General features: G+C 46.0%; 3 protein-coding genes across 7 annotated transcripts; 2 read left to right on the plus strand and 1 right to left on the minus strand.

Annotated features, from left to right (window-relative positions):
• Positions 1–11,075: 11,075 nt before the first annotated feature.
• Positions 11,076–66,887, minus strand: Zdhhc3 (zDHHC palmitoyltransferase 3). 5 transcript variants are annotated; one of them, XR_003300887.2, is made up of 9 exons: positions 66,659–66,887; positions 49,972–50,301; positions 37,822–37,946; positions 31,973–32,069; positions 31,263–31,344; positions 31,015–31,131; positions 27,246–27,376; positions 20,516–24,619; positions 15,383–15,468 (listed from the first exon to the last, which is right to left on the minus strand). XR_003300887.2 is itself a non-coding variant. In XM_077796291.1 (8 exons), the coding sequence occupies exons 2-8, from the start codon at positions 50,275–50,277 to the stop codon at positions 15,211–15,213; spliced, it is 1,035 nt and encodes a 344-aa protein (XP_077652417.1). In that variant the 5' UTR covers positions 50,278–50,301; positions 66,659–66,887; the 3' UTR covers positions 11,076–15,210. The 5 variants fall into 5 exon arrangements, 3 of the variants coding, with proteins under 3 accessions (XP_077652417.1, XP_026245688.2, XP_026245689.2); XM_077796291.1 differs by lacking the exons at positions 20,516–24,619; positions 31,015–31,131 and adding an exon at positions 30,819–30,854 and having other exon boundaries at positions 11,076–15,468; XM_026389903.2 differs by lacking the exon at positions 20,516–24,619 and having other exon boundaries at positions 11,076–15,468.
• A 54-nt stretch (positions 66,888–66,941) lies between these two features.
• Exosc7 (exosome component 7) lies at positions 66,942–93,955 on the plus strand. Its single transcript, XM_026389999.2, has 8 exons — positions 66,942–67,021; positions 74,008–74,109; positions 74,407–74,501; positions 82,108–82,273; positions 86,091–86,161; positions 87,952–88,075; positions 89,106–89,261; positions 93,094–93,955. The coding sequence occupies exons 1-8, from the start codon at positions 66,965–66,967 to the stop codon at positions 93,196–93,198; spliced, it is 876 nt and encodes a 291-aa protein (XP_026245784.1). The 5' UTR covers positions 66,942–66,964; the 3' UTR covers positions 93,199–93,955.
• Positions 93,956–110,163: 16,208 nt separating this feature from the next.
• On the plus strand, positions 110,164–118,998 carry Clec3b (C-type lectin domain family 3 member B). The gene is made up of 3 exons (XM_026390027.2): positions 110,164–110,373; positions 114,857–114,955; positions 118,566–118,998. The coding sequence occupies exons 1-3, from the start codon at positions 110,265–110,267 to the stop codon at positions 118,964–118,966; spliced, it is 609 nt and encodes a 202-aa protein (XP_026245812.1). The 5' UTR covers positions 110,164–110,264; the 3' UTR covers positions 118,967–118,998.
• Positions 118,999–135,394: the final 16,396 nt, after the last annotated feature.

Raw genomic sequence — 135,394 nt, forward strand, 5'->3', positions numbered from 1 at the left:
TGCCGTTCTGACAGGGTTCAAAGTACTTACATTAAAAAAAAAAAAAGTACTTACATTTCACTGCTTTCCCTTTTAATTTCAAAAGGGAGAAATGGACAGAAGAGAGTAAATAAAAACAACCCTCATTTTACCAGTTAGTAAGCTTTTTTTCTACATAATTTTACTCTTTTTTGCAGTGCTGGGGATGGAACCCAAGGCCTCACACACATTAAACGTGCATTCTACCACTGACTATACTCAAGCCCCCTTAGTCTTTGTTGACAATGAATTTCAGAGGGATAGTGCCCCCCTTAGCAATAGAATATTATGGTTTGGATGTGAAGTGTCCCCTCAAAAGCTCATGTGGCAATGCTGGAATGTTCAGAAGTGAAATGATTGGGATATGAGAGATGTAAATCAAAATCAGTGGATTAATCCACTTGATGGATTAATAATTTGAATGGGTTAGTGGGTGGTAACTGTAGGCAGGTGGGTCATGGCTGAAGGAAGTCTGTCATTGGGGATGTGTCCTGGGGAATTCATTTTGTCTTTTGCTCCTAGATTGCGCTCTCTGCTTCCCGGCTGCCATGAGCTGAGCAGCTTTCCTATACCAGGACCTTCTTTCATGATGTTCTGCCTCATCTCAGGCCCACAGCAATGGAGTCAGCTGTTCATGGGCTGAGACCTCTGAAGTCGTGAGCCCCAAATAAACTTTTTCTCCTCTAAGTTGTTCTTGTAAGGTGTTTGGATCACAGGGATGAAAACGCTAACACAGAGAACACCCCTCATTTTCTGTTTGTCTGGTGACTCATCATCTTTAGATTTGAGGTTATGTGTTCCTGGTGGCAATATTATGTAAGTGATGTTGAATGTCCTCAAAAAATCATATCTGGAGGCAAATGATGTCTACCTGTCCCTGAAGTCTATCATTTGGTTAAGGTGTTGTCCACTTTCTTTGCCATATAATTACCGTTTTTTTCCTTTGTAACTAATAAACAATTTGTGTGGAAATAATTTAAGACCACAAATATCCTGCTCATCATCACAATTCCCCACCTCCAGATTTAGCATCCATTGACAGTTCTTGCCTGAACCACTCACCTTCACTAAGCTGGTTACACAGTGATTTTCCAGCTCTCCACCCACACCCACCTCCTGGCCCCTGACATTCTCCTGAGAGCAGAGCCCTCTGTTCACATCCCTTCATCATCTCTGTGGACTTATGGATCCTTTTGAAAATGGTTTATGATTCACACTTGTTCTTAATTCTGTTCATGCTCAAAATATCCCAAATTTTTCCAGTGAAAGTTCCTTACAGCTGGCTCAGAATGTTGTTTTAGAACCTCTTTGTATTTATGATACAAAATGTATTGCCATAATCCTCCCTCCTAGGGCCCATACCTGCTGTCCCAAACCCTTCAAGACCTTGCAGACCTCCAGCCTAGGCAGGCCCCCATGGCAGACCTGCCTCTGCCCTGGGGTGGACAGGAAACCTTGTGTACTCATGGTCTGGCTCCAGAGGACACCTTTTTCATGCCTGTTGAGGAAGAGCCAATGGAGTACATCCTCAATGACATGGGCTATGCTCACGTGGGTTCCACCAAACATATCAGAGAAAACTTCTGGAACTTTGGTCAGGTGATGAAGTTGCCATTCTTAAATGGAACAGGTCCATCCCATAGACCCCCCTTTTATTTAGGGAAGAGCTAGTAAAGTTTGTGGGGGAAGGTAGGTGAGCTCAGGTCAATTGCCAGCCTCAGACACATGAAACTGGTCCAGAGAGGGGTTAGCTCCCCAGGTCTGGGGTGGAGACCAAGCCAAGAGGCCTTCCTCCAGGACCCTCGATGGGCCTTTCGCAGCTTCCTTTCCTCTCTCTCAACCCCAGTATGTATCAAAGAACTGAGCACTTGACAATTATTTATATGTCCTGTTGGTGCACACAAAGTGTTTCTAAAAATATTTCAGAAGCTTAGGTGGGGAGGCCTCTGCTGAGTGGAGGGAAGATATCTTCATACAGCCCAAAGGCAGAGCAATGACCTGGAGATGCAGGACTGGGTGGCTGTAAGGTCCAGGGTGTGAAGACACATGACACCAGAAACAACCAACCTTCCTTCTCATCAGACTTTGCAACAGAAAACTTCTGGAAAATGCCAAGCCTTATACCTCTGCTTGAAGTTTCCCCTCCTCTCCCTAAGTCTGCACAACAGGGCAGGTTGGATATGGGCACAGTGGAGGAGGACCCCCTGGTTAGGACTGCGGGGTGCACCATGCAGGGTGTGTCATGTACACCCCCTTCTCTACCCTCACTATTGTGGAGGGCCATTTACGGTATCACCTTACAGGTGAGGACATGACAGAAAGTGAGAATGATTGGCAGGGAAGGAAAAGCCCAAATGAAGGCCACAGGAGAGAGAGGAAGAAGGATCCTGGAGCTGAGGTAGTTGCTTGGAAAGTGAAGGGTTGACTCCAAAGAATTGGAAGCACACACTCCCCACTCTTGGGAGAATGAACATTATCATCTATTCCTTTTATTTTTATAGCTTTCCCTTCAGATAACCAAATAATACTTGTACTTCAACTCTACATAGACTCAACACCAAATTGTACAGGGATGTGAATTATAGCTTGAGAAAATGGTTTAAAATAAATAGGACTGGGGCTGGGGATGTGGCTCAAGCGGTAGCGCACTCGCCTGGCATGGGTGCGGCCCGGGTTCGATCCTCAGCACCACATACAGACAAAGATGTTGTGTCCGCCAAAAACTAAAAAATAAATATTAAAAAATTCTCTTTCTCTCCCTCTTAAAAAATAAATAAAATAAAATAAAATAAATAGGACTTAAAAAGTAACGTGTACTTATTACAAAAGATTTAGAAAGTACAGAAATGTGGACAGAAAATGAAATCACTGTCCTCCCCAGTGATAAGGACTCCACATGTTGATGTGCCTCGTTCTTTTTGATAATTGATGCTGACATATTTGAGGTGGCATGTCCTGTGCCTGGCTTTGTAGGCTGCTTCATTTAATTGAACTCGATTACAGAGGCATTCCCCCAGGGAATTGGAAGCGCTTTGTGTACTTCATTCTAATGTCTGAGCCCCACCGATCTATGGATGTACTTAACCTTTGCTCTGTGTCTGAGCACTTGAGAGGTTTCTAATTTTCAGTGCTACAGAGTCTCTGGGAGACTGTAGGCAGATGTCATTGCCAGGAAGATGGGTCACAGCACAGGGTGGCTATGAAATGCACCATAGATGGTGTGTGTTAAGTTTCTGATACACTAGGCAAATCCTTACCTACCTCTTTCTTCATTTCCCAAAATAGTTTCAGGAAAATATCTTGAATGACTGGATTTCCCTGATGAACCAGACCTGTCTCAAGACCAAAGACATGAGGGCTCCGTGCTGGTGTGCAGACCCACGTGTGCCACAGTTGGTCTGGGAGTCTGGGCCACAAGTGCAGGTGCCTGTACTTTACACCAGTCTGATGCTGCCATGTTCCCGTTGCCCATTGCTCAGCAGTTTTTAGGTGTCCCCAGCTGAACTGTGAGTTCTGTGGAGGATGCTCAGGGACCACGGCCAAGCAGCCATTCAAAGGTATCAAGCAATATACCTTTGCCAAGGAACACCAGCCTTGCCACTGGCTGCTTCTCTCCCAAGTTCTGTGACCCTGGGCAAGACTTTGAGCCCCTCTGTGCTTCTGTTATCTCATGGGTTACAATGAGTATTCGGTAACCCATACAACTACCCAGCCCAGTGCCCAGAGCTCATTAGTGGCCTATTCCCAGGTGATCCTTAGGAGTGTTGGAGTTTGGGAAGCAGTGGGTTAAGGTGGGGCTTCTTTCAGAGATGAGGAAACCAGCCCAGAGAGCAGGGGAGCTGGCTTAAGGCCGTACAGTGTGGTGGTTGAACCAACTTTACTGACTCCTGGTGGAATGTTCCTCCTCCACACCCTCCCCTCAAGCCACCTGTTCAGCCATGAGCCACGTGTGAGTACCCCAGGACTCTAAGGTATTGCAGGAGTCACTTCCAAAACGAGGTTACCAGAGAGTGGGTTCTGTGTCAGGGAATCTCAGAGCCCCTGCCAACTTCAGAGGCCTCCAACTTTAAGCTTGATAGCTTTCCCCTCCCAGGTTCCTCTTTATTTGCAGTACTGGGGGTTAAACCCAGGGCCTCATATGTGCTAGGCAAGGGCTACTCCTGCGCTACTTCCCCATCCTCCAGGTTCCTTCTTAATATTGCTCCTTCACCCTGAGATATGTGGGGCCACCACTGGGCCTCTCCATTTGCAAATTTCTTTTTTTTGTGTGCGTGGGAGGGGGACACTGGGGATTGAACTCAGGGGCACTCAACCACTGAGCCAGTCCCCAGCCCTATTTTGTATTTTTTTTAGAGACAGGGTCTCACTTGAGTTGCTTAGCTCCTCGCTTTTGCTGAAGCTGGCTTTGAACTAGTGATCCTCCTGCCTAAGCCTCTCAAGTCACTGGGATTACAGGCGTGCACCACCATGCCTAGCCATCTGCAAATTCCTGACCAGCAGGCAGAGCTTCTGGTGGGGCTGCCTGAGGGGGGCAAGGAAACTTGACGTGGCAGTTAGCCCATGTACTACCTATGGCCATGTAACAAGTTTCCCTGAGATATAGCACTTACACAACATTTATCAGCTCATGTGTGGGGCCAAGAATCCAGGTGCAGTGTCCCGGATCCTGTGGATCATGGTCTCGCATGCTGCAGGCCTCTCAAGTTTCCTCTGGGGGAGAATTCACTTCCAAGCTCCTTGCCTGGTTGCTGACAGTCTCAGGTCCTCGTCCTGAGGGCCATGTCACAGCATGGCGGTCAGCTTCCATTGGAGCCAGTAGGGAGTGTGCAGGACCTCATCTCAGAAGAGAGTCGCATTCTGTTGGTTAGAAGTGAGCGGCTTGGTTCAGCCCATCTAGTCACTAGGTCTAGGAGAGGGGATTCCTCGAGGGCAGGAGCGGGGACTGCAGGGGCCCTCTTAGATAGGCTACCTCCACCCGGGAGGAACAAACCAGAGTACCTGGGAGCTCTAAGTCTGAGGGTCCTTGGAGCCCCCATAGCTCTGCCTTCTCTACTCTCCCTGCTCCCCACCCTGCTCTGGAGATGGCCTGGATCCAGCAGGACCAGACAGCCTGGGGCCTCTAGAAGAGGCAGGAGCAGAGAGGTATCCTGGTGACAATTCAGGGAGTTTGTGTCCCTGCTTGGATCAGGCCCCTTTGCAGGTCTCCTTCCGCCTGTTTTTATTCCTTTGATCACTCTGGGTGTGGGGTGGCTTTTGCCATATTTCTGATTTTGATAAGTGAAAAGGCTTGTTTAGATGTGTGACCTAAGAGGTCATAAGAGGACTGAGCTACACCATTTTGGGGAGCTCCTTATAAATCGGGTTGAACAAACCCAAAACAGGATTTAGAAATGGTGGCATATTGTAAGAGTATAACCAGGTTGACATCTTTAATGCCAGGGGGAAACACAAGGCAGTGAAATTTGTGCTTTTTGCAAGGCATAGTTAAGGTAGCTTTAAGACCTGGGGCGGGGTAGGGGGTAGGAGAATGGATGGGCGTGGTCCAATCCATGCTGCCAGTTCAAAGGTTTGTGACTGTCATGTGTAGTGATTTTAGAGGGTTCCTCTGTGCCTGTTTACACATACAGTTGTTTTTAGAGATTATGTTTAAAATATAAATTATGGTCCTTTGCTAATTTTTTCCCATTCTGGGGATTGAATCCAGAGCCTTATGCATGCTAGGCAAGCACATCCCAGCCCCATTTATTGATTTTTAATTATAGAGCACTTACCATGTGCCAAGGTTTTAAGAGATGAATTCTTGTGTCTTTGCCTTCTGCCTGGCTTTAATGAAGTGGAAAGGTTGTCTAGCCAGGGTTCTTCAGAGGTTGAGAGAGAGGCAGGCCACTGGCAATTAATTTAAAAATGGAAGCTTCCGAAGCCAACATAGGCTTTCCCCAGGTCATCCTAAAGCTTTAAAGGGAGGTCTCATGACCATCTGCCCCAGGTCACATGGTTGGTATGCTCCTCGGTCCTTTTGGGTGCATTGCTTGCCCTGGAAAGATGGTGTCCTGAAAATGCTCTGAGGTGCCAGGGTGTCTACACTGGGGGGCTGGGTGGCCAGGCTGGGTTAGCCACATCTTGTTCTGCTGAGGGGTGAACAACGATCCCACCTTCTGGTGTGCATCAGACGAGCAAGGCGAGTTGATGAGTCTACTGGATGGATGGCCCCCTACCTATGATCCTGCAGCAGGTCTCGATGATAAGAAGCCTGGGTCCCTCAGCCAGGTGTTTTCTGGGGTTCTGACCATAGGTAGGCAGGAGGCTGAGGGGAGAGGTACCAAGGGGGACTTCCAGCCCTCACAATGACTGACCATTCCTACACAGATCGTTTCAGTGCTGAGAGCGTCGGGTATCCCAGAACAGTGTGGCCACTTTTGAATCAGTCCTTGACACTGGAAAGAACCCCAGGGTGGACATCAGGGTGAATGAGATGGACAACACAGACAGCAGCAAGGCCATGACTGGATCTGATAGGGTCCCTCCTCTATCCTGGCTTCCCCCTTCCCAGGAAGTTTCTAGCCTAGGCCCAAACTCTAGATCCTCCCCACCCAAAGGGTTCCACTCTATTGTTGGGCTGCTCAAACCCTTTCAGAGACTGATTCAGGTTGTAGGCAGGTGTCCATTGCTTTGGAAATTCAGTTGTTTTCAAAATATAGTCCTGTATAATCTGTACCAGAAACTCCCAGGGTTGGGTAGGGGCTGCTAAAAATGCCCCTAGGGGTGGAGGCCAGAAATCTGCATGTAATTCTAGCACCTGGCCCAGGAGACCTGGTACACTGTTGTATGAGAACTTTTGATGTAACTGGCATTGTGAGCATTTTCCTTTGTCTCTGATCTGTAGTACACAGGCCACTTACAAAGCTAAGAGTGACTAGAGGAGAGAAAAGGGAGACTGAGAGGCTGCAGAGGAAGTGGGAGAGGTGGGAAGGTCAGGGCATGGTTACAAACACCCGAGACATTCTAGTTGAAGTTGGAGCCAGGCAGGGATGCTGGTTCTCATAGCTTTTGTTGACATGTTGCTGTGAAGTTCTAGTTCATGTATCAAGACAAGAGGAAAGGTTGAAAAAGTTAAAAGGGAGGAGCGGGGGTTTGAAACTATTGGAAAGGAGGCACCAAAACTGTGTTGTTGTAAGTTACATAATTGTTTACTTAGAAAATCAAGGGTGAAATAATTTTGAAAATAGCCAGAATCAATAAGAGAGTTCAGAGACTGGTCAGTTACAAAATTACTGATCAGTCAAATCAGATTCCCAGGTCGGAGAGTGGCAGTCTCCGACCCAAGAAAAGATGACAACTGTTCTTTCATCCGGCAAATGTTTATTGGTATCCGTTGTGCTCAACCACAAAGACATCAAGCCAAGAGTCCTGCCTTGAGGTCACTGTATCTAGTAGTGAAAATCCCCAGGTTCTTTGGGAGCTGAAGGCAGAATCAGTGTCTGATGAAGATAGTTTGATAAACATGCTCACCTGCACCCAGAGCTGTGCCCTAAACCTTTCCAGGAGGGTCAGCTGAGACTCAGTGATGGCCCCCTTCCCTTGGTGATAAAGGTTTCCCAACCCAGAGAACAACCTTAGTGATGGAAATGTCCCTGGCAATTCTGGTGTGTATATCTCCACCTGTGTGGTTGGGCTGGGGCTGGGCCACTTCCCAACAAGTTGTAGGAATTTCCTTCCACCTGTGGATGGATGCTTGGATCTGCCAGAAGGTAAAGATGGCTGGCAGGCAGCAGGCAGCTAGAAGCAGGAGCTCAGCCAGAGGAAGTGGGCAGTGGGAGGGGCTGTGCATCCCTGATGCTCTCCTGGCCTGGCCTCAGCTTAAGTGGGTTTTTGATATACAGCCAAGCAGATGGGGATCCCAAAACAAAGGGCATGCCAATCATTCCTGCCATTTCTACTGGGCAGAGCAGAGTCTTCAATTTACCAGATGACTTTCATTTTATTTATTTTTATTTTTGATGGTAATAGGGATGGAACCAGGACCTTGTACATTGCTAGGTAAGTGCTCTACCACTGGGCTGTATCCCCAACCCTTTTTTAAAAATTTCATTTTGAGACAGGGTCTAAGTGCCCAGGCTGGTCCAGAACTTGCGATCCTCCTGCCTTAACCTCCTGGACAACTGGGATTATAGGCATGTGTCTAGTAGTCCTTGAAGGAGTGCTCTCAGGAAGCTGTTTTGTGTCTCCTCTAAGGCAAGGGAGGCCATGAATTGTACCTTCTCTCCCCTAAATTATGAGGGAGGACACCCCACCTAGGAAAGAGTACTTGCCTCAGATGTCCATCAGAAAAAATCCTGTGCTGCCAGGAAATTCTGTCAACGACCCTGATTCTGAAAAGGAAGACTGCCACTCTATACAGTGTCAACACCACAGGCTCCTTTGACCTGCAACATACCTGGCAAGCAGAGTCGTGCACATCCAGGGTCAAGGTACCAAAATCAGATGGGAAGCCTCAGCACCAAGAGAGATCAGGATGCTCACCCTTGGAGAGTCCTCTCTTCTGTAGACTGCTCCCATGCACTGATAAATTTTGTGCATAAACAAATACTTATCGTCTACCTGCCTTTTTGAAGTCACAAGGAATCCAGGCACAGAGGAAATGGGGGCCAAAGACATCTGTGGAGCAGAAGCCTGGGGTCCACCCCAGAGTTAGCAATTTGGAGTGCTAGAAGTGCCATTAGAAATGTTTCATGATGGTAGAGACTTTATCTCAAATGCTCACTCTCATCAATGGGTTTTGGGTGCCTAGAGCGCAGCACTGAGAATGCGTGGGATACCCTGACCATTGCTGGTAATGTCTGGCATGGACTTAGGGTTGGCAGTCAGCCAACGATAATTCTATTTGAGCCCAGCTTTTTGTTTTCTAAAAAGAGGATGGGGCATGCCCAAGGTTACCTAGTTCAGTCCATCCAGAGTTAAATCTAATTCTATGCTTGATGAAAACTCCACTTCTCCCTGGCTATATCACAAATGATTTCGACCTTGGACTTTAATATCTACATCTCAGCAACTTGGGCATGTTTGATGAGCCAATCATCAGAGGTTTCATTGTTGCAGACACTGTGGACTCTAAAGAAACAATAGCTGCTGAGATGTCCTGATGCTCCCTGCACCTTGACTTCTCTGTCGAGGTAAGCTGCTGGTCAGAAAGGTTCCTACCTGGAACTTGGCCTCGGAGTTGGGTGGAGCCTCTAGAATCTTTGGGGGGACGCTGGCTGGCTTATTATTCAATTGCATTCCTAAGAAAAAAAGTATCTTGTTTTTCTAAATAGATATTTCTAGAGAAGTGATAGTTCAAGGATTTTCCTTTTTTCAGTTTTTGGTCAACTGAATCATAAAATATTTTTGAAAAATGAGTAATGTTTGCATATAATACAAAATTCTGAAAATGCAAATGGTCAGATAAGTTCCTCTCCTACCCTCTCCCTAGACTTTTTCTTCTTTGATACTGGGAATTGAACCCAGGGATGCTTTACCACTGAGCTATATCCCTAGTCCTTTTAAAAATTTTTATTTTGAATTAGGGTCTCACTAAGGATCTTGCTAAATTGTTGAGGCTGGTCTTAGATTTATGATCTTCCTGCCTCCTCCTAACAAGTCTCTGGGATTACAGGCGTGTACCCAGGCTCCTGCAGACACTGAAGTTCCTCTTTCCAGAAGTGACTCATGTTGTCAGTTTCTTGTGTATTCATCCAAAGGTTTTGCATAACAATTGATTAAAGTGAAAAGGCTTGGCACCTAAACTCAGGTGACTGTAATGCACACCCAGTGCAGTGTGAAGTAAAATTGGTTGCCAGACTCTTCTGGTCCTGGCTGGTTAGCTTTCTCCCATGAAAAAGTGGTTCCCTTTCTGAAGATTTCTCTTGCCTCTGACAACTGGAGCACATTGTCACAAAGCCCATCATCTCAGAAGTCAGGGCCTGTTTGAGGTTGTCCCTTATGTTTAGGTGGGGCCAGGGCGCTACATCTCAGGTGTGCCATATGTGGACCCAGACTCACTTTCCCCTCTCTGTGACATGGGATCCCCAGGCTTCATGAGGCCCACATTCCCTTGAGAGGGAGTTAGGGGTCCATCTGTCATTACTTAAGCATCAAGAGTTTCTCTGGTTTTACCTCCACCTTCACCCAAGTGGCTTAGCTAAGTATTTCTTCCCAGCTCCTGAGAGGAGGCAGGGAGAATGTGGTCTCTGCGGCCATCCAGTCTGGGGGATGTTTGAGATGCCTGTAAGCTAGCTTTGCCATGACAGGCGCTTAGTAGGCTGCTGACTGGATTTCAGGAGGTAGAGTGTTTAGTCATGAGTCTGTATTACCAGTGGGACAGAGAGCAGGAGATGGGAGGGAGCATCCACTGGCAGAGCTACATGTTTGGGTGAAAACCACAGAATGAGATCAAGCCTGAAACATGTAGGAAAGATGCCCTGGGTGGCAGAGGTGGGGGTGTGAGAAAGAGGGTGCGATGAGGCCAGCTGGGGAAGGAGGGGCAAGTCTCTGGTGCTCTGGCTCTGGAAGGAGCAGGGGTGGAGGTGTCCTGAGGGAGGAGGAGCAGAGCCTGGCTTCAGTTCTTGTCCAGGGGTACAGAAGGGAGCCTGGTATGGTGGGTTGGAGCCTATGGCCTGTGGAGCACACACAGGTATTTAACCCTGGAGTTGAGGAAGAGTACCTATGGAGCTTGGGAAAGACATTTTTGTTTCAAGGACCCCCCTATGGAGGCCACCTTGCACCCTTCTTTCTGGGTAGTGCAGCTGGGTCTGGGTAGTGCAGGAAGATCCCTATTTTGGTTACAAGGGATCCTGAAAGAGGCCAGGATGTAGGTCAGGTTAGGACCTCTGGCTAGCATAGGATTACATGTCTTGAATTCCTCAAAACAATGACAGAGTAGATTGTATATACACAGGTAGAACTGCTGGTATCAGAAGCTGAGAGAAAGGCTGGAGGGAAGAGATTCTCTGTGAGAGATTTTGGAGGGAGCACGGGCCTGACACCTTGATTCCAGAGAAATGGACCCAGATCTCTGAATGGAAGATATATTTACACACACACACACACACACACACACACACACACACACACAACTATATATGTATATATTTTTTAAATTTTAATTTTAATTCTTTGCAGTGTTGGGGACAACTCCAGGCCCTTGTGCATGGAAGGAAAGTGATCTACCACTGAGCTACATCCCCAGTCCTTTTTTAATTTTTTTGATACTGGGGATTGAACTCAGGGGCACTCGACCACCGAGTCACAGCCACAGCCCCCCCTCCTTTTTTTTAAATTTAGAGACAGGATCTCACTGAGTTGCTTAGTGCCTTGCCTTTGCTGAGAACTTACAATCCTGTCTCAGACTCCTGAGCTGCTGGTATTACAGGTGTGCACCACCGTGCCCGGCTCCCTTTTTTTTTTTTTTTTTTTTTAAACAGTCTTGTGGTGGCATACTCCTGCAATTCCAGCCACTCAGGAAGCTGAGGCAGGAGGATCACAGGTTCGAGGCCAGCCTCACCAACTTAGTGAGGCCCCAGCAACTCAGGAAGACTCTGTCTCAAAACAGAAAATAAAGGGTACTGGGGATATGGCTCAGTGGTTGAGTGCCTTGGGTTCAATCCCTGGTACCAAAAATAACAATAACAGAAACCAGTCTTGTGTAGTTTTTTTTTTTTTTGTTTTGTTTTGTTTTGTTTAAATACTAAGATGTCTTTCACTACAAGAACCTTGAAAAATTTGGCTCCATATTTTCCTTCTTGGAGACTTGAGTTTCATATTATCCCAATTATGGAAATATTTTCAGCATTTCTCACTTCATGCTTTGCTTTCAGATCACGGATGATTAGATTTGATTAGTCATGTGAGGGTAGATTCAAAAGCCAGCCAGGTGGAAGATAAGGTATTCAAAGGCAATGCAAACCACAGGCAGCTAGGCCACCTCTTTTACAGCTAGCAACACCTAGCCTAGGCCACAGAACATCCATCCCTCGAGTCATGGCCTTGTCTAGATTCAGAGCCTAAGACCTGCAAAACCACACACCCCCTCCATGAAGCCCAGAGCTGGTACTCAGTGGGGCTACAAATTGCTATCTCTTCAGGCCATGGGTTCACCAGTGCTGGGGCATCTGCCAACTGGATCATTCTCTCAGCCTGCTTGAAGACCCCACTGGGCCCAAGGGAAGCCTACAGGCAGACAGGCCCTGTAGGAAACCACACTGGAGATGTCCCCAGGCCAGGTGCCAGGTTCTCCCTGTTCTGAGACTCTGCTGTCTCAGATGGGCATGGGTATTCTTTCTCAGATGCCTCAGGCTGAGCAGAAGCAAGGCCCTAAGCAGTAGAGCAGGTTCATCTGCTACTCTGGGCAAAGCTAGGGGAGAGACCCTATTGCCTGCACCCCGATGCTTGAGTAGGGGTCTGTTCTGGAGGTACTTCATTCTGGAAAAGAGGGCCCTTCTTCTCTAACTGTAATCCATTTTTTTCTGCCCCCTGGAGGTTTGTTCAAATGGTAGACAATTTTTTTTTTTTGGTACTGGGACTCTAACCTCTGAGTTATATCCCCAATCCTGTTATATTTTGAGACAGGGTCTCACTAATTGCTGAGGGTCTTTAAGTTGCTAAGGCTGGCCTTGAACTTGGAATCCTCCTGCCTCAGCATACTGAGTTGCTGGATTATAGGCATAAGCCACCAGCCTGGCTCCCAGGGTCACTTCTTTATGTCAACAAGCTAATTAATGGGGAGGATCACATGGCAGGATTCTCTGAGGGGATGGCTTTTAATTCTGGGTCCTGTCTGGGACATCCAGCCTCTCTCTCAAGGGCTACAAGTCCAAGAGCACAGGGACCCTGGCAGAGGCACATGTGCAGGTTGAATGAGGGTCACCACGTGTGTGATTCAGGGGTGCAATGCCTGCCATCCATTGTCCCCCTTTCAGGCACTTGAAGTTAACAAACCTCAATCCCAATCACTCTTGGGACACCGCAGGTGTTTGGTGACTGCCTTTTGGATGAAGAGTGACTTTTCCCTCTGCTGGAAACACTATGCAGGAGCCCACGGGTCTGGTTAGTAATCCCAGGGTGCAGCATTTGGACCCGAGGTGATACAGCCATCACAGGTGTCTGTGTGACACTTGTCTGGCACACTGGAACTGGATGAAAGCAGTGTTCCTAGAGGTGTCCTCAAGGTGACTTGAAAGGAAGGGTGCTGCCCAAGGACTTGGACTGGGATCTCCTCCTAGAAACAGTAGATTCTTCCAGAGGTCAAGCACAGAGCTTTTTATTCAAAGAGGTGAAGGTTTGCACCCCGCCTCCTTCCCTGAAAAACCCTGTCTGCTTGGATGTCAGGTGTAGTGCTTTCAGTTTGGGGCTAAGCAGAACGTTACGTGTCAGTAGCCACCGTGGAAAAAAGCCACTGTGTCACTGGTGCATTGGCATTGATCAATGTGAAAGCTGACCTGGACCAAGAAAACAGGCCTTCAGCCTGGCTGTGGAAGGCCAACACCTTCCTGGTCCTTCTACACTAGAGTCCGACTGACACCCATCTCATGGAACATAGCTGGAGAGCTGTAAGTGAGGGTTAGGATAGAGGGGGCTTTGTGAACCGGCCCCTCTGAGCAATTCACTGCAGAGCCTGGTGGGGCATTAGGTGTAGACAGAGGATTCTCTGACGGATCCCCTCCCTCTAGGGATTGCCCAAGGATGCTGTCCAAGAACAAGACCATTCTTGGCTAGCCTTCCTTTCTCAGTGTCCTGAGGCTGTATCTCCAAACAGTGACTTTCTTCTCTACTCAACTAGGGCCACAGGTCCCTTTGGGCTGGAACTCATGCCCTTTCACCTATAGCTAGGAGGGGGGCCCTGACATGGAGACCTTACAAGGGCACGTTCTGCCTCATCTCCCCCCATCTTGGGGCCAGACTATACCAGGGAAATGGGTAGGAACAAAGGCCAAGCTAGGAGTTGGAGAGCAGGGTGTTTCTCATATCTGATGGGGATAGGGACCCTTCAGTTAGACTTTGCAGTAGCTGTTGCTTCAGAAACCACTACAATGGGGCTTCTCAGCAGAGGGCCTGCTCAGACCTTCACTAATGGCCAGATACCCAAGGGTTTATGAGGGCTCACTACATCCAGGTTCATCCTGGCAGAACGTAGCTGGTGGGGGTGTCTGTCTCCTAGATTCATCATCAGTCTGTAGGCCCGGGCCATTATCATTCTGTCTGAGAGAAAGGATAGGTACCACCTTGGGAGAACTGGCCCAAAACACAGATAGAATTTCTGGTCATTTCTGCCTATGAGTGTTTTGGTATTAGGCTCCCTCCAGGAGGGAAAGTTAAATGACAGGTCCTGCCCATGTCTCTCCTGTGAATGGAGGAGACACAAGGCAGGGCAGCTCAAGCTATTTGGAGGAAGATTCTATTGTCTATGGAACAGAACTAAGTTTTGATGCTAATGTCAAAACCCAGGCTTACTTCCATCCTGGGCAGTTCCTGCACATGCATGCATGTGCATGCAGGGTTGTCTTTCAAGCCAAACCTGAGGTCTTTTTTTTTTTTTTTTTTTTTTTTGGTGGTGATGGGGATTGAACCCAGGGCCTTGTGCATGTGAGGCAAGCATTCTACCTACTGAGCTATATCCCCAGCCCTCAAGCCTGAGGTCTTGAGAGCAGATGTGACAGCCATGCCTTTCTCTTAATTCAGGCAGGGAGTGGGGAAAATCCTTCCAGAGAGCAGCTGTAGGTAGGTTCTCCTGACATCAGTACTCCACCTCAGGTCCCCAAAGCCAGCCCTGTCCTGCCCTTCCATCACTAGCCAGGAGCCAGGGCCCCAACCTTCCCAAAAGATGACAGCATCCCCCTGAAAGCCAGAAATGAGTTCTTGGGCTGCCCTGTTTGGAGCTCTCTTTGAGAGCAGTAGCTGTGAAAGCCCCCCAGATTGGAGAATGAGACCTGATACCCCTCTCTGGGCATTCTGCCTAGGCGAACTCAGAGAAGTCCCTACCTTCTTCACTGTCCCTAGTCTATCCCAACATCGAGAGAGGAAGGAGGGGGGTCACTGGGATGGTGAGACCAGGCAAGTAGCCTGGGAGGAAGTGTCAGGAGGTTCTGGGGAGGACATTAACCAAAACCCCCAAACACGGTTTAGTAGCCACTTTAAGGGTTTGGTTGTCTCCCACAACACCTATTCATCTAGCACCTCAATAGAGTCCTCGTCCTTTATCTCTTCTGAATGCTCCTCTGTCGTTTGGGTGCTCTCTACATCTGACAGTGATGATACCTGCCGCACCAAGTCCTTGTCACTGGGCATCTCTGGCTGCCATGGTCTGGAGAAGGGGTTGAACCAGTTCAGGGAGAAGTCCCCGCCACAGGTGTCTTTCACCGAACTCCAGTTGGCCCTGTGCTCCCTGGGCTGATTCTTTCGTTTGAGGCGCTCGATGCCCTGGGGAGGACAGGAGAAAGAGCGTCAGCATGGTCTGGGGCTGGACTTCATGAACACTCCCGGGTCCTGGCATAGCAGAGGGACGGAGCTCAGGCCGGGGTAAAGTGGCAAATAACAGGGCATATTCCTTTGTGGCCCAGGTCACCTGGAGGCCCTCAGAGGGCTGCTGAAGTGTGGGTGGGGAGTAGTGTGGAGGAGTCCTAGCAAGCAGGGCCTGCATAGCAGCTGGCCTATGTCTGCTGCCCACTCCCCTGGCCTCCCCCTCCTTTCTTCCCAAAGGTACAGGCCAGCTGCTGGACAGGGGCCACGTGCTGAGTGGCCAAGGGCCAAGGAGTAACACCCTGGGCCTCTCCATCTATAAGAACCAATAAGAAAGGTAGCCTGTTTCCTGGGCCTTGCCCCTCATGGTAGGAGCAGCAGGTTCTGCATGGCGATGGCTGATGGGCAAAGGCAAGAATGCAGGACACACACAGCATGCAAGGTAAAGCAGGTACCAGCATGCAGCGGGCACTGGGGGTCACCAGGGATTTGGGGCTCAAGGTTGGCGTCAGGCCTGCTCATGCAGTGGATATTCCCTGTGGCCTCTCCCAAGCTGCCCACTCACCTGCCTCTGGGTGTTGGCTGTGGCTCGGCCACCAGGCCACAGAGGGTGTTGGGATAGGGAAGCCCAAAGGAGTTAAAAACACAATGAGGCAGTTCTCCAGGCCCACAATACCCTCACAGAGGCTTTGACCCCCCCCCCCAGTGTGGTCTGCTTTCTCCATCTCTTCTGGAAGCCACAGGAGTTCGCTGTGAGTGTGGCAGACATGGGTGTGTTCCCTCACAGGACTCAAGACTACCCTTGAGAGATATTTGTACCTTCCATACCAGATGTATGCTCTTCCATACAAGATCCTCAAGTAACTCACACGATCCTTTGTTTCACAGAAAGAGAACTTGAGGGACATGTATTGTCTCAGACCGACCACAACCCACCCTACTTCTTCTCATACCCTTTCTTCCCACCCATCTCAGTGATTTAAGTTTCTTGACTTTTGAAAAAACTGTAAGTTAAATAATCTGAGCTCAAGGTATCTCATTATGAGAAACTTTTTAATTCCCAAGGGGAAAATAGTACCTTTACAGTAGGAAAATGTTGCAGTTACCAACTTAACCAAATGTCAAAGTTAATGTCACCAATAAAGAAACATCATCAACATCAGGTGTCACAGTGCACTGAGGTCATAACCATGGTTCAGGGATACTCTTGTATAACTTCAATCTAACCATGGGAAAATATCGGACAAATGCAAAGTGAAAGATATTCTATAGAAAGCATGGCCTACCCATCTTGAAAAAAGGTCAAAGGCTGTGACGAACCTATTCTGGAACTAGTTAGAAGTGGTGATGGTACACTACAAACACACTAAATACCATGAAATTGTATATTTTTAAATGATTACCTTATGTGAATTTCACCTTAGTTTAAAAAAGGTCAGGGTCATGAAACGTAAACAAAGACTGAGAAACTGTCACAAGTTGGAAGAGATTAAAGAGATAGGTAAAATGATGTTAGCTGGGTGTGGTAACACACACCTTTAATCCCAGGGACTCAAGAGGCTAAAACGGAGGATTGTTAAGTTTGAGGTCAGCCTCAGTAACTTAGTGAGGCCCTAAGCAACTTAGTGAGAGCCTGGATCAAAATAAAAGCTAAAAAGGACTGGGGATGTAGCTTGGTGGTAAAGCACTCCTGGGTTCAATCCCCAGGACCTTCCCCAAAAATGTGATGTGGGATCCAGGGATAGAAAAGGACATTAGTGGGACAATAAGAGAAAAATGAATAAAGTATACAGATTAGTAATTAGTAATGTATCAGTAAATCCCCCCCCCCTTTTTAAAGGGGTCAGGGTGTGCATGGGGTTATATTGCCCAGGCTGGCCTTGAGCTCCTGGGCTCTAGCAGTCCTCCTGCATCAGCCTCCTGGGTAGCTGGGACTACTGGAGCGTGCCACTATGCTCAGCTCCAGGTTTTTTTTGTATTGTGGTTGTCTAAAATGCTAGCCTGTGATGGCAACGGCGGAATGATAAATGGAAACTCTTTATACTACTCTACTTTTATGTAAGTCTGAAATTACATCACAATGAAATATTAAAACAACAAAAAAAATAAGATTCCAAGTCATATTATTTCTGCAGTAACAATCTGAACACTGAATTATAATATAATAATGAAAAGTTGGAAACAATGTCCAATGATGAAGGTGAAGTAAATGAGTCTGTAAGTCAGAACACTAGGCAACCATTAAAAATGGTGTGCATACATTTTTACATGACACTGGAACATTCCTTCTGGTGTCAAGGGAAGAAAGCAAAGGTGCACATGACATTCTCATGGAATCTGCAATTACCTTCAGAGTGGGATTTTAGATGATCTATTTATTTCTATAGACTTTCCCATATGTTCCAGGTTTTTTTTTTTTTTTTGGACTAGGGATTGAACTCGGGGGCACTTGACCACTGAGCCACATCACCAGCCCTATTTTGTATTATAGAGACAGGGTGTCTCACTGAGTTGCTTAGCACCTCGCTTTTTTCTGAGACTGGCTTTGAACTCATGATCCTATCTCAGCCTCCCAAGCCACTGGGATTACAGGTGTGCACTACTGCGTCCAACATGTTCCGGGTTTTTACCAATGAATGGGTGTTACTTTTCTAATCAGAACAAAAAGGCTATTTCAATAAATGGACCTTATAGATACAAGTCCGAGGGACCCTGAGTGGGTCATGGACTCAGGAGGCTATGATGGCCCCTCACCAGACCTCCTTAGCAAAAGCAGTGACAACCAACTGAGGCAGCCTGCTTTGGGAATCCTGCATGTCCTTCCTGGATATCATCTGAAGTCTGTCAAAGAGAGCTGGGACAGGAGGCAGAGCATGCTACAGGAGATGCCCAGAAATGTCAGATTTGCTGTGTCCATTCAGATGGGACTCATTCAAGGCCATGGCTATCTATCAGTCCTTCCTTTACAGCCACTCTGTGAGGAGATGGCCATTAGTACTGACGCTTGGCAAATAGGGAAATAGAAGTTCTGAGAGGCTGTGACAGAGTCTAAAGCTCATCCAGATGGTTTTGTAGAACTGGGACTAGAACTGGTGTCTTCTCTCTCTGCCCATTGTTTTCCCAATTGTACCGGAAAGCCTCACTCTCCATGAGCTGCTCTCAAAGTCAGAAAAGACATAGAGGAGAACAAAGCAAAGAGCACCCAGGGTTACAATTTTCCATTCATGTGGCATGCTCCCAGATGAGCACTCTTGCATTATATTCAACCTCAACAAGCTCATCAAAGTATTCAAGACAGAACCCGGCCTGTGTACCCATACACAAATTCTTCAGTAATTAAGCGGACAAACGTTCAAGGAATGTCAACTTTGAGTATGGAAAGAAGAAAATATTCCAAGTGAATATGATACATAAAAAGGACCTGGGGCACTTAACTTGGAATTTTGGGTGGATTATAAAGGTGTCCTGAAGGCAGAGTTCTTAAGCTAGAGGTTTGCAGAGGAGCAGTGATAATTCAGGCTTGAGAGAACAGAAATGGCTGGCTCCTGTTAGGAGGGCAATGGCCTACACCTACACCTCTTTTGGGGATGTATGACTTGGCTGACGCATGAGCTGAGACCCGTAAAAAACTCAACAGTTCTCCAAAATGAATGTATCAGAACTGAGGCTCCAGAGGAGGTCAAGCATGTACTCTGCACAGGCTCTTTCACCCTTTCTTGGGTGAAGAAAGTCAGAACCTCACTCGGCAGCCCACATAAATATGCCTCTCCAAGTTGGTCACACAACACCATCTGTCTTCAATGGCTTCATACCCTCACCCACTGGCCCCAACCAGGATTTAACCCAGGGGTCTCTACCACTGAGCCACATCTCCAGTCCTTTTTTATTATTTTGACTGGGTCTCCCTGAGGCTGACCTCGAACTTGCAACTTTCTTGCCTTGGCTTCCTGGGAAGCTGGGATTACAGGTGTAAGCCACTGTACCTGGCCACACCTTTTAAATGTAACCCACAATTGGAAATATTTTTTGTTGCAACTCAGAATACAAACACATGTACATACACAGGTATACACACCCATAATTTTATGACTCTTATCCTACAATGTGCACTGTATTTAAAATTAAAAACAGAAACCAAACCAAAAACCATGCTGGTTAACCACTGAATTGATTACACAAGTCAGGAATGGTTGTGACCCATTGTTTGAATGCAGCTAACGTTCACTAAAGCCACACCATGTGCCACACACTATCCATTTATAATCGTTACTCTTAATATTTGTGTCCATGCCCATTTTATAGCAAGAAGTGAAGCTTACGGAAATGAGTGTCCAAACTTATGTCTTGGTAGTAAGGTGTACTAGGAAGTAGCCAAGCAGGGGACTGAACCAGACTGAGGCCGGATCCCTAATGCTTGGTCACCATATCACACAACCTTGGTTGGAGAAGTTCAGGGCATCCCCTTATTTCTCTGTTAGAACGTGTGCCTTCTTCCCCCAGAAGCCTTTTGGCAAATCTCCTCTGTAGTCCTTGTCCTATTCCTCAGATCTGCTCCATCAGCTCCTGCCATGAGGACTGAGGGTGGAGAGGGAGCCCCGGCCCTCCCTGCTTTGCTAAGGGAACCACATAGCTCAAGTCATCAGGAACTTTCTCTCGAGGAAGAGAGTGGGAATGAAGACTTCAGTTTGAGAGCACATTGGTCAGTGGTTGGTTTCTGTTTCACTGTGAATTCATTTTATTTTTTTGAGACAGGGTCTCGCTATGTTGCCCAGTCTGAGCTCAAGTGACCCTCTGGCCTCTGCCTTCTGAGTGCTGGGGCTATAGATGTGCACCACTGAAACTGGCTCATAGTAAATTCTTTCTCTTCTATGACTCTTATGCTGCATATGTCTTTAAAAGATACAAGAAACAGTCATGTGGGTGTGGAGGCCCACAGATGGGAACCAAGGCCAGGACATGTACCTGTGGCTGTGCTGGGCAAATGCCCCTGGCTGTCTCGAGTACTCACCAGCTGGCATTCCCATCTGGGGGTCCCTTGGTTCCACTCTTTCCTGGCTCCCTTCTGGGCTGGTTCTTCAGCAAAGGTGCCCTTGGCCGAGACAGCTCAAATGAGGAGATGCTTAGGAGGAGCACTGGGTGCGGCTTCCAACAGACCATTCTTGCTTTCTTGGCATTCATTTGTTGCAGGTGCCACATGTGGGCATAGGGAAGCAGGGCTCAGTGGATTCTCTGCAGGGGAGCACCTATGGCCTCAGAGATGGCACAGCCCACTATACTGAGCCTGGCCGCACATTGTGCCCACCATCAGCAGGCATCAAGGGTGATGCTAAATTAGGGGTGACGCTAAGTACCACTCTCCAGCCCCTAGTGATATCATATGCTTGAGGCCCTGGGCTTGACCCCTGGCACCACCAAAACAAACAAACAAAAGCCAAGTGGTTTGTTCCTTGGAGGCTGTTAAAACAGTCTACCAGGCCCTACTTTTAGAATTCTGGTTCAGTAGGTAGGTCTGGGGTAGGGCAGCTCCAACAACTTCCCAGGCGACACTGATGCTGCTGGGCCAGGGACTACCAGAGAGCCTTGAGGAATTCTAGCAGAATCTTTCTTCATGTTTCTTTGATATTTAAGGGGCTCTGGGATGGGGTGCTGCTCCGTGGTAGGGCACTTGCCTAGTATGTGTGAGGCTCTGGATTCCATTCCCAGCTGCAAACATAAAAGGTGGAGGGGCAGGGTTCCTTCTAAGTTGGGACCCCTCACCTCTTAGCTGGTACGCTGCAAGTTTTAAAATAAGAGAAGCTTCAAAACCACTGGCCTGGTAGGAGAGCCCAGCCTCCCAGGGAAGAGCCTGTGTGTGATGGCAGCCTTGCACAGGAGTGTTCACTTCACTTCAGCTGGAAGACTTCTGATCAGGTTGGTGGATACTTGACCAGAATGAGCAAAAACTGGTAGTTTTTTGCTCTTTCAAGGAGTTATTACAAAGACAAAATGGTATAACTAACAGGAGGTGTGGCATGTGCATTTCCACCCAAACATACTTTGTGTTGGCTGTCACCACCATGTCCATGCAAATATGCATCAACTCGTCTGGACTTCAGCCTTTTGTATGTTCTGTGTGGCTGACATTGACAGATAAAAGGAACCTGGGGATCACCTAACCCAACACGGCACGTCTTTTTCATTTCACTTCTCAGATCCCACGTTCCAAAAGCCTGGCTATACTGGTTCATTTTCCCATGGGGGAAGAGAGATGTCCTCTTTCATTTCATCTGAAAATACTAGGAAAGCTCAGGGGGGCCCTTCTCCCTGCGAGTACGCCAGACTGGGAACCACTTCCTATGCTGTGACACCACATTCCTAAGTCACTGCACTCTCAACAAAATGTCTAAAGGAAAATGAAATAGGAAAAATCCAGGCCACCTAGGAGTAAGCTGAGTACAGCATTTTATTGTGACTTGAGTGCTAGGGACAGTCACTCTATCCAGTCTAAGGGCTTGTACAAATCCAGAGATACAATCAGTTGGGATGTTTGAAAGAACCTTCCTCTCAGAGAGAGAAACTCGGTACACTCAGGTTTAAATCATGAGCTTCTATTTTTAGAAAAAAAAAATTCAATGCAGCACTATCTACTGCATTCCTTTGAAATTCCATGGGAAAAGCAGCAACACACGTCACTTTAAAATTGTCCTTGAAGATGGAGGATTCTGAGGACATCCAAATACGTAAAAGCTATTTCCTGAGTAAAAGTCCCTGTCCCCTAGGGGGAGGACCAGAGCTGCAGCACTGTCTCCCAAGGGACCCATTCCTTCTTAACTGCTAAGAGTCATCTAACAGCCACTCTTCTTTCATGCACCTAAATGAAATGTTAAAAAAAAAAAAAAAAGAACGTATATGGAGAACAAATGCTATGAACTTGATTAAAAGCAGGCTTTCTTAAAAAAACACTTAAGAACTGAGGCTTGATTCTATGGCACGAATAGCACAGTAGAGGCAAGTTCAAGTTACCTGCCTTAGGGAGGGTCACAGAGTTGCTCGACTAAACAGCTCAAGGGTGCCGTCTCCCACCTGGCAACTAGACACCTGAGGCCAAAGCTCCTCAAAGAACTGCACCAGAACAGCACTCACCAGAGTTCTGCAATGTTTTCCTCTGGCTGGACTTGGCTTTTGGCTGGGTGGCTCTGCTCACAAACTCCAGAGAGACTTAAGGACTTGCTAGAGCCACGAAGAGCTCATCAACACCAAGCAGGCAATTAGACGGCAGCCAGCCAAGAGACAGGCCTGGTGGGGCAGCTTGTTTGAGAGGGACCATAAATGTCCTTTCAATAGAAATCTTTAAGTAAAAAACCTTCATTCAAGAGAGGGCACAATGAAACCACCACTCCAGCAGAGAAACCTCAGCAGCTATGGGCGATCTACCCTCCTCTGTGGGTAACATGGGAGAGAGGAAAGCTAAATCAGAGCAGGTTTTGGAAAAGTTTTATTGCATTGTTTCCATGTGGAAGCACTGACAGAATTAAAAGAGGGAGCATGTTCCACTGACTTTTCTGAAAAATCACATGGCTAGATTAACTTTCTCCCTACTCAGGCCTAGACTGAATAAATCTTATCCCCCGCCCCCACCCCAAGCAAAAGCTAAAAAGGGAGATTTGTGACAATCGCTTAAAAAACAAATCAGTGTGTAGGAATTCACAGATGGTCAGGATTCAGATTGGTTATTTTTGTGTCTGAGGGCACTCCCTATCTCCTCACCTCTCCCCACCACTCTTGGTCCTTCCTCTAGCTTGTCACCACCTCTTTCAAATGAGACCCAGTGGAGTAAGTGCCTCCCATGGGAAGGCTGGCCTTCCTCAGTGCAGCAGGGCCAGGTGCCCCTGCTCAGTCCAGTGAGCGGACATTCTTCTGTCAACATTAAAAATGTTGTCCCAGATCATGGTTAGCCCCATGCCAGGACAACAGTCTCCTAGGTTAAAATAAGACAAGGGTACGCACATTCCATGGCTCTTAAATAACAGAAAGTGGACCCATGTTAGAGATTTACAAAATGAGAAGGGCTTGACGGTGGGGCACATGTGTTCCACCCAGAATCAACACTGCTTAATTGATATCTCGCCAGGGAAGGGAGGGAGATGGGGCGGTCAGGGAGGAAGTAGTTGTGACAAAGTTGTAACATAGTAGCTTGCCTGAAACTGCATGGCCCCCCACCCCTTTGATTGTACAGGGCATTTTGAAATGGAAAAACTCCTTTCCTTCATTTTCTTCTGAAATCATCAGAGGGATAAAACTGCTGATTTAGAATACAAATTAGACCCCTTCAACTCTCTCCCCTTCCCCACCAAAATTATTCTACACACCCCAGGCCCATAAAGTACAAGGCAGAATAACTGGTTTTGTGAATGAGGAGGCAAACCGTGTCCACTTTGGGGAGGAGGCTGCTGAGCCACCGGCCCTTCTGAAGGCTCCAGCCCTGATCCTGCCCTTCTCAGGCCTCAAGGGGCAAATATCCATCTTCAGTGAGTTTTAAGTCCCATGGGCTCCTGCCACTGCCTCCTGGGCAGTGGGAGGCCAGGGCCCTCCTGGCTTTCCTACCAGGCCAGTCCATCCACGCACAGCGTCACGTCTCACTCAATTAGTAGAAATGGACACGGCCTGGAGACAGCACCCTCCACGTTAGTCATGCCAGACAGATAGCAGAGAGGAAACCAGAGGCCAGAGAAGTGATTTTTAAAAGGAAAAAGAAGAGCAGCTTCGGTCATCAAAAAATCAAAAAGGATGATTTTTAAAAAATAAAACATGGGGACTTTTTTTTTCTCTGCAATGTTCAGCCATTTTACTTGAGACATAAAAAAAGTTTTAGAGTAGTTGATTTGCTTTTCGGTCTAAACATTCATGAGAACAGATCGGACGATAGTGCTGTGATGTGGTTTGTGTCTGAGTGGCAATGCTGGTCAGGGGTCCTTCAGACCACATACTGGTACGGGTCTGCCTTCCCTTGATCTGGCGTGGCAAAGGGGCTGGCCCAGCCTAGAGAGAAGGGGTGGCCAAAAACTGCTTTCATGTTCATCCATTTTGTTTTTTTAGCCCATCTTCTCTCTTCCTTTTTCAATTGTTCTATTCCCTGAAAACAAGAACAATCATACTTTCAGTCAAGCACTTTATTGCTGTAGTTTTGGGGAGGGACATCCATTAGCTTGAGATGACTGGAGTAAATGCTTCCTTTTTAAAGCAATATACAGCTATCTACATGTTGCATTTTTCTTCTCTGTCCCTCATAAGAAGTGTCACACATACAAAAAAAAATGCTTTTTTTTGGTGGGCACATATTTACAAGTCCCTCAGAGAAGGAAGGGAACATGAGCGCAGCCAGGAGACACCTAAGCTGTTGTCCTAACTGTGCCAATCCAGCATATTGTAGGTTGGGAACATTCACCAGACCTGGTCCTTCCTGGGCTCTAGAGAGGAGCTTGTGGCCTGTGAGGGTGCACATGGGACTGCAGTGCAGGCTTTGGTGGGGGAAGCCTCAGAACTGAGGGGGACCCTGCAGTCATGAGAATTAGCAGTGGCTGCTAAATTGGGATAGATTCATGGGAAGTTTGAAGCTACTATGACTACTTTGCAGACAAAAAAAAAAAAAAAAAAAAAAAGCAACAAATCAAATGACTGCTCTGGCGCTGAGTCTCACCAGCCTGTGGGGATCCAGAAGCAGCTGGCTCAGCGGGGCTGGCGAGACACAAACCAAGAAGATAGAGCAGAAGTGAGAGGCCGTGGGTGAGGGAAGAAGTCACCAGAGGAGGAAGGAAAGGGATTAGTATAGGTCAGCCTCAGTCATGGGGAAGGTCTTCCATGTGCTCCTTTGGGGCAGAAGCGTGGGGGAGGCCAATGTGGCAATGTCACACAGCCTGTGCCACTTCCCTTGCTATATTTCACTGGAAAAAATGGGGACTAGGAGGAAACTTCCCCTTTTCCCTTCTTCAGATGGAGCTGGTCAGCTGCCAGCAGAGCTGGACAAAGGGCAAGGCTTGAGTATGGGCCCCTGTGCAGAGGCACAGGAGAGAAGCTGCCTGGCAGGAGCTCAGCCAGAGCTGTCTGCTGTGGTCTCTGGTGGGATGGGGGCTGGGACAGTCCAGTCTGAGTCTTCACAGCCAAGGGACCTGGGAAGAACCTTGGTCAAGGGGAAGATACCCTTTTCCATGAGGTGCAGGCCCTTTGTTCCTTTCTCTTTAGCTTTCCAACATATCCCCTTAGGAATAGCCTTGATGGGGAAGAACAACTAGGACCAGGCCAGGAATGTTTTCCTTCTGGCCCTCCAACAGCATCCTGAAAGTGGGCAGAGCCTGACAGTCACCTTTGGGTTCCCTGCAGCTTTTACACAGAGAAGCTGGTCACTTTACTCTTTGGCTACATAGCTGGATCTATACCACTGGCTACTATTTTACAGAAACTCTTTTGCAATGACATTTCTTTATTTTGTACTGGAGATTAAATCAGGGAACTTTACCATTGAGCCACATTCCCAGACCTTTTCATTTTTATTTTAAGACAGGGTCTCACAAATTCCTTAGGACCTTGCTAAATTGCTGTGGCTGGCCTCAAACTCGCATCCTCCTACCTCAGCCTCCCAAGTCACTGGGATTACAGGCGCGCACCATTGTGCCCAGAAATGACATTATTTCTTATAAATGAAAAAGACTTGCTGAAAGTCCCATGACCCTTCTAAAACATTGGGAACCCCACCCCACAGATCCACACTATGGTGCTTTGACAGTGGGTAGTACTGACCCTTCTCTGCTGACTGCTTTTCTATGCCTATAAGGCAGAGAAACCCACAGCAATGGGAAGGACTCTATCTTCCTAAGAGCCCCACTCACACACTGGTTATCCAACAGTCCACAGCCTCCAGACCACTGTTGAAAATGTCCATTGGGGAGCTTGGGAAGCCAGGAGTAATACCTGGAAAAACCTGAGACCTCCTGACTCTGCTCCTCATGCCCAGAGCAAAGTGCTGCCCTCTCTTCCTGGAGTCCTTTATCTGGACCCCCAAACCAGAAAAGAAAGAAATGCCACCTCAAGGTCACTGGACACCTGAAGAAGCTCGTGATGGCAGCAGGGCACCAGGGGAGCAGGCTCCAGTCTGGCCCAGCCAGCAACTTCAACAGGCCCCAAAAGGGAGTAGTAGGTAGGATGGCAAGGAGTGGGGGGATGGGAGGCCATGGCTGAGTGCCAGGGCTGGGCCAAGCACTGACGATTCAAATGCCAGCAGGAGCTGCTGGAGATTCAAGGCAGGTGTCTTCTGAATGCCCTCAGGACCTGGTCATGACATCTCCTCTGGGAAGCTAACCTTGTCTATCCCAGCTGGTTTAGGCCAATAACTTGTGGATCACCCTATCTCTAAACCTCTGGCCTTCAGATGGGAAACATGTCCCCAGTGCCTAGCAGAGTGCCCAACACAGCAGTGCATACAAAGAACCAGGAGGTAGGTTATGAAAGGGACTGTGGTACAGGCAACCTTCTAGCCACGGCTGCTAGTCCCATTCCTGGTGTGATCTGCTGTACCTGCCCAAGGCTAGAGGGTTTGTGCATGCAATAAGACGATCTGTGTCACTGCAAACGAAGGAATTGTACCCTGCACACTGGGGCCTAGCTACTGGGCTCTCAGGTCTGGCCTGTGAGCAGCCCTTCCAGTACCTGCCTGGGGTCCTTCCCAGCCCCAGAAGAAGAGGTGGAGGGCAGAGCTGCCTGCTTACCGTCTCATCCGTGCAGATGGAGTGCACTTGGGTCCCAAACATCACTGACGTGAAAATGAGGAAGAGCAGCGCCTCAAAGCACAGCAGGATGAGGAGGATCACCGTGGTGGGTGGTGAGAAGGAGCTGCACTCTGAAACAGAGAAGGACATGCAGGCTTGGGGCTGCCACCTGCTGCTGCCCAGCTCCCTAAGGCACCTGGATTCCTGCTCTGCCTATGCTGCAGGACTCGGCACCTCTTGGGGGTCCCAAGTCTCTGACCTCCAGGCATGGCAGGTACTGTCCTATCCTACAGCCGGCTACCCCTCACCCTCTTAGGGAAGCCCTCCTCAAGAGGCTCTGGCTGGGGCTTCCCTTTCCCTAACAAGAATCAGCCCCTGCTCCCTGTCCTTGGGTCTAAGCAGACAGCCTGGCACATGAAGACCCAGGAAGGACCATGAACTACAGTAGGACAACCTCATTACAGCATGGGGGCCTCTCCTTCCTCAGAGAGCACAACGCAAGGGCTCAGGTGCAGAGGCCCCTCCAGTCCTGATTTGGCCAGGGGCTCCTAGGCAATCCTGTACAAGGTGTTGCCTCTTTCTGTACCTCCATCAGACCACAGAGAGAAAAGGGGAGGTCTGAAGCATCTGGATTTGAAGCTTGGGAGGGTAGACTAAGCGCAGGGCTCAGCTCTGACCACAGTGTGAGGCGACGCCCTTTCTTCCAGGACATCTGCCTCACTGAGATCATCAGCCCCAAAGGCTGGGGAATTAACTAAAGAGAAAATGGCCTAAGGCAAGCACTTTCACTATACTGGCCACTATAAGGCCACCCTGATTCGGGGAAAGGCCCTGTCCTATCCAGGATTCACTGTAAAGCAGCAGTGTCTGACTAGAGGCCTGTTTGCTCCTGTGTGGCAAAATCTTTTGTCTGAACAAAGTCTAAATAAGAAAAGAAATGTTGGAAGAGAACAGAGGTGCTGTTGGAGATGGTAGAGGTGAGTAGGGTGGACCACACCTGGGACATGCCTGGCCCAGGCCACGGCACTGGCAGTGTAGTCGAGGCCTCTTGGGAGCACTCATTCCCTGAGGACCCTTGCTGAGTGCAGCTGCCTGGGCAGCTCAGGCCTGCTTCCCTGGCTGGAGAGGTTGAAAGACAGTTTGGCTTCACTGGCTCTGAGGATTCAGGGAGTAAGTGATTCTCTGAGTTGCCCTGCTGGTGGCCTCGCAGGAACATCAAGAGTAGTAAGGGAGGTTGCAAGGGCTTAGAAAGATACCAAAGTCTGTGGGGAGGCAGGTAAAGGGACATCTCATCTAAACACCTTCCTTCCCTTAGGTTTCCCTGGGAACTTAATACCTCAAGATATTTTTTTTCTTGGTTCCTTGCTGGGCAGGGCTTGGTCAAGATAGCCCACCAGCCTTCTGGGCTGGCTCTGGGTGGCCATAAACATGGCAGCTGCCTGCCTGGCCATCTGCTGGGCAGGATATTAGGAAGAAATTAATAGGGCTTTGAAGTTAAGCAGACATGCTGGAGTTTGAACCCCTGGCTGTGAGCTCTAACTAATAACCTCATAATTAATAATTAATAATCTGCTGCAACCCATCTTGCGTTGTGGAATTGTCTTTTTCTTTTGGTACTTGCTTGGTATCTGCCTTTCCCACTATACCCCAAGCTTCATGAAGCTGAGGACTTTGCTCACTGCTACAGAACCAGGTTGGAACAGTATCTAACAACAAGAGAATCTGGGCAAGAGGGTTGGGCTTTTCCCTTCTGTACCAGGATACAATTAAGAATTCATAAGAGGCCAGGCATGGTGGTGCACACCGGTAATCCCAGTGGCTCAGGATGCTGAGACAGGAGGATCGTGAGTTCAAAGTCAGACTCAGCAAAAGCAAGGCTCTAAGCAACTCAGTGAGGCCCTGTCTCTAAGTTAAAAAAAAAAAAAAAAAAAAGGCTGGGGATGTGGCTCAGTGGTCGAGTGCCCTAAGGTTCAATCCCTGGTACTCCCCCCAAGACCCCTGCAAAAGAAAGAATTCATGAGAGGACATCTGTATAGCACAGCCTTAGCCTGACACAAGGTCAGAGGGTGCTCACTGGATGGAGGTACCTTGCCTCTGCCTCACCTAACTCGGCTGCCTTGGAGCTGTAGGCAAAGCCCGCGGCAGGGCTTAATCTCCCACCCTGCAAAGCAGCAAGCACCCTTCCCTTCTTGAGCTGGGCCCTGGGGATTACAAATGCAGCCTGGGCAGGCACGATCCAGATTCAGGGGATGTGAAACTACGTCCCTATTCTTCTTTAAACATTAACTCAAAGCACCTCAATCTAGGGGACAGTCCCCATGCCCTCTTAATATAAGCTCCTATGGCCCCACCTGCTCAACCGGGGCCAAGCAATGATGGCATTAACTGTCATACACAGGCAACTTTCAGGTATCCATTCCGGGGACTGTCCTGTGCCTTACTAGCCTTGCTGGTCTAGGAACTGGTGCCTCAAGTCCACTCCGTCAGCAATTTTGAGCAAAGACAAGCAGTGCCAGGGAAGACGCTGGGGTAGCCAGATAAGGTGGAAACCCTTGCTCCAGATCGAGGCTTGAACAGCAGGCCCTCTTCTTGGTTAAATGATCTTAGAACTTGTTCAACCTCTGTGAGCCCCAGTTTTTGTCATTTGCAAAGTGGGGAGTACTCTTCTACCCTGCAGGCTTGTTGTAAGACTGAAACGAGGTACTGCTCAACAAGTCTTTTGTGTGATGTCTGTCTCCTCGTAGACATTAATAAAACCATTTCAAAGACATTCCACCTCACTGACAGTCTCTGTTACTGCCTACAGTTACCCTGATGACAGGTGGGAGGTGTTAATAAAACGTGGAGCTGACCTGCATCCCCAGGGTGTGGCAGAATGAGGGTACTTCAGGAAGCTCACCAAGCGATTGGGAACTTGCTGAAGACTTACTCTCTGCTAGGATCTGCAGATGCCCACTCTCCCCCACCCTTCCCCATGCCTCCTTCTCATTAGTGTGGTCTCCTTCTTTCCCTGGGCTTATGCCAGAAGTATGGCAAGTCAGCCCATGCAGGAAAGGCAATTGCTCTGAAGATGATAAAGTGAAAAAGGGCACCCACCAAGGAAAAACAGTAGAAATATGATGTTCCCTGCTCAACACTGCCTCAGATTTTGAGTGTGAAAGCTCTAGCCCAGCAGGTGGTCTCTCTCTTTGTTTTCCCTTCCAGAATCTATTTTTCTTTTCCTTCAGAATTTGTAACAGTGTTCTGGTTGGACCTCATTCCATCTGCTCATTTAAATGGAATACTTCTAGAGCAGAGAGAATTTGTGTATGTTCTTTTTTTTTTTTTTTTTTTTTTTTATTGGTCGTTCATTTTTTTTTTTTTTTTTTTTTTGTGTATGTTCTTAATATACATTGGTGATGATTAAACAGTTTGAAAACAACCACCACAAAAAAACCAAGCAAATCAATAAAAAACTCTATGTCCTAGGCAGAAGGTTAAAAATAGGGACTTTTGCAAAACTAGAATAAAACAACTTTTGATTGATGTGCCCCATTTAGGGCTGGGGGTGTGGCTCAGTGGTGGAGCACTTGCCTAGCATGCTTGAAGTCCTGGGTTCCATCCCCAGAACTGGAAGAAAAAAAAAAAAAAAGCCTCAGGTAAAGATAGAAACATAAGCCATCACCCAACATGGTTCCCCCTCCTTGGAACCAGGGTCTCTACTTGCAGGGGCCTTACACTCTCCCTGAGCACACTCAGTGCAATGGGCCTGTTCTACTCATTACTTTACCTGTTAAACTGATTTTTGGGGGCTGCTCTCTTTCATGAAGATAGACTTGGGCCTCTGCTGTTCCTTCCCTGTTCTCTCCATAGTCTTGCAGTAGATTTAACAAACTGAGGTAGACAGCTGGTACCATGAAGGAAACAGAGCCTCCATGAAGGAAATAGAGCTGGATTCACATAGGTGGTCTGTGACCACCCCGCTTAGGTTACAGAACCCACCCTGGAACAGGAAGGGAAGCCCTGGCACATACTCACTTGTCCAATCTTCTTCAAAGCAATGCAGGAAGTGGAATCCCACCATGATGAGGGCGTGCAAGGAAATGAGAGCTATGTACATCTGAAACAGGAAAGCAGTGCAGATGCCATTGTTGTGAGAACCTTCTGACTGTGCAGACTCTGGAGCAGGGCATTCAGAACCTGCTCCTCGGAACACTTAGCTAGGCCGAGGCCTGACCAGGACGGGGCCAGAGAGGCATCTGGTGACTCCCCCACAGGGCCTCCGACCTCCCGCCCTGGGACTGAGGGGAGCAGCCATTCTCTGAGTCTGTGGAACCAGAACAGAAACAAAGCCTGGGCACCAGGCATGACCTGGACTGCCTGGGGGCATGCAAGGCATACTACTTCTCTTCACTTGAAGTTAGGGTGCTGACTGCTAACTTCAAGTGAAGTTAGCTCTGAGTGTTCTCTACCTACCTGCAGCTCAGGACGTGAGGACACTGCTAACACTGCTTGCTCTAGCTACTTAAGCCTGACACCTGGGGTGGGAGCTAATCAACCTGTCTACATGCGAAAGTGAAGGGCACTTTTCGAGCCAGAGATCTTTGGCAGGAGGGTGGAGAGCTACGCGGGCAGGCAGCTTTCTCAAGGGCAGTCAAGACTGCTGTGAATGCTGAGAATTTGCAAAGGAATAAAAGGCTCCGCTGCTGCTTTGTGTAGGGCAGGGCAGACATCAGAAACTGACTTACTGTAAACAGGACGAAGTACTTCTGGTTGTTCTCGCCGACACAATTATTGACCCAAGGGCAGTGGTGGTCCATCTTGCGAATGCACCGCTTACAAACACTGAAACAGCCCACAGGTCAGACCTTTAGGGGTATCCTAACAGTTTGGGGCCTCCAAGGGGAAGGTGGGACCCACAGCTCCAGTTTTACTCCTTAGAAATGGCTCTCTCTAGCACAGTTAGAGGTTTTTCTGTTTTTTTTACAAGGGCCTTGGAAGGCAGGGTCAGTATGCCCAGGGTCACAGTCATTCCCAACAGGGGGACAGAGTCATGGCCTTTTATCTTGTTTAACATATAAACAGGACAGACCTGTCATGGCTGAGAAACAGGCTGCTCTCCTGGGATATCACAGCTGAGAACTGGATTTACAAAGACGTAATGAAGTAGTAGTTTAAAAAACTTGACAGAGTTGGATGGGATACAGAGAAGAATTGCTCCTTACAGCTCCCAAACAAACAAACAAACAAACAAACAAAAAACACCCCAAACGAAGGGTCACACAGAAGTTCCAAAAACACTGCCATGTTCTCCCAGGGATGAGGGTATGCTTTGCTAAGCCTGGCCTGAAGTCTGGTGGCATGGTGGACCTGGATCAGCTGAGCTGCCTGGGTCAAACAGTTGAACTCTGAGCCTCAGGTCTCCTACCAGCATGAAAGTAAAATACATGAGAACACATACTAGGTCTCGATCAGACAAGTGGTGGATTCATACTGGTCTCCATTCTCACTCTTTTCCACCACTCCAAAGGGCCTGGCCAACATAAGCATGCTGGCCTGGCTCCATAATCTCCCTGGGGGCCAGGCAGGCAAAGTAAGAAAGAGGCCTAAAAGGAAGGCAGAGGAAACAGAACACTGGGCACTGGCAACTCCACTGCCCAGTCTGTTTCTCTTTCTCTCTCTGTTAACAATTTTGAACACACACATTTAAAAAAAAAAATTATATACATACATACACACACACACACACACACACACACACACAGAAAGGAGTGATTTTGTGCCCTGTGTTCTAGGCCTCAGCTACCAGGCTCCCGCTCTCCCAAGGAGCCGTCTGCTACAGCCCATTTCTTGGATGTTCTTCTGGATACAATCAACTCTGGGGTTCCTTATGTCCCTTCTCATCTGAGAAACAGACTCCTGAGAGTACAAACACTCCCTGCTCCAGGGCCCTGAGTAAGTTCCTCTTCTATCTTTACTTATTTCTAAAAGGGTTTTCAAGTGTGTGCTCTTGAAGCAGGGTGGGCTCAGGGGCAGAGAGGCACAAAGTGGCCTTCCATCCTCTTAAAGCTGTACAAGAGTTTAAACAAGTTCTCACGGCAAAGTTGTGCTCTGCTCTCCTCCCAGCTTCACTGAAGAGATGAGGCATTGGCCAGGACGCTGGGCATCACAAGGAACTTCGTCTCACTGGGCAGCCAAATAAGACAAACTCCTATGCTTCAGGCAGCAGGGAAATTAAGAATAGCCACTGAGGCCTACAAAGACTAGCTCAAGATGCTGGTCTTTTGAGTTTCCTGTTCTCAAAGATATGAACCATCAAGATGGCACCTCTTGCTGGATGTGGTGGCATACGCCTGTAATCCCAGTGGCTTGGAAGGCTGAGGCAGGAGGATCATGAGTTCAAAGCCAGCCTCAGCAACTCATTGAGGCCATAAGCAACTCAGTGAGACTCTGCCTCAAAGTAAAATATAAAGGGGCAGGGGATATGGCTCAGTGGTTAAGTACAAAAAAAAAAAAAAAGGCACCTGTCCTCACCCTGGGCCAGGTGGTTGTGGGGTGGGTGGGGTGAAGCACTGTTCAGAGGCTGACTTGCTCACAAAAAGTTCACCTGAATGGCCTGGGCATGGAGCATGTCAAGGGCAAGGCGTGGAGCAGTGAAGGGTGCTTGCACTCTGCCCTGTGGTTTTACCTAAAGACCATCCCCAGGAGGTGGAAAAACCATGAACTTCCGTTTACAAGGCCTGATGACCAATAAGGAATCATTGCCTCAGAGCCAGTCTCCTTTAAACAGAGTGGGCTTGGCAGTGTCCCCTCTCCAGACGTAGCAGGGCAGCCAAAGCACAGGATAAGAGGAAGCCTCACAATCCTTATGGAGAAGCCTGCTACCCTTCTCCAAACATGCCGCAGTTACCTTACTGTCTTGCTGGGGACAGGCCTGATGCCAGAGGACCCTTTCTCCATTCTTCTCACTTGGCAAAACTGAGTCCTCTGAGGCACCCTCCTAACTTGCTCTTTCCTTAACATGCCTGAAAGCTCTCTCCTTGCACTCTTTTCTACCACTAATTCCAGTAAATTATGGACGAGATAGTGTGGGCTGGTAAGTTCCTGGGGCACAAGGACCACATGTGCGATACGTCATTAAAAAGACCAAATGCCTTATATGGAAGTATTTTTTTTGTGTGTCCTTGCCATCCATACTTCCCAGGCCCCTTCTATGTTTTAAGTTATTGTTTTAGAAGAAGGCAGATGCTTCTCTTCCCCACTTCTTCCAGGTTCCCTACCATTTTTCAGGACTCAAAGCTTGGGAGAACCCAACAAGCTCATTGGCTCGTATGCATCCATGGACTCCCTCTGTGTTTATGTGTTCCCTCTCCAGGGAGGTGTACAGGCCTTTCCTAGGTATGCAGCCTCAAATGAGGTAGCTGGGGCTCTGGTGCCCATCCTGGGTAATGGTCGTATATGCAACATAGGCATGACTGTGTGTGTCTCTCATAGCAGTAATTATGGAATTGTGCCACAAGATGAGGGCCTGTCCTGCCTGGGTGAGAGGCCCCTAGAGTCAGGACGATTTCTAACTCACCAATATAAGCACAGAGCCAAGCCCAGGGCCTTCCATAGCAGAGTCTGCTGAATTAAGGCTTTGATGCTACAGACAGGTAATGAGGAAGCCTGGGAAACGAGCTGACTCACATCTGCCTAGATGCTCCGGTAGGGAAGATGAAAAGAAAACAGCAAGAAGTACTGGAGGGGTCGTGGCATCACACACAGGTTTCACTGCATCACACCTCACTGGCTATGACAAAAGTATAAGCAAAAGATCCATAGCACAGCCCAGCACAGCTCAGAATCGAGTTTGTGAAAGACAGTGCAATGTGAGGGAAAGAAGAGGGTCTGAGGACACAGCTTCATCTTGGGTCTGGGCAAAGCAATGGAGGTTCTCCACATCAGCCTCAGGAGAATTACCCTGATCTTTCATGTAAGCACCAATAATGTGTGCTAAATGCTTTAAAAACAATACTCATGCTATGTACATTTTATTAGTAGTCTTAGCAACGAGAAACACAAAACAATAAGAATCTGGTAGGTGCACAAAGCAACCTACCACTGTCTCAGCCTCACTGTGAATACCTGGAGAGGTTGAAGCGTGGCTGAGGCATTGCTAAGGAGGGGTCTCCACCTCCTCCAAGAAGAACCCAGCATATAAGCCCAAAGCCTTGACCATCCACATCAGTACAAATGGCTCCTCTTACAGGATTTCCACATGCTTCCATGGTCCTTGTGACTGGGAGATTTCATACCAGGATGAAAGCAGCGTGGGGTTCTAAGTGCTTCTAGAAGGTGAGACCTACCTGCACACACCCTTCAGGTGTATGCAGGTCTGGGTGTATTTGTGGTACCCACCAGAGCACAGGGAATGGAGACAGCGTCAAATTCAATGGGCTCTGTTGGGAACATAGGATTAAAAGAGACGGGGACAAACACAAGTGGGCATACCGAGCAGGCAAGCCCAGAGTCTATCAGCTCTAACTACAGTAGACTGGGCTCAACCAACCGTCAACAAGCCCAGGCTGTCTCACATGCTGGGGATTCTGCTTATCCAAACTGTGGGTCCCCAGATGGCCTGGGCCACATGTGCCGTCACGAAGAAGCAGCTGTCAGCACACACTTCCTGAAGTAGGAACAGGCGATGCACAGGCATCCTGGCTTGCTCATCTGAGTCAGCAGCTCCTGCTGCTCAAGCTGATGTGTTTACTAGCACTCAGAACACCTCCCCTGGTCACCCGGGAGGGAGGCGAGGAGGCGGCAGGAAAATGCCTGGCAGTGAAGGCAGCTGAGGTTGTGGGGAGGGAAGAGAAAAAAACCACTGTGGTTGCCCCAAAGTTCTTTTCTACAAAGGCAATAACTCCGTTTCTGGTCCTGCTTTTATAAACCCAGCACATCTCCAAGTCTCTACACATTCTTCTACGAACAAGTAGCTTCCACTCGCTGAGCTGGGCAGCTTGAACAGTTATTTAAATTTAATCCTCATAACAAGCTACGGAGGAACAACCCTCAATTATGGGAGAGAAAGCAGAGGCCTAAGAGTCACAGTGCAGTGGAGACAGTTCCAGATTTCCAACAATGACCTCTCCAACTTCAAGGCCAGAATCTGGTCCAACCCTTGGGGCTATTCTGAGGAACCACACAAGCAAGTTGGGTGCTCCTTAGACAGCAGCTAGCTCCAGAGCCCCAAGATGGCAGGAAAAGACTAGACTGATGCTTCCATCTCAGACACAAGAAGCAAACCTGATGTGGACCTCAGAAGCAAGTTGATCTAGATAGAAACCCCGCAGGGGACAGCAATTGCCACAGGACTCTGCTGGAGTACCTCCTTCACTCTCAAGCAGGTGGCAACTAGTTGGGCAGGCCCACAGATCAATCGATCTCTCTCTTTCAGAGAGACGGAGAAACAAACATACAAGTATATAGGGTTATATGAGTTACTCCCAAACTGGAGTTCTAGTGGAAAGAGTCCTGCTGGGACCTGGAGCCAGAACCACCAGGACCTTAGTACTCACTACCTTAGCACCACCAGTCTTTAGTACTCACTGGCTGCAACACCTTAGAGCAGTCACTTAACCACCATGAGCTTTAGTTTCCTCATCTAGGAAACTAGGAAGAGTAGCCCCTACAGAAATACCTAGCTCTCAGGGTGGCTGTGAAGATAGAAATCAGATGAGTGATGAAGGGACAGGAAGGGTAAGTGCCTTGATACAGCAAGAACCAAGGAGCCGACTGGAATCTGAACCCTAGAGACTGACTAGTCTCTTCTGAGAGGTGGACAGTGAGGACTACAGGGAAAGACCACCTTTTATTCACTCAGATATCTCACTTGACCCAAATAGCTCCATGGCCTCGGGCTGATAAGGATGACCTCTCACCTCTGAGAGCAAGTTCATTCCTCCATGACCCTCCCCACCCCAAATACAAGCACTGGTCTGAAAAGGGGACTCAGTGACATTTCTCCCTCTGTATTCTAGCATTTAAAATTCTTTCTAATGATAAAATATAATTTTTATTTAGATATCGTCTCAACAAGAAGACTCAAAACAACAAAGAAATCTGAAAATAAAAAGGGAAAACTCGCCAGATAAGATGGGAAAACATTTTTTTGAGCTGACTTCTACAATAGCCATAACCTCTAGAAGTTTGGTTTTAAAGGAAAGTCTTTATTCAGGAGCAACCCTTTGTTTCAAGTATAAGATGTTCACAGAATGATTTTCTAAAGCTTTGTCTCATGGTCTCCTTGTCATAAAAGCTGTGAAGTGGTAGGAAAAACAGGAGTTCCCTCAATTTTATATATATGAAAACAAAGGCCTGCTTCAGGTGTGGCAGAGCCAAATCCTGGGGCAGATGTTCTAAGTCCAAATCACAAGCCCTTTCCAATCTAGTGGGCTCACAGGGACCAGGATGCACATGCACAATGTGCAGAGCCAGGGGTGTTCCGAGTCCACTTTCTGACTTGGCACCTGTGGGGGAAGTGTGTGCTACTTCAGGGTATATGTGTGACAGGAGGCAGGGTGGCTGAGAGGAGACAGGGGAGCCCCAGCCCGTGTACCTGCAGTGGTGGGCTCTGTCGGGCTTGATGCTGCAGCATTTGGGACACTTGTATACCACCTGCCCAGGCTTCAACTGTAAACTCTCGATAAATTCTTTAGTGGCATTTCCTTTGGGCACTGCCCCCTGTAAGAAAGAGGAAAAGTGTCAGGGTTGTGCTGGCAGTTCTATCAGTCATAACACTCCAAAGTGGAGACAGTCATTTCAAAGCAGCCACCACGCATGTATAAACTCTATTTTCTGAATTATATCAACAGTGAAGACTATTTATTTATTTATTTATTTATTGGTGCTGGGGATTAAACCCAGGGCCTTGTGCGTGAACTACATCCCCAGCATTTTTTATTTTATTTTGAGACAGGGTTTCACAGTAGTCCAGGCTGGCCTTGAACTTGTGATCCACCTGCCTTAGCCTCCAAAGGAGCTGGGATTACAGGTGTGCACTACCGTGCCTAGTAAGGAATATTTATTGACAATGAATTTTTCTGAGGAAATGCCATTAGGCTACATCAATTCCTTGATCAATTTTCTACAAAGAATAGTACATTGTTCCTGATTATTTTCTATTTTAATTTTGCTAACATCACTGAATCCATTCTTGCCTACCTAAATGTTACAGTAACAATCTGACTCATAATGATTTTGGTCTACATTAAATTTCCTGTTAATAGCATCTGCCTTTGTGAGTTTTCATTGGTGGGCTTCACATCTAACAGTCCAGTTTTCCTAGACCAAAATGTGCAGCTCTAAATTTCAATGGGTTATGTTTACATTGGAATCATATTTTATTTTAGTTTTAATCAGCACTATTATTATGAAGGATTAGAAAGTTGTATTTCTTCCTTAGTAAATTCCCAAGCAATAGGGAGCCTCGGTCTCAGGTATCCGACTTGTTATCTGGCCAGAAATACCCTCTGATTTGCTATTCCATCTGGCTTGTGGACACTTTGTGTTCTTATTCTAGCTGACCAGATTTGGGCACAACCAACAGCAGGGCCAAAATGCCATCAGAATCTGTTGTTGCTCTGCATCCATCCAAACAGAAGGAAACTGGCAGTGCCCAGTCTGAACGGGGTCTGGGAGCCAACCCTCACCAAGTGCCTACTTGGCGCTGAGCCCTGCTCATGGCTATGGACTCAAGAATCAATTTCCAGGAGGCTCATGGTCTTTTGCAGGCTAACAAACAATTCTAATAGAGGGGATTACATGTTGTAGAAGTCACTTATGTTGAGAGAACTCAGAGGAGGCAGTAACCAACTAACCAGGGGAATCAGAAAAACTTAAGTTTTAAGAAATTGCTGTTTAAGGGCTGTCCAGAGGAGTGTGACAAGGTTTTCCAGTGAGAGCTGGGGGAGAAAAGGGATTCCAGCAGAAGGGTCAGGCGTAAAGGCGAAGTGAGAATGGGCCTAGCACACTTGGGAGATGGTGAGGAAACCAGTGTTCTGAGCCCAGGCGTGCAGTGTTAGCAGAGAGACCGGGGGCAAGGGCAGCCCATGTGGAGTGTTCAATGCCAGACCTAAGGATGGGTTGGGTTTTCTTTCTGGGCAGCAATTGGGTGATACCAATGTTTCAGGAATAGAGCTCATCTGTCTGTGCTATGTGGACCACGTAAGGAGGAGAGATTAAAATCCCAGAGACCACTTAGGAGGTTACTGTTGACAGTCTAGTAAGAAAGGACTAAACTATGAGAATAGAAGTGAAATGGAGAGAAAATTCAGACACCTGAGCTTATAAAAGGTGTAGTACAGAACCAAGTAAATACCGTGGAGATATGGGGGCTGACACAGGGGAGAAGAGGAACACTGATAAGGTTTGGAAGCACCCTTAAGCCACCAAGAAGATACTGGAGAAGCAAGTTGTGGGGAAGAGTGGGCAAGTTCAACAGGGGCCTGCTGGGTCTGAAGTGCCCAAGGGCTCCCAGGAAAAGATGTCAGGAAGGTAGCTGGGAATATGAGTCCAAGAAGCACAAGAGAAGAGTGCCTGGTGGACAGCACAGGGGTGAGGGGTGGGCTTGGAAGTCCACTGTCCCTGCTTTAAATTTGACTTCCACATTTGTCTGTCTGTGCTATGTGGACCACGTAAGGAGAGATTCTCTTCAGAGAATCTTGGGTCTCTCTGTGCCTTAGTTTCAGTGAGTCAGGATTCATCTTACCCAATCCCTAGCACTACCATGAAGGTTACGCCACACACAGTTTATGGAAAGAGCTCAGATGATGCGTGCCACACACAGTGCTCAGGATATGGTAGCCCGGATTCTAGATCCAGCATTGGCATCAACTCTGTAGCTTAAAAAAATACAGACACCCAGAGCTGCAGCACTACTACATAAAGGCTGAACATAAAGACACCTGCACTTTATAAAACCTCCAGCAGAGTTCTGAGTGAGTGCGACTGTGGATTATCAGGTTGGGATAGTGAGGGTTTCAGATAGAGCATCACTTGTTCCTGTGGAGGGAGGTTGACAAATGGTCACAAGCCAAGGAGGTAATCTCAGAGCAGGAGGGATTAGGAATGAATCTTAGAACCTATCTGAAAAGAAAAATTCTGGGAAGGGAAGAACTATGGAAGAAACAGAAAAATCTTCAAATGCTGAGAATACAAGGAAGCTGTAGTTTTGTTTTGGATAAGGGAATGACCCACAATGAATAAACAGTCCAGCTAAGGCGACTACAGAGACAAATCAACCAACAACTCTCTTCTACACTGCGCCAAGCACTGTAGGAAACACAGAGAAGCGATGGGACCTCAGGGCCTCCAACAGCTGGTGAGTAGACAGTGGCGCAGACTGAAGAAAGGGATCCCAGGAAGGCCAGGAGGATCCTGGTGGATATCATACAGGAGAGGGACACCAGGGAGGGGAACCAGTTCAAGCCTTGGCCCCAATGTGGGAGTATAGAACTCCTCCTGGCCTTTCTGTCCCTCATGTGGCTCTTCGCTGGGCCCCCAAATTCTCCTTGCTGAGGCTCTCCTTCTCCTAAGGACCTATTCACTCCTGAGAGGGGCAGCATTTGACTGACCTGTCGTTTAGAGTGATGTCACACTCCCCCACTGGTGGCCTGAAGATGAGGAACCTTGTGGAAGCAATGAGAAAACACTTGTTCACACACATGCTTATCTCCCTGGTGGGGGCTCAACTCCCTCAGGTGTTCCATTAAATTTTCTTTTAAAAGTTAAAAAAAAAAAAGGAGAAAAAAATTGGTCTGCAAAATACAGTCAGATGTCAGAAAAGCCTATGATAGAAAATTTGAAAGCAAATAAACTTTGGTGGGTAAGAACCATATGGTATGTACCATGTCATTTAAAATGTAGTTTTTGACAGTAAATATGTATTTTAATTGATGAGAAACATCAACAATACACACACATATGAACAGGAACTAAAAAGATACATGCAAAAGTATTAGTGGTTGTCCTGAGGTGTAGGATCATGGGTACTTTTTATTTTCTTGATTGTATTTCTTAAATGTTCTCTTGTGAACATGTTGGCTTGTGCTATAAGGGAAAAATCCTTAAAAACACAGACAATAAATAAGTAAACAAACCTCAAGAAGGAGCTACCTAAATAGAAATATGACCAGTTTTCCTAAGTTTGTAACCAAAGTGCTATTAATGTCTTATTTTGAGCCATCTAGGCTGAGGGTCTCACAAATCCCCAGAGGGCTTGTAATGCAAAAACTAACTGCATTTGGGCAACTTTATGACCTTCTGTTTATCCTGAAATATTAATAATGCAACCAAAGTCACTACTGTCATGTATAGAAGATAAAAAGTGCAAAGAGACATCATTTCCTCAAGAAGCACTGGAACTCAGCTTTCCTTAATGCAGACACAGGTGGGCCCCCTGAAGACCCCGTTTTTAAGATGGTCCCAGATACCACGGAAGGACACAAGACAAAGTCCCTCTGTAATAGGCAGTCAGAGGTCCCACTGGCTACCCTCATTATCTCAGGCTTTTTCAGATCTCAGTCAGAGCCATTTTAGCAGTTCAGTCTTCCTCAAAGTTTGACTTTCCACTGTGATCCATTTGCATAAATCTCCCAGAAGGCTTATCTCCATCCAGACAAGGTCCCACCTGCCCAGCCACCTGTGCCCATCCCTCAGAGTCAGAGACCAGCTGGGCCAGTCCCCGCGATAGCAATCTGTGACAAATGCACTTTCCAGCCACAGAGGAAGTTTTCCATCCCCTCCACCCTCCCACCTCTTTCTCAGGAAGATGCTCTTCTGCCCACATTTTCACAGATTTCAGAACTGTGGAAACTGTTATCAGTCCATGGAAAAGAATTTTGCTCTACAATAATCCTAGACAGATAGCAGGGAGGCAGTAGGAAGGTCTATGGAGACTTTTTGCCAGTGAGATACACCAGCCCTCCTCCCTACCTTGCAGGGATGTCTCAAAGGTCCCACATTACCACAGCCTGGTAGATCAAAGGCACTGTTTTTTTTTCCTTCACTTCCAAAAGAATATATACTTGTTCATGATCTTTAAAAAGAAAATACAGATGAGAAAGTGAAAAAAGAAAAATCCACAGGCAGATACTATTACTGTTTTGAAGCATATTCTTCTAATCTTTTTTTCTTGGTACCTAGTAACCTAACAACACTTTAAAAATTTGTAGATCTATAAAAATGTTCATATGCTTCCAAAATATACACATGGCCCCACAGTGGAATCAGTTCAAATGTGGTTAATTTAGTTTACAGAATTGTGAGAAGTCATTAGAGCTTTCCTATACTCTATACCCTCTGCACAGAAGGAAGGAATGTAATGTGTTCATGTGTGGCAGGAGGCATGACATGTCTCCATCCGCCATTTCCCTTAGTGGCTAGCCCAAATTTCCAGGACCTACCTTGACCTTGACCCTGACACATCTCCTTCTCCCTTCCTTCCTTCCTTCTTGCGTCAAGGTCTTCCTGTGTTGCCCAAGGATGGTCTTAGACTCACCATCCTTCTGCTTTAGCCTCCCAAGTAGCTGAGATTCTAGACTTGCACTACAGTGCCTGGCACAAAACCCTCTTCATATCCCTTAACTCCCTATGCCCCCCAATCTCTGGACACACTGGTGCTCACTGTCTTCGAGGACTAGGGGCCCAGCTAACCCTGGCCCTCAGGGACCCTTTCCATTACTCTGAGCTCTCCCGTCTTGGTGCTCTCCCTCTTCACAGCTAAGCTTCTTTAAGCATGTGCACTTGCTTACTCTTACTTACTCTTTAGTCCATTGCTCTCTGGCACCTGTCCCCTCCACACTGGGGAACTGCTTTCACAGGTCATAAGCAACTTCCTGTGGCCAAATGCAAGTTGGAGTCTCAGCTCTCATATTCCTCAGTATCTTGTTCTGAGTCCTAGTGCCTCCCCCCATCTACGGGAGGCTGTGCCTCTCCCCAGCTCTGTGTTCCTGCCCATCCTGGACACTAGTATCCCTCAGAGTTCCACTCTAGCCTCTGGCCCTGCCCATTCTACACTATCTTCTGCACACTCTTGCATTTGACTCCTGCTTCCCCTACACTACCCAGTGATGATGCTCAGATCACTAGCTCCAACTCAGACTTCTGCATCTGCACATATCAATACCTGGTTGTCCAGCAGGCGCTGGAACAATAAAATAAAACCTCCAAAATTCAACACACACCACTAAAATGGAACCTGCTTACTTGTTCCTCAACTGTCCTTGAGTCCCCATGCTCTCTCCTTCTAAAGCTATCAGAGTCTTCCCTGAGGCCCATTATCACCTGCACCAGACAATTAGAAAATCTCCTGGTCCTCTCTGCCTCCCATCTCTCCTTGGTTTCCGGTACCCCACCTCTATTCTTTCTCTCCACTATTTTCCAGGGTACATTCTAAAACATGAGCCTAATCATGATTCCTGGCGTAAAATTTTCAGTTGTTTCCTAGTGACCATGGACCAGAGTCTGAGCTCCTGGGCAGGGTGCACAAGGCTGCCACAGCCCAACTTTGGACCTGATCCAGTGTTTCAGTCCTGACTGGAGTTTCTCAAAGACATTCCCTCTTCAAGTTTTCTTCTTCTGCTTCCACAGCCCTGTTAGTACCTTCCCAAAGCCTGCCAAGTACCTTTTGGCCTCTTGCACCACATCAAAACCCACTGTGGATAACCTCTTCTGTCTTCTTCCTGAGGCAGAACCATCAGGCAGCCTTTGCGCCCCCAGTTTGTACTCGTGTCAGAGCACACCCCGGTAGTTACAAACTACCTCTCCTACAGGACTATGAATTCCTGGAGGATGTACTGGTATTATAACTCACATCATATAATTATACACCATCTCTCCTCCAGGACTATATAAATTCCTGGAGAGACAATCAATGTCTTTCAACTTGTAGCCCAGCAAATTGCCCAGGGCCTGGCAAGAAGCCTGCATTCCATAAACCCAAGCTAAGTAATAATGATACAATAGACATTTAGTGCTCATATACCAGGCACAGTTTCAAATGTTTTGTGACAAAACTGCACTTTGTCAGTTAATTCTGACAATAAATCTATAAGGTAAAGACTCTGATACTCCTCGTTTTATAGATGTGATAACTAAGGGAGATGGGCCAAACAACTCCTCAAGACAACACAGCTAATAAGTGGCAGCACCAGGATCCAGACTCAGGCCATATAAATCTAGAGTCTATGCTATATAGGTTCTAGTAGAAGGCAGAGAGGTTTATCAGATATTCTTAACAAGTGACTTGAAAAAGGCTTTCTTAAAAATTCTCTTGAGGGGGCTGGGGCTGTGGCTCAGCGGTAGAGCGCTTGCCTAGTACGTGCGAAGCCCTGGGTTCAATCCTCCGCACCACATAAAAATAAATAAAAAAAATAAAGGTATTGTGCCCAACTACAACTAAAAATATGTTTAAAAAATTGCCTTGATGCTATCATTTAATTCCACTGCCAACAACTATATTAATACCACACTAAGACTAAAACAGGGCTAGAATAGGCCTCGTTGACAGGCTTATGGAAAGCAGTGGAGACAGGTCTAATGAAATGCCAACAAGAAATTAAATTGAAAAAAAAGAAAGTCAGTCAGTCAGTCAGTCAATGATCTTAAGGATTCAGGTACTCAGCACTACCATCCATTGGCAGCAAAAAAATGAAAAGGTTGCTCACATTTTAGGAGCTGGGGAACAGGCATGTGTACACTGGCTGGTCTGGGCAGAAAATGCTCCCTCTAATAGCTTTCCTGGAATAAAATAACAAGCCACATGCCTGTGCCATGAACCTCCAGTCTCCTCCACAGAAAGATAGGAGATAGGCAAGCCCCAAACTGGTCACTTTTCTCTCTGGAGCCAAAAAGAGGCTAGGCTCACTGATGGGTTACTGAGTGGCATGTGTGAGAAGCTTCCTGGCATAAGGGAGAATGGGGCACTCTATTCAAATGGACCCTGAGGCAAGGCCCCTAACCTGCGATGTCATTTCCCTTTGTCTTTCCACAGGGCCCACATCATGCTCCTGTGTTACCCTTCTGAGGGAATTACTGTCAAGTGGCTCTATACACTATGGCATGTGCTCAATAAGGTTGTCGAAGAGACACCAGAAGGGAACATCAACTGCACGTGTGAATTGAGCTCCAACATGTCCAATGAAGACATTCAGCAAGTGAAATAAATTCAGTGGCCTAAGACAGGGAGGTTGGTTTAAGGTGAGGTGTTCACAGGGTGGGACTTGGTGGGGTGTGCAGTGGCAGGCAGACAGATGAATTTTCTTTTCCTTAACAATATGGTTCATTTGAATGGATTTATATTCTTCCTTTTCTCAAATCTCGATTTGAAATAATTTGTGAGGTAAATGATTAGGTCTAAGGAAAGAAGGGGCAAAAATAAAGTAATCATAGATTTTGTGCAACTGCTGTGATTGCGTAATGCTTGGCAGCTAGAGCCATCAGAAGCAAGCTATCTCTCTCAGCTTTAGATGTCTTCTGGGAGATGGACACTATCCTGGACCTAATTTTTTAAGGATTCCTAGGGGTGTTCATAAGATGAAGAAATAGAATGTTTTGGAGCCGGAAAATGTAGAGAAATCACGAAACGGGTAAGGAGAGAGAGGTTTTCAAGATAAGGATTTCTGAGTCCAGGCTGTCTTCAAGAGGCTGCCTCCTCAGGGCAAGTGGAGTCATGAGATCTCTAAACGCCTGAAGTGTTTCAGAAACACAGAAAATTCCCGGAGATAACATTACAACCCCACAGTGAGCAAGGAGAGGGCATTATGAGATTAAATACCAGCCTGTCATGCCCTTGCCCACATCCTTGTGCTTCCAGGCCAGGCCTGGCAGGTGGCCAGGTCTAGTGAGATGCCTGCCCTGCCTCCTGGTCCATTTGTCTTCTTCCCTGTCTACGGGGCTTACCTCTCAAATGGCAGCAACACCTCTGAGGGGGCCACTTACACATCTGTGAGTCATTTCCCTCTCTTGCTTTCTGCTCAAGCTCTGTGGACCCAACTATGGCTGCGTTGGAGTAAATGACTGCTCAAAGGTCCAGAAAGCTGTGGTGGTTGCAATTGTTCTGAATTTATACTGGGAATAAAATTTTAAACCTGGAAGTGGGACAATAACTGTCTGATGGGAGATCACATAAGAGATTTCCTTCTCTCCCTCTTTTTTGGCACTAACCAAAAATCATACACAACACATATATTGTTTATACTCTCTGGATGTAACTTTACTAACAATTATGCACAACATGAACTCCTGAGTACAAAATATTATTATCATATCAGGGAGTTCCTAGAGCCCTTCTTTCTCAAAACAGATATCCCTGCTGTATTAAAAAGGGGACCCTAATTGATCTTCTTGTATCTGAGATCTGGGCTTCCAACTCTGCTCCTTAGAATCCCAGGTGCTTCAGTGGTGCCCTGAGGGCTCCCATCTCTGCAGCTTCACTTGTTTTACATACTGGGTTTTGCATAAGATGCCATATGCTGGAGGTGTTTGAAAAGCAGGTGGTGGCATGAAGATCCTGAGATGGCTGGTCTGTAGGATTTGCTTTGAATTGCTTCCCTTGCTAATGGTAGCTATTTGACAGATTCTTCATTTTCTGACCTGGTTTTCTTTGGGACTACCAGCAAAACGCACCAATAAGCAGCTCACTGGTATTTGGGATGTAGCAGCAGCTCCCACCCATTCAGGACTGGAAGCTGAGTGACATATTACAGTGAGAACCATGCTGTCCTGCCAGCCTGAGGAGGTTCCTAGAGAGAATGCACGTTGCTATATGGTTTATAAAAGAATAAAGGTATGTGAGGGCAGCAAGAATGCCAGGGTGGAAGTGTCCTCTCCCATGGTCCAATATCCATCTTCCTAGTTTCACAGGCCATCTATAAGGCAATAACCTCCATACTACACTCTCCAGTCCCAGCCCTCCATTAGTTCAAGGCTGGCTGTCTACCGTCCACTTAGCATATCTGCTTGCACCTAATGTTAGGGGCAGTTTGGCCAGAACAGAAACCTTGACTTCTCCTCCGGCACCTATTCCTTTTTGGACTTTCTCATTCAGTAAAGGATTCCAGTCATTTGCCTGCTGCTGGAGCCGAGATTCTGGAAGGCCCGCTCTCTGATCAATCTCTGTTCTTCTCAACAGCAGTTCCCGAGCCTCACTGAACATGAGGGACACATGAGAGCTTTTGTGTCCCAAAGTCCTAGGTCCTGCCTCCAGAGCAATTAGAGCCATATCTCTCGGGGTGGACCCAGGCATCAGTTCACTTTAAAAGTTCTCCAAGGGCTTCTATGGTGCACCCAGACTTAAGAGCTGGTGGTTTAACACATACTCTAAATCCAATGGCTTCTTTGCAGCTTCACTACCTCCAGTTTGGTCAAAGCTAGTGTCACACCTTATCTGGGTTACTACAATTCTTCTAGTCGCCTGCTTCTACTCATCCCACCCTGAACCTCCACTGTGAGCACGGTGCACATCATGCATCGCCTTTGTAAAGACCAAAGTTCTCACAGGCTGACAAGGCCCTGTGTAACTGGCCTCTGCAGCTCTCTCCACTCCCTTGCCCACCTATCTTTGCTTGGGTCACCTTGGCCTTAGTCCTATTTCTCAAATATGCTTGCTTCTGCCTCTGGGTCTTTTACCTACTCTCTCCTCTGCCTGGAAGGCTCTGCCCGAAGATCCTGCAACTTCTCGTCATTCAGGTCTGCTCAAATGGCCTGACTGAGGAGAAGCCTCCCCAGATTACCTTGATTGAATACAGTCCCCCTTTAAAGTCACCACATCACCCTGTTTTACCATCTTTAAAGAACTTATGTTCTTCCAACATTACAATGTCATTCAATAATGTCTTTGCTGCCAGATTGCTTCACTAGAATGTGACCTTCAAGTAGAGATTTCTGTCTTGCTCTCACTGCTCAGAAAGGAACTTCTCACTGAGCAGGCACTCAATAAACATGACCATTCATTTTATTCGATCCATCAGTGTCTCCCAGAGCTCCTCTGCACTACTGCCAGAGTGATCCTTGTAAAATGACAATCTGATTTTGTCACTCTTTTGTTTAAAATCCTCAGGGGCTTTTGACCACCTGTCATCATCCAACTTCTACCCTCCTTCAACACCCACCATTACCAACCAACCCACACCATTTTCCTCCTAAGGTTCCACCATTCCCAACAATGCCTGGCTGCCTTGGAGCCACACTCCTGGCGTGCTTGTGTCTGTACAGGTCCCTCTGCCTGGAATGTCGCCCGAGTCTTCCTGCTCTATCACCCTCCACTTCCTCTGCCAATAGTCATTGCTCTGATGAGAATTGGCTGAAGCACCACTTCCTCTCCAGGCAGTCATCCCCACCTAGCTTGGCTAATCTCCTCCCTGTTCTTCCACCACAAACCATGAACCAAGCTTCCTTCTGCCACAGCCTTCATCATCTGCAGCTGCCCTTGCTTCTTTTCCCCTAGAAAGAGGACACCCTAAGGGCAGAACAGCACTAGGAGCTTAATAGACAGTAAACTATATGCTGAGCAAAACAATGTCTTTTACTCCTGTGTCCCCCAATAGCAAGGCATCGTAAGATTTTCTGAATACTTGTTTTCAATATGACCAAATTGATACTTTCATACCCTTGTGTCTGGGGGCACTTTTAGGCATAATCACATGCTTTGTTTCCTGCAGCTGATGACTACCTGGCGATCCTGTAAGCAGCACCAACCCTGGACAAAGAGGCCCCTACCTGTGATGCCAGTGTGTGTGAGCTCCCTGAGGCACGTGCACAGAAGGGGCCCTGTCTGGACCAGTCACTGACATGTAACTGAGCTGGGAAAGCCAGCTTCCCTCGGGACAGTTAACAATCTGTCACCTAAACCAGCAGGAAATGGAGCCCTTTGAGAAGAAAACTAGCTCAGGACATCATCTTTACTATATTTTTTGGGGCACACAGAAACAAAATTTGTATGTGTTATTAGCAGTGTTTTCCCTTTCCTAACTTAAACACATCCCACACATTGAAACAATTTGAGCTACAGAGGTCTTTATCAAATAACTTAATCCTCTGGCTTTTCTTATACAAGAAAATGAGTAGAAACAGGAATGGAGGGTCTAATACTAGGGTGTAAAAACATTCAATAGCCATTTGCACAGCTTGGTACAGGTGGTTAGGTCACTGAGCAGATCACCTCTGTTTTACTCACACATATTCACCAAGAAGCACTGGCTGCTGCCCAAAACAGGCTTGTCCAGCTTTTCAGGAAAAGAGAACCTTACTCACACACAGTAAAAACCATATCTGTGCAGGTTCCTAGAACTGGGTGTAGCTTTAATTTCAAGCCCACCTAGCTCCTGTCCTATCTTCGCATCCTGACCAGACACCTAACATGTTTTTTGCTCCAACCTTCTCACTCCAGTCTCCAAAGTTACCTGACAGAAGACTGATTTGAACAAGCGGACAGATTCCCCCAGACAAACCCCTTCCTGCAGTAGCTCAATTAAGGTGTACATCAAGGCACAGATGGTACCATTTAACTGAGATAGGTTGTAATACAGATGCTGGCCTCTTTCCCCCAGAGTCCCATGAACACTAACATGGAGGAACCCACTTTCCCAGCCAACCCTGGCCCTTCTGTTCTCCACATTCCCGAGGTCCAGAGGGAGCATGCAGGCTTTGGCCATGTCAGGGCCAGAGGAGGAGAGTGTGGGCTGGTCAAAACAAGCCCAGACATACTCACGGGGTCCGTCAGCATGGCCCGGCAGTGGGAGGCCAGGGCCAAGAAGGCCAGCAGGTTGAATACAATTCCATTGATGATGCTGTATACATAGTCTCTGGATGGAATCAGCATGACAAAGAGGACCACAAACTCTGCATAGAGGACCAGAAACCAGGTGACGATGGCACAGGCGATGCCACAGCTGTCGCGGATAAACCACATGGTTCCCACAGGACCAGGGTAGGGAGGTGGGACACACTTCTCCGGCTGGAGGTATTCCGGCTTGCGCTCAATGTCTCGAAAGTGGTGGGTGTGGATAAGCATCATAAGCTATTCTGTCCATACTGGCATCTGAAAGAGGAAAAGAACCCAGAAACTTGATGTTGTCATTAAGGAGACTTGTCAAAATTTCCTTTCCAAAGTGAGCCACAAGTATCTGTGTGTAAGTCCTTGTAGAAATGCTGCCTAAACACCTTGCTCACTTAAAGCACTGGTTGTCTTTCCAACTGCTGAGAGTTAACTTAGTCTTTCTGAAATAGGTCTGCCTTGCCCCAAACCTTCACATGACAAATAATGAAGAGGGAGCCTCCAAAGGGCAAATGTCTGGCCAGAGGTCAGCTGGAGCACAGTGGAAGATGCAGCACCTAGGGGGAGGACCAGAACCTAGTCCTCTTTGGCTATCGGGGCTCCGCTGGGCAGACAGTGCTTCAGCAGATAAGTTCAGATTTTGACATAAAAGACAGGGAAGGGGTGGGATTGGAGGAACAGCAAACGCTGGGGGAAAACTCTCCAGCAGAAATGCTGCTGCCTCTATAGCATGGAAAACCCAGGGGCCCACACTGAAGCTGTTTGGGGCAACAGGGATGAGTAGAGGAAAAGCAGTAGTTAGCTAGGGCTAGTGTCAGGGCACAACCATGAAGACATTCTAACTCACTGCAGTACTGATGATAAAGGTAAACAGAGTGGGGAACGTCAGGCTTTTTACCTGATAAATCAGGACAAGAGACAGAATTTCTGAGTTTTGGTCTCCTTATATATAATGGGGCAAAGGGTAGAGATGTGTCCCACCACCTGGCCATGGGGCTTTGTGAGCCTGTCACATTCCAGCCCTGGCCATCTCCTACCAGGGCTGCTGGTGGGGGAGTTGGTGGAGGTGCTTGTGATGAATGGAGGAAATTGGTACACCCCAGATTGCTCACAGACTGTACATATATTCTCTCCAGGAAAGAGAAAGAAGCATTGGGTAAATAGCTTTTCCTCCTAGTAGTTGTAACTTGAGTCTCTGAAGATAGTAATGAAAAGATTGATGTCCACACAGATTCTCAAGATGTGCTACAAGGTTCAGAAAGCACAGATCCCTCTCTTCCATCTCTTTATCTTAAACTTTCTCGCTCACTGCATCAGCAACCAGGTTCCTCAAAAACTGTGACAGCTTGAGTTAACCACCAGATGTAGGTACCATGGAAAAGCCACCGGTAGTGGACCTGGGGCAGGCAAGTGCAACTCAAGCTTTTTGGGAACTCAAGTCATTACACAGCAGAGGAAATCCCTCAAAAGCCATACTGGCCACATGTGTGCTGAAGGGCAAGGGCAGGCTTGCAATGGTCATATTGGACTGTCCTGACCCTTTCTCCCACTTTTCCTTCTTCTTCCATTGCCTTCACCTCACAAAAAGAGCATCTGGATTGAATATAGGACAGTCAGGAAAAGTATGAACAAGTCCAGAAAGCTGAGATGGCAGAGCAGCAACTATTCCTGAAAATGGTGGACATTCTAGGGTCAACAGTTGCACAGACTATCATAAACAATAAAGCCAACCCCTCCCACCCCAAAGTGGCAGAGAATTAATGGCTGAAAGGCAGGACTTGACCAAAGGAACATTCAACTCCACAAATATGGAACAATGAATCACATGTTAAGTGCCCAGTGCTGGGAATAAGAAGCTTTGACATTTATGGAATAATTATCTCAAGTAGATTGAAGCAGTGGTTCCTGATGGTCCATCAACCAGAATTTTCTAACAGAGCAACTCTGTGCTCTCCAGAGGAGACGAACAATTTAATGTTGACAGTGACAACCAAAAGACATTCGGACAGTGGGCCTACCTTCTAAAGCCTGAAACTTAACAGTAGGGGATCAGAGACCAGGAATGTCCAAACCTTGACCTGTACCCAGCAAATTCTAAAACCCTAAATTCCATCCAGCCAAAATCAATGCCCTCCTCCCCTACCATGTCAAGTTGATATCCCATAGTGGATCAAAAGCTGACTGAGGCCCAATACTTTGACTACCCCCAGATGCAGCCACTCTTTCAGTTTTCCTACTGCCATACAGATCTGTATGTATATCATCTCTGTTCCCATAATTACATTTAGGCTCAAACCAATAAAGTCTTAATGGCTCATGGCCACACTGTTTGATTATGAACTATCTCTGGCTGCTTTTGCACTGTAATGGCAAGAGTGGAGTAACTGGTAGAGACCACATAATCTGCCAGTCTGACGTACTTACTCTCTCTTGTTAAGAAAGGTTTACTGACCACTGGTTCTGAACTGTGGTCACTCACCAAATGACAGATCCACTATGACTCCTTCCCCTTCAGGACAGCTCAGTATGAGAAGATGGTTAGCTACAAATCATCTCCATCCAGACCCCCTCCTCTGTGGCAGCCCCCTGTCTTCTGCAGCCTAAGGGCCATCTTCCCCAGAGCTGTGTGTTCTACCAAACTGCATTTCAATGATGAAAAATGGTGTGGTTTTCATACATGATCACTAAGAATATATTTTAGAGCAAGTGTTCTTTAGACTCTTTCAGTGATTAAGTTAGGCTCACAGTATATTCAGAGTAGCTGACTACATTCTATCCTTCAACAGTTGTTCATTCTTGGTTGGATGCATGGCAATGCCTTGACCATACCAGAGTTACGTTTCATGCGCACAGTTTTGCTGAGGATTATGCTCTTCCACATAAATAGATTTCCCAGGTAACTGACTTGTTCTGAAGCAGAAACATTTTAACCATTTGGGTGGTTCAGATGGAAATCTCAAAAATAAAAATTTAAGAAGAGTGTTGTGGTTCAGTGGTAGAGCACTCGCCTAGCATGCACGAGGTGCTGGGTTCGATCCTCAGCACCACATAAAAATAAATAAATAAAATAAAGGTATTGTGTCCAAGTACAACTAAAGAAAAAAATTTGAGAGAGAGAGAGAGAGGGAGGAAGAAAGGAAGGAAGTATAGTTGTTTCTATCTTACCATTTCTTCCAGAATTATTAAGAGTCATTACCAGGAACATAAATTACTGGAGTGCATCAGGCAATGATGTCCTCAGGGGCTACAGAGATTCACTAGGTCTCAGCCTCATATCAAATGGTCTGTTCAGACTGAAATTCTAGCAACTTCTTTGTATGGTTCTTTGTCTTCCTCCTTTATTACAACTATTGTCATTTCTGTGTTTACAGTTATCAACACATTCTCTGTTTACTACTTTTAATTGGCTATGAGCTGGAAAAGCTAATAAAATAAAATCCTATTGTTGCTTTGTAAAGGAAGGTACTCATTTTAGGTACAGGTTCTTCAGGGTGCACCTGCTATGCTCTACATTCATTCAGTCCTCGAGGACTGGAGGCCCTGCCTTGTTATTAGCCCAGTTCCTGGCACATAATAGCTATTTAATACATGTGTTCATTAAATGAATGCATGAGCTCTGCGAGCCCAGGGCCATCTCCTGGAGGCCTTTTCTGCTTACTTTCAGAGCTATGGCCATATTGCAGATGGTGAAGGATATACCGAATAGTAGCATGAAGTAGGTGGACTGACTCCTCAAAAAACCAGAACGTTCCATGTTTGAATAATGTGAAACCAAAGAGTGTATGCACAAGGGGAGCTATTTCCCAATACCCTCATCAGTGCACAAGAAACTGTGATCTGGAAAAGGACTCAGTCAAGGGTGCACCTGGCAGAGCCAGAAGCCAAGTATGAACTGGTCCAACCCACACTTTAGAGTCTCAAAATGCCCCAACTGGTATCAAGCAGGGCATGCTGCTATAAAATAGTTTCTTAACTCCAGGACTCCCCAAAGTAATGAAAGTGGCTTTCCAATAAGGACTTTTCCCTTAAATTAGCCAACTGGACATGTAAGAAATATTCGGGGGAACCTACCTTGAAACAAATTGTACACATTCCCTTCATCATGTCCCTAACAATAACAACAACAACAAACATAGTCCCTTTACCTATTCTATTTTGAATTAGAGAAACCCCAATCTGGGGGTTCAGCAGCAGCTCTTTGCCAAGGATGCCTCTCTTCTGAGGAGCGGAGCAGAACTGGTTGCTCAGGTCTGTGGGGCAGACCCACGAGCTGGCTGATGGGTCTCAGATTCCCAATGCCTCAGAGGGACAGCTTCCTTCAGTCTCCCCTCCCTGCCCTCTCCATCCCATCCCCTTGCCCCATTTCCTCTCTAAAGTCTTCACTCTGCATTTAGTTCAATTCAAAAAGGCATTCATGGTGCAGGAACTAAACTCAAGGAAATATGCTCGGAGCTCACTTGAGGAGTGATGAGGACAATAATGTGTGTGCTGCTCTGTGCAGGTCCTACTATTTCCTCCTCCAGCTACCACTCTAGTTAAAGACTAGTCTTGTTAGTTTTTTTCCTACTAATCTATAAGTCCCATTTTGTCTAGCTCTGTAGCTTAGTATCTGGCATGAGTTTGGGCCCAAATCAATAGTTTTGAGTGAATCATATAAAAATCAGACAGACATAGCCACAACAATGCTAACCCATAGGTAACTAATAGCTAAACAAAGGGGCAAATAATATCAAGACAACTAACCAAAAACCACCACCCAGAGGTGAGATTAAACACTTTTTCATAAGGACCTCTGAAGGGATCTGAGCATCTTTGACAAAGGACAGGATGGCCTGGCAGAGACAGTGGGGCTGGATGTCCAGGGCCGCGTGCAGTCTGTGCACACACAGATTTTGCTGAAAGGACAGGGTTAGGATGGAAATGAAGTTTTAAAGGTAGGAGAAAGCTATGTGTTAGAAAGTTTTTGAATTTTGTGATGAACTGGGATTTCAACCAGGACAAGGCAAGACAGAGCAAAAGGCTAAGCCCAGAGGCCATGAGTCCAGGAAGACACTAACACAACAGAATGGAGTCTTATTTTGGTGGTATTGGGTTTTCTGTTCTTCATAGTAGCTACCAGTTTTCCAAGGAAAGACTGAGAACAACGAACATTTTGTAATTTTAATTATAGCAACTGACTTTTTTTTTTTGGATAAGTGTCTTATAGCATTAAAAAGATTCAACTTCTTTGTGTTAGTAATCCATTAGTCAAAGTAATTACTTTTCCTAGCTGTCAGAAGAGTACAATGAGACTTGGAGAGGTAAAGGGACTAAGCTTTGTGGGTAAAGAAGTCCTAGCAGTTTAGCTATTGTGAATTGAGCTGCTATGAGCATTGATGTGGCTGTCTCACTATAATATTGTAAGTCCTTTAGGTATAGATCGAGGACTAGGCTTCAACAGATGAGTGGAAAAAGAATCTGTGGTGCATATACACAATGGAATATTATTCAACATTAAAAGAGAATAAAATTATTGCATTTGCAAGTAAATGGATGGAGTTGGAGATGTCATGCTAAGTGAAGTAAGCCAATCCCTAAAAACCAAAGGCCAAATGTTCTCTCTGATAAGTGGATGCTGATCCATAATGGGGGGTGGGTGGCATAGGGAGAATAGAGAAACTTTGATTGGGCAAAGGGGAGGGAGGGAGAATGGGGGCAGGAACAATGGTGGAATGAGATGAACATCATTATCCTAGATACATGTATGACTGCACATGTGTTGCAACTCCACATTGTGTACAACCAGAGAAATGAAGAGTTATGCTCCATTTGTGTATAACGAGTCAAAATGCGATCCGCTATCAAGTAAAACTAATTAGAACACACACAAGAAGAAGTCCTAGCAGAAAAGGATTCAGATTCAGAGGAGTTCGAGCTCCACAGAGGTAGCAATCCTGGTGGTAAGATGTAGTGTCAGAATAATGATGCCAGGCCCTTTGAAGGCTGGGTGAAGTAAATCTAAGGAGATCAGTTAGAGTTCCTCTCTAGAGTTTCAGAAGTCAAAGCCACGAAGTGACTGAAATTAGTGCTAATTTTCTACAAAACCAAAACAACTTCTGGTTTAGAGAACTGTCTCCAGATCTATGTATAACACATGCACACACTTCATTACAGATGACCACAAGCATGTTTGTTTACTAAACCAGACAGAAAGACACAAAGGCATCCAAAAGAGTGGCCCCAGGAATCCTAGGAACTGGACTGAAGTAGGTGGACTGACTCCTCAAAAAACCAGAACGTTCCATGTTTGAACAATGTGAGACCAAAGAGTGTCAGCTCTGAGGGATAGCACTTATGACTAAATTGCCATGCTGCCTATCCATGGCTGGACAGATTGAAGGGTTTGAGCTCAAAAAGTTTGGCACCACAGTCAAGCTCACAGGCTCCATCCCACCGTGGCCCACTGACATGTTGGCCAGGGCCACTGGGCCAATATTGACTATTAATGATGGGCAGAATCCAGCAATAGTGCCTGTGGTTAGTTGTCTTGGCTGAATGAAGGGCAAATGCCTATAAATCTATTACATAGCCTAAAAAAACCAGCTCACAGTCCATGCTGTAGATTCAGGTGTCAAAGGCATGATTGTCACATAAAATATAAAAGTTCGGCACTAGATTTACTGATGATCCCAAATTACTGTTTTTTTCCTCTGCCAGTATCTCAAGAGCCCCTGGTTCTCTCAGATTGCCAACAAGTCCTACTTCCCCTGCTCGCCTGGGATAAGATGTTAATACTGCAGTCACAGATCCAATATAAAATCCCTAGAAGCACTTCAAAGTACTCTGTGAGGATTATTTTTCTAAAGCACCACACCCACTCACATTGTGCACTTATGAATAGGATACAAGCAGATTTGGGGATTGTATAGATTAAAGTGGCATTAACAAAGGGCAATGAAGCTGTCCATGTTTGAAGGCCTGTGTGAAGCATCTGAGCACAGACGGTTAAACAAACTCAAAATCGGAGAGAACTATTTTCCCTTGATTTAGAGACAAGGATCAAATACTTAAAACAAACATTGGTGGATTAAATTTTCTGAGTGCCTATGAGTAAGAACTATATAGTTGAAATTCATTTTCATCAACTCCTTAACAGCTGTCAGGAACATCAGCAAGCCAGTAGAAACTCCAAAATAGGAGACTTCTGATTTAAGCCAAACTTATTTCAAGTGAATATATAAATTTTCAATAAATCTAGCATTGAGTTAGATTGTTGTTGGAGGGTAGGGCTGGTCTGGTATCCTCTTGAACTTGACTTAAACATTAAACTCCTGCCCAAATTAATTGTTACCAGTTAAGTAACTCAATTCATCCTTAAAATGTCAACTCAAACAGGGTAGCATATTTTCTGATATTTCTATAAAAATTCTCATTTGAAATTCACTTATAACATTAAACTTCTATAGTTTAAATTCTACTAAGAATATGGTGCTGCTGCGCCCCATGCACGCTTGTAATCCCAGCAATTTGGGAGGCTGAGGCAGGAGGATGGTGAGTTCAAAGCCAGCCTCAGCAACTTATCGAGGCTAAGTAACTCCGTGAAACCCTATCTCTAAATAAAACACAAAAAAGGTCTGGAGGGCTGAGGTTGTGGCTCAGCGGTAGTGTACTTGCCTAACAAAGGAGAGGCCCTGGGTTCGATCCTCAGCACCACATAAAAATAAATAAGTAAAATAAAGGTATTGTGTCCAACTACAACTGAAAAAAAGGGGGGGGGGGCTGGAGATGTTGCTCAGTGGTTAAGTGCCCCTGGATTCATTCCCCAGTACCAAAAAAACAAAACAAAAAGAATATGGTGCTTAACCCACTTCCAATGTTAAAAACCACTCAATTAAAACAAACAAGCAACCACCAAAAACCAAACAACAACAAAAAACACTAAATACATTGAAACTGAAAACCAAACATATGATATTTGACTCTTTTAGGATTTCTGACATTTTAGAGTGATCAGCTTACAAAATAAAAGTATCCACAAGATGAGTAAATGGCCCAGGTCCTAAAGCTTAAGATATGAATCTGGTCAAGCAGAAAATTTACCTGAACTAAATTAATTTAAATTTATATGAGGATCCAAAAAGATTGTAAAATGTATGCCCATTTTAGATGAATCTCAGAAAAACAAAGAATGAACCATGAATCACTAGGTTGGAAATATTTCATAAATAAATCAAATGAGTCACTAAACTTTCTCAAAAAAGTAAGGGGTGTGGTACAGAGCTCAACCAAGGAAAGGTGCCTTATCTCCTACATCACGCCCTGGCAGCCAGGGAAGGCACAGGCAGAGCAAGCTGGCCTGCTTCACAGCAGCTGCACAAAGTCTACATTGTTTCTCTGTCTACAGAAGGGTCTGTCTTCTGCCTGCTTCTTACCTCTGTTGTACTCAACCTTTAACAAAACACTTTCAAGGAAAAAAAACAAGTTGTAGCTGTAACTCCGACCTTAAGCATGTGAAAGTTCATGAAGAAGTCAGGAAGTAGGTCAGTAATCTCCATTTTCCTTCTTGCCTCATAAACCATCACTTGCTTCTAAAACCCATTTTTGTACACACTCAGATTTCTAACAATGATGGTCTTCTCAAAAAAAAAAAAAAAGTTTGGGATTTGGGCAGATGAGAGGCTAACAGTTCCTTTACTTACTGCACTATTTTACTACAATTGGCTTTTAAAAAAAAAAAAAAATCATCTCCCAGCTTCACGAGTCTATTAAAAAATACACACCCACATATAGTGTGACATAATACGTGTCACAAACATTGGAGATCAGTTGAAACTGCTACTCGTTTGGGGAACATGTTCTAATTTCTTTTTTTATGGGTGTGGGATATCATATGTTGCAATGATGAGAAATATTGAGACAACTTTAAACAAGATCACACAAGACTGACTGGTAAAACAATCACTATCTGAGTCAGAATTTTTCAGCTAGAAGGAACATTAAAGACCATCTAACAGATTTTAGTCAAATTCTGTTCTACAGATGTAGAACTCAGGGACTGGCCATTTATTTTTACCAAAAGTTTTATCTAAATTGTAAGCTTTAGGCAAAGCCTGCAGTACAGTCCACAGGAAAGGTGTACCAACATTAAATGAATGCCGGTCATGCTTGAGGACTCACACAAAGCAGCTTGCTTTAATTCTTACAACCCAGGCCAGCCACTTGCATTATTCTCTAATGCAGAGATGAAAGAGCGACTCAGAGGTTTGGGGTAATATTCCCAAGGTCACACGGAGGGAGGCAGCACTAGAGCCAGGATTCAAAATCAGCTCTGCTTGCCATCACAGCCCAGAGCAAGGCTTCTGAGCACAGCACATGGCTGCTTTTGATCCAAGCGGGGGAGGGGAAGAATGACCAAGCAGGAAACAGGAGTTCTACTTCCTACTGCTTCACATACATCTGAGTATCTGCGGGGACGTCACTCCAACTTAGTTTTAGATCTTCATCTCTAAAGTGAGGGGGTGGACTGGATCTCTAATCTCTGATTCTTTTTTTTTTTTTTTCAAATTCAAGATGTATACTTGAAGCAGACTTTCCTTCCACTAGTTCCTGGGAGCCCATAATATTTATTCGTAAACACACACACACACACACACACACACACACACACATACACACACACACACACACTCACACACATCCCCCAGAGCATTCCTTCTTCCAGAAGCTATTTTACTTCTGGCTCCTGGTTCTTCAAAAAAGCATGACACCCCTGGGCTACCTCAAACACTTGGGCCCTCAGGTACACAGTCTGTTGGAAACACTGCAAGGATTAGCCAGCTCTGCCAAACTCTGGCCCAGCTTGGAGAAGCCAGTGGGCCTTCCATAAAATTATTCAGAGTTGGCTAACCTGCACTCCAGCTAAAGGTGGGTTTAATTAGCTGCCATGTCCTTGCATTCACTCTTCCTTGCAGGAAGTCAAGCCAGGAGGCAAATCTTCATAAAGGCAACAACAAATTACTGATCCAACTACCCAAGAAAATTTAATCAATGACTGTGATTCTCATAGTTTGTGAAACCCTTTATAATCAAATGCGCAATCTCATTTGATCCTGGACTGCCTTCTGCTTCTCTCAGGGTAGGTTTTAAGATGGACATTTTGCTTGCCTGTTGCCAGAGTAGGGTATGCTGAATGTAGGGTGGGGCCCAGACTCTTCCTGAATGTCTACAATCTGCCAGGCACTGAGTTGCATGCTAGCCACGCCTCATCCTGTCTGATTGGCACATCTACTCTATCTTGTAGGTATAAACCCCCCAGTTTCCCACTCCCTTTAGGAGATGAGAAAACTGAAGCACAGAAAGATTTGCCTAAGTTCTCACCTCCAGGAAATGGAGGAGATAGGATACATCCCCAATGCCATGATATACCTCAGAACATGCTTTTTAACTACTCACTACAACCTCTAAATTTTATCCAATAGCTAAAAAATAAAAGGAGAGGAGTGTCAACGTTTCCACCAGTGACCTGGGTTACTTACAGTTTGGCTATCTTTTCCACACACAGTGATGCAGAGATGGTACTATCGGGTGGGCTGCATGCATCAGTGTTCATAGGCCACAGGCCTGAACAGAAGCATTTGGACTCTAAGGCGGGTCCTGGCTGAACAGCAGCCAGCATTTAGAAGACTGATCCTGCCCTAAGCTATGAGGTAGGAGGGTCATGAAGCCTCAGCCAAGAGAGTCATCTAAGTTTGAATCCCTACAATCTGCTTCTGCTGGGAAATAGTTCCTGTGAATCCAAGTACTGGGATACTGCTTTTTCTGAGAGAAGCCCACCCATTCTAGGCAGAGACCAACCAGCAAAAGTTCCCACCTGAGGGTGTTGAGAATAGCACCTGGCCCCACATTGTGCCATGTGCAGATACACAGCCACTGTGACATCACCCAAGCAAGAGCTTGAATTTTTTAGGAGCTAAAAGCAGAAGTGCTTAGAGGGCTATGAAATAGCTAGAAAGAGGAAGAACCAGTTATTACAACTGTATCAGCCTTCAAGAAAGAACCACTGGCTTTCAGGTCTCTGATGATCCCATGCACTGTAATCAAAGATTGAAAGAGGGGAGCCTTGGGAGGAACCTGGGACCATGGAAACTAGTCTGCAGTGTGCACTACAGAAACACAGTCCCTGGCTGTAGAAGAGCACTTACCTAGCATGTGTAAGGCCCTGGGTTCCATCCTCAGCACCCCAGAGAGAAATAAAATAAATAAAACAAAACAAAATAAGACCAGGTGAGAAAAGGGCTCTCTGACTGACATCTGCTAAATGTCTAATAAGTAGAACCTCTGGAGAAAGGTGGAAGGCCAGTGCTAAACAGAATGAAGATGCCCTGGAGTCAAGAGGCCAGAGTTTTGTTTTCAATCCCACCACTCACTAACCTCCCCCCAGGCCTCAGTCTCCTCACTCTATAAAACAAGGGGAGAGACCAAGCTAACTGCTAACATCCCTTGCAAGGCTGAGATTCTATGAGGCCATTTTCTTTTTTAGTTGTAGATGGACACAATTCCTTTATTTTTTTTATGTGGTGCTAAGGATGGAACCCAGTGCGTCACATGTTAGGCCAATCCTTTACTAATGAGCCATAACCCCAGCCCCTTTGAGGCCATTTTCTTTGTTAACTTCTTGGATTTTATATTTTCATCAAAACCTTCCCTAAACTTCCTCATCCTATTATTTGCTAACATTAAAAAAGAAATTCACTAGTAACAGTCTCTGTGATTAGTAACTGTTAAGACTGGTAACTGTTAGCATTCTTCCTGAACAAGTTCAGTTTCTTCAATCAAGTGTAGCATGTAATTGCCATTTCCTTTTGTTCATTCATTTAATGTTTTTCAGAATGGAAAAAGCAAACAAAATATATCAAATGGTCCTCTGCCTTCTCTGCTGGTTGGCCGCCTTGAGTCCAGGCATGGGGCGAGTCCAGTCATGTAACGCATGTTCATGGGGAACATGGCACTACACCATTTCTAGGCGACCTGCTTCTGGATTGGGGTTTTCTACCTAACAGAGCAGCTCCCTAGATGCAATCTATTGAAAGTCAGCCCTCCACACAAGGATTTGTAAAAGCATTAAAAGAGAAAAAATAAAACAAAAAAGAAATAAAGAAAAAAAATATATCCAGTATTACAAAGTGACAAATAAGTTTTAAAAACCCAAAGTTAAACATGGCCATTTTTCACTGTTTCAATATTTGCATATCCAGAAACTACTTTGAGTTTTACAACCTAACAAGATAGAGGTTAAAATGAGGCATAGAGAAGTTAACTGACTTGCTTAAAGTTACAAAGTAAGTTAATGACAAAGCCCAAATCTTTGGACTAGACACCCAGTTGTCTGTTCACCATTGATGATTATCTTCCTAAACAACCCGTCTTTCTGGATTCTCTGCTACAAACTCTTGGTTTAAAAAGACACACTTTGCATGTCAAAGTCAAGACTTACTGCAGCAGGACTGTGGCCAGAAATGTACTTGTCCCACTACACTGACTCACTTTGCTGAGGTAAAAAATGGATCTCACCCAAATACATTCTATCCCCACTTTCCCTGAATAGGAGACATTTATGTCTTGGGTAGCACAGAAAATCTAAGGAGTTTAATCATCAAGTCTTTATATACCCTGAAGCCTATGGTTTAGAGGAGAATAAGGTGGAAATTTCCCAGCATTTCAGTTGTGTTGGGATGAATAATTAAATTAAGAGTATGTACCTCTAGCCTTCTCACCTTCACAACTGACAGCCAAGAATGCCTGGCTATTTATCTCCAAAAAACTGTTTCCAAAGAGGAGAGCAAATGATTTTTTAAAATGCCAAAAACAGGGGCTGAGTTTGTAGCTCAGTGGAAAAGCACTTGCCTAGCATGTGTGAGGAACTAGCTTGGATACTCAGTATCACAAATAAATAAATTAATTAAATTAAGGTATTGTGTCCATTTACAACTAGGAAAAAAATATATATATATAAAAGACAACTTAGGTCAAATTTACTGTTCAATCATGTGTACTTAAAAAATGGCTATTTGGGGCAGGCACAGTGGTGCACGCCTGTAATCCCAGCAGCTCAGAAGGCTGAGGCAGGGGGATTGTGAGTTCAAACCCAGCTTCGGTAACTTAGTGAGGCCCTGGGCAACTCAGGGAGACTCTGTCTCTAATAAAATATTTTTAAAAAGCAAAAACACTTCCCCAGGAGGTCAATATTGAGATAGCAGCCTTCATATTTACTTCAGACTCTTACTTTTTGTATGACTATCAGGGTGTGTGTTTAAATATTTCCACATTTGGCAACCAGGATGTATGACCTCCTTTTCTTACACATGCCCTATTGAGACATAGGAAGCACCCTGCCAGCCTCTTAAAATGAAACACATTTTGAATAGCCTTCCTGTAATCAGGAATAAGCTTACCCATGTTGCTATCAATTTTTCTATTGCTGTAATCCCAAGTTATAAGTCTATAACAAGATAGACAGACCTGTCCGTCAGACTAGAATAGGTTATTTATATCTAGTATTCTCTAAAACAAGGTATAGGCAGGACAAGTGCAAAGTGTTTAAAAGAAAACAGTAGTTCACTAGGGTACCAGGCTAATAGTGAAAACACAAAGGAAGAGGGCTAAAACTTGGCCATGTCTACTTAAGACTGGGAATAAAATATATTACCTGTTGAATTTTAAGAGCTCTTTGCAACTTCAGCACCACAGACTCAGCTCTGCCCTGAAGCTCTTCTGTAACTGACTTTTATAGCTGTAATTAACCAAAGCTGGGTGGGACAGATTTACTCCTTCTCTATAATGTTATCATTACCAGCTCATGGCTAGCAGCTAGTAGCAGTTCTCGCCCTCTTGCACTAGATGCCTGGCCTGCACAATTAGCACCTTATTATAGGCTGGCCTCTTCTAATTACCACATGGCTCAATTGAGCATTTTATTTTATTGTCTTGTTCATGCACTAGTTCAAGGGCCTGGGGTCCCCAACTATAATAAATCCTAAACTCCTCTTAGGCAGGTGTTTTGGTTTTATTAACTTAGGCCCATAAGAACATTGGCATACAACATCTTTCTGACTGAAGAGCTTCTAGATGTCTATGCTGGAAGTATGGCACATGGCTGGAATCTAGTTCTCCTACTCAATCATATGTACCAGAGTTATCAGCCTTCTTTGCTATTGAGGACTCTGTCCTTAGCTGTTTGAAGTTAAGCTCTGCTTGCATATCACTTTGAACTTTATCTAACTTGGTGGGCTGAAATAGACAGGGGAACTTCCCATCAGCACTGCATTCCATGTTCCTCTAGAAAAAGGATTCAGGCTCCTTGCTTTGGATTAAACCTTGCTGTAGTTTACAGAGAGGTTACCAATTCTGTAACAAACATGGGCCTCTTTGAATTAAATGGAGTTTGGGGAGATGCTCCAGATGTCATGGTTAGGGGTATAGGTGTGGAAGCCAGAATAGCTGAACTCAAATCCTGGCTCTGTGATTTATTAGTTATGGGATTTGTGACCCTGCTCAAGGCACTTAAGCTCTCTGTGCCTCAGTTTCCCAATCTATAAAATAGCATTCATAGGGCTGTTTTGAGGACTGAATCTTTAAGTGCTTAGAACAATGCTTGGCACATAATAAGAACTATGAATAGTGTTACAGAAATTTAATGAGATAAAGTGTTTTAAAATAGACACATCTACAAAATAGTATGCTCCCAGAAGAGTCTGACAATGATGGAAAAAAGTTGGCTTAACAGAATAATGGGCCATCCCATTATTCTGGGGGGGCATAATATGTTCTTTGAATGGCTTCAATAAGCTAAAAAGCTAAGAACTCTGAATTTATAAGTTTTGAAGACATCTAATGCCATATCACAACAAAGGTGACAAACATGTTCTGGCAGCATTTAAGTAGAATGGTTAGTAAAGGAATAACTGTTTTAGTAGATAATTTAAAATAAGCACTGTTGTTTACATTTCTTCATACATATTTAGCCTAACATATCAGAAATCACTCATAGCATTATTCAGCAAATACTACTAACTTCTTCAGCAACGAACTTCTGTCAGTTGTCAGAGGGATGGTTCAAATACATGTGCTATACTTTTAACAAATTTTTATTATTTTTGAAGTGCTGGAGGTTGAACCCAGGACCTTGTGCATGCTAGACAACTGCTCTACCAGTGAGTTATAGGATCAGCCCTGTTCTACGTGTTTAGAGACCCACTCAATGATTTTTATACAAAAATGATTTCATGGTATTCAAACTCAAGACTTTTCTTCCTGTGTCTTTTCTGCTTTGTCACCTTTTAAATCCTCACCTAATAGTCCTAGCTATTAAAATCTTATTTTCAGGATCTTTCATTTCTGAGCAATAACTAGCCCAAACTACCATATTTAACATAAGAAGTCTCTTGTTATCTCACCACACAGAGTTCCTTACATAGAATCCAGCTGTCTAACCACATGCAAAGGCATCTATGCACCACAACAGGTGGAGCACCTGTGCCTTCTGCAGGAAGGAAACCTTTCCCACCTCACCTCTCCAGTTTCCCTGGAGGGCAAAATCCAACCCTATGTCTTTCCTTTTAAGTGCATCTGTAGAGAACTATGCAGAGATCTAAGTGATCGAAAGCTAACATAAAGTCTTTTCTTAGGAGGCTCCTAATAGTTATCTGTGAAACTGTATGTGAAGCTATTATCTGAAACACCAACTTTTTTTTTTTTTTTTTTTTGGATGGTTAATCTGTCAAGGGTAACTTTCATTTTTGAGAACAGGGGAGATCCCTCAAAAAAATGGGACCTCGGGAAAGTTTCAACTATCTCGGATCAACTCACACACACCCGCCCCCATTTATCTATAGGGATCCTCTGAAACTTATACGGTACTCTGTCCCCTCCTCCTGTGACACCAGCTTCACCTTGCTGGTATCCTCACTGGATATCCAGGCCGATATTCCTACTTAACCACCGCGGGTAGCTGGCTTTTTTTTTTTTTTTTTTTTTTTGCGGGCAGCTGTCCACAGCTCCGAGATCACTTTCACCAAGCTGGGGCTTCTAAGGAGCGCAATGGACCCCTGGACACTGCACACCTCGCCAGTGCCAGTTACAAAGACCCTTCCTCCTCTCAATTCTCTTTTTGGGACAATGCTCTGGCTAATGCGCAAAGGCTAACGCGAGGTCCTAGATCAGCCCTGGATTCAAGAAAAGCAGGGAGAAAAAGAGAAGTACAGAGGGTATACAAGGTGCAGGTAGAATGAGAGGAGGCGAAGCAGGGAAAGATCAGAGGGAGGGCTGGAGGGGTGAGGGGGCCTTAGGATTCGTTTCCACTCCTGGCCAGACCCTTCCCATGGAGAATGACCTGAAGAGGGCTTCAGCGCCTCTTTTCAACCATCCCAGGGACCAAAGAAGTAGAGGGGGCGGGGAGACAGCCCTCCCTTGGCCAATCACGATGTCTGCCTCCCCTCACTCGGGGGGCTCTCTCGGTCTCGGTCCCAGTGGTCTGTCTCTCTCACACACAGCCAATCTGCTACTTCAACTCCGGCGAGTCCTGGGCCGGCACTCTCGCTACACCTCATCTTCTTCACCCCAACCCCAGTCTCCGATCCCAACTGACCGTGAAGCCGGAGGCGGTTCGCCAGTCCCAGACCCCCGGGGGGGCTCCCGCGGCCGACGCCGTCGCCTCTTGCTGCAGTCCCTCACTCGGGACCTGGCTTCGGGCTGCGGCAATGGCTCCCCGGCACGAGGCGCCACGGCTCGCCCGACTCAGCCAGATACCGGACGGCGCGCAGAAGCCCATCGAGCTCCCGGCGGCTGTGGCGGCCGCGGCTGCAGGGGCGGCAGCCGCGCAGGCTGATGACGCGCAGCGCGGGGGCGCGGGCGACGCGGGCGGATGACGCGGCGCGCGGGGCGGCACGGCAGCATGGCGTCTGTGGTGCTGAGCGAGGCGGAGAAGGTGTACATCGTGCACGGCGTCCAGGTAGCGGAGGCTGTCCTGCGGATTGCGGCTGGCCCTCGAGTCGCCGGGGAGGAGACTGGGGTGACCTTGTGGTTAAACAGCTCTGCGGTCCGCGTTTGCAGCCCAAAGCTGGCAGCGTGGGAGTTTTTAGGAGATGGGGGTGAGCGTCCGCATAAGGACCGATCACCCTTGGACCTTTCTGGGTTAATAAGATTCCGACTTCAGCAGGAATCCTTATGCAGTCCCTGGGGCAGTTCTCAGCGAGGAGCATCGTTTCCACGGCCATCCATTCAGCCTCCGCACGCTTTACTAGACCAAGCCTCAGGTTTCTCCCCTAGGAAACCGGGATCTGGGGGTGGGCATCTGGCCCGCTTTCCCTCACCTCGTGGATGGGAGGTGCAGAGAGCATGCACCTGAGGCGAAGGAGCTTAGGAAATATAAATCGCTTTAGGAATAAAGGGAGAAGAATTTTTAAAAAGCGACTTGGCAGTCGGTGGCATAATTGTTATAGTTTTCCATTTGACAGTGGAGAACTAAAATCCCCAGGCAGCTGTAACTGAAGATCTTCTGTGCTCAGTCTTCAACCCCTGGTTTTGACCACTCCAGAACAAGGGTTGAGGACTGTTGTACCTGGCAACGATATACCGGTACCACCCTCTGAGTCTATTCACACTTGTTAGCTCCCTGTGTCCTTCTCCCATCAGAATTCTAAAGCACACCTCTTTCCTTCGTGCCTTTCCTCTGCCGTGACCAAATGCAAAGTCAGTATTCCCATGATGTAGCAATCAGATTAAATTAACCCTCTGTCACTTAATGTGAGTAAAGGCCATGCCTCCTTTAAAATTGTGACCTGGTGTTCTGTGCCCTTTATAGACTAAGAAACGTCAATAATTAGTTACCAGATTGCATATTAAACCTGGATAATAAAATCGGAACTTACAATCTCATGAGCTTTTTAGTTAGAGGATTAGGAATAGTGGAATATATTGGAAATGAAGTAAAGAATGCTGAACACCTGGCTCGTGGTCAGCCCTGAAAAAATGTTAGCTCCCTTTCTTTTTTTTTTTTTTTTCCCATATATCTAATTAGCTTTTATTCACAATTCATGAATCAGGGCAGCCTCCATTCTGTTAGCTCCCTTTCAAGTTTTTTTTTTTTTTTTTTCATCAGTGATAAGGCTTTATCCTAAACCACTCATACTGAATTCCCGGTCTTCATAGTGACTCCATTAAGGATTTAGCCTTTGGCTATTGGGACTAAATTCTTTTGATTTGGGAGCTAGGAATTCTTAAATTATATCACGAAAAGAGGTAGGAAGTACCTTGGGGTCTCTGGAGCACAGGCTCTCCTGTATTCTATGGATCACATGGTTTATGTGGCTATCAGACTGTCTCTGGTGATACTTCTTTTCTCTGCGAAAGTGTATATCTTTTCTGTGACTACTTGCTGTCCAGCTTCCTTTCTATCTTGGTGAAATCTGTACACCTCCTCCACCTTAACTTTTGTGTGACCTCTCTAGCCTCCTATCACATCATGACCTGTCAGCCCCCGTTTAATTCCTCTCTTCTCTCAAATGTTTCCCAGATCAGCGGTCAGATTCTAGTGAGAGAATTGGTTTGGCCTTCTAGTATTTCATGATTAAAAGTTAGTCATCTTATGGATAGTATGCTTTTGGGTTGCCTACCTACTTCTGACCCTGGCTATTTTGGGTGGATGATGATTTGGTTATGTGGCTGTTACAGAACTGTAGGTACAATGGGCTTTTCCATGTTCAGCCTATTAAGTTCTGTGTCCATAACCTGGTCATTAAACTGGCCCCCATAGGGTCAGACCAGGCCATGGCAATTGATTAGCTTATGCATCCTTGGAAAGGAAAATTTGTAGCACCAAACAGGCTTTCCTCTTGGAGCTCCAGGAAAGCTGATTCATTGTATGTTCTTGGTTATTGAAGGGAAATGTAGCTCAGCCAATGGTTTCCATTTCTTTTCTGTAGATTTAGCTTTTATCATAATGTGTGCCTGGGGCACAGCACAGAAGAGAGGGAACAGGGCTTGAGCCTGATCTTCAGCTATGAGATTGAGAAGTCAGCATTTAATTGCTCAACCTGGCAATGGCAGAACTGGAATCATCCTTCAACACTCTTGCTTTTTAGCCCTGTGCTCTTTCTATTTACAAACCCGTGGCACAGAAAGTCTGTGTCTAGGCACTGTGGGGTGCAGCCTTGTGGAGCCACATCCTTTCAAAGAAATGCAGGACTACTCATGAGGCTTGGAAACTGGAATGAGTGTCTATTTTTGCTGTGTCTTGGACTTGGGCCTGCAAAACTGGACTAGAAGAGGTTTGAATCTCAGTTCTCCTGTAGAAAGCTCTGAGGTACTAGATAAGCAAAACAAGGTAGATGAGAGCTTAGCTGAGAGGACCACTCCCAGTCTGAAACTCTCCAAAGTATAGTGGATTAGGAACATTGGGAGGCTGAGGCAGGAGGATTACAAATTTGAGGGCAGTCTCAGAAACTTAGACCCTCAGCAACTTAAGACTTTTTCTCAAAATTAAAAAAGAGCTGGGGATGTAGCTCAGTGGTAAAGCGTCCTTGGGTTCAATCCCCAGCACACTCCTCCTCGAAATAAAAGTAATAAGACTAGGGACTGGGGTTATGGCTCAACAGCAGAGTGCTCGCCTAGTGTGTGTGAGGCCGTGGGTTCGATCCTAAGCACTACATAAAAATATATACATAAATAAAATAAAGGTATTGTGCCCCACTACAACTAAAAAATAAAAAAAAATTTAAAATAGTAGGACTGGATTACTTAAGCATGAGGCAAAACAGCTCTGAGGCTGAGTTCATGTCTTCTCTTACAAATAGGAGATAGACACTTAGTGCCTCGATTTTCTAATGTATAACCCCTCTCCAGGGATTTTAAGGACTTCCTGAGTGAATACATGCTCCCAGTAACAGGGGAAAGAAATGGTTACCCTGTGCAGGGGGCTCCCCTGAAATGATTTATAACCTTTGGATCCTCCTATAACTGTGTTATGTTGAGGTTATTCTTGCTTTATAGATGAAGAAACAGACTCAGAGGTCTTAAAGAACTTGCTCAAGGTCACCAAGCTGGTATGTTAGAGTCCAGACTTAAATATTCAAAGGAAGGTCCTTGTGATAATAGCTATGTGTGTTGCCAAGAACTAGCCCATCATAGGGAAACCTTGGATCTAGAAGGAGCTTCGGTCTCCTCTGCTTGGAGGACTGGTCTTCAGTCTATGGTGTCCATCAGCTTGATTTTTAAAATGGAACTTTCAATTCAGGACAACCTGTGTTTAAATGTTTATGTGTGGGTTAATTTCTTTGCTCTTGAGTGTTGCTGATAAATAAAAATCATGGTAGGGCTCTAGGCTCTGAGCCAGGCCAGGCAGGTTTGGATGATTTCCTGTCTTTTAAAAGGAAAATTGGATTTCAAAAAAGTTGCCCTGGGTACAGTCGTTCATGCGCTTAGTTAGGTTTTGTGTTTATTTTTCTTCTATTCTTTTAGATGTGCCTTATGCATTCTTGGAAGGGAAAATTTGTAGCTTTTCATTTATTTTTTATTTTTCCTCTGAGCCTTTTCCAGGAGGCAGAAAAATTAAGAGCTGGAAAGGCAAGATATAATGAGGCCTCATTTTCTTTTCCATCTGAGTATAAGTGAGTTTAGTTATAGGTAGACACAATACCTTTATTTTACTTTAATGTGGTGCTGAGGATAGAACCTCAGTGCTTCACGCATGCTAGGCAAGCACTCTACCTCTGAGCCACAACCACAGCCCCTGATTGGCATTTTAAAAGCAGTATTTAGGAGTCTGTGACCTTGTGGCCTACTTGCTTTCGGGAGCTAATATCATCATCAGGACCACCTAGTAGAGCCAGCTGCTTGGTCATGGAACAAGACTGTGCTGACTGCTTTTGTACAGTGGAGAGACCCTTAGGAGGCAGCAGGCTGTATGAAATAGAGGGGAAGTACTCTGGCTTGAAGTTCAAATGCTGCTTACTGGCTTTTTGCTCTCAGGCCTATTACTTGGCATCATTGAACTTCAAGTTTCCCCATTTGTGAAACGGAGTGAATAAATACTATCTAAAAAGGTTATCATAAAGATTAAATACATTAACTGTGTGGTGTTCCTAGCACATTATCTGATATAATGAATGCTCAGTAAATAGCTGGTATTGTAAATAATTGCAGCCATTTAAATTTATAGATCTGTACAGTTAAAGAATCACTTTTGAAACTGTCTAATTTGATCTTTACAAGTGAGGAAGCTAACCCAGAGTGGGAAGGGACTTGTCCTAAGTCAAATGGTTAGTTAATGGTGGGACAAGGCCTGGTCCCATCTGTTACTAATTCCCCTAGTGATTGTTCACTCTTGTGCCTTACCTGTAGCCCAGAAAAGAATCCTTGTAAATGATGTTTTGGGGGCTGGACATGCCTGGGACCTTGGACAAATGGGGATGGGGAGGAATGAGGTGTCAGAGATCGACTTGAAAAGCCTTTTAAAATGATTGGCATTTTAAAAGCAATATTTAGGAGTCTGTGGAAAGGAAAGGGGTGTGACGAGACAGTGACAGAGTTATAGAATCCTCTGGTGATGAGGGATCACTTTATGGCTCACTCTCCCATGCTTGACATTCTGTTGCTTTTTGAGTACATGTCCCCCGGACTTATAGACTGCTTCCTGCCAGGAAGTAGACTGGCAGTGATTCCCCCTGGTTTATGGAGTTTATTTTCTCTCATTAGAAGGAATTGAGAGGGTTCTAGAGCTGAAACAAATATGACAGATGGTTGTAGTTAGTACTGTGTGGTGGCAGCATGCAACAATGTTTTGTTTTCCTCTGTTTAATTTCTCAAAATAAAAAAAAATCATTCACATACACAGTCAGCCAGTTTAAAGATAAGTTTCTGACAGGTACATACTTCAGAGCAGTGGTTTTCATTTAGTTTATATTTTGGGGTGCATCAACTCCTTGGAGAACCTGATGAAGCTAATGATTATTTTTCTGAAGGAAAAAAAAAACTGCTTTCATAAAATATTTACAAAGAATGAAGAAGATCTCTGTGAGCTGATTTGGGGCAATATAGTATGTGTGCATATGTATTTATTGTCTGGTTAAGGTTTTTTAAAGCCAAGTGTAAAAGAATTTACACCCTACTATGCCACCCTTCATACAAGGAATATAAAGGAGACATAAAAAATATTCGTGTATCTGCTCGTCTGTGAAGAAGAAATACAAGAAAGATAAACCAGAAACCAAAGACATCTGTTATCATCCTGGGGTGGACAGGAAAGGGGTGGAAAGAAGAGGGACATGTAAAGAGCACAGGGCAGGTAAGGGGAGAGTGACATTTCTCCGAGCATAACTTTTCTGATTAGCTTTGACTCTTAGGACCATAGTGATATTCCACATACTCAAAAAAGGAAGTAATCAGGATGTGGGGAACCCAAACTGAAATACAGTTACAAATGAGCCTGTTAGTATATAAACAAATGAATGCCACCACCACACAGGAAGGGCATGGGGAAGAAAATAACTAACTTAAGTAACTAGAGGACACATTTTGACTGGGTACCAAGACTGAAGACAAAAAACTTTTAAGTGTAACTGTATTCTTTTGGTTAATTTGTTTCTCATGGTGAGGGTGGGTGCTTGTGTGTACACTCAGAATGGACAAATAGGTAAATGCATTATAGGTAGAAAGTGAGAGCCTGTGTTATCTCTGAGAAAGAAGTGACATAAGAAAAGGCTAGAATGAACCCTGAGGCTTTTAGATTGGAGTTGAGCTCTCAGCTTGACTCATGATATTTTAATAAGATGTGTACATACAGAATTAAATATAGATTGTGTATATGTGGGTTAGTATATATACATAATGTTTTTTAGCTTAGCTGAGAAGTTCTAGAAGCAGTGATGTTCCAGGAGCAATGAAGATTCTGGGCTTTAAGTACCGTTTTCCAGGAGGAGGAACTAGGGCTCCTTGGAGACGTGCTGATCACTAACTAGGGCAAGAGTATGGGAAAAACAAGAGGCTGGAACTCTTGTGTTTGTGTTCTCAGAATGTAGGAGGTGCTCCACAAAAGTTGGAAGCATGTTGAAAGAGCACAAGAATCAATCCAAAGGTGCTCCCAAAGGCCAAATCTGGAATGCTTTCAGCAACAAAATAAAGTATTCGTGTCTATTCATAAAATAGACATGAATGAATGGTACAAATATAAACAATTTAAGAAGTAAATACATGGGCAGAGGGACAGGAGTGTGTAGACCACCTTAAAAGCCATCTTCTTCAGCAGGGGTTGGCAGACTGATCCTGGAAAGGGCTAAGTAGGAAAGACTTGGGGGCTTTGCAGATTTCTGTCTCAGTCTCTCCCCTCTGCTACTGTAGTGAAAAGCATTCATAGTACCTAAATGAAGGGGCATGGCTATGATCTAGTAAAAACAGCTATGAAAACAAGTGACCTATAGGCCCTGCTTTGTTGACCCTGCTTTGGCAGATTAAATATCTTTAGCTGTTACAAAGTAGATGTTTGTATTTATTTTGTATTTGGGGGAAAGCAGGTGCAATGAGGACAGTTGTATCCTGTAGCTCTGACAGCTCATATTTCTTGGTGCAATTTCAGCCTTGCAGATTTGGAGAGAGATGGCTTATTTTGTCCCTTCTCCAGGTTTTGCATGTTTTCATGCACATATTCTGTATGGCAAGATGTAGTATGGACTTTGCAGTCAAACAGACTGCAAAGAAAATTTAGCTTTGTCCTTACTAGCTATAGGACCTTGGACAAGTAACTTAAGTTCTCCAAGTCTCCATTTCCTCACATGTAAAAGATCAACATTGTCATTAGTCATGAGGACAGAAGTTTGGATGATCCACCAAGAGAAAAAAAGATGTGTACTGTGTATTTGTCTAGGTAGAAAAAAGATTGAGTCTTTTTAGCAGACTGTTGTTGGTTTGGGATCACAACTTTGGGACTGCTGTTGTTGCACTTAGGAAGACCTCCGTGTGGATGGCCGCAGCTGTGAGGACTACCGATCTGTTGAAGTGGAAACTGATGTGGTGTCCAACACCAGTGGGTCTGCAAGGGTTAAACTGGTAAGTACTGTGGCTGCAGTTCATGCTCAAGTAGAAAAATGGGTAGGTGTCAGGGAGCCAGCTGTAGACTTCTGCTGGCTTTTGGAGTGCAAATCGTCCATGCGAAGGTCCACGACCCAAGCAAACTCTGACCTTGGGTCTATCCAGATCTGAAGGACCCCCTCACCCCAAAATACCACGTTCCAAGTCCCAGTACTGCTCCTAAGAGTGTCCCCCAGGGCTGTATGTCTGGAAGGGGAGGGAGGTGGTATCTGGCTGTCTTCCTTGAGTAAGGAGCCTTCTCAAATGTGTCTACAGGGCCACACAGACATCTTGGTGGGAGTGAAAGCAGAAATGGGGACGCCAAAGCTGGAAAAACCAAATGAAGGCTACCTGGAGTTCTTTGTTGATTGGTTAGTACTATGCAGCTGTTTTTGTTGTTGTTGTTTTTTAATATTTTTATTTTAGTTGTATACAATACGTTTATTTTGTTTATTTATTTTTTTATTTTTCGGCGGGCACAACATCTTTGTTTGTATATGATTGCTGAGGATCGAACCCGGGCCGCACGCATGACAGGCGAGCGCCCTACCACTTGAGCCACATTCCCAGCCCCTTTTTTGTTTATTTTTATGTGGTGTTGAGATTTGAACCCAGGGCCTCGCATGCTAGGCGAGCGCTCTACTGCTGAGCCAAAACCCCAGCCCAATGCAGCTGTTTTTAAAGAAAAATGATTTAAAAGGTGAGGATTCAGAAAATGAACCTCCAGTCTCCTGTTGAGCCCTCTCATATTTTGTATTTATTTAATCATTCAACTCTCCGGGAGGTATTTACTGACCTTCTCCTGTATGCCAAGTGCTAGGAGGTCTTGGCGAGAGTCCTGCCTTTGTCTTAATCGCCTGGCACTTGCTAGGCCTTATTTTCCCTGTCTGAAAAAGGAGGACATCAGCCAAGCAGTCCAGCATATGGTTGGTGTGAGGATCAAATTAAGCAATGTGACATGTATAACTAATTAGAACAAATTAAAAAATGTTTAAAATTTTTTAAAAAGTAAGCAATGTATATTAGGATGCTTTGAAAAGTGCCAAATACAGATAATAAGAACCATTATGTAGTTTTAAATGCCCTGTTTTTCTTCCTGCTCTAGCTCTGCAGAAAACTGTTCATGATTTGTTTGGCAGATGAGGCCTAGAGTCAGTCAAGCAGGCATCAAGGATGCTGGAAGGACCAGGGCTCTGCAGTGTCTGTGCTCAGCCCTGGGCCCAAATCTCACTTCCTTCTCTGGTCAGCTGCATGACCTCAGACTAGTTTCTCAGTCTCTCTGTGCCTGAATTTCTTTATCAAAAAATGAGAATAATAAACTGGTGATAAGGAGGAAATGAAGGTAGAACAAGTACCTACTATGGTGGGCTTCTAATAAATACATGTCTTTCACCTTTCCAGGGTTGGGGCTTTTATTGAGTCACTGGCCTGGTCTCTCCTTCTATCTGTAACCTTGTTTCTAGAAGCTCTGTGTTGACAGTAGGCCTTCTTGAAGTAGGCAAGGCTCTAGTGGCTCATGCTAGATGTAGTTGTATAATGTGGATTGGGTATTACCTAAGACCACCTCCATATTGAAAGATTTTCTAAAAGGACTCACAAGTCTTAGTATATAGTTGTACTCATTGATGAGATTTTTTGCAGCAATGAAAATGCAGCAACCCATTTGTGACATTTCTGCCCTGGGAAGCCCACTAGAGACTTGGCACCCAGGATTTTTGCTGGGGGCTGGTCACATAGGCACCTTCTGCTTAACACATACCAAGCTTCAGACTGCCAGAAGGAAAGAAAGTGTTCAGCATAAAACATTTGTACAATCTAGGCACAATGGACCACCCCTCTCAGTTTACTGTTGACTGGGAACACTGAGCCAGGTTCCCAGATGTCACCTAGGACCAACTTTGCAAGTAGGCTTTCCTAAAGGTGGCAGCCCCAGGCTGTGATGTCAGCTCTTTTTTGCACAGATGGGAATCCACATTTGCATAGCAAGTTAATCTTTTGATCTTTACATGCAAACACAGAAGTTGATCCTCACAATGCTTCAGTGAAAAAGATAAGAAGTGGAGTTTATAGAGGGGAGAAGTTGTCTTTCTCAGAGTTCTATAGTTAAAAATGCCAGCTTAGGTCTATCCAACTCTGAATTGCTGCTCTTGTTGCTTTATGTGGCCTGCTGAGGTCCGTTTTAGAGGGGCATTGTGCTTGGAGGTCCAAGAACTATCCTTGTTCATTGTTTTTTTTTTTTTTTGGAGGGGGGGGTACTGGGGATTGAACTCAGGGGCACTTGGCCACTGAGCCACATCCCCAGACCCTATTTAGAGACAGGGTCTCACTGAGTTGCATAGTGCCTCACTTTTGCTGAGATTGGCTTTGAACTCACGATCCTCCTGCCTCAGCCTCCCGAGCTGCTGGGATTCCATACGTGCGCCACCATGCCCGGCCTGTGTTCATTTTTTGGCTAGTTTTCTTCCCAGCCCGTTCCTGTCCCCTGACCTAGTTCTCCACACAGTCTCCTCCTGGTCCTACTCAGCTGCTTTCACTGGGTTGAGGTGTTCAGTGGATCTGGCCCTTTCTTGGAGTTAGTGTAGATGGTAATGACCTGGTTCCAGCCCTGTTTATCCCTTTCTTTGCTCTGGCAGGGAGCAAAATACCTCTTTGGTCTTGATCTGCGTAATTCAAAGCAGTGAACAATCACTGAGGAGCAGACAGTTTGTGAGAGGAACTATAATTTGCTCTTCTTTTTTTCCCTGTCATTATCCTCATCTCATTCATCCTAAGCAGATAGTGACAGTCTGCTCAGTCACACCAAAGGGAGGGCGCCACCCTCAGATGCTTGGTATTGGGTTTATATTTTATTGTGGCTCTGTGTCTGAAATGACTTCAGGACAGCCTGCTACCCTTGTCCCTTTCTTATCTCAACTGTACAGGGAGGGTGACACTCATGTGAAAAAAGCCTTTGAACTGCCTCTTTTCAAGATCTAGGCTCTTGAAGTAGACTCAGTTTTCCTGCCCGCTGTTCTGTTTTCCTCCTTTGCAAATGTCAAAAGGACCTCAACAGGCCAAGGAGCTCCAGGTGCCCAGTAGTTTTGAATACTTCCTGAGATGAATAGTCTCAAGGTGGCACACTAGCGTCTTTAAGTGGCTCAGCTAATGTGAGCACCTCAGGGAATAGAGTCACCATGAGAGATTCACAAAACGCCACCCACATCAGAACCTCACTCTAGTCTTCAAGGGCCAACTGTAAATTGCATAAACAGGCAAAGCCTTTCGTTCATACCCGGTGAAAGGAATAGCTTCTGAGCACCTGTCACTGAGCCCAGCAGAGGGGGTGCTGCACACCTGCAACGCACCCTGGGGCTCCCTGATGAGCTTCAGGCACTTGTGTATCAATAGGCTGAAGCATAGTTGCTCCCCAGAGGGAGAAAAGTAATTGGTGTTAGGGTGGTGTCCCTGCTGCCACTCTGAGCCTAGTTTGATTTAATTCCTTATCAACAACTTCTAGCTTTAATTATTTAAATTCCCAGGGGTAGAGAGGTCTCAAAGATAATTGCTTTTCTGCTAACTCAGTTCCCTTCAGTTTTGTACTTGGGATGATAATGCTCAAGCCCAAGGAGACACCACTCCTCACCCTCATCATTTATCCCCCTTCTAGGGATGATGAGAAAGCTGGGTATGCCTCACAGCCCTTGGAGGTTGCGCCTGACTTCCCTGCCTCTGAGCCCTGTCCCAGAGATGTCTGGCAGCATCTTCACTAAACTGGAAGCAAAACAGACCATCTAACCCTGTCAGTGTCTTTGGTTTATTTTTGGCAGCCTGAGCGTAGGTCATTTTAAATAAGACTTTGAAACTTTAGGAAAAATTTCTTACCTTCCCAGAGGAAGGTAAGAATTAAGAAGCTGATATGTCATCCTGAGCTTCCACTAGGTGGCAGGCCATCTAGTCACATTTATTTATTTTCATGTGGGGCTGAGGATCGAACCCAGTGCCTTATACCTGCGAGGCAAGCGTGCTCTACCACTGAAACACAATCCCAGCCCTCTTTGCTACTTTTTAATGGGATCACTTGTATTTTTCACTAATATAGAACCAGAATCTTTGAAACCTGCATTGATGGGTGGCACCACTATATGTCTTCCATTCCTTGTCGGCTTGGTGCTGCTTGAAGGGAATTAAGGGGCTCAGCCCTTGGCTGAAGGGCTGGAGGTGGGAGCAAGGCAGAGAGGCATCCTGAAGAAGCCATTTGAGGCTGGTTGTACTCAAGAGTCTCCAGAGTTGATGAGATAACTTGCAGAAACTTCAAATAGGAGCTGACAATGAAAGGTTCCCCTACAAATGGGGAAGCTTTTGTAGGCTTAGAAATGAGCACATATACAAAATGGATAACCAGCTGGGGTAGGTGACTGCTAAAGAAGTAAGGTCCAAATTAGCCCTGTTCTAGGTACCCACTGAATCCTTTTTCTAATGTGGCCTGGCCTGACCTTTTTGGAAGAGTCTGTAGATTTCAGGCTAGATTGATTGCATGGGAGATAACATTGGACCTATTGTTTAGTATCATTCCATGTAGATATGGCCTTGATCTCAACCTACCTCAGTTAAACCAGAGATGTGCCAAGCAGGGGGTGCAGGGTGGATGGAGGTAATGAGTCAGGAAGAGTAGAGAATTGAGAGGAGCAAAGTGCCCAGGATCTTTTGTTAGTGCATCCAGCTCAGTAAACTGTTTCCCAACAGCTCTGCAAGAGGGACTGGGTCATGCTTTATGGAGGACCTGAATTGGTTTGGTAACTATAAATGCTGAAAGCATTTGGTTTTATGCCAAAACCCCCAGATGCATAAGAGCAGGGGGCTAGAATTACAGCTTGTATTCTCTTTCTCCATTCCTCCTTTCTCTCCCTCTCTTTCTCGTTTGTATTTAACAGAGAAGCTTTTTATTTAGAGTTCTCTTGGTCAGCATTCTTTGATTGTACTTGGGGTCTGGTAAAAAGTCCCGAGTCCCAAGACCAGAACACCATTCATTATCTTAAAGTAAAATATAAGCCCAAGGAAAAGCTAATCTGACTGATATCAGACTACAGATCAAGCATGCAGAGCTACAAATACAGGGAGAGTACAGGGTAACCTAGCAGTTAAGGCCCAAACTGGCTGGATTAGAATCTTAGCTAAACAGATACTGGTCACATGCCCTTGTACCAATCGCATAACCTTTCTGATTCAGTTTCCTTATGTCTTGATGTCAGGGACAGAGGATGTAGTTCAGTGGTAAAGCACTTGCCTAGCATATATGAGGCCCTGGCTTCCATCCCCAGCACCACAAACATAAAATAAAATGGGGTTAGTACCTCCTGGAGTTGCTGTGAGAATTTAATGGGTCAGTACACTGGAAGTGCTAAGGGGTGTGTAGCACATAGTAAGCATTTAAAGACATTGTTAAGTTTCCCTCCTTATAAAATGAAAAGAGTTGGCCCCTCCAGGGTCTCACACTATTATCCTGTAGATCACAGCCTATCTGTGAGATATTTTTTTATTCACCTAATAGAGTAATTTTTAAAAGGTGAACTAAAATACCTTTAGAAAGCCTGGAAAGTGTCAGTTTGTCAGAAAAGGTCTTTATGTATTGAATGCCCCAGTGATGAGGTAGAACCCTCATTTCTGTACTCCAGTATCTAACACCCCGCCCCGTCCCTAGCTAATTCTTTGGCAAAATATGTAATTTCTGGCTTAATTTATCAAAAGTACTGTGCTCCATCCCCTACCCTGAGCACTTGCCTTCCATTTTTCCCAGCCTTCTCTCCAGTCACTCCATGGCAGGGCACCTTGCAGACAGGAACATGCCATAGTCTGATGAGGCTCTAAACCTTCTTCTTGTTAGTGGGACTGAAAGAATAGATGTATGAGATTTTCTTTTCAAATTAGCTTAGTCTCAAAAAAGCAGTGGGACATGGTTTTGAAGGTAGATTGATTTAGACATTGGGCCTGGAAACTGAACGGTGCCCTGGTGCTGTAGGAAAGGTCCTGCTTTAGCCCCCAGTGCTTAGTCACATGTAGAAGGATGTACCCACTGCATTCGGCAGAAGATAAACATTTTGAGGATGAGCATCTCCAACTGCGTTTGTCTTCACAGAGATGTATATAGATGTATTTTTAAGCACAACAAAGGATGCAATATTGATTGCTCAGTGTTTAAATTAGAAACAGGTTGTGTTTTGCTACCTGTGCAAAATAAAAACTCGGTCCCTGGTGACTTGATTATTTCTCTGTAACTGAACTGCTTTTCCCAGCTTGATGCTTGAGTCCAGCAGAGACAGCAGGAGGGTCAGCAGCGTTGCTATGGCAGTGATGAAGTTTCTCTTGGAGATTTTAAATTGGGGTTCTGCTGGCTGAAGGTGGTAAGGGAAGACAAGATAATTAGAGAAGCAAAGTTATGCAGTGACACAATCTGATTCATTCCCTTTTTTTGGTGGTGGTGGGGGTACCAGGGATTGAACTCAGGGGCACTCAACCACTGAGCCACATCGCAGCCCTTTTTTGTATTTTATTTAGAGACAGGGTCTCACTGAGTTGCTTAGAGCCTCACTTTTGCTGAGTCTGGCTTTGAACTTGCGATCCTCCTGCCTCAGCCTCCCAAGCTGCTGGGATCACAGGCATGTGCACTCTGCCCAGCCTGATTCATTCTTACTCTTATATTATTGATTGAGGTTTCTTTGGGTAGTACACAGATGCTATGGGCACAGCCAGGGGCTGTCATGCATGTTTTGCTTTCCCTATAACCCCCTTACCCTGCCTCTGTGGCTTCCCAGCTCCTGCTCATCTTTGAGTTTGAGGCCTTCTATAGCTCTCAGTGTTAATTGACAGCTGCCCCCCACCTCACTGTTTGCTCTCTATCATCAAACCCCCCTACTTCACTGGGACTGCTGCAGACTACAGGTCATCCACCTTCCTCTATCTCCAGGTCATGAGTGGCAGGGGCAGGGCTGGTGCCTTCCAGATGGATGAAGGGTTGGGAAGTTTCAATGTGATTTTGAAAAGTCCTTGCTGAAATGGCTGGTTTCTTACCTTTCCTGGCCTCTATTGTTAAAGTAGAATGATTAAAGTTTACTTATTTCACAAACCTATTAAGGGTTTGTTTGTGTCAAGTCAAAACTCACAAAATTTTCCTGTTAAACACTTTTGGATCGTGTTTAGGGTGGTAAATATTGAATGTTGTAGTTCTTTGTTGAGATAGTAGGGTGTACGTGTCAAGAGGCCAAAAAGGAAACATTTTTTCTCTTGAACAATATCAAATAAAGTAAAAAGGAAGGAGGTGACCTGGTATTTAATCTGCCTTCAGTCTTTCTCTTACTGTCAGTTTCCTTCTTTTCTGTATAGTGATAATGTAAAGTGTATGACATAACTCTGACATGCTATCATACATACCTTCTGTATCATTCTAGAAAGGTTACTGTACTTACACCGTGGTTTGGTATGGAAAACTAGGGATGGTGGTGACTGGAAGACTGTACAGATTCTCGAAACCTCCCAGCTCCCTAGGCCAGCCAGTGAATATTTATTGTCCTCTGAAGCTAAGAAAGTTAATTGTTACCACCCAAGTTTTACATACCATCACTGTCTTGTTTCTCCTTGCTGAAGATGGCTTCTGCTAGAGGTCACTGGGAAGGCCCGTCATACACACTGACAAATCTAGGGCTCTGTGCTGGGCTAGTGCATTGCATGTGTCTGGAGGCTGGGAAAGTGGCAGATGCTACCTTTTTTCTAGTTCAACAGTCTTTTTTTTTTTTTTTTTTTTTTTTTTTTTTTTGAGGTGCCTGGAATCAAACAGGACCTTATGCATGCTAGGCAAGTGCTCTAATACTGAGCTAGAATATCAACCCTCAGTGATTTTCCTATAGCAGCTGGCTCCATTCCGTTCCATAGAAAACTGGAATAGAGAGCCTGACCCCTGTGTTTTTTGCAAAGATTCATTCAGCTTTTCTCTTTCCTTTCTTTTAGTTCAGCCAATGCCACTCCTGAATTTGAAGGTCGGGGAGGTGATGACCTTGGTACAGAGATTGCTAACACCCTCTACCGGATATTTAACAATAAGAGCAGTGTGGACCTGAAGTCCCTCTGCATCAGTCCGCGGGAGCACTGCTGGATCCTCTATGTGGATGTACTGGTGAGTGTCACGTTGCTATGCCAGCCGCGCTTTACCTCTGCTGGAGCCCTGTTGGCCTACTTTCCTCTCCCTGCTTTTCCCTACTTCAGGTGGATGCTTTCATCCTCCAGGTGAGATCACTTGGGGAAAAAAATGGCCTCCTGTGATAATTCTCTTAAGATAAACGCAACATATGTACAAGTAGCATATATATAATCCCGTTCTAGAATAAAATTGTAGTCATATCATACTAGCTCCTAAAGTTGTCTGTAGAAGTTACTAGAAAAGAAAAAAAAAAGATGCTGTCTGGATAGTGCTACACAGAATAAAGGGCAGAATTTTGACTAGTTGGAGCATTCTGTGTGGAATGATGATAAGTTTTTTTATGTAAATTTATTTTATTTATATATGATAGCAGAATGCATTACAATTCTTATTACATATAGAGAGAGCAATTTTTCATATCTCTGGTTGTATACAAAGTATATTCACACCAATTCGTGTCTTCATACATGTACTTTGGATAGTAATGATCATCACATTCCATCATCATTAATTACCCCATGTCCCCTCCCTTCCCCTCAACCCCTCTGCCCTATCTAGAGTTTGTCTATTCCTCCCATGCTCCCACTTCCTACCCTACTATGAATCAGCCTCCTTATATCAGAGAACATTCAGTATTTTTTGTGGGGGGATTGGCTAACTTCACTTAGTATTATCTTCTCTAACTTCATCCATTTACCTGCAAATGCCAGGATTTTATTCTCTTTATTTCTTGATAAAATTCCATTGTGTGGGCTGGGGATGTGGCTCAAGCGGTAGCGCGCTCGCCTGGCATGCGTATCGCCCGGGTTCGATCCTTAGCACCACATACCAACAAAGATGTTGTGTCCGCCGAGAACTAAAAAATAAATATTAAAAAGTTCTCTCTCTCTCTCTCTCTTTAAAAAAAAAAAAAAAGAATCTGTCTACTGGGGCTGGGGTTGTGGCTCAGTGGTAGAGTGCTCGCCTAGCATGCATGAGGCACTGGGTTTGATCCTCAGCACCACATAAATGTAAAATAAAGATATTGTGTCCACTAAAAAGTAAATTAAAAAAATTCCATTGTGTATATATGCCACATTTTTTTTATCCATTCCTCTATTGAAGGCCATCTAGGTTGGTTCCACAGTTTAGCTATTGAACTGTTGTCATCCTCAGTGAAGTTCTTAATTAGAAAAGGATTTTTAAAACATTATTAATGAGGTAGATCAGTTTTTGTCATTCACATCTTTTGTGTCTATGGAGGATTCCTCTCCTGTGAAAACAAGTGCAAGTCTTCAGTAGTTGATCTAGGTAGTCCCCAGACTGGGCCTATCTTTAGCTATTAGCTGGCCACCCTTCCGTGTTTTCTTCCTTTTGCTGCAGGCACATCTCTTTATAATCAGATTATCCATCAATGTCCAGTGTAGTATTTGTCCCCAGATGACTTATTCTAAAAAATAAAGTTTTAACTTCATGGAAACTTTGCCTTCTTTGGTCTCCATAGTTCCTTAATGGCATCAGTTTTTACCCCAAGTGAGTTAAGTATTAGGACTTCATTGCACTAACAGTGTATGGCTGACATTTGTTGGGGAGTTGGGTCACCAAGTTGTTTTGAAGTGGTTCCTGGGAGTGGCTATGAGAACCAGTGTGTGGCCATAGCCTTGGGCATGGGAAGGAAAGAGCCGTGGAATCATCGCAGCTGGTGGTAGGGGTGAAGGAGGTGCTGGGCCTAGGTATCTGAGAGAATAGGAGAGAAGTCCAGGGGGAGTGGATTGTGCATGGAGAGGCACATTTCCCTCTTGATAGGCTGTGTTTCCTAGCAGTGTGCTTTAGAAGATGCCTCATGAGAGAAGCCCTTCATCCCCAGAATGTTACAGGGTACATTGTGCTGTTCCCCTAAAAGAACATTTTAGGCTTTGTGCATCTGATAGGCTATGTTTGTGACCAGATGTATCTTCTCTGGCTGTGCTCTATGTCATCTCAGGAATTCTTCCCTGGAGAGGGTGGGCTCCTGTGACCTGCTGTGGGACCCCAGTCCTGGAGTGTCTCTAACCTAGATGCCTCTGTCTCCTGTGTCCTCTCTGCATATTCTAGGCCTATGCAGGTAGCCCAGTCTGGCTGCTTTGGGCCTCTCTACACCACCCACTCTCCCAGGTGCTTCTTGATTCTACAGTTATCTTTAGTAAAGAGATTCTTGATAGGCTGTCCTGCCCTAGCAGAGAGAGGAGGGTCTGGTCTGTGAGCACCATTTGCAGAAAGCAGGAATTGGGACACAGTGTAATAAAACAGCAATCATCACATGGAGACTAGATTAAGAATACAAATTGCGCCCCCCGCCCAGCTGTATTTTTAATAGGATCCCCAGGAGATTTGATTGCACAGCCGGGGTTAGGAGCCTCAGCTATCAGCGATGAAGATGGGGAGGAACATGCAGCATGCTTCCTCTGAAAGTCTGTGAGAGACAACTGCAAAATGAAAGAGTCAATCAGTTTTTACTCAGAAAACTTAGCTACTGCTTACTGTGTGCCAGGTGTGCTCCTGAGAGCTTTGAAGATACTTACTTGTTTAGCCTTTGTAACAGCTCTTCAAGGTAGCTGGGATTTTTGTCCTCCACAGGTGGCACAGAGAGCTTGTGTACCAGCAGGATTGTGTGGTAACTGGTGAAGACAGGAATCAAATTCAGGCTGTGTGGCCTGGAGCCCCTCTGCTGAGTCGTATTCTGTGTCTGAATACCCACCAGAGTGGGAGGGAGCCTGGGTATGAGATGAGTGAGTCACAGTTACAAAGCCAGGTGGGAACAGAGGCTGGGACCTTATTAGTAGGTAGGATTTTACAAGGCTCTAGGAAAGAGGGTATGTGGACTTGAGGTTCAGTGGAGAGCATAAGGGCGGAAGGTGGAGATTTACACAGGGTGTGAAGTGTGACGATATATTCTAAGTGTCCGTCATTGGCTCTGACAGGGCCGAGCTTGGGGGCCCAGGCACAGGACTTGTTGTCTTCTGCAAGTGACTATTGACCTTCTTCATCGATGCCCTTCTCCTGGGCTCTGGGGATAGAGGGATGAACAAAAGCAGAATCCCAGCCTTCGTGAGTTCACAGTTCAGATGAAGAGGAGCTAGATAGAAATATGTGATTTTCTTTCTAGATGTGGCTTCACTTTTTTTTACTTGGGCAGCCCAGTTGGCTTTATTGTAGAATCTCAGGCCAGAGCTTCTCTGAAATGAGGACAACCCTTGATAAAGGGCTCCGACTTCCCCTGCAAGATGAGCACACACAGGTGCTGTCAGCTCTTGCTCAAGGGCAGAAGCTTGTGTGAAACCTTAGTTAATGTAAAATGTGGTGATACTTGTCTGAGCTTCAGGTGTACCTTGACAGTCACACGAGAGATAATCCCACATGCATGACTGGTAGCTGCAGCATCAAGTAGTCCCCAGTCCCTTCTTGTGGGAAGCTAGGCATGTGCTGTCAAAGACTGGAATGACATTTGCATGCAGTTTGGAGCTATCTGGGCAAAAGAAGGGCAATCAGTGTGTCTGTCAATGCTGCTCAATTGCTGGTGTGCCTGAGAGGAGCACCATAGCAGCCAGGGCCAGCTGTCACTTGCACGTGCCCTGGAAGCACAGCCAGCGTGAGGCAGCACTGTGGATAGGTGAGTGTGCTGTGTCAGTGAGACCGCATGACTAGCCTGGGGAACAGCCCATGTTCTTACAATATATGCTCAGCATTGCTTAGGAATCTGTGTCTGTTAAGTGGGATAATGCAGTAATAAATGATGCTTGCTTTTTTTCTCTCTCTCAATCTCTGTCTATCTTAGCTGTTGGAGTGTGGTGGAAATTTGTTTGATGCCATTTCCATTGCTGTGAAGGCTGCTCTCTTCAATACAAGGTAAGTCTTCCTGGAAACAGCTCTGGGCCTGCCTGGCTATCTTCTGGCTAAAGCTCATCTGCTCTGGATGCTGTCACATGTAGGAATGACCAGCTGGGCTGAATCCTATTGGGTTTTTGTTTGAGGAACTGGAAGGAGCACCAACACTGTTTCCATTTGGAAACTTGGATAGACCACCTCTTTCTGGCTTCTCCAACTCAGACTATAGTGATTGACACTAGGGGTTGAAGTGTTTTTCTAGCACCCAGCTCCAAAAACATTGCCAGCACCTCTGAAGGCCCCAGCCCTGTACTCCTATGCAGTACTGACAATACCACTGTAATGAAGCAGATTAGTTTTGTACTTGATATGAATGAAACTGCACTGTTTTTCATGTTTGCCTTACTCTCTGAAGATTGTGTTTTTGAGACATCTGTATTGTTTCCTGTTGTCATCCATGCTTTTTGCCATATGGCATTCCACTGTGTGAATATGGCAGTTTATCCATTCTGTTGATGAGCATCTGAGTAATTTCTAGTTTTTATCTAGATAGTACCGAATGTGAACATTTTTGTAACATGTTTTTTGGTGCGTGTATTTACCCATTGCTGCTTTGGAGGAGTGAAAGTTTGAGCTATGTGACATAGCTATGCCTCGTTTTAGTGGATACTGCAGAACAATTTCCCAAAAGTGAGTTTACCAGTTGATGCTCCCACCAGCTCTATTTGAGTTCTGGGTTGGTCCATGTCTCTGCCAACCCTTTGGATTTTTTTTTAAACTATTAATTTTCATGGTATGTCTTGATAATCACATGTATTTTTTATTTTCACCTCTCTGATGCATATTTAAATTGAGCACCCTTTCATATGTTTATTGGCTACTTGGCTAGCCTCTTAGGAAGTCCTCGTTCATGTCTTGCTTGTTTTTCATGGAAGGTTTTTATTTCATCATCAAATCTAAAACTTAGTTTTGCTGGATATAAGATTTTTGGTTGGCATCCATTTCTTTCAGAGCTTGGTATATGTTGTTCCATGATCTTCTGGCTTTGAGGGTCTGGGTTGAAAAATCTACTGAGATATGAATTCGTCTCCCTCTGTACGTGATCTGATTCCTCTCCCTTGCGGCTTTTAAGATTCTATCCTTATTCTGTATGCTAGGCATTTTCATTATAATGTGCCTTGGTGTAGATCTGTTGTAATTTTGTATATTTGGTGTCCTGTAAGCCTCTGGTATCTCATTGAAAAGATTGTGCATTCCTTTGGTTTGAAATTTTGTGCCCTCCTCTATCCTTTCATCTAACTCTTAAATTTGGCCTTTTTTTTTTTTAATATTTCCTAGGTCTTTTCTCTCTCTCTCTCTCTCTCTCTCTCTCTCTCTCTCTCTCTCTCTCTCTCTCTCTTTATCTTTATTTATTTTTATGTGGTCCTGAGGATCGAAAGAAAAAAATTCATTTATTGTGGGGTTGGGGTTGTGGCTCAGAGGTAGAGTGCTTGCCTAGCATGCATGAGCACTGAGTTTAATCCTTGGCCCCACATAAAAATAAATGTATTGTGTTCACTCACAACTTAAAAAATAAATGCTAAAAAAAAAAAAATCATTTATTGATGGACCCTGAGAGTGATGGGGAGTGGTGAACCAGGGCCTTACTCTCTGACAATAGCCCCAGCCTTTTTAAAAATTTTATTTTGAAGCAGGGTCTTACTAAGTTGCCAAAGCTGGCCTCAAACTTAAAATTCTCCTGCCTCAGATTATAGGCATGCGTCACCATGCCCAGTGTGAGTAGAAATTTTTAATTTTGCTTCTACTTCCAGGATACCAAGGGTTCGTGTTCTGGAGGATGAAGAGGGATCGAAGGACATTGAACTCTCTGATGACCCTTATGACTGCATCCGATTAAGTGTGGAGAATGTTCCCTGCATCGTCACTCTGTGCAAGGTGTGAGATTGTATCTTACAGTTTTTGTTCAAGGGACCTTGTGGAGGTCTGTCTCCAGTCCCAGCCTGTTGAGATTGTTTGTTATAGTTTCACCAACCATGCAGAAGTGGCTTCAACACAAATCCAATGATTTAATTATATTAGGGACCACGTCCACCAGGAGCTCTTCTTTTTATCCGGAGGATATGGTGGAGTGCTGGGAACACTCACAGAGGCTCATAATAACAATAGCTAGAGTTTGTTAAGCTCCTTCTGCATGCCATGCACTGCATTGCAGTGCTCTCTGGGCATATTTCCTTCAGCTCCTTAGCTCTGGTTGGGTCATGGTAGAGTGGCAAACAGTGTTCCCTCTGTGGGCTTGAATGTCCACATCTATGAGCTTGAGGGGTTGGAGCGGGTCCTCGGTGTGTCATTTGTCAGGTGGTTTTCACAGAGCCCAGAGGCCTGTGGAGCCTGACATCTGGTTGATGCTGGTGTGTAACTAGCACTGCCCTGGGCTATACAAAGGAGCTTTGGATGGCTGGGATTGTGGCTAATTTCATAACAATAAATAAGACTAAATGGGTCAGATTTAGTTCCACTAAAATCATTTCATGAACCTGGAGTTTGGTGAAACACTCAGACAGAAGGATATTGGGACTGACCAAAGCCACCTGCAGTTTGACTTATATTTGAGCTTTTCCTTTAGCATTGGCCCCCTTTATTTGCCATTTGCAGTGAGTGAAACTTCATGTGACCTCACATGAATTTCTTCCCTGTGCCCCTCTGTTGGAAAGCCTTGGTGGCCTCTGACTTAGATGGTCTCTGACTTCCCTATACCCCATATTTTCATCTTGAGTTTCTGTGACACCACTTACATAGCAGCCTATGATAGAAATGTTGAACATTCCTTCAGGCATTTTTCATCTAAACTAAGGTCTTGAGTGGGCAGTGCAGGGCCTCTGCCTGGTGTAGATATGGATCACCAAACCACTGAGGTGGGATCTCTGACATGCATTGCCATGCATGTTGTGTGGCCCCTGCTTTGCAGATTGGCTACCGGCACGTGGTAGATGCTACTCTTCAAGAAGAGGCCTGCTCTTTGGCCAGCCTCCTGGTATCAGTGACCAGCAAGGGAGTGGTGACATGCATGAGGAAAGTGGGAAAGGGCAGTCTGGACCCTGAGAGCATCTTCGAGATGATGGAGGTGAGGTGGTGGTGCTGGGCAGGGGCTGGGGCCTGGTTGAGGGTGCTGCTGCTTCCAACCCATTTGGTCACCCATGGGAATCCTCTCTGTTCATACCCTTGGCTTCAGATTCAGAGCTTGGAGAGCAGCTGGTGGGCTGGGTGTCTGCTGACGTAGCCCAGGCCAATAGAGGTTCTGGTCTGGAGATGAGGGATCTGCCAGTAAGGATACTTACTCAGTAAGTCCCTCTGCATCTCTGACCCCAAGTTGCTACATGTCTGTGAGAGTTTTGGACATTGGTCATGTCAAGAATCACTTGAAATTCCCAAATCATAAGATTGCATGATTTGATGAGGGAATTAATTCCTGGATGACTAATTCCTGTTCTTTAAGGAAATGTAAAAGTAGAACCAGTGGCCAAAGGGTGGCCATCTCCCAGATTCTTCACAGGTCTAGAAGTGTTTAATAGGGACTAGCAGGAACAGTAGGAAGTCCTGGGGATGGGAAGCCCCTTTAGGACAGGGTCCTGGGCCTGCTCACCTGTCTTTCCAGAAATCCATCCCCTGCCTGCCACACACATCCTCTTCAGCTTTCTGACTGAATTGCCAGGAGCAGTTAGTGGGATCTGATGATTTATTTTTTCTTAGCTATCCACTCTATCACCATATAGTCCCTCAAATCATGGCTTCCTTCATTCTTAATGATGACTCTTTTTGGGGGCTGGAGGTGGATCTTGGAGCATAAACCCAGAGGTATTTTATCCCTGAGCTATATCCACAGACCTTTTTTATTTTAAGATAGGGTCTCACTAAATTGCTTAGGCCATACTAAGTTGCTGAAGCTGGCCTTGAATTCGTGATCCTCCTGCCTCAGCCTCCCTAGCTCTTGCTGAACCTTGCAAGCCAGGTCTGCACAGTTGTGTACCACCATACCCAGCTAGTAGTAATGACTTTTCACTAAAGATTCCAAGCATTGGATGTCTGTGTTTCTCCTTTTGTCATTTTATTTAAAAGAACAAAATGGGCTGGAGGTGTAGCTCAGTGGTAGAGTGTGTGCTTAGCATGAATGAGGCCTTGGGTTTGATCTCCAACACGAAAACCAAACAAGCAGAAAGCCTAACAAAAGAACACCAAGGGCAGTGTATTTGGTGTGGAGGACCCAAGCATGGGTTTGGAAGACGTGTTACCAGACTGAGTCCTGGCTCTAGGCCACAGTTCCCTCGCATGCAGAATGGGCATGACTATATCTGCCACTGAGGTTGCCCTGAGGGCTGTTTGAGGGTGTGGAGGAGAAGCATGCGTCAGAGTGCCTGATATGTTGCCTTCTCAGTACTTGTGAGCTCTTATTCTCTGTGCTCCGCTAAGCCTAGGTTCAGGTTTTTCCAGAATCACTTTTCAATGCTTTAGAAGTTCTACCAAAGGCCTCTCAACAAACATGTTTTGTAAGTCTCCCCACCCACGAATTTTATGGGAATTCCAGTTTCTAAATAACAAAAAGCAAATAATAAAAATTTATTGTGTGCTCAATAAGTGCCAGACGCTAATTTCAGTGCTTTAAGTATCATTTAATCTTCAGCAGCCCTGTGAGGTTACGATTGTTGTCACCCTCACTGTGACAGATGAGTAATCTGAGGCACACAGAGGTTGAGCTACCTACAGCCACACAGCTCATAGGTGCTGGAGCTGGGATCCCCACCCACCCTGGGCCTCCAGAGCTCTGCAAACTCTGTGCTACTGAACCTTGCAAGCCAGGTCTGCTCTGGCTGCCATGGTGAGCTGAGCTTTGTCCTCCTCGGGGACTTAGGGATGAGGCCTGTAATACAACCGTAGCCCTGTGGCCCTGCCTCACTGTTTGTCTCCGACAGGGGCACAGCAGCCCTGAGCAGCCCTGCAGCACCTCTGCTGGTGAATATCCATGCTCTGTGGTCTCTTTCTTGCCTGTTCTGAAGCACTGAAGCCCTCTCAAGTTCTGGTGTCCTTTGCTTATATGATTAATCAGTTCCCCAGTTTGATGGACCTTGACATCTTTTTCTAACATTATGATATAATCTTTTCAAAGGCATTTCGAACCTGAACCCTAATGTTACATTTGTAACCTTGATCTCTTCCCAAACTTTTAGACTCAGATCATCTTCTCACAAGCATTTTTCAGTTATCCCTGGAGGCTCATCCCCCACTATAGCAGGGGCCAGGGGAGCAGGCACACAGGTTGCTTCCTTGGCCTGTGTCTGGGAGAACTGGGGAGGAGTCCAGGGCTGACATTATTGAGAATGTGACCATTGGCAGAGTTGAATTCACTCTGCTATGGGAATGTGAGGCAGAGACATATAATTGGTTTATTGTAATCTTTCTTTTTGGGGGGTGGGTGGGTACCAGGGATTGAACCCAGGGGTACTTAACTACTGAGCCACATTCCTATTTTAATTTTTAAAATTTTTTTAAAATTTTGAGACAGGGGCTTGCTAATTTACTTAGGGCCTCACTAAGTTGCTGAGGCTGGCTTTGAACTTGTAATCCTCCTGCCTCAGCCTCCTGAGCCACTGGGATTACAGGTATGTACCACCATACTCAGTGGCTCATTGTATTTTTTTAAGTATATATTTTATTTGTTCTAATTAATTATACATGACGGTAGAATTCATTTTGATACATCATACATAAATGGAGTATAACTTCTCATTTGTCTGGTTGTACATGATGTACATCACTACATGAAACAGGTCATGTAATCATATATACATTCATTGTATTCTTTTTTTATATAAATATTTTTTAGTTGTTGATGGACTTTTATTTTCACTTATTTGTTCCTGGTGCTAAGAATTGAACCCAGTGCCTCACACATGCTAAGCAAGCGCGCTACCGCTGAGCTACAACCCCAACCCAAGCCACAACCCCAACCCTGCATTCATTGTATTCTTTTTTTTTTTTTTTTTAAAGAGAGAGAGAGAGAATTTTTTAATGTTTATTTTTTAGTTCTCGGCGGACACAACATCTTTGTTTGTATGTGGTGCTGAGGATTGAACCCTGGTCACACGTATGCCAGGCGAGCGCGCTACCACTTGAGCCACATCCCCAGCCCCTCACTGTATTCTTAAAATGATTCACAATCCTGGAGACAGAATGTTAGTTCTTCAACGAAAGATATTTATGTTTAGGGGGCTCCCTTGTGTCTGCTGTATAAGACCTAATTATTCAATCTGGGGGTTGTCTGACCTTGATGTGTCTCAGTTCAATATTCCAATATGTTTAACATCTCTGCGAGACAGTAACATGAAGACCCCATCCAGGTACTGACTTGGTCACATCTGAGCAGTTCTGCCTAGAGGCTTGGTAGGAAGTGAATTAGAACCTGCTTATTAAAATGTCCTTGGCACCATCTGTTCCTTCTCCAGCAGAATGAATTCTCTGTGGTTTCCCTGTGCCTTGTCACTACAGGGCAGTCATGTAACCATGCCCAGATTTGGTTGACAATGTTGCTGCCTGTGCCATCAGGAATGCTAAGCATGACCTAATGGCCAGGGCAGCCTTTCCTCCTGAGCAAGTGTCCTTTTCTTTCTTTCTTTCTTTTTTTTTTTTTGGGGGGGGGGAGGGGTATGGAGGTTTTTCCAGAATGTGACCATTATGTTGCTGGGGTTTGTGGTTTGTTTTGTTTTGATTTTAAAATCCTCCAAAGGTTGGGAGTGTGGCTTAGTGATAAAGCACTTCGTTAGCATGTGTGAGGCCCTAGGTTCATCCTTAGCAGATGGAATTGATTTTAGCACTGGGAAGGTGGCTGGCTGCAGGGGAAGCGCTTTCTGTGCCTGTGTGCCTCACGAGTGACTGCTCTCTTCCATCCCCTCCCTGTCCTGCAGACCAGCAAGCGAGTGGGCAAGGTGTTGCACACCTCCTTGCAGAGCATCCTACACAAGGAAGAAAGCCTGGGGCCCAAGAGACAGAAAGTTGGATTCCTGGGATGATCGGCCCATCATCCCTTCTGCGTGGATTGTTTTTGTTTTATTTTTCCTTGTAAACTGAAGTTTGTATATATTTTTCTTAACTGTTACGAGTTTAAGGCAACATTTGTACTGGTAAAATTAAAGTCTATTTTCAGGTATGGTTGGTTATGGCCAGAGTTCTGGAGCTGCAATCCACCAGTTCAGAGCTGGGCTGCCAAGGGAGAGGGCCTTGGGGAGACTTGCCGCAGGGGTTCAGAACAACAATAAGCACTGGAATAAAGACCTGGCAGGAAGTGGCTTAAAGGAAATGCTTATGATATGTATCCATGCATTTATTATTTTTACCACAGAGCTTTCAAAATAAGAGTCACCAAGGACAGTTCATTTACCTTGTTTTTGGTGCTCCTCGGGAATGTGGTAGTGAAGAGGAGGCCCTTGGCCATAGTTCCAAGCCCAGAGCTGGTGAGCTTCCTAAGTCACTTCCCAGATCCAGGCCAGACTCCATAGGGTCAGGGGTGGAGAGGCTACTTTGGTTCTGAGCCAACCTTTCTTATCACTCTTGTTTTGAAATTGCTTTGTGTTATGTAATCACTCCCTGGTGTTTCATAAGATTTAGTTGTTTTATCAGCATTAAGAAGGCTGCTTGAGAGATGTTGTCATTTGATTACTCAGCTGGTCTTCATACTCTGGGGAAGAAGGAAGGCATTCTTGATGGCCTGGAGGCTCTTCCTTTAAGCCTGTTCTCCACTCCCAGTGTAGTAAGTTGGAATTGAGTCTCTTTGTGAATAGAGCAGTCTTTGTTTTTTTTCCAGGGGAACCAAACTCCTAAATCCATCTTAAAGAACCCTGGGGAAGTTGCTGATCCACACAGGGGCGTATTTCAGCCATGGCATTCGCTGTCTGCATTTCAGTTAGACAAATGGGGTAAGGTGTTAGGAATTTATCACCAATGGAAAGAACACAGCGTGAGCTAAAGCCTTTGAGGTCTGCTTCCAGAGCTCCTGGCATGAGCACCTCGTCTCAACCAGCAAGGTCCACCCAGTGGACAGAAGCAGCTGGATTTGGGTTTCATGGGGAAACTGCTGCCCTGTTGAGAACACAGCTGAGTTTTCATGTTTTGTTTTTCCAGTGAATATCTCTATAGGTACCAAGACACTCTGCTCCCAAAAGGGCAGAAATCGGCCTCCTCTTCCTCCCTGCCCCAAGGAAACTTGGGCACTGGTGGTCCATAGTTGAAGCTCAAATTTGAATGAACTTCAGAGGCCTTGGTTTTGAGGGTTGATACCAATGGGTCATTTTGAGGTGCAGAAATGAGAATGAGTACTTGTTATTGTGAAACTCTGCTCAGCTGCATTTTCCTTCAGACAGAAGAGGCTTTGCCAGGCCAGGGGAATGACCAGCAGCTCTCAGCTTCCCTGCAGGCTGGCCCCCAGCAGTCACAGTGTGGACAAAGGAGAGGAGCAGATGGTAGCATCCTCGATAACCATCCTGTGCCTTTTCTCAAAGCCACCCTGTGCCTTTTCTCAAGAGTGCATCTCGAATGAAATGTCAGAGGAGAAGGTATCTCTAGGAGAGGCATTTGCTGGAAAGTTTTGTTTATTGTAGCTGTTAGAGAATAAGAGATGAAAAAACTGAAGGCAGAGACTGTCAGAGACTTAGAAAAAAGTACCATCCTGGAGAGGCACAGCCATAGCTGTCTCTGATGGCCTTTACTAACCTTTCAGGGAGAAGGCCACTGAAGTCGGCCCAAGTCAGGTGGGCACAGGGAATGCAGTCTTGTGCAGTACTCAGGTAGGTTTTATTGTTCCTGTGATTCCTGGGACTCCCACATCATAGCAACTCAAGACTGCAGATCACATGGATTTATACTATTAATGGTAATTTGCATCAGTAAAGGCCATGGTCTCACATACAGACTACCAGTAGAGCATAAATTATACTATACCAGATGTTTTAGAAACAAGCTGCAGTGTGAATAAGACTTAAAAATGCCCATGCCCTTTGACCTAGTCATTCCACTTCTGAGAAGTAACCAAAGTAAATAACTGAGTACACAAGGGGAACAAAAACATTACATTTAGAGGAATTCATTCCAATATTATTTATATCCTCAAATAGTGACCATAGAGTAAATGGCTGTTGAGGAAGTGTCTGTTAAGTGATCTCAGTGTTCCCCATACACCTTTTACTTCTTATTCAGCTTCTGATGTCACTGGCAGGAGTCTACTCAGCATCTTAGAATCCAAACTTGGGGACTCTGCCTCCCAAGACCATTCACAAGTAGTGGGAGAGGAAGTGATGGAGGGATATTTGGTCATGGGGGAGCCATTCTGGAAGATTCTCTTCAAACTGTGCTGGTGTGATCATGCCTCAGGTGCTCATGATCTTGGGATCAACTCTTGTCCTTCCCCTGTCACTTCCCCACCGCACTCCATGGAGCCACCTCCCAATAACCACAGAGCGTTAAGTCCTTGTCCTAGGTTTTGGTTGTCCTAGGCCAAGCAGTTGCACTAGCAGTGCTCCTGGAAAGCAAATTCTCCAAGTGGAACTTAGCATATGGCAGCAAAGGTCTATGGGTAGTAGTAATTGGGAGGTGATAACCCAGGGCCTTCCCATAACGTCATCATCAGGACTCACCTGTGCTGAGTTAAGATGTACAGGGGGAGATGGGGTTATGTGAAAGCTCCACAACAGGGTAGTATGGAATCATGGCAGTGGTAATTGCTGACTAAGGTGGCTGACTTCTATTATCTGCCATAGAAAGCCTTTTAAAACTGGCAGGCCCATCACCCAGCTGTCAGCTTATGGCACGCTATAAAAACCAGAAGGCCTTGTGGAACAATGTAGGGACTGATCGGCAGCTGCAAGGTAGAGTGCCCTGAAGTTCAGTTCCAAGATTTGCTCATGACTGCATAGGAGACTGCAGGTATATCCTTGGTAGGTTTCCTTTGCCAAAATCAAGGGCTTGAAATGTATCAGGAAAATTGAGGTGGGAGGGGATCTTGAGAGTATTGGACCAAGGCTGTGACTGGAAGTGGGATTTAATATCCTGGCAAGGATGTCAAAGTTTCTCCCTGGAAGTGTGGATCTGGTGATCTCCAGAGAAAATGAGGAGTAGACACCAGCACTTAGGAGAGGTCCTGCATCCTTGAGAAGGTCAATAGTATCCATCATCTCTAAGGTGACAGCAGGAAATGTTACCATGGACCCTTATTACTGGGTTAATAGGATTTGAGAAGAGCAGGGGAAAGGTGGCAGCTCTCAGCCATCAGAGGTGAACTGAATATTAATTTCTGAGCCGTGACAGCAAGGCCAGAGTGGTGGTAAGGATGCCACCTCAGGGATTTGTGACAATGGCTAATAGATCATGTGTTCCCAGGAGTAAGACAGCCAATCAGGATCTTACTCTGTGGGGAGAGAAAGGTTGAAGCATAAAAGTTTAGGTCAGCTACCAGGATGGGAAATTCCATTCCTTCATCAGTTTCCACATCTGCCAGTTTGCAGACCAAAGTCCATTGAAGAGAAGTTGGTCCCTTTAAGCAAGAATCCTGTGATGCCACCATATGTTCCCACAATAGGTAATTGCTGATTTGGAATAACTGAGCATGAGCATTGGAGAGAGGTGCTTTAAAGACTTTTGGATGTGGGTTCTGACTTGATGCCCATGTTAGGGAACCTGAAATGCTACAAAATTCCTCTAGTTAAAAGGGATGAGGAATGGGGACTAGGAAATGATTGGAGATCTGGCACAGGTCTGGCCCACTGTGGGTTCAGTGGTTTTGGGGATTATTTCTCTGTCCCCAAATGTATACATGGAATAGATGAGGTAATTGGGATATAATAGGAATCATAGTGGTAAGAAGGGTCAAAGATTGGAAACTGCTTCCCTTTCACACTTGAGGAAGTAAATCAGAAACCATACTGGCTCTTGGGAGGAATTGCAGTTTAGCTCCAATATCAGAGACTTAAAGGATGCAATGGTATTTGTCCCTAACTCATCACCGTTGAACGTACCTCAGAACTCTGTAAAAATCAGATGGATTGTGGTGAGTGACGGAGGGCCACTATAAACATACAAAGTAACCCCAGTTTCAGCTCCTGTGCCAGATGAAGTATTTTGAGACAAATCAACACCACCTCTGGCACTTCATATGTGGCTGTAGATTAGGCAAATACTGAATTCCTATCAACAAGGATCAAAAGCAGATCTCTTAATGGAAGGACAGCAAAATTGTGTTTGTAGCTTTGTCTTTGGTGTGTATAAATCACCAGTTTTATTCCTCATTGTATTCTGCAAGACCATCTTGCTGATCTCTTTATATTGATGGAATGCTTATTGGATCTGGTGCCTAGGAAGTCCTAGTAAATTACATTGTACAGTAATATTTTTAGAATCCAATGGTGTAGGGTATTCTGAAACATCCCTGTAAATTAGAAAGCATTTTGAACCTCACACCCGCTCCCATCTTTACCCCCTCTACTATGAAAGAAGTACAGCATTTATTGGACTTTGGAATTTGGGGGGCAAAAATTCTACACTTGAGAGCATTGTTTCAACCCACTTGTCAAGAAACTCACAAAGCTACCATTTGTAAATGGGAGCCCAAAACAAGACGGGTCTCTGAGGCCCAAACAGTTTACAATACAGGATTCCTCTTGTTCCATATGATGGAAATTCCCTGGAGCTAGGGCTGTTGAGGTAGATAGGGGAGCTGTGTAGTTTCTGGCAAGCTCAAGAGGAAAGGCACAACACAGCCCCTAGGATTCCAGAGCAAGGCCAAGAACTGTCTGAAGATGGGATTTTTGGAACTATTCACCTCCAGGTGAGTTTGAAAAGCAGATCCTGGCTTGCCTCTGTGCCCAATGAGAGTAGTTCCTGACCCTGGGTCCACAAGTGATGGATGAGCTGCCCATCATAAGCTGGTTATGGTCAGACCCACCAGATCATAAGATTGGGGGTTCAGCAACAGTCCATGCAAGATGGAAGTGCTTATCCAGGATTAGGCCTGAGCAGTTTAGGTATAAGCAAGGACAAAAATAGGTAAACCAGTTTCCTCTGTCACCTACCTCTGTTCATAATGCCTCTCATCCACATCTATCACATCTGTGGCCCCATGGGGAAGAGTTGCTGCAACCAGCTGCTGGGAGAAGAAAACACTCCAGTCAGTTTTGTAGGTGAGTCGCTTCTGTATATTGACGCAAGCCACACAGGGGCTGCTGTTGCAATACGGAGCCACCCAGAGTGGACCCCCAGGACAGCAGTGGAGGAGCTGAGCATTAGGACACTCACTCGAGGGTTCAGTTCACATGAAAGGATGAACTGCATATGGATTCCTGGATGGGAGGGATTTGCTTGGCTAGTTAAACAAAGATCCAAAAGGAGTAGGATGGGATCTGAGATTTGTGCATGGGCTGGGGAATCGGCCAAAGAGTGTAGAGCTTTGTTACTGCTGCTCCTCCACAAGCTGGTGACTCCTGGTTCTGAGTAGGACTTATGTGTCCTGGCACACCACCAGCCATGCTGCCACAACTCTAATGGCTAGACACGATTCAAAAATCCCATCTTCAGGCTGGGGTTGTAACTCAGTGATAGAGCACTTGCCTAGCATGTGTGAAGCCCTGGGTCCAATGATCCTCAGTACCACATACAAATAAATAAATAGAATAGAATAAAGATCCATTGATGACAACAGTAAAAAAAATATTTTTTTTAAAAAAATCCCACTTTCAGACACCTAGAGATCTTGAATCAAAAAGGGTGGCATGGCCTAAATTTCCAGAGGAGGGACTTTCTGAAGTGAGCAGTCTCTAACTTGCCATCTTCCCTGTGGGTATTTGCAGATTCTGGTTGTGGGTTAAGGATTAGGCTTGGTACACACAGGGGTACTCTTTAGGGGAAAAGAGAAATGAGCAAAATTTATGTCAAGGCCATGCAGAGGTTGTGTGATCATTTAGAAACTTCAGGATCTGTAAACACAAAGCTGAACTTACTTTTCCTGAAACTGAAGGCCAGCAGGGAGGCCAGGGGATGTCAAGGTTGGTAGAAATCCCCAGTAGCATCCTCTAGGGCTGATCAGGTTTGGTTTCTTGGGTGAGTTATTATTGCCAAGGCATCAATAAATACAAAACTGGGCTGATCATGCCCCTTATTTTTCTGGAAGTCATAACTCAGGTGATCTCTTTTTCCCCTGGAAAGAGGCCATCTTGCGCCCTGACACACTGGGGTAGTGTGGCTGCCCAGACTTGTCCTCCTCCCCATGATTTTACAGGTTGCCTAACTGTCTCCACATGTGATTTCACTGTGCACCTTAAAAGGACCCCGAAGGTAATAGGGAAGAGATTATCACCCTGTTTTTTAGAAGAGGAGTTGGGTCTCGAATAACATGCCCAAAAGACACAAGTGCCTGGTGTCTTGCCGGATTTGGAACTCAAGACCCCCAGCTCTGTTTCCACAGCCATACCGCTGACCTTTAGGGGTAAAACAAGGAGTATGAATGAACCCCATGAGAGCCAAGATCTGCTGGGTGGTGTATTGCTGTCCCTAAGCCTTGCCTAACATGGGGCCTGGCATGTAGGGCCAGAGCCACTGTCACAAAAAAACAGGCCAACAACATTTGAACAGATAGATGACTTTCCTGATGAAGGTCATCAAGGCCAAGGTTACAGCCATTTTAAGTGCTGAGACTGTCCTTTGCAATATTCTTGGAGATCTACACCCTGGATGCTGTGGCCTTTGAAGAGGGCGTGGAAAGCCCTCTGCCTCTGTGAGCTGGACCTCTAGTTTCTGTTGACCCAGGGCCAGTGGAGCTGAAAGGAAACATCTGTGCAGAGAGAGGGTCTGGCGTGGGGACCGGCTCCATGCTGGGCCAGTGTTCGTGTTGTTTGGGCTAATGTGGGTGGAGCGCCGGGAGCTTGTTTTATGTAACTCAGACCTCCAACAGCTCTTTGGAAGGGGCAGAAAAGGAAGGGAGAAGAAAACACTTGGAAACTGAAATGTACCTTTAGAGCCCTCTTCCTCTGATTTTTCGAGTGCCTCTGGCTTTGTTATCAGAATTTTTCTTTGTGCAGGTAAATTGGTATGAAGAGTCTGAGCCAAAGGGTGACAGGATAATTCTTTGAGGGCGGGTCACTCAGGAGCTAATGCACTCATTCTCCTGGCTGAAACGCCACCCACTTGCTGCACCACCACCAGTGGAAGTCTCCTGGACTGTGCCAGCGGGAGGTCATTGGTGCAAGGAGGATGAGGTCCACAGGACTCGTCCAGCATTCTCAGGGGGATCCGTTGCAGTTGTCTGAAATGGTGGTCCACAGGGAGAGTTGGGGGCAGACGAGAGGGCCTGGAGAGTAACAGCACAAACTCAATGTTGGCCACAAATGAGGTGCGGTGGTTGCCAAGAGCCCATGCACTGTGTGCTTTCTGGATAGAGGGTCCAGTCTTCCCCCAGGAGGCACAGACCAGCCCCCAAGAACATGTTTTGTTCTGAGATCCATCCCACAGTGAGGATGGTAACAAGTGGAAATTTATCTAAAGATGACTTTCGGGGCTGGGGCTGGGGCTCAGCGGTAATGCACTTGCCTTGCATGTGTGAGGCACTGGGTTCGATTCTCAGCACCACGTGTAAATAAAGATCTATCAACAACTAAGGGAAAATTATTAAAAAAAATAAATAAAGATGACTTTCAAGAAGGTTAAAGGAGTCCAGGGACCATGTCATGGAGGAACAGTTGGGAAGAAAGGGAGAAGGAACCTGAAGAAGGGACAGAGAAGGACATAAGAGGCCAGCGGCTGGCCTCTCCCATGATTGCTCCAGTGTTGTTTGGGCTGATGTGGGTGGAGCGTGCCAGGGACTGCTGGGTGATGTTTTGGAGGCTGACCCTAAGCCAACATGGGGATGTCTGTCAGGGTCAGTGGAAAGGGGCCGTCCCATATCAAGGGTATAGTTTTAACACACAAATATAACACCAGGCCACGTACTATTCACCAGACAGATGTTATTTCTGAAACATCGTTCTGAGTGCACTATAGTTGGCTGTTGCCGATGCTGGTTTAAAGTCAGGCGACACTTCTCTTCCCTTAAAACTCTTGGTGTACCTTTGGGCTGTGCAGACCCTTCTTGGGAGACAAGCCAATCCTAAATCTGAGGAGGCTCTGAGACAAGACACTTCTCCCTGCCCTGATAAGTCTTTTATTTTTTTCCAGTACTGAGGAGCTAACCCAACCCCCACCCCCATGCTAGGCAAGCGCTCTATCACTGAGCTACACCGCCAGCTCTTGTTATTTTATTTTGAGACAAGGCCTTGCTAAGTTGCCCAGGCTGGCCTTGAAATCAAGATCCTCCTGCCTCAGTCTCCTGAGTAGCAGGGATTACAGGCATGGGCCACCGTGCCTGGTTTAACATAAGTCATTGTAACAGCCAGCACACAGTGGACCCCCAGGTGCTCGTAGAGGAGCTCTGTGTGGCATGCCCGGGCACACACAAGCCCTGCAAAATCTGCTGCTGAGACCAAAGACATTGACCTTTGCTTCATGTAAACTCCAAATCCAACCTCCTTCCTGAAGGTGAAAGTTCCCTTACTGGAGCAAGTAGGGAAGAGTCACATTCCCCCATGAATGTGTGACCCCATGTGCTTAGGGGTTCAATGTGGGACAGAGGGGGCCCCTCAATGCAGAGTGTGTTCTGATCTCAGCCCCCCAGCTTGGTTCTCCAGTGGCCTCCCATTTCCTCCAGATTCATGTCCAAAGTCTTTAATGTGATTTCACATCTCCACTTAATCTCCTGCCTTCTGTCTTCCCATTGCCATTCACTCTGGGGCTCAGGATCTAGGGTATGTCACATTTTCGCCTTTGCTCCTGCATTCTCAGCCTGGAGCACTGTCCACTTCCTCCCTTCCTCCTCTCACCTGGCCCAGCCGCACACAGGTGCCCTGCCCTACCCTGGCTGCATTAGGTGCCCTGCCAGACCCCACAGCAGACCTGCAGTGCAGTGTGGAGCCCTTGTTCACATTCCTAGGACCTAATGCAAGCTGGGTACATTGTTAAATGCAAGAGGAACCCAGTGCTTCGGCAGTTCCAGGTGTGTCCTGAACCAGCAAAACTCTCTTGTCCCCATGTGATGGAACACAGCAACCCTGCAGGGGGTCCAGTTTTCTGAGTCACCACAACAGCTTTCCTGGGACCTCTTCCCCAACATATCTAGGGCAGGGCCTCCATCATTGGCACCTTTGACCTCGGGCTGCCTCATGCTTGAATGGCACACTCTTTCCATTTCTTCTATGGACTCTAACAGCTGGGCCAAGATGAGAAAGCTGGGACAGCAAAGGAGTTACTTTAAAGAGAGAACATGAACTTCCCCTTGTCATCTGCTACCCACCCAGAGTTCCTGGAAGAAGGCTCTTTGCTAGGTTATGTAATTGTCAGGCCTCAGACTGAGGGCCCAGCTGCAAACACAAAACCCTCTCTGCCGCAGTCTGGCTGGGCACAATTCAGGAGCCACTTGTCAAAAGAAACAAACTTTATTTTTAAAACTACAAACGCCAAACAAAACAGCTCCTCAGGAAAAACCCTCAGAGCCCAACTGCCACCACCGGCTTCCACAAGCCTCTCCCACACACCAACAACCACCTCCCACAATCCTCCTGCTCTTGAGGCCGATTGGCTAGGTCGCGTGGGCGGAGCCAAAGAAGTCCCCCAATGAGCAGTTCCGTAGTCTGAAGGGCAGGGAAACAGCCCAATGAACATGACCGCAGAGGAGCCAATCAGCTAGATGTTGCTGGGGCCGCTGTGAGCCAATCATCAGCTGGCAGTCTGAAGGGCAGGGAAACAGCCCAATGAACATCACCACAGAGGAGCCAATCAGCTAGATGTTGCTGGGGCCGCTGTGAGCCAATCATCAGCCGGCAGCTGGGAGTTTGCTGGCAGCTGGAAGTTTTCTGGGGCCCCTTTGGCTGTGGCTCTCAACATCTCCCCCTCTCTGTTTAAACAACAAGCATGTGGCTTAGGGACCGTGCCTGCCTTAGGTTGTCCAATACTACATATGGTCCTTACCCGTCTTCGGATGAGCTGACCTCAGGGCGTCAGCCTCCTGTCTTAGGTTGGAACCATTGTAATTGGATCTTACCCGTCATTGACTACCGGTCCAGTATACAGCCACACCTGTGGAGAGGTACCAGCGGGGGGGTGAGGTTCTTTGCCTCACCTCTGTATTATCTGTTTTTAACTGGGGATGTGGGCTGGGGATGTGGCTCAAGCGGTAGCGCGCTCGCCTGGCATGCGTGCGGCCCGGGTTCGATCCTCAGCACCACGTACAAACAAAGATGTTGTGTCCGCCAAATGAATAAATAATTAAATATTTAAAAAAAAAAAATATTAAAGATTGTTTTTTTTCAATTCCAATTCATCCTGAGGATAGTCCACGTTTTGCATTTACTATCCCTGCACTGAATCATGAAGGTCCTGATCAGAGATATGAATGGAAAGTACTCCCTCAAGGGATGGCTAACAGCCCAACTATGTGTCAAATTTATGTTAACAGAGTAATCCAGCCACTTAGAAATCAAAATCCTGAGCTACAAATATTTCACTATATGGATGACATATTATTAGCACACAAAGCTAAAAACACATTGCTAGAATGTTATGCCACACTTACAAACTTATTAAAAAATTATAATCTAGAGATAGCAATAGATAAAGTACAATTAAATTTTCCAATTAATTATTTGGGAGTTCTATTATCCTCAACCATGGTCCGTCCACCAAAAATTCAAATACGAGTAGATCAACTCAAATCACTTAATGACTTTCAAAAGTTATTAGGAGACATAAATTGGATAAGGCCTTATCTAGGTATTCCAACAGGAGAATTGGGACCTTTATTTGATATCCTAAAAGGTCCATCAGATCCAAATTCACCCCGAATGTTGACGCCTGAAGCAAGAAAGGCATTAAAAATCATTGAAACATATATGGAAAATATGCATTTGGATAGAATTGATATAAGTTTGCCTTTATTATTTATTGTACTATCAACAAAAAATATTCCTACAGGAGTATTTTGGCAAGAAGGTCCATTATTATGGATACATTTATCTTATTCTCCTAACACTATTCTTACTAGGTATCCTGAGGCTGTAGGACAATTAATACTCAAAGGAATAAAAACAGCAAAGGCAGTGTTTGGAATTTCTCCTAATAAAATTATTACTCCATATACTATGAATCAAATTGATGAATTAGCTAATGAGTTAAATACTTGGGCAATAATCATGTGCAAATCTAATGTTTCATTTGATAACCACTTACCATCTAATCCTTTATTGTCTTTTTGGTCATTGCATCCTGTAATTTTTCCAAAAATGACAAGAAAAACACCTATCATGAATGCTCCAAATATATTCACTGATGGGTCAAATAATGGTACAGCAGCAATAGTTACCCCTGATCGAACTTTTACATTTTTAGTACCCAAACAATCAGCTCAAAAGGTAGAGCTTAATGCAGTATTACAAACTTTTGTGATGTTTAAAGATTCTATATTTAATTTATTTTCTGATAGTCAGTATATAGTTAATGCTATAGTATCCCTTGAAGATGCTGGTAGGATTTCCCCTTCTTCTACTGTTTTCTCTTTGTTTTCCACTATACAAAGTTTAATCTGGGACAGAAAAGATCCATTCTTTATAGGACATATCAGGGCACATACAGGATTGCCTGGAGCCCTTAGTTTGGGCAATGATTTAGCAGATAAAACTACACATGACGTACATATTTTCTCTATACTAGAAGAAGCTATAAATTTTCATAAAAGGTTCCATGTCAATGCTAATACTTTACAAAAGCGTTTTAAAATAACTAAGGAACAAGCTAGACAAATAATAAAACAATGTCAAAATTGTGTGACCTTTTTACCACAAGTTAATCTTGGAGTCAATCCTAGAGGATTGATACCTAACCATATTTGGCAGATGGACGTCACACACTTGCCAGAATTTGGAAAATTAAAATATTTGCATGTTACAGTTGATACTTCTTCTGGATTTTTGATGGGCTCCCTTCATGCCGGAGAAAAAACTAAAGATGTTATAGCTCATTGCTTACAAAATTTTGCCACTGTGGGCATTCCAAAACAGTTAAAAACAGATAATGCCCCTGGTTATACATCTACTTCTTTTAAACAATTTTGCTCATCATTTGGCATTACTCATATAACAGGAATCCCATACAATCCACAGGGACAAGGCATAGTTGAAAGAGCTCATCAAACTATTAAAATGTACTTATTAAAGCAAAAAGACGGAATTGGGAAGGGGTATATATTCCCCAAAGATAAACTTAAAATAACCCTTTTTACTCTAAACTTTTTAAATTTGGATTCATCAGGACTTAGTGCTGCAGAAAGGCATATGTGTCCAAAAAATGTACATAAGCCCAAGGTACTTTGGAAAGATATTCTAACAGGACAATGGAAAGGTCCTGACCCAGTAATTGTCTGGAGTCGGGGGTCTGTTTGTGTGTTTCCACAGGAAGAACAGCAGCCGATTTGGATTCCGGAGAGATTAACTAAAGTCCTGACCCAGTGATTGTCTGGAGTCGGGGGCCTGTTTTTGTGTTTCCACAGGGAGAACAGCAGCCGATTTGGATTCCAGAGAGATTAATTAAAGCAATTTCTACAGACCAAAAAGAAGATGATTTGGCTCAAATCCATAACAGCTGATATCCAAAACTCCAATTTGGCTATCCTTACATCTGCAACAGAACCAGGATGCTTTTTTCAATATCTATTTTATTCTATTTTGTTTTTTGAGCTCATATAGACCTAGGTTAATGTTTTGCTGATCAGTTCTATATATATATATATATATATATATATTTTACTATAGAGTTTTTAAACATTGCAATGGAGATTTCACCTGTAAAAAGTTATAAGGCCTTTACTATTATGTTATGTGTTGTATGTATTATATTATGTGTGCACACTTGTGTTTTGTGTTATATGTTTGAATGTACATATGTCCATATATCATATATGATTGAGCGCTCATAAAAAAAAAAAATGGATCCAAAATTTTTTTTTTATTCACGTGATTTAAATGGTTTAATTTAAATTGGGTAAATAACTGTTAAGAAGGTTAACAGATCTGTTTGTTTACTTTCACCTATTCTTTTTATTATATTTAATAATTCTTTTCAAAATAATGTAAATTGTTAAGAAAATTGTTTTCTTTTAGTGCCTTCTGGAATGTTACACAATGTTTTCTTTAGCTATTATTGCCAGAATTTCTATCTTCATCCCAGTGCCAGTGAAGACAATGTAAATTGTTAAGAAAATTGTTTTCTTTTAGTACCTTCTAGAATGTTATATAATTTTTTCTTTAGCCATTATTGCCAGAATTCCTATCTTCATCCCTGTGCCGGTGAAGACAAAGATAAAACTAATCTACAATCTCTGCAATAGCCATCACTGAACCGCTTACAGAACTTGCCTAAACTATGTGTCACATGTATGCATTGTGAACTCACTTGTATGCATTGTGAACTATCTGTTGGTGCAGCGACTTGTGGTAGTGTTGGAGTATTTTTGCTGATGATGTCATCGGTGGTACAATTTTTCCAACAAGAGCTGTCAATTGGCTTGGTATATCTTCCTCTCTTCTGCTTGTCATGATCGTTCAGCTATTTGGGGGCCAACAGAGGTGAGGCAAAGAACCTCACCCCCCCGCTGGTACCTCTCCACAGGTGTGGCTGTATACTGGACCGGTAGTCAATGACGGGTAAGATCCAATTACAATGGTTCCAACCTAAGACAGGAGGCTGACGCCCTGAGGTCAGCTCATCCGAAGACGGGTAAGGACCATATGTAGTATTGGACAACCTAAGGCAGGCACGGTCCCTAAGCCACATGCTTGTTGTTTAAACAGAGAGGGGGAGATGTTGAGAGCCACAGCCAAAGGGGCCCCAGAAAACTTCCAGCTGCCAGCAAACTCCCAGCTGCCGGCTGATGATTGGCTCACAGCGGCCCCAGCAACATCTAGCTGATTGGCTCCTCTGTGGTGATGTTCATTGGGCTGTTTCCCTGCCCTTCAGACTGCCAGCTGATGATTGGCTCACAGCGGCCCCAGCAACATCTAGCTGATTGGCTCCTCTGCGGTGATGTTCATTGGGCTGTTTCCCTGCCCTTCAGACTACGGAACTGCTCATTGGGGGACTTCTTTGGCTCCGCCCACGCGACCTAGCCAATCGGCCTCAAGAGCAGGAGGATTGTGGGAGGTGGTTGTTGGTGTGTGGGAGAGGCTTGTGGAAGCCGGTGGTGGCAGTTGGGCTCTGAGGGTTTTTCCTGAGGAGCTGTTTTGTTTGGCGTTTGTAGTTTTAAAAATAAAGTTTGTTTCTTTTGACAAGTGGCTCCTGAATTGTGCCCAGCCAGACTGCGGCACCTCTCCTACTCCCAAGATGTGGGAGGTGGTGCCTGGGTTCTTAAAAGGCCAAGAGAGTGCTATGCTTTCTACTCGGAACTTCTACCCTGGACACCTCCACAGTGTAAGAAATCACACCAGTTCCTTCTCTGGAGCCTTCAGAACAGACCCTCCTGATGGATAGGGTGGCCCTGGGAAGTCAGAGAATGGCTGAATTGTATTCTTTTCTCTTTGAACAATCTCAAACAGAAAATCTGCAATTACAAGACAAAGAACATTTTCCCCCTAAACCATTCACCTGTAAACTGTTGACCTGGTTGATCAAAACCTGGATGATAACAGGCCCCATCACTTGTCCTGATTGTGTGTGTCCTGAGAGTGGAAGGGTCCAGTCCAGAATCACACATTGCATTTAGTTCTGTGTCTTCTCTCCTCCGATCTACACTGGTCCTGAGCTGGGAGCTGGGCTGTTCTGAAAGTTACTAGCAGGCATTGAGTAGAACGCCCCTCAATTTGGACCTGTCTCTGCCTGGCAGGGTGTGATTCTGTGTGCTGCCCCGTGTACCATTGCTGTAGACATTTACTTTGGTCCCTTGATTGGGGTGATGTCTGCCACACTTCTCCATTGAGAAATTGCCCTCTTTCTCTTTGTAAAGGAGAAATATTTTCAAATACATCACAATGAATCCCACCATTTTGTATACTTAGAATGCACCAGTAAAAAAAAAAAATTAAGAATAATATTTTGTGAGTAGATACTTTGAGAGCAAGTCACCATCCCATTGAGGAATTCTCCTGTTTATTTATATTAGTGTGTGCTTTGGGTTTCCTATTTTAGTCTGTTACTATCACTATCTTGGTGCTCAATTTGTCTCTGGTTTTGGCCACTGGAAGTTCCTGGCTCTGTGCTCCGCTGACGTGTCCCCATCAGTGTTTAAACACTCCCTTGCTTTCTGGCAAAACAACATGTTCTGGGTTCCTTTTCTGCTTCCCCTGTCCTGTCCTGGAATCAGCCATTTCTCCAAGATGCTCTGATTCCTTGAGTAGAAAGTGTGTTTGGGAGCCAGTTCTTGAGATGCACGAAGGCTCCAGGCTTTGGAGAACTTATTGCCTTAAGGCCTTCTCAGTGACAGCTGGGGAGCAGACGCATATACACGTTGACATCTGGATTCAGGGGTTTATCTTTATATGTTCAAGTCCATAAGGGCTCGCCATCACTCTGATTTTAATCCTTTTGTGTTAGCTTTTTGATGCTGTGACAAAATACATGAGAAGAACAACTTAAAAGAGGCAAAATTTATTTGGCTCACAGTTTCAGAGGTTTCAGTCCAAGGTCAACTGGCTCCATTACTTTGGGCTTGAGGTGAAGCAGAACATCATGGTGGGGAGGGTGTGGTGGAGGACAGCTGCTCAGCTTGGCAGCTGGAAAGCAGAGACAGGGAGGGAGCGAGGTGGAGAGGGAGAAAAGGGCAGGAAACAAAATATGTTCTCCAAGAGCACACTCCCAGAGACCTGCTCCCTTCAATTAGTCACCCCCTCCTACAGTTTCCACCGCCTCCCAATAATGCTGTCAGTTATGAATCCAAGAATGGATTAATCCATTTATGAGACCAGAGCCCCCATATCCAATCACTTCCAAAGCCCCACCTCTGAATACTGCTGCATTGAGGAACAAGCCTTTAGCATGTCAGCCTTGGGGGGGACATTCCAGATGGAAATCATAACACCCACTCCATAGGATTCATTCTAGTTTTTTCTTTCTCCATATGCATAAATCCTCTCTTTGTCAAGGAGAAACCTGGCTCCCCTTCTCTTTAGTAGACTCACTTATCAATCAGTGCTCAACAACCTCCCATCTCGGCCACCATCCTCTCCCCAACCAGACCCCGCCCCTTCACTTGGACCCAGTGCTCCACACAGGGCCTTTGCTTTCCCTGGGGAAGCCTCCCTCCACCCTGCTGGGCTCTGACACCCTGCACCAGGTGTTGAGAGGACATTCCTCCTGCTCCTGACACCTGTCCTGGGACACTATGATCCTCCCACCATGATTACTTCCTTCTCCCCTCTCTCATGGCTCCTGGACAGGATTGTTGAGGAAGGACATATGTCTTTGAAGAAGACTTCTCTTGTGTTTTTTAACCCAAAGAGACAAAATAAGCCTAACAAACATTCTAAACCAACCAGTGAGCCCCAGACCACCCTGTCCCTTCACGGCTGGGTAGCTTTGGCAAATCTCTTCACCTCACTGAGGCTCAGTTTCCTCAACGGTAGAAATGACATGGTGCTGGTGTGAGGTTTCCGTGAGCTCACACCAGCGGACAGTGTGGCCTGCTCTGGCCTCAGGAGACTGCTCAGCAGGTGTGAGCTGTGAGGTTGATAGTGCATTTCTCAGAATCCTTAAAAAACGATGACTCTCTTTTGGAAGGCAGGGCCAGGCTGTGGAGTGGGTGTTCCTCGGGCAGCACAGCTCTGCGGCTCCCAGGCCGTCCTCCTTTTGCAGGATTTTTTTTTTTTTTTTTTTTTTTTTTTTTTTTTTTTTTTTTGGCATGCTTGCAGCCAAGTCTTGGGAGAGTTTCCTGGACAGAGGTCCTTGTGGCAGCTGCCTTAAGACTTGCGGCCGAGGCTGCCACTGCTTTCTGACCCAGGCCACTGCAGGCAGCAGTCCCCACACACACAGCATGGAGCTCTGGGGAGCCTACTTACTCCTCTGTCTCTTTACTCTCCTGACCCCCATCACTGCTGAGTCGCCAACCCCCAAGGTCAAGAAGGCTGCAAATGTCAAGAAAGGTAAGCTGGGGATCAGGGCCCCTCCCCATCTTCCAGGAAGCAGGTCACCCCTCCTTTGTGTGACCTCATGCTCCTTCCTTTCATTTCCTCCCTGATGGGTCGTCCTGAGAACTTTGGTGAAGTGCCCTTTGGGGGCTAAAGGAGTTCTCTCTCTCTCTCTCTCTCTCTCTCTCTCTCTCTCTCTCTCTCTGTCTCTCTCTCTCTCTCTCTCTCTCTCTTTTTTTTTTTTTTTTTTTGGTGCTAAGAATTGAACCCAGGGCTTTGTGGATGTGAGGCAAGCACTCTACCAACTGAGCTGTATCCCCAGCTCTGCAGAGTTCTTTCAAGGTGGGGAGGGGATTGCCAGAACCATAAGGGCCCCAGACTCTTAAAATTGGAAAGAACCTTCCAGATTGTCTGAACTGACATCTGCTCCCCAACTCCTCAGCCTTTTAAAGAAATCAAACCTTTGGTTTGGCAGTGTGGAGATGCTCAACTCCCACGAGGGGGTACTGTGAGTTCGTGCTTTGTAATCTCAGGACCTTGCTTTTCTCAACTGTAAAATGGGGAGAGTGGTAGTTGCTCAAAGGTTTTTTGTGAAGATTTGATGATGCTAATTAGGTAAAGACACCTAGCTCAGCACATCTTCCAGGCAGCAGGGCACAGGGCATGCTTAACGCACAGGGGAAAAGAGGGGACAAGGAAATCTCAATTCCGTTGGGTGTCACAGCCTGTCTCTGCTGCCTCTGGGGTGTGGAGTGCTCTTAGATTGCCTTGGTTCCAGAGAGACCTGCTCTGTGGCCTCTCCAGCAGTGAGGTCACCCTGGGCTGCTTGGAGACACCAGCTGAATGCGATGGTAATAGATGGAGCTGTTGTCCCACAGGCTCAGAGGCCAGCAGAGAGAGTCCAAGGAGGAGAGGGTGGGGATTTAGGCAGAGAAACAGGCGGCCAGAGCCAAGACCCAGCAAAGGAAGGAAAGAGGGTGGGGTGTCCTCTGCCCTTCTCTGGCTCCTCTGTAAATGGGACAGTGAGCACATAAAGGTCCATGGGGACCATGGAGCCTGCAAGGCTACAACAAAGAATAGGGCAGATCTGGGAACTGCTAGGAAAAAGATTCAGGGGCTTGGGGTGGTATGTGTGAGGCCCTGAGTTCCATCCCCAGAACTGCAGAAAAAAAAAAGTAAAAATGAATCTTCAAGACTGAGCTTACAAAGTGAACAAAACAGGATGGATACTGTGCTAACATTTATTTTGGAGAAGGGATTTGTGTAAGAGTACACATTAATTGTATATGCATAGAATTTTTCTGGAGGGATCCACAAGAGCAAATAACAGTGGCTACCTCTGGGAAGGCAAACAGGTTGTGAGGGAGACTATAACTTTTTGAATGGTTTGAATTTTTAAATTATATGCATACATAACCTTTTACGAAATATCCATTTAAAAGAGATGGTTAATATCCATGAGCATTAGTCAGTGGTCACCAGGGGAGATTCTTTGTGAAGGAGGCAGCTCAGAGCAAATAAGAGACTTTCCTTTCTTTTTTAAATTTTTTTTTTAGTTGTAGATGAACACAATACCTTATTTTACTTATTTATTTTTATGTGGTGTGGGGGATTGAACCCAGTGCCTCACATATTCTAGGCAAGCATTCTACCACTGAGCTACAACCCCAGCCCCAGGAGAACCTTCTTTCTTTTTTTTTTTTTTTTTTTTTTGCACCAGGGATGAACTCACGGGCACTTGACCACTGAGCCACGTCCCCAGCCCTATTTTGTATTTTTATTTAGAGACAGGGTCTCACTGAGTTGCTTAGCGCCTTCCTTTTGCTGAGGCTGGCTTTGAACTGGTGATCCCCCTGCCTCAGCCTCCCAAGCCCCTGGGATTACAGGTATGGTTCACTGTGCCTGGCCCCAGAAGAACTTTCTAGTGTAGAAAATAGTGGCTAATTCCTCAAGTTTACTGAAGATTTGGTATGTGTATATTTAATTTGTAATTTATGTCTTCAGTGGTGTAAAAGGAGAGGGTAAGAGAAGGCAAGGCCTTGATCCTTCCCTGCTGACACCCGGGCCTCTGCCCCAGCGGTCTCCATGCCTTGGAGGCCCAGGCCTCGGGAGCCCTCACAATAGCACCAGAGCCCACCTCAGCGTTTTGACTCTGGTTGGATTTTCTTCCTTCCAGTCACCTATACAGCGAAGCCCACGGAGCTGTCCCTCTGTGCTAGACTGATACACACAGTAGCCTGGAAGCGTGGTCCCTGCTCTTAGGATGGGAACTGGGGTGCTTTTCACTCAAGCAGCAGCAGCCTGAAGTGGGGGGTCATGTTATAATCCAGGTGCTGGGCCGCCCCCCACAGAGATTCCCGCTCAGGGTTGCAGTGGCCCTGACACTGCCTTTCCCAAAGGTCTGCAGTGATTCCCAGGACTGAGTCTTAGCAGCCACCTTATGATGGGGCTGCACACAGATGTGGGGGACGGTCAGGCCCCAGATGACCACTTGGTGCCCAGGCCTCGAGGTAGAGAACACGTGGGCAGGGCTGGCGAGAGGAGGGAAGGACAGTGTGGGTTAAGGCCCTGCCCTGGCCCCAGGGTGGGCAAGAAGGGGGGCCCGGGTGTTTCTGGGAGCTCACCTGCTCCTCCTGTGGCCTATGACCTGGCTGCTGATGGATGTCAGCCTGAGCTGGGGCGTGCAGGGAGGGCTCAGGGCTGGAGCTCCAGGGGCCACGCGGCCACAGCTGGCCCAGGATTTTATGGGAGGGCAGAATGTCCTCATAAGGGTCACAGCCCTTAGAACAGGGACCCGGGGGAACCTGGAGGGCATTCACTCCAACAGTGCCCATCAGGAACCCAAGCCCTGGAGGTAGAGGGGCAGCACCGGGCCCCCTGACTTCTTGCCCAGACTGTAGGGACACCCCCAGCTCCCACACCTTCCTTGGTTAGCGCCTTGCCCCGTGGTCAGTCCCTGGAGGATCTGACACATCCAGGCATGTTTACACAAAGTATGAAAGGTACCCCCTTTGAACTGACAAATTATTAATTTATTATTAATTAAAGGCACCTCTTTTTCTGGTCTGACCCAGCCTAGCCAGGACAAGGCTTAGGACCTGCACATGGACCTCAGCTGAAACCCTTGTGCAGTACCCAACTTGCACAACCTCACATGGTGCCCTGTGCTGGTGCATTAGATGAGTGGGTCCAGAGCTGCTGTGAACTCAGAGGCTGAGTCAGAGGCTGGGGGTGAGGCCCATGTCACCCCATTGCTAGTTTGCCAGCCCCCCATCCCTCTCTTTTTGCCTTGCTCATCTGGGTGTTTCTTTCCTCGTGTTTGACAAGCTACATCACTAATCTCTGTATATAATAAGTCAGGGTGTTGCGTGCAATTTCCCTGCAAAGGCTCAGATGGGTGGACAAAGGCTCTGACCTCAGCCCTCGTGAATGTGGACCGTAAACAGACACAGCCAAAGCCTTTCCCCACCCTCTACCCAGAGCTCAGTGCAGCCCTTACAGAAGCCCCTGGAGTTTCAGAAAGACTGGGGTCCACCCAGAGATCTCTGAACTCACACACATGAGCAGATCTGTGTTCCCGCCTGCCCCTGCCCATGCACCACACACGCACCACACACATAACCAACTCCCAGTTATAGAAGGCTGGCCTCAGTTTCCCAATTTGTGAAATGCTGGTGTTATAGAACGACACATTTCCCAAGGCATGAGGTTGATAGCACCACACAATGGCACATGGGAAGGTCGAGCCTAAACCTGGTCTGCAGCGGTCACTAGCGCACTGGCGGCTAAACATGAAAACCTGGTTGCTTCCACTTGTGCACATGGAACTGGATGGGTGCACCTCTGTGCTAAGTGGGAGCTAGGTGGTTCCAGGCTTACAGAGTCCTCGGAGCTGGATTGTTATCCTCCCATTTTATAGATGAGGAAACAATCCAAAGAGGCTGAGCAATTTGTCCCAGGTCACCCATGTCTGCCACCTGCCAGCCCCTGCAAATGGTGGCATTCTGTTCCTTTGTCCCCGGGCTGAAGAGCCTGTCCTGCTGTTCTGTGCTCCTTCTTCCAGCTTAGGGAAGTGGTCTTTAGGCTCTCAAGGGCCCTTGTCCCTGCTCCCTATGCTCTCAACTCTTCTGGAGCTGACAGGGTGGCTGCTCCCTGGCCCCTGCCAATCCCAGCCTCATCCAATCCCCAGGACAAATGGGGACATGGTGCACTGAAGCAGGAGCAAGTGAAGGATGGGTCTCACTTGGATCCTTTCTGCATTCACACTGGCCATCCTGTCCTTTGAAAGTGCCATCCTCTGTCCCTCCTAGTAGGTTGTTGGAGGACCACTACCAGGGACAGAGAAAGAGAGAACTCACCCAGAGAGCCAGGCTGAGGGGAGTCCTTTCCCTTGTCCATCTGAAGCTGGTCCTCTCTGCCTGTCCCTTCCCTGTCCTGGTCTCTACTTCCTTCCTCACGTGTTTGTGACTGTCCCCATTTTCTCCTGACTTCATCCTAGATGTCGTGAGCCCAAAGATGCTTGAGGAGTTTAAGAACCGGCTGGACAGCCTGGCCCAGGAGGTGGCCCTGCTAAAGGAACAGCAGGCCCTGCAGACGGGTGAGTGGGGCCTTCTCTGAGCAGGAGCACAGCTGAGAGCCCAGGCTGGTGACTGTGGCCAGGAAGGTGTCTCTGACTGCCAGCCAGCATCAGGGCCCTGGCTGCATTAAGCCAGGCCTGCAGGCCAGGGCAGCAGGGTCAGGGAGCCCTGTCCCCAGCCCGCTTCCTCTGGAGAGATCCCTGACCAGACCCAACCAGGCAGGCACAGCTGTCTCCGCCCACAGCGGGGAGGTGGGGCAGTTGAACTGCCCCAGGAGGGCAGGAGGCTCCCCAACAGGAATCATTACTGCCCAGGAGAAGTAGGACCCCCAGGCCACTCCAGGGACAGAGGTGGTGGCCCAACCTGACACAGCTCCCAGGAGACGCTCCACTGAGCAGCTTCCGCAGCCCTGGGGCCATGCTAGACTCAAAGTCATGTCAGCAGTGTGACTGGTGCTGTCCCTTTGAGTCATCTGAGGCAGGACTAATCACCCCCAGCTGAGCCCAGTGAGGCAGGGAGAGATCTGCACCCAGTCCCACAGAGCAGGAAGCAGCTGGTCTGTGCCACACTGGGGGTCAGGCTTCAGCCCTCCTGGCTCTGCACTCACCTGCCCAGCAAAGATGTGTGACATCGCACAGCTGGGGAGTAAGGTCACAGCCACCTGCCCAGCAGCCTGAGGGCTCCATTTTCCATACTCGGAAGTCTCACCCACTCCTCTATGACCTTGGCCTCCAGTCCAGGGAGCAGGGAGATGCAGCATTCTCACGGGTGGACATCTACAGTGCCTGGCGCTGTTCCAAGTGTTTAATGCACATTAACTCACTGGCTGCAAACCCACACAGTGGGCCTGCCACTCTGTCACTATGTTCACACCCTTGCTTCCCACCAGGAAGCTGATGATTGTGTCAACAGCCGAGAGGAGCAAAGCCTCCCTTGGCTGTGCTCTGCAGCCTCAGGTTCCCAGCCTGGGGTCACCCTGACTCCTCCTTAGCAAATCTACAAACCTCCCTGTGTCCATGGCTGACCTCTCACCAGCAGCTTCTATGACACAGCCCACCCACTTCCTGGGTTCTGGGCCCTTCCCTGCTTTGCCTCCTCAGAAGCCTCCAGGATACTTCTCACGAGGCAGTCTCCCACTCAGATCCTTTCTGCATTCACACTGGCCATCCTGTCCTTTGAAAGTGCCACCCTCTGTCCCTCCTAGTACAGGGTCTTTGCATATGCTGTACAGGCAGCCTGGGTTGCTCAACAGTCACTTCATACAAGCCTGCAGAGTACCTTCTCAGGAGTCTCTAAGCCCTCATCAAGCAGGCTCTTCAGCTACAGCAACTCTCAGAGAACAATGTCCTTTCCTTTGTCACATTGACTGCAATTGTAACATGCACTTGTTTCTTGATTTATGTCTGCCCCCCCCATTAGACTCTGTGCCCCAAGGACACATGCCTCTTTTAGATTGTCTCATCTCCCTCCCGTCCCTGTCCAGCATAGTGTCTGCCACAGATCAACACTCAGTAAATCTTTCTTCAAGGAAAGACAAACACACAACCTTGGATACTTTGCCTAACATAGCAGGTGGGAGAGAGAGAGGATTCTAGAAAAAAAGCATCTCCAGAGATGTCTTTTATTTTAAATAATAGAAACCAGTGACTTCAACAAAAGGTGAGTCTGGAAGTAGTCTGTTACATTTTTGTTCAGAAACTTCACCTTATGGTCCCTACACGGTTGCTGCAAATCCAAGCATCAGGAGGGCATTTGAGGCAAAAAGGAGGAATGGTGGCCCAGCACATCTGTCCCATTTGTCAGGAGAGTATCACTCCTCCACTTCCACCAACCAGAACCCTACACATCTGTAGCTCTAAGAGCACTGGAGAACACAAGAAGACAGCTTTTCTGGCCTCTGTGTTGGAGGCAGACAAAGGAGAAGACAGTTGGGAAGTGGAGTGTCCACTATAGAGGGGGCATTTTGAATGAGCACAGGGCCACTCTGGGCATCAGTTTCCTTATCTACAGAGCAGAGGTTCTAGGGGTAAACTTGAGCATAAACTCTGAGGTTTCTTGCATGTCTGAACTATGTACTGATGAAGTCAATGTAAGTGAGGGTGAGGACCTCCTGGCGCCAAAGTCCATGACATATAGAGGTCCAAGGTGCTCTCTTCCGCGTCTGCTGATTCCTAGGAAGTCCCTGGCTTTCTGAGGGATCTCCTTCTCTTTCCACATCCCACAAATCACCTTGACAGTGAACCCACCCACAGCAAACAAAACCAATCAAACCAAAGTGTATAAATCAGGGCTTGTGGAGGTGAGGCTTCTCCCCTGTCCTCTGCCCCTTTTTTCCCTTGCCCCGTCAGCAATGCATGTGAAGGACCCACCCAGGATGGCAGAGCCAGGCACAAGGAGACAGCTGCTTTGGGAGAGGGGTGTGGCCTTGGGCCAGGTGGCTGTCTCCTACAGAGGCAATCCCCCCAAAGGGCTGAGGGCAGAGGGCTGTCTTCCTGCACACTTCCAGAAGCAAGTCCTTCATCCCTAGGGGGGCCTAGGCAAAGTGCCAGTGTCCCCAGCAGGAAGAAAGCCTGGTTTGGCTAAGCTGCAGGTCAGCACGAGGCAGAGTGGCTGAGTTGGGACAGAGTGTGTGACTAGACACCTCTGTGAGGCCTCAGGTCCCTGTTGAGGGTTGACAGATGCCCATGGGGGCATACATGGAAATGTTGCTCTGTTGACATTTGCTGCAGAGAGTGGAAGTAACCAGGTGAGCAGGTGAGTGAATTGTAGGGGTGAGATGGGGGAGGTGGAATGCTGTGCCTGACATTTGTAGGGCAGCAGCATAAGGCATACACCCCATCTGTCTACATATTTAACTTATAAGTTAAGCGATAAAACAAACTGCTCAACAAAAACACCTCTGTCCTCCTAACTTGACCAAATAGCATTTCCTACAAACTTTGAGGCCAGATTCAATTTGAGAATTCTTAAGACTCTTGAGTTCCACACCCCCAAAAAAAGCCAGTGCCCACCTCTTCTGTTTTGTCTTCTGAGGGTCTTGCAACCTCAGCCTGCAGCACTCAGTCCCTGGGAGATCTGACCTGGGAAGAGGGCCATTGCAGACCAGGGATCGCAGGTCCCAGGTACTGGGGTGTGGTCCAGCTCAATGAGGGCATGCATCCTGGCCATGCAAGCCCTGGGATATTAGAGGGGTGAGGCAAAAGGACCATAGCTGGGTTCCCTGGGAAGCTGGCTTTGAGATGGAGTGAATCCACACTTCTGGGGGTGCAGGGAAGGGAGTGCAATGTAATGGGGTAGGGGAGAGTTGACGTTAGCCTCCGTGTGTGACCCCACAAGAGCCAGAAAGTGAAAAGAGCCCTTGAGAATCATCCTGCTTTGAATGGAGGTTACACTCCCTCAGGTGGCTCTCAGCAGCAGAGAACGGGATCCCAGTGGCAGGAGTTTCAAGAACAAGGATCTGGGCTCTGTGCCTCAGTGTCCTTCACAGCAGGGTCTTTTTGCCGGAGTCTAGGGGCTGTAAAGGTCGTAGAAGATGGGATGAAGGATGGTGGGCCTTCCTGGGACTGGAGAGGGTGGCTCTTTGGCTTGGAACCGGGGACCGGCAGTGACAGCCATCTCTCCCCCTCTCAGTCTGCCTTAAGGGCACCAAGGTGCACATGAAGTGCTTCCTGGCCTTCCCCCAGCCGAAGACCTTCCACGAGGCGAGCGAGGACTGCATCTCGCGCGGGGGCACGCTGGGCACGCCGCAGACCGGCTCCGAGAACGACGCCCTGTACGAGTACGCGCGCCAGAGCGTGGGCAGCGAGGCCGAGGTGTGGCTGGGCCTCAACGACATGGCAGCCGAGGGCTCCTGGGTGGACATGACCGGCGGCCGCGTGGCCTACAAGAACTGGGAGACCGAGATCACGGCGCAGCCAGACGGCGGCAAAACCGAGAACTGCGCCGCCCTGGCCGGCGCGGCCAACGGCAAGTGGTTCGACAAGCGCTGCCGCGACGCGCTGCCCTACATCTGCCAGTTCGCCATCGTGTAGCCGCTGGCGGTGCGGCCGGGGAGGGAGACCCGGGGCGGGAGGGGTAGGGGTGGCGGGGTCCCGGGGAGGGGCGGGGATCGCGGGGTCCGGGGATCTTAGGGCGCCCGGGGAGTGCCAGGGGAGACCTTGCTGCTCCCGCCCTGGTGCCTCCTCTTGCAATAAAGTCGGTGCAACTTCTGGAGTCCCTGGGGTCTGTGCTGGGTGCGCCGGGCGGGGCGGGGCCGAGCGGCGGGGCGGAACTCCGGGAGGCGGGGCCAGAAGGCTGGAGCTGCATATGCCAGAAGCCAGCTGAGCACAAGGGTTCCCACCACCCAGGGATACACAATGGGAAGACCGGACAGAGGACCGGGTCGGGGGAAGGGAGTGAGAGAGCGCGGCTCTTTTTCTTTTTATAACTTTGTGTACCTAATCTCAGACTTCCAGAAAAGTTCCCCAGATGTTATCATTTCCTTACATTTGCCTAAGCCTTTTATTAGTTTTTGACAGTAAATGCATTCGATTCCCGTTTATCCCTAAATACTTCAGTGTGTGTTTCCTGGAACCAAGGATATGGTCTTCCACAAGCAACAACACGTTTATCAAAATCAGGAAATAAACTGATCTGGTATTGTTATCTAAGTTACAGTTGTTATTCAAATGTTCAGGTTTCTTTTTGTAGACCCTCTTCCATCTGTTGGAATCCTGCACACCCACCACCCCCTCCATTTCTCCTCTTCCTGGGGATCTGGGATGCACTGAAATACTGGGACCTGCTGTGGGGTAGGGGAGGAGTGGGGAACATCCATCCACCTTCTACCTCAACACACCCTGGGGCTGGGGGGTGGTCCAGGAGCCAAATGTGGCAGTCACCAACACTTCCCCACCAATGACCAAAGTGTCCACTTCCTTCATACTCACAGAAGGCTAGTCGGGGGTCCAAGTGTTGCTCCATGTTATCATGGAGCAGTTTTGTGCCCACCATATTGGAGGAACTTTTATTATTAGTAGAAGTAGTACCACCAGAGGTGCTTAACCACTGAGCCACATCCTCAGACCCTTTTAGTTTTTATTTAGACAGGGTCTCACTTGATAAGTTGCTGAGGCTGGCTTTGAACTTGCAATCCTCCTGCCTCAGAGTCTTGAGCTGCTGGGATTACAGACGTGCACCACCATGTTGGGCATGGAACTTCAAACATGTCATCTGGTTTAGTTTTATCCACCCAGGATGAGAGGTGTCATGACCATCATTTTACAGGAAAGGATTTGGAAGCTCAGGAAAGTTCAGTGGCTTCTGTTGGTCACAAAACTAATAAGTAGTAGCTGAGTCAGGATTTAACCCAGGTTCATCCCAAAGTCATTGGCCTTTGTACCATCACTGCATGTTTGCTTCCTGTGACTGAAACTTTCTTGAAATAAAATTAAGAGGTGGTCTAATGTTCCCCAGAGGGTATTGACCAGCTCCTGGCATGACCTGGCCCAGTCAATCACCGTAAACCCAGCTCTAGTGACACCTCCCTGGTGACATTTTCTGCACCCCTCAGCAGTGGCCATCGTTCTACAGTCTGGATTCCCATAGCACCTTTTGCTCCCTGTCTTCTATTGTGTCTTGCCTTTAGTGACAGTTGATGTGCTGATGTGGTGGATTGGGGAGGCAGCTTACAGTGAATGTTGTACCTACTCTGTGCCAGGAAGTCTGTTTGTCATTATCACAGAAAGCATCTCACAAAACTTAACATATGGGAGGAGGTGATGAGATCCGTTGCTGGAAGTACAGAAACTGAGACTCAGAAGGACGATGCCATATGTTCAAGATGGTCCAGCAAGTGAGGGGCAAAGCTGAGGCTCAAATCTGTCTTGTAACTCAGTTCTGAGCTCTTTGACCCCCGCTCCCTGGGGCAGAGAGTGGCCAGGGTTTTTTCAGACTTCTTAAAATGAGTGGCTGCCCTCAAGAGGACACCACTAGCCTCTGTGAGAGTAGGATCTGGTGGGAAGGTAGTCACTGGGCCACCATCTGGGCAGGCAGCAAGCATTACCTAGCTTCAGCAGCAGGTGGCAGTATGGGCAAGAGAATCATTGCACATCTTTGACCTACCTCTAATGCTCTTGCCTGTGGGACACCTGTCCTCTGATTTTGTCTCTTTTTTCGGAGGTTCTCACTGCTGGCCTTGAGCTCCTGAGCTTCTGGGAGCCTCCCACCTCAGCCTCCTGATGATCTTGTCTTTATTTTAAATGTTCACATCTTGTTCATCATGAATATTTTAGCATTAAATATGAAATGATAGTGTGTTCAAATACAATTGATCTGCTTATGGAGGATTTTCTTTGGCATCCCCTTAAATTTTGTATCCCTGGAGAGTGCCCCATCCACCTCTTTAGTCCCTGATCTTCCTCAGAGGTAAACTTGGGAGCACGTTTTTAGATGTAATACACTGATGGTTTTAAGGGAATCCTTGTCTAACTCTTCATCTTCTGAACTGCACTACCCAGGCACAGGCTTGGGGCAGAAGCCTCCCCTCCTGTTTTCTCTTTAAAATCACCTTTTCCCCTTTATACAACAGAAAGGCCACTCTTTCACCCATCCTGATCTTACTATGGTGCGTAGAAAGCTTTGGTGATGCCAAACAAAGGGACAATTTGAAATATTATTAGTGTAGGGGTTGAGAAAGTAAAAGACGGGGCAAACCACCTGTTATGCTTTAGATGTATGGTGTCCCCCAAAAGCTCACATGTGAGACAATGCAAGAACGTTCAGGGGTAAAATGATTAGATTATGAGAGTTGTAACCTGGATTGATCCATGGATATGGATTCACTGGGTGGTAACTGTAAGCAGGGAGGGTTTGGCTGGAGGAGGTAGGTGACTGGGGCAACCTTTTGGGGTTTATTTTATTTTATTTTTTTTTAAAGAGAGAGAGACAATTTTTTAATATTTATTTTTTAGTTCTCAGCGGACACAACATCTTTGTTGGTATGTGGTGTTGAGGATCGAACCGGGGTCGCACGCATGCCAGACGAGCACGCTACCGCTTGAGCCACATCCCCACCCCTGGGGTTTATATTTTTGTCCCTGGTGAGAGAAGTTCACTCTGTTTTCTGGTGGCCTGAGCTGCTTTCCTCCATCACGCCCTTCTGCCATGATGCTCTGCCTCATCTTGGGCCCAGAGCTATGGAGCCCAGAGTCTATGGAATAAGACCTCTAAAACTAAAGACCTCTGAGCCAAAATAAACTTTTCCTCCTCTAATTGTTCTTGTCAGGTATTTTGGTCACAGAGATGAAAAGGCTGACTAAAACACCATCCTTTTGCAAATTTAGAAGTTTTAATCTTTTACCTTCAATACCTTTAGGGACAACCCTAACCAAATTACCAGCCAATAGACCATACAAAATAATTCCCGACAATTAAACACTTTTGACCTGAACCTAGAAGTTCAGGTGTTAGGTGACAACCTGGTAACAAAACTCCTTGAGGTCCCACCAGCGTATTTATCTGCACAAGATTTCATTTTAATAGTATAAAAGTGAAAAAATAGCAATAATGTTAATGCTGAATCCTGCTTCCTTCTAGGACTCATGAACCAATTTTTAAACAACCTACTCCTCTGATTATAAAAATGTGTGAGATGTATCTGGAAACAGGAAGTGTAGAAGGAGCCTTGTGGGCCCGGACAGCTCAGTTCCGGTGGAGAAGGGGCTGCGCTGCCAAACCTAGAGCTCGTCATGGTGGCACTGGGTGTGGGCCTTGAAGACGGCCCACCGAGCATCCTTTCTTCATCTTCAAAATGAAGTTTGGACTAGCTGATTCCTGAGACCCCTGAGTCCAGGATTCCACCCAGCTGTCTCAGGACTGTCACTGTGGAACCCCCTTCAGATAAGAAAGCTGTTTCCCCGCTTGGGAGGCTGAGGAAGGGAGGATCATGAGTTCAAAGCCAGCTTCAGCAACTTAGTGAGGCCCTACGCAACTCAGTGAGACCCTGTCTCTAAATAAAATGCAAACAAGGGCTGGAGATAAACAAAACAAAACAAAACAAAACAAAAGCAGCCATTTGTGGGCTGTGTCCTCTGCCCAGGCACAGGTCAGACCTGCATTGGCCATTTTATTTTCTGCAGTGGCCATAGGCCTTTGTGCTCTCTCTCTCTCTTGCATTCCAGATATGTACAAATTCAGATGCCCAGTGGACACTGCCACCTGGAAGTCCTTAGGCCCCTACTTCAACGGATTTAAAGGGAACTTGCATCCACCGCTTTGGTTCATCTGAAAACAGCTTCAACCACTGGTGCATCCTGATGCCTCAGACTTCCAGGCAATAATTCTTCTTTTGATTTTGGCAAAGAGAAAACAGGGATATTAATAAAATTAATAAATTTTTAATTTTAATATTAACATTAAATAGTAAATATTAATAAAAACAAAGAAAACGAACAACTTTTTGTGCTGACCAGGAAACCCTTTACTATGAATTTGGCAACAAATCTAGAAGTTGCATTTACTATTCAGAAGCTCAGGAGGAAGGTATTGCTCCAACACGTGACTAAATCAGTCAAGGTCACTCCAGGTGAATTTGGGTTGGCACGAAATAATTGCAGACACAGAAAGTACCTTTTTCTTAAGGTCCAGTGATGGCTCCTCAGCCCCGCCTCCCATAAGGGAAGCCAGAGGGGCAGACAAAATAGAGGAATGCACACCTGAAACCATCCTACTTATTGAGGGGAAGGTTCCTCCCTGAAGAGGCAAGGAGTTAGGTTTCAGGGGGTGGAGTCTAGCTTCCTGATGTCTTGTGGTCAGTAGATTGATTGACATCTTGGCAAGTCACACCCATCTCAGGTGCTGTGTGGGATCAAAGGCTGAGCTAGTAAAAAGCACATACACGTGCACAGCCCAGACAGAGCAGCAATCTCAGTCCAGGCCTCTCTGCGCTCAAAATGCTCACAGCTCACACACGCAGCCCATGGCTGGCCCGCAACAAGGTATTACTAAACATACTTTAGGAAAATGGAGTACAAAGATAACTTTGTTGAGAACATTCCGTAATGCGGCTGGAATCCAGCACAAGTCTGTTGCCTTCCAAAGCCCACGTGCCATCTGCTCTGTATGCTAACTCCTTCCTGAGACTTGAAAAAAAAAAGACAGGTTTTCAAATGTTTCATGATGTGATTGTAAAAGATCTGCAAAAAGAAAAAAGTGCTGGCATTGGTGTGTATTTGTGATGGGAGGTTCAGGATCCTGTAAAAGCACATTCCAGATTTCCTGGGGCTGCATCTGAGGCCTTATGCTGTCTTCTCCCTCACCTGCTTTTCACTGGCGACTCGTTTCTGAACATGATTTATGAAATCTTTCAACGTTTAAAATTGTGGCACCACCTGAAAAACGCGAGCCTTTTTTCCACTAGGGGGCACTGTTGTTTCGTACAATGCGAGAACGGGTGTTGGGGTGGGGCGGGGAAATAGCTCAAAGAGCAACACTTCACATAAGGAAAGTGAGGCACAGGGCGGTTAAGGGTCAGTCAAGGCTACTTTCTCAGGATAAAGCAGCTTGTGCAGACCATTTCTCCAAAGTGCTCACCAGTAAGAACTGAGTGCTTGCCATCTGCCGAGCTCGCAGACCTGGGTATGCACTTGAACTAGCTGTTCACTGCCTGGTGGGACACTTGGCATTTTCAGATGCTAACTGGAGCAGCTCTCCTGTTTTGCCTTGTTGAGAAAATAATTGGGCAATATGGCAAGAGAATGTTTCACAGTGTACAAGCTAAACCACTAGGTCAGAAGCCAGCTGGGAAGCCAGGGCTTGCTCTAGGGTTTTCTTAACCAGAAAAACCTTAAACTGGGTTACAGTTATTCAACAGCCTTGACACTGGTTCAAAAAGAAACTCTAGCCTTGGATTCCAGCTCTGCCACTTTCTAGCCCTGTGGCCCTCGGGAATCATCTCTGAACTGTAGTTTCTTCATTTGCAAAAGGAGAGCAGAGGGCTGGGGCCAGGCTCACAGATGCAGAAGCTGAAGGCAAATTTCTCAGCCTCTCAAATCAGCCACACCTGGCATTGCTGGGGTTACCGGTGATCTCTTCAACTCACCTGTGACTTGTTCTCTCCAATGCCATCAGTGAAAGCAGCAAAGCAGTGTAGGGAGTCTGTTAGGCTACGATCTTCTCTGCTTTTACAAGCCAGTCTGCTTTCTGGGGTGATGAGAGAGTGTGCGCTGGAAGGGAAGGAACAGCCCACCCACTGGGGACCATGGTGACCCTTGTGTAGGGTTACCCTCTGCTGTTGTCTCATCACCTGGAGAGTGAGCCTAACTGCCTCTCTCACATTGTTGTTGTGGATTGAACTTGCAAAAAGCCTCAAGCCCCCTCCTTGGCACACAATTATGAAGATCATGAGACAATGGTTACTGTATGAAATGTTTTGGAAACAAAATTAACTTACAGAAAAGGTGATAAAAGAGTCAACACCATTATCTTCACCTGGTAGGAAAAATATACAGTGTGCTCCACTATGACCTAGTTTCTTATTAGACAAGAAAGACGTCTCAGTGAGTTCTTATCACTCTAAGCACCCAGCAATGGTACCACATGTACTAACTAGGATTGGCAATGATCAGATTCATCAATGTTTTGTATGTATTGTTGGATTGGGCCCAGGGTCTCGAGCAAGTCCTTTACCACTAAGCTACATACCCAGCCCCACTGTATGGATTTTGAAAGGAAGTAGAAGTTGAACTTGAAGGACTTGATGTAATCAGTTCATTTCAGAAGAAAGTAGGCATGTTTATCAGGATTGTATATGGTTATATATAATAAAAAATCCAAAATAATGGAGTCTTAAATAAGACAAAGATGTCAGTATGTCTTCAAGGGAGATCAAGTTTCCTTTGATTTTCCCGCTGTACCATCACCTCATAGTCCATGACGACTGCTGAAGTTCCAGCCATTGTTATCCACATTTCAGTCATCTAGTAAGAGGAAAGGGAGAAAGGGCCAATTTCCTTAAGGAGCTTTCTCTTTTCCTTCTCACAGATAGAACTTCTCCTAGCACTTAGCTCCAAGAAAAGAGAAAAAGTACTACCTTTTAAGTGAGTACATTGAAATCCCCTCCAAATTAAACTTGTTTAAAGAAGAAGGGGCAAATTGTAGGCAACTAGAAGTTTGTGCTGTGGGAACCTGATTGGGAAGCTAGGAGGCAAGAGAATTAAGAGATCTTGAAGAAGAAATGGTGATTCTTTTTTTTTTAAAGTTGTAGATGGACAGCATGCCTTTATTTTATTTTTTTTATTTTTATGTGGTATTGAGGATCGAACCCAGTGCCTCACACATGCAAGGCAAGCGCTCTGCCACTGAGCTACAGCCCCAGCCTGGTGATTCTTGATCTGGTTCCCAAAAGCTTGCTGCCAGTCCTGCATGAGTCCTATCTTCAACTGGGCAGCTGGGTCAAGCCCTAGTTCCCTTTCAACCAAGCCCTTGTTCCTAAGTAAGGCTGTCACAGCCTTTGTTTTGAATTGTTCTTCTCAAAAGGCCAACCTTCTTCTTTGAGAGCCTGGGCCTAGCAGGGTGTTTACCTTGGTGCCTCTCCACCGGCCTCTTCCTGGAGGGCAGAATCATAGATTGTGACCCTGGGTCAAAAAGCCATGATACCTGTCTGAGGCAGACCTTGGCTGAACTCTATGAAGCTATCATTTGGTTTTATGTCACTATCCCAAGAATTAGTTGTACCCTTTATCACTCATGGTCCCTGCAGGAAACGATCCAACTCACTCAAGGGCTGGGGAAGTAGTTCAGGGGCAGAGTGCATGTGAGCCAGACCCCTAGGAGTGCAGGAGGCCCAGTGTTCCCTCCCAGGTTAAAGACTGCAAGTAGTCCCCTTATGCACAGATCTGATATGCTTGATCCCAGTCCCCTAGAGAAATGGTTCAAATTTCAGACACCTTGTTATATTAGCTGTGAGTATAATTCACATTTGCAAATCATTGTGAATACATTAATTGATAATCAAATTTCTCTGCTCGTTCTTTAGTCACTGACAGATGGTCAGCATGACCCACATCACTTTCTTTGAAATCAGCTGCTTGCAGGTGGCAGTGCACCTGTGACTCAGTTCATCCACAGACATCAGTGTGTGTACTTGTGTCGCCTTCTTGTCTCCCCAATGATAGCTTCGCAGAGTTCAGCCAAGGTCTGCCACAGATGTGCACTGTGGCTTTTTGACCTAGGGTCACAATCCATGATTCTGCCCTCCAGGAAGAGGCAGGTGGAGAGGCACCAAAACTAACATCTTGCTAGGCTCAGACTCTTGAAGAAGGGGGTGGGCCTTTTGAGAAGAACAACTCATGTGACATTTCACAGAAATGGATAATCGAAAGAGGGAACCAGCGGAGAAAGATAAAGGTGCAGCAAAGAAATGAAGGGTGATGGCGCTGGACGTGACATTGAAATGGATCACATGTGGAGTTGGAGGGAGCTGGCTGTGGGAATATGGATGCTGCTGCCATCTGGACACTGGAGATGCAGCTAGAGGAACCTGGTGTCTGAGAACTTATCCAGACAAAGAAAGTGTGACAAAAAGGATGAAAATGTCCCCAGAGGAAATGGCGCCAACCCCAAACCACATCCCAGGAACTCTTGGAGAAGTCTTGTGACACTGGAAGTAAATAGATTAAAATGGGAGCCAGGTGTAGTGGCGCACGCCTGTAATCCCAGGGGCTCAGGAAGCTGAGACAGCAGAATTTCGAGTTCAAAGCCAGCCTCAGCACAGCAAGGCCTAAGCAACTCAGTGAGACCCTGTCTCTAAATAAGATACAAAATAGGGCTGGGGAGGTGGCTCAGTGGTCTAGGGGCCCCGAGTTCAATCCCTGGTACCAAACAAACAAACAAAAAGTTAAAATGGGAAAGATGATCCAAATCAGAGAACAATTTGCCAAGACACAGAAAAGACACTCTGTATCAGAAGTTATGATAGGAAGGAGGAGGCCAGTTGTTCCAGAGACTCTTGCTAAGACTATTACAGAGAAAACACTTTAATTCTCAACATTTCTAATATTTTAAAATTAGTATATCCACTGTTATTTTTTGGCACTCTTGCCAACAGTAAGACAGTTTCAATGTTTTTTTTTTTTAAATATTTCTTTTTTAGTTGTATTTGGACACAGTACCTTTATTTTTTTTTTAATTTATTTTTATGTGGTGCTGAGGATCGAACCAAGTGCCTTGCACATGCTAGGCGAGTCCTCTACCGCAGATCCACAACCCAGCCCCAGTTTCAATGTTTTGATAAACATTTTGAGAAGTCACAGAAGAATCATAACTTCCCCCTGAGGATGAAGGGGGAAGTTGAGGATGAAGACTGTCTTGCCCGGTTTTGATCTTGCTTGGTTTCATTTTTGCAGTCTCACGACTGACTGTGCATATCTGCTGAGATATGAGTACTATTTGGCAAGATGACCAAAGACATTAGCCACAGCAAGAAGAACCCTGGAAGGCAGAAGGGCCCCGATAATGCTACTGGAGCCGTGGTGCAGGTCCACTGTGAGCGATTGCTGGGTAGAGACACAGCCGTAGACAGAAGATGCCACCCAGAGCACTGAGCAGACTGAGAGGCACCATGCCAACACCTGCCTCCCCACCCTCCTGGCTCCTGCAGGTGCTTCGCCTTGGAAAACCTCCACTGTAACTAGCAGCGGTAGGCAGGCAATGCAGTCAGGTCAGTCTCCCAGGGGGCAGAGAGGTGGAGATGGGTGGCGCCTGGATGGAGGCCACTTCCCAAGGTACTGTCATGTACAGGTCTGTGACCTGCAGTGAGGACAAAGCCATCTACATCTCTGATTACCATTGTAAAGACAGAGGGAGCAGAGATTGAATCTGGGGTTTCCATCTTGTCAATGCAGGGCTCTTTCTAGCATCCATGCCGCCCCAGAATTCCCTTTGTGCTGCTAGACAAAAGTAAAAGAGTTAGAGGTCAGTGGGGAGGGGAGAAAGGTGAGTAAATCTCTTTTTCTGTTCCCCAGAAGTGTTATTTTTTTCTTTCCCAGTCTTTCTTTTTTTGATATTGGGGATTGAACCCAGGGGTGCTTACCTATTGAGACACATCCCCAGTCCTTTTTATGTTTTATTCTGAGACAGAGTCTTGCTAAGTTGTTGAGGCTGGCTTTGAACTCATGATCCTCCTGCCTCAGCCTCCCAAGCTGCTGAGATGACAGGCGTGCCCCACCATGCCCAGTTAGTTTTTTTTTTTCCTGTTTTAAAGTACAAGTATATGCTCCAGATGTCACCAATTACCATTTTTCCAGGTAGAACGGCTCTGGATTTTTAGTGCTTAAATCTCACAGAGCATATCTCTCAATGTTTCCCATCCAGTATTTATAAGGAAAATTTCTACCGACAGTTCCCAAGACGTCATAGATTTTAAGATGGGCTGGAAAAGTTCAAAATACATTCCAAATACAGTTGACAGGATGGCAGGGCAGGTGTGGGTACATCTGTCTCAGATGTCACTGTGGATAAAGCATATTGCTTGCCACTGGGTTTTAAAAGCGTGATCCTTTCTGACACAGTCATTCCCATAACTTAATAAAAGGTTGGGGGGGGGAGCGGGGAGAGGAGGGAGGGAGAATCACATCTTTGGAAATCTATTGCAAGTTTGGGGCATTTGTACACCAATACTTGCCAATTAAATAGGGAAGATGCTGCTTTTCTGCAGAATGCATGGTTTTTATGTATGGCCTGCAGTCAGGAGAGAGCTCTTGACTCTATTGCTGTAGGTCTGGCTCAAGGATGATCCTCTCCACCTGGGGGCTCCATTCCTGGAGATCCCCCCCACTAAGCCTGTCTCCTTACTTGCGTGATTTGTGTTCTCTTCCGCTCCCACCTGTGTGTCTCTCACCAGCTGCAGCAACAGTCCTTTCTCATCACGAGGCCAAGATGATTCTACAGGGAGACAGGGAACATCTGCTCCAGACTGACCGCCCTCCCTCCAGGCTGAAGTGCTTGCCCAGGACCTGCAAAGAAAGCACCTCAGAACATGTGCTAGACTCTACCCCACCCCTGCAGTCCTTACCCAGGAATAAAAAGTAGCTCTCTTCTTTGTTCAGGGAACAGTTGGACACTCTCATGATGGATGCTTTGTGTCCCCTCTGCTCGAGGAAGAAGCCCCAGTGAAGAGAACTGGTCCTTTAATAGTTAGGCCTTTAACTGGTTCTTCTGATGCAGAGAACGTGAACCCCCAAGCCGGTGACAGTGAGGTGGATCAAGAGTGCTCACGATGACACCCTCCCCAGCTGAATCTGATTTTCTTTATTCCCCAGTGGGCCTGTGCTGGTCGGCTCTGATGCTGCAACAAACACCTGAGAACAACAACTTCGAGGAGGAAAGAGGTACTTGGGTCCATGGATTTGAGAGGTTGTAGTGACCATGGTTGGTTGGCTTGATTGCTTTGGGCTGAGGTGAGGCAGAAATTCATGGAGAAAGGGTGTAGCAGAGGAAAGTTCTGGAGCTCAGAGCAGCCAGGAAGGAGAGAGAAAGCAGGGTTGGGAAGAGGCAGGTCAGGAACAAGAAATACCCCGCAACCACGCAGAGCATGGTCCCAGTGACCTACTTCTTCCAACCATGCCCCACCACCTACAGCTTCCGCGACCTCCCAGTAGTCCATTCAGCTATCAATGGATTAACCCACTGAGGCGGTCACAGCCTTCATGATCTGATCACTTCCCATAAGCCCCACCTCTGGATGTGGCCACATTGGAGATTTGGAGCCCTTACATCACGAGGTTTGGGCAGGTTCTTCATATCCAAACCATAACAGGCCTATGCATGGCTTTCCTCTCCCCTTCAGGTGAGAACACTGGAGGTTTCTGTTCCTAATAGAACCAGAGTTCCCTATGCAGAGGTTAACTTGTCTCTGACAGAAACAAATATCTGTAACTTTGAACTGCATGATTTGAAATGCATGATTTTTCTCTTTTAGTATCCAAAATGAAAGTGATTAAAGAATATCGCTGGGAAATAAGGGCAATGTGTTTTCATTAGTTTATAGATAACGGTAGTCTGTTTGCTAATAATGGAACTTGCGATGTGGTCTGTTGCCTTGGGAGCCTAGCTAAAAACAAAAGCTCAGAGTTGAGGAAACCGAATAAAAATGGGCAAAGAACCCTGTCACATTTTATTAATGCCCCTCCAGCCACATTCTTCTTCTAGTGTAGGGGTGTCTTAACAGCTCAGGAAAGCATCTACTGGGATGGAAACATCCGCAGTTTGGAGGAACCATGGTGAATAAAAGTTCAAATGTCATTCAAAGGTATGGAAACTTCTCCATCAGCACATAGTATGGTATTTTGCACATAGTAGGTATTCAAAAACCATGAATAGAAATAATGGGATTGAATTGAACACCCATATGAATAGACACCAGATGGTTTAGTGCTACCAGCACTAAAACTCTTCATGCAAATGAAAGCAGATGTGGTGCCAAGTTCAATTATTGCTCAACCCTTGGCAAGGATCTGGAGATAAAGAGTAACATCTTGATGTATTTGTGCAAGAAATCTACATTGGCAGCAACTATAGCAAGTGCAAATTTTCTTCTTAAAAATCGATGTCCCTGGCCTGCAGAAAATAAATTGGACCAATTTTTTTTTTTAACACCAAAGACAAAGGCTTTATTATCTTGAAAGGTCCTTGTTATCCAGGTTATTTAAGGAAAACATAACTGAAAATACAACTTCATCTTGAATAAGTCAAAGGGATTTGACACTAGGCATTTTTTTTTTTTTTAAGGATAAGGCATTTATTTTGGTTTTCATTATCGGGAATATCCGTGTTGCCAGTGCTTGTCAAAGAGACTGTTATTGCAGAAATGTCACTGAGTTGCCTTTCAAGAAGAAGTGAGGAACATTTCTGAAAGAAAGATCTGACCCTGGATGGGAAAGGATTACCTCTGAAGAGCATATTTCCAATTATCCTTCTTCAAGAGGGCCTGAGTCTCCTGATCTGTAAAATGAATGGTTGGTCACTAAATCATTTTTAACGTTCTTTCTAATTCTAATTTTTAAAATTTTTTTTTAGTTTTCGGCGGACACAACATCTTTGTTTGTGGTACTGAGGATCGAACCCGGACCGCACGCATGCCAGGCGAGCGCGTTACCACTTGAGCCACATCCCCAGCCCTCTAATTCTAATTTTTCATAATTGTTGTTTTTTCCTCCAGGGGAAATTGATAGGTAACAGACATGAACAGTGGGAACATGAGGTTAAGGGAATAATTTTATAAACTGGGCCCACTGTGCTGACTCCCCAATACCACATGCTTTCTTTTCTTTCCTTCTTTTGGTACCAGGGATGGAATCCAGGGGGAGCTTAACCACTGAATCACATCTCCAGCCCCCTTTAGTTTTTCTTTTGAAATGGTCTTGATTAGTTGCTTAGGGCCTCGCTAAATTGCTGAGGCTGGCTTTGAACTTGCAATCCTCCTGCCTCAGCCTCCCAAGCCTCCGAGATTATGTATGTGCACCACTGCATCCGGGTTCCACGTGCTTTCTTTTAAAAAGCAATTTACCCTCAGTCATGCCTGACTTCAGTCAATAGGATGAGCTGCATTTCTCAACAACCTGTTATCTGCAGGAGACCTGCAGGCTCTAATGGCTCCTCCCTGTCCATAAGAAGAACACACATTTACCCTGAAGGGGATGAACTTCTATGAACTTTATACAGACTAGATCCCAGAACTCATGGAGATAGGATAATTAGAAGCAAAGCCCCCTAACTGCAAAATTGATAGAAACAAGAACCAGTGTGCGCAGGCCAAGGTGACTCAGAGTTGTCTTTGATCTTCAGCGTGTCATTATAATAGTAAAATTTGCCCTCCATGGGGTAAGATTGTGCACAGTGGGGACTTGAAAGTCCGATGCAATCCTGCTGTCAGGCAAAAGTCAAGAGCTGGACCTGGGTGGGACTCTCTAGAAATTTCCCTGGGACACTCAATAAAATTGGAGCGCAGGCAGGCCTGTGCTGTTCCTCTCCTTTCTGAGAAGCACCCCCCTCCCTTGAGTGTGTCCCCTTTTCCCCCTTTCATATCCCTTCTAATAAACCCTACCTGCCACTTTGAGTGACATGTGTGAAGTTTTTCCAGGGTGATTGCAAGAACCAGTAATTGAGGATTTCCGTGGCTGTCTTGGCTCCTTGGCTCCCTTGCTTTGTAATAAAACCAAGGGTACTTGGTCAGATAATAGCAAATTATGAATCTATCTTAATTTTTTTTTGTTGTTCTCAAAGGTGATTATGTATTGGGAACGAGAGATTTTTTTTCCCTTCAATTCTCAGTCTCACTCAGAATAATGTTTAATCAAATATCCAGGTATCTTGTGGCCCAGTCAAGTTGACATAAAATTAACCATCATAGCAACTTATCGGTTGTCTTCCAATTGTAACAAGGATGTAAAGACTGCTCTTTACTAAAGCACTGACTCATCACTTAGGCCGGCAAATGTATAAAAGTTGGCATCTCTGCCTCCATTTTGCAAGTGTCTACTTTGCTCTGAGTCAGTCACCTTATATTCAAAAGATCCAATTGAAAATATCTTGTGACAAGGACCCTCCTGATCAATCCTGAGATAATGATCCACCAGACCAGAGTTTTACTAAGACTGTTTTTTTTTTAATTAAAAAAAAATTTTTTTTAGTTGTAGTTGGACACAATACCTTTATTTTATTTATTTTTATGTGGTGCTGAGGATTGAACCCAGGGCCTGGCACGTGCTTGGCGAGCGCTCTACCCCTGAGCCACAACCCCAGCCCCTCACCAAGACTGTTTGACTGTGCATACTTCTGGTCCCCTGTACCCATCTCATCTGGGAGCTCATGTCAGTACCCTGAAGATAGACATGGAAAGGCTGGTTCTCTTGTCTTCCAGGTATAGCTATACCTATTCCTGCTTTTTGCCATTACTTTTCCATTTAGTTTTTAGAGTGAGTGGTTGGCTCTGATTTGTTGGAACAGCTGGCTTAGGATTCCATTAACAAAGCAAGCAATAAATAGCTCAAGAGCCTGGGTCTCCATCAACAGGAAGCCAACCAAGTTTCATTTGCTGAGGAAGAAGAGCATTAGTGCAGTCTATTTCCTCCCTGGGTGGTTCTAGGAACCAATTCGGTTCAGAGTATATGGAGACATTATGTGCCTGGCACTTTGATGAGTGTTGGATAAAACTAAATTTTGTTCCAGTGGCTCAGGGGGCTGAGGCAGGAGGACCACGAGTTCAAAGCCAGCCTCAGCAAAAGTGAGGCACTAAGCAACTCAGTGAGACCCTGTCCCTAAATAAAATACAAAATAGGGTGGGGATGTGGCTCAGTGGTCAAGTACCCCTGAGTTCAAACCCTGGTATCCAAAACAAAACAAAACAAAAAAAAAACACAAACAAAAACCTAAATTATGTTCATGAATGCACTTTGAAAATCAAAAGAGAAGGTATAATTAACCAGCATACAATTCATCCCATGGAGAACAAAACCCCACAGATAGGTGGGCCTCACTGTGGAAGTAAGGGGTGGCCGCTCTGGTTGGGGGACCGTCCCTGGAGTGGATGGGGGAGGAGACTTCACCTAGAAACATAGGTCAATCCTGCCTATGCTCAGCCTGCAAACCAGCTCAGGAACACAGTGGGTGGCAGGCCAGCCAGGCAATTAGTGTTTTGTGAGAAGAAAGAGATCAAGAATGGAACTGGCCCTGCAGGCATCCTGAGACCCAGTGAGCCAGCCCAGGGTCCAGAGTGTCCACCCAATCCAAGTCTGTTGGATTTTGACTCAAAATACATTTCCCTCTCAAATTATAGAGCCACCATGGAACCTTCTTCTGAGAAGCCCCCTTTCCAGGCTGGGTTCTCTCCCAGAACTCCAAGGAGCAGCCCGATGGCTCTCAAGCCTGTCTCTGGGCAGCTTGAAGAGGCTAAGAAAGGGGGCTGGGGCTGGGGCTCAGCGGGAGCGCACCTGCCTGGTACGTGTGAGGCACGGGGTTCGATTCTCAGCACCACCTATAAACAAAGGTCTACCAACAACTAAATTAAAATCAAAGAAGCTATGAAAGGCCTGAAGTCATTTTGGCAGCTGGAGTTGGAGTCCAGTGAAGCCCTTCCCCGGGCTGGTCTCAGGCCCTGAGGACACTTGGCCTGAGGTGTCAACAGCTGAGTACTGGGGAGAGTAAGGAGTCCCAGAGTCACCCCAGGTGGTGTGGAAGAGACTCCCAGCAGGGTCTGAGCATATTTCTGCCACCACAAGATATGAGTCAAATTTCTGTCAATAAAAAAAAAAAAAAGTGACTGAGAAAATCAACTTAAAAGAAGGAAATATTTATTTTGGCTCAGGGTTTCAGAGGGTTTAATCTGTGGTTCCTTGGCCCCCATTACTGTGGGCCTATGGTGAGGCAGAATATCTCAGTTGAAGCAAGTGGTGGAGGAAGGCAGCTCACCCCATGGTGGGGGGGGG

The sequence above is a fragment of the Urocitellus parryii genome, chromosome 3 (genome assembly GCF_045843805.1).
Source record: "Urocitellus parryii isolate mUroPar1 chromosome 3, mUroPar1.hap1, whole genome shotgun sequence".
Taxonomy (NCBI): Eukaryota; Metazoa; Chordata; class Mammalia; order Rodentia; family Sciuridae; genus Urocitellus; species Urocitellus parryii.

Coding starts and splice junctions, on each gene's coding strand:
- Exosc7 (XM_026389999.2), top strand. CDS start 66,965: ATGGCGTCTGTGGTGCTGAGCGAGGCGGAGAAGGTGTACATCGTGCAC. Junction 74,502..82,107: donor CTGGAGTTCTTTGTTGATTG/GTTAGTACTATG, acceptor CCTTTCTTTTAG/TTCAGCCAATGCCACTCCTG. Junction 89,262..93,093: donor GCATCTTCGAGATGATGGAG/GTGAGGTGGTGG, acceptor CCTGTCCTGCAG/ACCAGCAAGCGAGTGGGCAA.
- Zdhhc3 (XM_026389903.2), bottom strand. CDS start 50,277: ATGATGCTTATCCACACCCACCACTTTCGAGACATTGAGCGCAAGCCG. Junction 32,070..37,821: donor GACAGAGCCCACCACTGCAG/GTACACGGGCTG, acceptor GGGCTGTTTCAG/TGTTTGTAAGCGGTGCATTC. Junction 31,132..31,262: donor CTTTGAAGAAGATTGGACAA/GTGAGTATGTGC, acceptor TCATGGTACCAG/CTGTCTACCTCAGTTTGTTA.
- Clec3b (XM_026390027.2), top strand. CDS start 110,265: ATGGAGCTCTGGGGAGCCTACTTACTCCTCTGTCTCTTTACTCTCCTG. Junction 110,374..114,856: donor GGCTGCAAATGTCAAGAAAG/GTAAGCTGGGGA, acceptor ACTTCATCCTAG/ATGTCGTGAGCCCAAAGATG. Junction 114,956..118,565: donor ACAGCAGGCCCTGCAGACGG/GTGAGTGGGGCC, acceptor TCCCCCTCTCAG/TCTGCCTTAAGGGCACCAAG.